This window comes from Manis pentadactyla, chromosome 3 (assembly GCF_030020395.1).
Source record: "Manis pentadactyla isolate mManPen7 chromosome 3, mManPen7.hap1, whole genome shotgun sequence".
In the NCBI taxonomy this organism is placed as follows: Eukaryota; Metazoa; Chordata; class Mammalia; order Pholidota; family Manidae; genus Manis; species Manis pentadactyla.
In genome coordinates this window covers 64,239,535-64,361,430 of record NC_080021.1, presented here as the reverse complement: position 1 = coordinate 64,361,430, position 121,896 = coordinate 64,239,535, and the positions used below count along the sequence as shown (strand labels likewise).

General features: G+C 40.0%; 2 protein-coding genes and 1 long non-coding RNA gene across 3 annotated transcripts; 1 reads left to right on the top strand and 2 right to left on the bottom strand.

Annotated features, from left to right (window-relative positions):
* Positions 1-8,536: 8,536 nt before the first annotated feature.
* LOC130682876 (uncharacterized) lies at positions 8,537-12,350 on the bottom strand. Its single transcript, XR_008996277.1, has 2 exons — positions 10,139-12,350; positions 8,537-9,842 (listed from the first exon to the last, which is right to left on the bottom strand). It is a non-coding gene; the product is annotated as an uncharacterized LOC130682876 (long non-coding RNA).
* Positions 12,351-18,445: 6,095 nt separating this feature from the next.
* Positions 18,446-45,519, top strand: TERF1 (telomeric repeat binding factor 1). The gene is made up of 10 exons (XM_036886238.2): positions 18,446-18,791; positions 23,087-23,182; positions 25,995-26,116; positions 27,504-27,590; positions 29,410-29,559; positions 30,351-30,460; positions 33,589-33,648; positions 35,193-35,281; positions 36,243-36,349; positions 43,115-45,519. The coding sequence occupies exons 1-10, from the start codon at positions 18,485-18,487 to the stop codon at positions 43,289-43,291; spliced, it is 1,305 nt and encodes a 434-aa protein (XP_036742133.1). The 5' UTR covers positions 18,446-18,484; the 3' UTR covers positions 43,292-45,519.
* Positions 45,520-50,721: 5,202 nt separating this feature from the next.
* Positions 50,722-72,508, bottom strand: SBSPON (somatomedin B and thrombospondin type 1 domain containing). The gene is made up of 5 exons (XM_036886239.2): positions 72,174-72,508; positions 62,825-63,019; positions 54,587-54,677; positions 52,857-53,033; positions 50,722-51,168 (listed from the first exon to the last, which is right to left on the bottom strand). The coding sequence occupies exons 1-5, from the start codon at positions 72,385-72,387 to the stop codon at positions 51,051-51,053; spliced, it is 795 nt and encodes a 264-aa protein (XP_036742134.2). The 5' UTR covers positions 72,388-72,508; the 3' UTR covers positions 50,722-51,050.
* Between the last annotated feature and the right edge of the window lie 49,388 nt (positions 72,509-121,896).

Below are 121,896 nucleotides of genomic sequence, written 5' to 3'. Positions count from 1 at the left end.
TCACAAACAGCCAAAGCAATCCTGAGAAGGAAGAATAAAGCTGGGGGTACTATCCTCCCCAACTTCAAGCTCTACTACAAAGCCACAGTAATCAAGACAATTTGGTATTGGCACTAGAACAGACCCATAGATCAATGGAACAGACTAGAGATCCCAGATATAAACCCAATCATATATGGTCAATTAATATATGATAAAGAAGCCATGGATATACAATGGGGAAATGACAGCCTCTTCAACAATTGGTGTTGGCAAAACTGGACAGCTACATGTAAGAGAATGAAACTGTATTATTGTCCAACTCCATACACAAAAGTAAACTCAAAATGTATCAAAGACCTGAACGTAAGTCATGAAACCAAAAACTCTTAGAAGAAAACATAGGGAAAAACTTCTTGAATATAAACATAAGCAACTTTTTCCTGAATGCATCTCCTCAGGCAAGGGAAACATAAGCAAAAATAAACAAATGGGACTACATCATACTAAAAAGCTTCTGTACAGCAAAGGACACCATCAGCACAACAAAAAGGCATCCTACAGTGTGGAAAAATATATTTGTAAATGACGTATCTGACAAGGGGTTAACATCCAAAATATATAAAGAACCAATAAGCCTCAACACCCAAAAAGCAAACAACCCGAAAAAAAAATGGGTGGGGGTTCTGAACAGACAATTCTCCAAATAAGAAATTCAGATGGCCAACAGGACATGAAAAGTTGCTCCACATCACTAATTATCAGAGAAATGCAAATTAAAACCACATTGAGATACCTCCTCACACAAGTTAGGATGGCCAACACAGAAAAGACTAGGAAAAACAAATGCTGGTGAGGATGCGGAGAAAGGGGAACCCTCCTACACTGCTGGTGGGAATATAGATTAGTTTAACCAATATGGAGGTTCCTCAAAAAACTAAAAATAGAAATACCATTTGACCCAGGAATTCCACTCCTAGGAATTTACCCCAAGAAAACAAGATCTGATATTCAAAAAGACATATGCACCCCTATGTTTATTGCAGCACTATTTACAATAGCCAAAATATGGAAGTAACCTAAGTGTCTGTCAGCAGATGAATGGATAAAGAAGATGTGGTACATATACACAATGGAATATTTTTCAACCATGAGAAGAAAACAAATCCTACCATTTGCAATAACATGGATGGAGCTAGAGGGTATTATGCTCAGTGAAGTAAGCCAGGTGGAGAACAAGTATCAAATGATTTCCCTCATTTGTGGGCTATAACAACAAAGGAAAACTGAAAGAACAAACAGCAGCAGACTTACAGAATCCAAGAAAGTTCCAGCAATTACCAAAGGGGAGTGGTGGGAGTCGGTGAGTAGGGAGGGAGGGAGAAGAGAATGGAGGGGTATTATGATTGGTACATATGTTGTTGGGGGGTCACAGGGAAGACAGTGTAGCACAGCGAAGACAAGTAGTGACTCTGCGGCATCTTACTACACTGATGGACAGTGACTTCAATGAGATATGGGGGAACTTGATGATATGAGTGAATGTAGTAACCACAACGTTTTTAATGTGAAACCTTTGTAAGAGTGTATATCAATGATACCTTAATAAGAAAAAAAATGTTTTCTATTCTTTTGAGTATCAATTTTCTTCTACCTATGCCTAAGAAAGATGTAACATACATTCATTCAAGAAATATTGATTGAATGCCTACCATGTGACAGGCTCTTTTCTAGGAATTGGGGATAAAATAGTGGACAAGACAGACAAAATGCTTTCCCTTATGGAGCTTACTTTTTAGTGAAAGAAACTGACAATTAAAGAGGAGACTAAAATATAAATACAATCAGTTAGTAATTCATACTATCATGGTATATAAAATATTACAGGTGGAGATATTTAGATAGAGTGGTCAAGAAAAGCTTCCCTGACAAAGGTCTCATTTGAATAAATGGGTTCAAAAGAGATCCATGCAATTATTTGACAGTACAAACAAAGGGAGCAGCAAGTGTAAATGTCCTGCACAGGAGTAAGCTTGGCCTCTTTGTGGAATAACAAGAAGTCCAGAATGACTACACCAGAGTGAGCAATAGACAGAGTTTTCTTTTTTTTTTAATTTTGGTATCATTAATCTACAATAACATGAGGAACATTATGTTTACTAGGTTCCCCACTTCACCAAGTCCCCCCACACACAACAATCATTACAGTCACTGTCCATCAGTGTAGTAAGATGCTGTAGATTCACTACTTGTGTTCTCTGGGTTGCACAGACCTCCCCATGCCTCCCCCGCATTATACATGCTAACCGTAATGCCTTCTTTCTCCCCCCCCTTATCCCTCCCTTCCTACCCATCCTACCCAGTCTATTTCCCTTTGGTAACTGTTAGTCCATTCTTGGTTGGGTTCTGTGATTCTGCTGCTGTTTTGCTCCTTCAGCTTTTTCCTTGTTCTTACACTCTACATATGAGTGAAATCATTTGGTATTTGTCTTTCTCCGCATGGCTTATTTCACTGAGCATAATACCCTCTAGCTCCATCCATGTTGTTGCAAATGGTAGGATTTGTTTTCTTCTTATGGCTTAATAATATCCATTGTGTATATGTACCATATCTTCTTTATCCATTCATCTTCTGATGGACACTTAGGTTGCTTCCATTTCTTGGCTATTGTAAATAGTGCTGCAATAAACATATGGGTGCATCTGTCTTTTTCAAATTAGGCTGCTGCATTTTTAGGGTAAATTCCTAGAAGTGGAATTCCTGGGTCAAATGGCATGTCTATTTTGTGCTTTTTGAGGAACCTCCATACTGCTTTCCACAATGGTTGAACTAATTTACATTCCCACCAGCAGTATAGGAGGGTTCCCCTTTCTCCACAATCTCGCCTATATTTGTTGTTGTATGTCTTTTGGACAGTGGCGATCCTTACTGGTTTGAGGTGATATCTCATTGTGGTTTTAATTTGCATTTCTCTGATGACTAGCGATGTGGAGCATCTTTTCATGTGTCTGTTGGCCATCTGAATTTCTTCTTTGGAGAACTGTCTGTTCAGCTCCTCTGCCCATTTTTTAATTGGATTATTTGCTTTTTGTTTGTTGAGGTGCGTGAGCTCGTTATGTATTTTCGATGTCAAGCCCCTATCGGATCTGTCATTTACGAATATATTCTCCTATACTGTAGGGTACCTTTTTGTTCTATTGATGGTGTTCTTTGCTGTACAGAAGCTTTTCAGCTTGATATAGTCCCACTTGTTCCTTTTTTGCTTTTGTTTTCCTTGCCTAAGGAGATATGTTCATGAAGAAGTCGTTCATGTTTATGTCCATGAGATTTTTGCCTATGTTTTTTTCAAAGAGTTTTATGGTTTCATGACTTACATTCATGTCTTTGACCCATTTCGAATTTACTTTTGTTTATGAGATTAGACAGTGATCCAGTTTCATTCTCTTAGATGTAGTTGTCCAGTTTTGCCAGCACCATCTTTTGAAGAGACTGTCATTTCCCCATTGTATGTCCATGGCTCCTTTATCATATATTAATTGACCATATATGTTTGGGTTAATGTCTGCAGTCTTTATTCTGTTCCACTGGTATGTGGCTCTGTTCTTGTGCCAGTACCATATTGTCTTTATTACTGTGGCTTTATAGAAGAGCTTGAAGTTGGTGAGCAAGATCTCCCCCACTTTATTCTTCCTTCTCAGGATTGCTTTGGCTATTCGGGGTGTTTGGTGTTTCCATATGAATTTTTGAACTATTTGTTCCAGTTCATTGAAGAATGCTCTTGGTAATTTGATGGGGATTGCATCAAATCTGTATATTGCTTTGGGCAGGATGGCCATTTTGACAATATTAATTCTTCCTAGCCAAGAGCATGGGATGAGTTTCCATTTGTTAGTGTCCTCTTTAATTTCTCTTAACAGTGTCCCATCGTTTTCAGGGTATAGGTCTTTCACTTCCGTGGTTAAGTTTATTCCTAGGTATTTTATTCTTTTTGATGCAATTGTGAATGGATTTTTTTTCTGATTTCTCTTTTAGTTCATTGTTAGTGTATAGGAAAGCCACAGATTTCTGTGTGTTAATTTTGTATCCTGCAACTTTACTGAATTCTGATATTAGTTCTAGTAGTTTTGGAGCAGAGTCCTTAGGGTTTTTTATGTACAATATCATGTCATCTGCAAATAGTGACAGTTTGACTTCTTCTTTACCAATCTGGATTCCTTGTATTTCTTTGTTTTGTCTGATTGCCATGGCTAGGACCTCCAGTACCATGTTGAATAACAGTGGGGAGAGTGGGCATCCCTGTCTTGTTCACGATCTCAGAGGAAAAGCTTTCAGCTTCTCGCTGTTCAGTATGATGTTGGCTGTGGGTTTATCATATATGGCCTTTATTATGTTGAGGTACTTGCCCTCTATACCCATTTTGTTGAGAGTTTTTATCATGAATGGATATTGAATTTTGTCGAATGCTTTCTTAGCATCTAAGGAGATGATCATGTGGTTTTTGTCCTTTTTTTTATTTATGTGGTGGATGATGTTGATGGATTTTTGAATGTTTACCATCCTTGCATCCCTGGGATGAATCCCACTTGGTCATGGTATATGATTCTTTTGATGTATTTTTGAATTCGGTTTGATAATATTTTATTGAGTATTTTTGCGTCTATGTTCATCAGGGATATTGGTCTGTAGTTTTCTTTTTTGGTGGGGTCTTTGCCTGGTTTTGGTATTAGGGTGATGTTGGCTTCATAGAATGAGTTTGGGAGTATTCCCTCCTCTTCTATTTTTTGGAAAACTTTAAGGAGAGTGGGTATTATGTCTTCTCTGTATGTCTGATAAGATTCCAAGGTAAATACATCTGGCCCAGGGCTTTTGTTCTTGGGTAGTTTTTGATTACCCCTTCAATTTCGTTGCTGGTAATTGGTCTGTTTAGATTTTCTGTTTCTTCCTTGGTCAGTCTTGGAAGGTTGTATTTTTCTAGGAAGTTGTCCATTTCTTCTAGGTTTTCCAGCTTCTCAGCATATAGGTTTTCATAGTATTCTCTAATAATTCTTTGTATTTCTGTGGGGTCCATAGTGATTTTTCCTTTCTCATTTCTGATTCTATTGATGTGTGTTGATTTTCTTTTTCTCTTAATAAGTCTGGCTAGGGGCTTATCTATTTTGTTTATTTTCCTTAAAGAACCAGCTTTTGGTTGCATTGATTTTTTTCTATTGTTTTATTCTTCTCAATTTTATTTATTTCTTCTCTGATCTTTATTATGTCCCTCCTTCTCCTGACTTTAGGCCTCATTTGTTCTTCTTTTTCCAATTTCAGTAATTGTGACTTTAGACTAGTCATTTGGGATTGTTCATCCTTCTTTAAATATGCCTGGATTGCTATATACTTTCCTCTTAAGACTGCTTTTTCTGCATCCCACAGAAGTTGGTGCTTTGTGTTGTTGTTATCATTTATTTCCATATATTGCTTGAACTCTATTTTGATTTGGTCGTTGATCCATTGTTTGTTTAGGAGCATGTTATTAAGCCTCCATGTGTTTGTGGGTCTTTTTACTTTCTTTGTACAATTTATTTCTAGTTTTATACCTTTGTCGTATAAAAAGTTGGTTGGTAGAATTTCAATCTTTTTGAATTTACTGAGACTCTTTTTGTGGCCCAGTATGTGGTCTATACTGGAGAATGTTCCTTGTGCACTTGAGAAGAATGTGCATCCTGTTGCTTTTGGATGTAGAGTTCTATAGATGTCTATTAGGTCCATCTGTTCTAGTGTGTTGTTTAGTGACTCTGTGTTCTTACTCATTTTCTGTCTGGTGGATCTATCTTTTGGAGTGAGTGGTGTGTTGATGTCTCCTAAAATGAATGCATTACATTCTATTTCCTCCTTTAATTCTGTTAGTATTTGTTTCACATATACTGGTGCTCCTGTGTTGGGTGCATATATATTTATAATGGTTATATCCTCTTGTCGGACTGAGCCCTTTATCATTATGTAATGTCCTTCTTTATCTCTTGTTACTTTCTTTATTTTGAGGTCTATTTTGTCTGATACTAGTATTGCAACACCTGCTTTTTTCTCCCTGTTGTTTGCATGAAATATCTTTTTCCATCCCTTGACTTTTAATCTGTGCATGTCTTTGGGTTTGAGGTGAGTCTCTTGTAAGCAGCATAAAGATGGGTCTTTCTTTTTTATCCATTCTGTTACTCTGTGTCTTTTGATTGGCACATTCAGTCCATTTACATTTAGGGTGATTATTGAAAGATATGTACTTATTTCCATTGCAGGCTTTAGATTCGTGGTTACCAAAGGTTCAAGGTTAGCTTCTTTACTCTCTTACTGTCTAACTTAACTCGATTATTGGGCTATTATAAACACAGTCTGATGATTCTTTATTTCTCTCCCTTCTTATTCCTCCTCCTCCATTCTTTATATGTTGCGTGTTTTATTCTGTGCTCTTTTGTGTTTCCTTTGATTGCTTTTGTGGGTAATTGATTTTATTTTTTGCCTTTAGTTAGTATTTGGTTGGTCTGCTTTCTTTGCTGTGATTTTATTTTCTCTGGTGACATCTATTTAGCCTTAGGAGTGCTCCCATCTAGAGCAGTCCCTCTAAAATACCCTGTAGAGGTGGTTTGTGGGAGGCAAATTCCCTCAACTTTTGCTTGTCTGGGAATTGTTTAATCCCTCCTTCATATTTAAATGATAATCGTGCTGGATACAGTATCCTTGGTTCAAGGCCCTTCTGTTTCATTGCATTAAGTATATCATGCCATTCTCTTCTGGCCTGTAAGGTTTCTGTTGAGAAGTCTGATGATAGCCTGATGGGTTTTCCTTTGTAGGTGACCTTTTTCCTCTCTCTAGCTGCCTTTAAAACTCTGTCCTTGTCCTTGAGCTTTGCCATTTTAATTATTATGTGTCTTGGTGTTGTCCTCCTTGGGTCCCTTCTGTTGGGAGTTCTGTGTACTTCTGTGGTCTGAGCGACTATTTCCTCCCCCACTTTGGGGAAGTTTTTAGCAATTATTTCTTCAAATACACTTTGTATCCCTTTTTCTCTCTCTTCTTCTTCTGGTACCCCTGTAATGTGGATATTGTTCCTTTTGGATTGGTCACACAGTTCTCTTAATATTGTTTCATTCATGTAGGTCCTTTTGTCTTTCTCTGTGTCAGCTTCTATGCGTTCCTGTTCTCTGGTTTCTAATCCATCAATGGCCTCTTGCATCTCATCCATTCTGCTTTTAAATCCTTCCAGAGTTTGTTTATTTCTGTATTCTCCCTTCTTAGCTCTTGCATATTTTTCTGCAAGTCCATCAGCATAGTTATGACCTTAATTTTGAATTCTTTTTCAGGAAGATTAGTTATGTCTATCTCCCCAGGTTCCTTTTCAGGGGAGACTGCCTAGGTTAATCTGGTCTGTATCAAATTCTTCTGCCTTTTCATGGTGATAAAGATAGTTGTGGGTAGTTGCCACATGTCAGCTGGGAGAACGTCCCTTCTTGCTAGTTTATGGCCTTCCTCTCCTTGGAGAATGGCAACCTGTAGCAACTGTGTTGGGCAGTTGCACCCAGGCGGGGTTTCTGATTCTTGCCTTGGTGCTGTGAAAGAAGCTTCGAGCACCGTTGCTATGGCGGGGCATGCTGGAGTGGGAACTGGAGGGAGGCTGTTTATCGCCGTGAGGGGCCTCGGAGCCGCACTAACACCCAGGGGGTTAGGGCATCCAGAGTTCCCTGGGTTCCCAGCTGCTGAGGTGATTGTGCCGGGAAACCTTCATCCAGCTGTGGGGTCCCTGTCCTTTTTAGACTTTCAAAAAGCACTCATTTTTCTTTGTCCCAGGGGCGCCAGCTGCCGGGACCCACTCGCAGATTTTAATGTCCCGTTTCCTTAGTATCCAGGACCCCACACACTGTGTGTCTGTGCTCCCAGTGCGGATGGCTAGGGCTGGGTGTTCAGCAGTCCTGGGCTCCCTCTCCCTCCCCGCTCCGACTCCTCTCCTCCCACCAGGAGCTGGGGTGAGGGGCGCTCAAGTCCTGCCAGGCCGTGGCTTATATCTTACCCTGTTCGCGAGGTGCTGGGTTCTCAGAGGTGTAGATGTAGCCTGGCTGTTGTCCTGTATCCTCTGGGCTCTCTTTTAGGAATAGTTGTATTTGTTGTATTTTCAAAAATATATATGTTTTTGGGAGGAGATTTGTGCTGTTCTACTCATGCCGCCATCTTGGCTTCTCTGTACAAGAGATTTTTGCCTATGTTTTTTTCTGAGAGTTGTATGGTTTCATGAGTTACATTCAGGTGTTCGATCCATTTCGAATTTACTTTTGTTTATTGGGGTTAGACAATGATCCAGTTTCATTCTCTTACATGTAGCTGTCCAGTTTTGCCAACACCAACAGTTGAAGAGGTTGTCATTTCTCCATTGTATGTTCATGGCCCCTTTATCATATATTAATTGACCATATACATTTGGGTTAATGTTTGGAGTCTGTCGGGTCCCTTCCCTGTCTCTGACCTGCAGATGAGGGAAGAGATGCAATTGTTCGTCGAAGATCTTAAGGACCAGCCAGGGGACTCAAGGTGTGACAGTGCAAGAGTGGTGCCGAGAAGGCATCTCTCATATTTATTGATAAAATGGTTGTTAACAACAATATTGGGGCTTCCATGCACAATCATTAATTAAGTTCAACTCTCAACAGTTTCACTTTCTGCAGGATAACGAACAAATCCTCATGGTGAACGAACACAGAAACTCTTTCTGTCTTGGCTACTGTTTCTGTCTTGACTACAATCATGAACCATAAACAAACCATCAAGGCAAAAGTGCTTATACATATGATTTTCATACTTTATATATAAATTCCATATAATTCCCACATTTCCCCCTTTTTGTTTTTAAAAGGCTTCAAGATAATGATGTAACTCAAGTGAAAGATCTGTTCTTAATTTTTTAAATATCAACCTAGCTGGACAAAAGCAGCAGAGAATGCCTCATATAAATGGGGGGACGAGGTTCTAAGACTCGCCTCAGTTGGCCCCCACCTCCTCACCTGTTGACCCTTTATGACTGTGCCTGTCTTAGGTTGTTCCTCCCATGAGGAATCTTACCCGTCTCTGGCTAACTAGCTATCTCCTGGGGCCACACAGGGAGAGAACGTGTGGAAAAAGGAGGCATTAGGAGTAGACTGAAGTTTGTTGATGTTTGTTTTTATACTCTCACTCTTATGTCCAGCTTTAATCATAGAAATCACAAAATACAAAGATTTAGTGCACGGACTTTCATAAGTAACAATGCAAACAAAGGACAATCATTTTTTAGACATCACTTCTAGGAAAGTAGCATAAGCAAGCATTGGTTTCAACAAACTGGTGACTATATGACGCATCCAGGGTATCAAGACTGGAAGGCAAATACACAAAAGAAACAGGCCTACAATTACTGGCCATATCCAGTGAAACCAAGAAAACCATTTAGGTATTTCAGGCATTTGAGAAAACTTATCAATAATATGATGAATATTGTCTATTTGATTGTGAATAGTTTGAGAAAAGTCAGACAGATTAAAACACATGCCTGGAAACTGTTCACATTCCATATGTTCTTTTAACAATAGATAGTCTATAGTAGCACGGTCTTGAAGTACCGCAACTCATACTTCTCCCAGTTCTTGGTTGAGTTCAGATAATACAGAAGCAGTCAGATTTGTTGTTTTACTGTATGCACAGGCCATCTTGGATATTTCATTCTGCATTCCTACAACAAGTCCTGGAACTGGTAAGATGAATGCAGCAGCAACAGCTACAGCAACAGGATCCAACAACTTCAAGTTGTTATCATAATCAGGTGACAGGGCTCGAGAAATCTGTCTGTGCTTATATCCAGGATGGTCTATAAGAGCAGGAAGAATACGTCCTACTCCACAAACACCTTGATAATGTGAATAAAAGGCTTGATATGTTTTGTTATTGCATAAAAATACCCAGCCATTTGGAAGTCTATATCCAAAAGGCCATTTTACATGAATTACAGTAAGAAGGAATATGAGTGCAATTAATGCATATACATTCAGAAACTACAGTAGTACTGACAAGTAAGTTCAATTGAACTTCACGAGTAAGAACTTTAGGAGAGTGAGTAATGTTTATTCCTGAAATATTAGTGAAAACAAAAAGGGAGTCCTATACCTATCAAATTCTTCTTTAATAATCCACCAATAGAGGAATCTCCTGCTACACAAGAAGATGACTTGTTCAGTCCTCGACTTGCAAGTTGTAGCCACATATTAGGTGAAGAAAATTCTCGCTCTGGAGAGAGTGATATGTCTAAGTAGACATAACTACTTTTATATAATATATCAGGAGATCCTTTTTGATATTTTTCACAAGAATAATTGCCAATATCATTTCTGGTCAAAACTGTTTTATAAATGTCATAGCGAGTATTGTCTCTTTTAGACTAATCAGTTGCATTATTCCATCCAAGCTTTCCTCCATACTTTTGTCTATATATCTCTTCACCATCTTTTTTCCATACTATAGGACCTACAGGAGTAAAACAGGTGTATACACACTGAAGGACTACTCCTCAGCCTAAATATGGAGGACTGCTCACATTAGCTGTAATAGTGCAAGCTTGTGCAGTGTGTGTATGTATAAATGTTATCACCAAAAATAAAAGTAGAAACTTCACTATCCAGGAAGCTTCATTCCAGTGATGACGTTTGTTGGTGGCCATCCTCTGGAGCAGCTCTTTCTGAGGATGTTGATATTGGAAGTTCTTCTTTATATCGTATCTTAATTCTTTTTCTGGGTAGCCAAATCAAGCGTTGATCCTGTGTAATGACACAAACAAACCCTTTGCCCCACACTTTGATATGACCTTTATACCACTGTGAAGAACCTATTGGAGACCACCATACAGTAACTGCTGTTGTTTCAGGAAAAGAAATATTGTCAGAAAAATGTATTTCTATAGCTGATTGTCCATCACCTTTTAAGAGATCGAAATTAAGAACATGTAAAGCATGCATTAAGCGTTGATTTGCTGTTAATTTTATCATATCCGGGAATAATCCCCCTTTTTCTTTTAACAAATAATGCTTAAGAGTAAGATGACGACGTTCAATTAGAGCTTGACCTGTAGAATTGTAAGGAATGCCTGTTTTATGAGTAATATTATACAGCTGAAAAAATCTCTTTAGTGTAGAGGAGAGGTAAACTGGAGCATTGTCAGTTTTTATGTTGGCAGTAACACCTAGTATTGCAAGTGCTTGTAAAAGATGAGTGATAACATGATGAGATCGTTCTCCTGGTAAAGCTGTTGCCCATGAAGCAGAAGAATAAGTATCAATAGAAACATGAACATGCTTAAGAGTTCCAAATTCAGGAACAATAGTAACATCCATTTGCCATAGGGCGTTAGGACGCGTTCCTCTGGGAACAGTTCCTGCTTGCAAACGAGGAGAATTAATTTGAGAACAGGTTGGACAAGAATTCAAGATATTATGAGCTTCAAATGCAGAAAGAGAAAAACGCTTCTGTAAGGTGAAAGAAGGAGCATGAGTCAGGTCGTGATATCGTTGAGCTGGTGAGTAAGTAACTAAAGAAACAAGCTTGTCTACTTTATCGTTATAATATGATAAAGGACCTGGTAAATTAGAATGTGATCGTATATGAGTAATGAAGAAGGGATGTAGACATTGACGGATACACACCTGTAACTGAGAAAATAAAGTGTTAATAGGAGATTGTATGGTGCCTAATGCTGCAGTTTCTAACAGAGGAACAGAAAAGGCAGCATAAGCAGAGTCAGTAACAATATTGACAGGACCTGGAAAATCTTGCAAAGCTTGCAACACAGCATATAACTAATTTTGTTGTGCAGAAGTAAAAGATGTTTGAAAAGTTTTTGACAAACCAGAGCAAGTTGTATAGGCTGCTTTAAAAGATTTTGTACCATCTGTAAAACAGGTAACAGTATTTAATAATGGATTAGGAGAAGTTTTTTGAGGAAGGATCCATTGATGGCGCTGAAAAAATGAAAATAACTTATTCTTAGGATAATGACAGTCAATATTTCCTAAATAATCTGAAAGTGCAATTTGCCAATGAGTATTTTCTTGAAATACTTGCATAATATTTTGTTTAGATAAAGGAAGAATAATGGAGTGAGGGTCTTGACCAATCATCTGTCTTAGTCTCTGTCGTTCTTTAAGGATAATGGAGGCTACTTTGTCAATGTAAGGTTGTAAGGAGGGTTTAGTTTGATACTGCAGAAATATCCATTCTAACCAACCATCACATTGACAGAGCAATCCTGTGGGAGAATGAGGAGTAAAGTAGATTAATAAAAGTAAGGGTTTGTATAAGTCAATTTTTGATAATTAAGCTTTTTGAATGTGTTGTTCTATCCACTTAAGTTCTTCTTCAGCTTTTGAGGTTAAGTCTCTAGGACTATTAAGATCTGAGGGTCCCTTTAAAATATTAAAAAGATGTTGTAATTTATAAGTAGGAATTCCTAATAATGGTCGGATCCAATTAATATCCCCTAAGAGCTTTTGAAAATCATTTAAAGTTTTAAGATAATCTCTCCTAATTTGAATTTTCTGAGGAATTATTGAATTTTCTTGAATTTTATTTCCCAAATAATTCATTGGGTATTGTATTTGTATTTTATCTGGCGCTATTTGTAATCCCCATTGTTTTAACTCAGTTTCAGTCTCATTGAGAATATTGGTAAGAGATAAATGCTTAGGCAGGGCTATGAGAATATCATCTATATAATGAATGATATAAGCTGAAGACCATTTTTCACATATAGGCTGAAGAGCTCTATGCACATAATTTTGACAAATTGTAGGGCTATTTAACATTCCTTGAGGAAGTACTTTCCATTGGAATCTTTCTGAAGGTGCCTGTAAATTTAAAGAAGGGACAGTAAAAGCAAACTTTTCCCTGTCCATTATAGCTAAAGGAATTGTAAAAAAACAATCTTTAAGATCAATTATAGCCATGTTCCAGTTCTTTTGGAACCATAGTTGGAGAAGGGAGGCCTTGTTGCAAAGGTCCCATAGGTTTAAGAACTGCATTAATTTGTCTTAAATCTTGTAAAAGTCTCCAATTTCCTGATTTCTTTTTTATAACAAATACAGGAGAATTCCATGGGCTTGTGGAAAATTCTAACCTATCTAGCTGAAATTGTTCTTGAACTAATGTGTGTAGGGCTGCCAATTTTTCTTTATTGAGGGGCCATTGATCCACCCAAACAGGCGTCTGAGTGGTCCACTGTAATGGTATAGGAGCTGGCAGCCGTTTATCAATGACCCCTAAGAAAAAGACTGAACTGATGAAGGCTCATTAAAAGACAATGTAGTATGCCATTGTTGCATTAAATCTCGTCCCCAGAGATTAATTGCTACATCAACAATGAAAGGTTTTAACAAAGCTAATTGTTTTTCAGCACCGAGACAATGCAAGGTAGCTGAACTTTGCCATACTTGAGAAGCTGTACCAATACCTGAAACTTGAATATGCTTCTCTTGTTTGGGCCAATTTTTTGGCCAATATTTAAGAGCAATTACAGACACATCAGCTCCTGTATCCAACAATCCTGTAAAAGACTTGCCTTGAATTCTGATCTTGCATTGAGGTCTATCAGATGTAATTTTTGTATTAAGCCATATTTGTTTATCTGTCCTTCCAAATCCACCTTGTCCTCTCTCATAAGGTGTTGTTGAAGGTGGGAGATAGGGAAGTAAAAGTAATTGAGCAATTCTTTCTCCTTGAGGTATATATAATTCCTTATAAGTGACACCATTATTTTAATCTCACCCATATAATCTTGATCAATAACTCCAGGTCTTACTATTAATCCTTTTAGAGTCCAGCTACTACCGCCTAAAAGTAATCCTACAGAATTAGCTGGTAAAGGACCAAAAATTCCTGTACTAAGTAATTGAACTTCTTGTGATGGGTGTAAATATACAGATTGAGAAGAGGCAAGATCTACAGCAGCACTTCCTTTAGTTGCAGCTTGTAAATCATGCCATGTTCTTTTACTTGGAGAGGATGCCTCTGTATTGTTTTCTAGGGTCTCAGAGGCTGGCCCGATTGGAGGTTTAAAGGCTGAGATTCATTGATAGGATTACCATATTTATCAAATTTTGAACGACATTCATTAGACCAATGTCTCCCTTTTTTACATTTTGGGCAAACAGACTGCAGTTTATTTTTAAAATTTGACTCTCTTGTTCTCTTCTGCAATCGGCAGTCTTTCTTCATATGCTCTTGTCTGCCACAACCAAAACACTTTAAATTTCCTGCATTTCTCCTTGACTTTCCTTTCATAGCAATTGCTAGTAAATTAGCTTGATATGTAGGAGAACCTATATCAGCACAGGCTTTGATATAATCTTCCATCCTAGCTCCTGCGGCTTTTAAAGGTCTAAGAACTCTCTGACACTCGGTATTTGCATTATCATAGGCTAGCATCTGTAACAACAGATCTCTCTTCTCAGGATGTGCTACTGTCTTTCTCAAATTATCTTGCAATCTCGCAACAAAGTCAACATAGGACTCATTAAGCCCTTGTTTAAGTTTACTAAATGGCAAGACAGGCTTTCCAACTGCTTGTATTTTCTTCCAGGCTTTTAAGCAACACAAACGTACTTGTGTTACTGCTATGTCTTCATATCTAACTTGTCTCTCTATCTGCAGCCAGTCTCCTTGTCCTGCTAGTTATTCAGCAGTTATAAGAATTGGAGGATTGGTGTGCTGATTTCTCAAAGCTTGTGCTTTTGCTTCCTCAGACCACCAGGTTTTAAATTGTAAAAACTCAGAAGAGTCCAGACAAGTACGAGCTAACAAATCCCAATCATGAGGAATCATCCTTTCCTGTTCTGCTAACCCTCTCAAGAGACACACAACGTGTGGAGAATTAGTACCATATGAAGAAATAGCCTGTTTAAAATCTTTTAATGTCTTGTAAGGAATAGGTGTATAAAGTGCTTTGACTCCTCCTTGTGGAAAATCAGGATCCTCACCTGGCCCAAAAGGAGTTAAACTAACTGGTGCTATTAAGGGTGTCAGATAAGCATCTATATCACCCTCCCTCTGAGCTTTACGTATTCCTGCCGCGAAGGCAGACGTTGCAGGAACAGAGACTGGGGATTTTTTATGATGAGAGGAGCGAACAGAACTCTCATAATCGGTCTCTGAAGAAGAGGAAGAGGAGGATGAAGAGGAGTTAGGCAAATGTGGGGATGGAGATCGCCAACTTGATTTTTCTACATCATCTAAGAGTTCTCTCTCACACTCTTGTGTATCTGACTTAGTTTCAGACAGTGGGGGAGTTTGCAAAGGCTGCAAGGCGAGAGTGATCAAATTACATAAAGACCAAACAGGCACAGGGATGACATTTTCCTGCCTGTGAGCCTTTTTAAAATCTCTTTAAAACATTATCCCAATCAGCTTGTTTAAGTGTCCCTTGTGGTGGTAGCCAATAACAATGTTTTTTAATATACTTATAGAGTTGAGCAAAATCTTTTTTAGAAGTTTTCACTCCTGATGTTTTTAGGAGGGCACGGAGTAATTTTAAATAATCCTCCGGTTTAGTTGCTTTAGTTTCTGTTTGGCCCATTTTAGTGTCCCTGACGTCTCGATCCTGTTCCCTACGTACGCTTTCCCGAGAATCTTACCGGATCGACGATCTTCAGAGCTTTCCCCGCCTTAGAATTGCAAGTGCCACCGAGCGGAGGTTCTCCACCCTTAGTTTTGACCATCTTTCAGGTCCCTGTTCGGGCGCCACTTGTCAGGTCCCTTCCCTGTTTCTGACCCGCAGATGAGGGAAGAGACGTGATTGGAGTCTCTATTCTGTTCCTCTCATCTGTGGCTCTGTTCTTGTGCCAGTACCAAATTGTCTTGATTACTGTGGCTTTGTAGTAGAGCTTGAAGTTGGGGAGCGAGATTCCCCCCACTTTATTCTTCCTTCTCAGGATTGGTTTGACTATTCGGGGTCTTTGGTGATTCCATATGAATTTTTGAACTATTTGTTCCAGTTCGTTGAAGAATGCTGTTGGTATAGGCTCCATCATTTTTAAAGAAGTCATGAAGGGAATGATACATTATAAACTTTTCATCCAAAAAAATACTTGCCCCACAGTATATACAGAGAAGACAAGTAATGATTCTTAGTACGCTGATGGACAGTGACTGTAATGGGGTATGTGGGGAGGACTTGATAATAGGGGGAGTGTAGAACCATTATGTTGTTCAAGTAATTGTACATTAATGATACCAAAAAAAAAAAAAGTTAAAGACATAAAAAAAAAATACTTGTCCCATGGTAGAATGTTTACTGATTACATATAACTTTTACCAAAATGCCATGTTTGATATACCTTTTATATCATTAAGTTAAAATATATATGGCTAAAGTGTTATTGGGACTTTAAGTATGAGAAGTTTTATTGTAGCTATACATTTATCATATTTGAGTTTTCAGATCATATTGATGTCAGAGTATTATTTCAGAACAATAAATCTACTATCCATGCTAATGGGCAGGTCTAAAAATTATTTTTTTTCCTTTATGAGAGAACTCCTCTTCCAGGCCTGTTTCAGGCCCCCAATCAAGTAACACTATATTCTTGACTTTTCCTTGGGATAGGAGTTTAAAATCACTTTTTGACACACCCTCTTAGGTCAGTTCTTCTTAATTTTTCTTCAGTGTAATACCAATAAGGGAAGGATAGGGAATACACTATGTAGCTGGAAGTAGCCCCAGACTAAAACTTCATTGTTGATTATGACTAAATCCTAATAAAAAATATACATATTTCATTCTACCTCATTGCTTTAAATTCAAGGAATGTTTCTTGAGGAAGTAGATGTCACACAAAAATATGCTATGTTTAGTTTGTGGCTTAGAATAAATTAGCTGATATACCTAAGAATAACCTTAACTCTCTGCTGGAAAGAGGAGAAAGAGGGCTGGAGAAAGGGAAGAAGAAGCAGGTCCTATGTGAGAGCCTTGAAAAACAAAAAAAGTTTCAGTTTGGAAACCCGAGGTGTGTTTTCTATGTTCAAAATGTACCTTAACCCCTATTTCCTAGAGTCCTATTTCCCTGTATTATTTGCAATTAGGACTTACTTTTCATGGGGCCATTAGAACCGAAGGAGCAATCCCTTCTGACTCATCATCCTCTTTCAGGTAGCATGAATGTCATGCTTTTCCAACTAATATTAGTTGAGCACTTACTATGTAACGGCCTTCCATTTCTAAACTCTTTACATTTACCAAGCCCTTAATCTTTCTACACATCTATGATGAGGCTATTATTATTATTATTATACCCATTAAGTAGAAAAAGGCATAATTTATCCAAGGTTACATAGCTATCAGGTAACTGGTAGGGGAAATTCCAACCTAAACATTCTTAATGGCTGTAATACAGTGCTTTAATGATGTAACATTTAAACCACTGCCTTAAGGCAGTCATTTCTGTGGAAAATTAAAACACATAAAGGCTTTTATAATGTTGGATGTTATAAGCAGTAAGGTTTTTAAAGTAAATTTTCATTCAATTATAATTATTCAATTATCACTTATTGAAAAGTGTATATATCATATTCAATGAATTTTCATAAAGTGAACACACTGATGTAACTATCACCCACATAGAGAAACAGAACATAAGCAGGACCCCCACCCCGACCCCTTGCCCACAATCCCCTTTTGTGCTCTAAAATCGGTTTCAAAGTTCAAAATATGCATTCTTATTATTATACAGGCTGCATTCTACAGTCTCTTTCAGACTGATTGAAGTTAATTTCCATAGTTAATTATCATAGTCAATTATCATTAATTGATACTTTCTGCATCAGTGATTCTCCTTATGTGGTCCCCAAAGAAGCAGCCTCAGCATCACCTAGGAACTTATTAGACTCGCAAACTCAAGAATCCAGACCTACAGAGCAAAAAGGTCTGGGGGTGGAGACCAGAACGTTGTGTTTTAACTAGCTGGCGGGCGTTACGGCTGGAGGGGCACGGATCTAAGTTCACTGGGACAGCTGTGGTTTATCGTAGTGTAGTAAGTGTGTTAGGTGAATGCTAGGGTCCAAAGTATTAAGGCTTGAATAATGCTGACAGATTCTATTCCCTAAATTTTTTTGAAGTAAGCTTGGGGTAGTCTTTTCCATGTTTTACTTAACCGTGTCATTGTTCTAGTCAATGTTTCATGTGAGCAAGAGAATTAAACAGCCTCCTCACCTCTTAATTTCTGACCCTGCTCAGACTGGAGTTGCCCAGTTCTGAAAAAACAAAACCAGGAGCTCCTGTGGCGGGGAATTCAACGTCCAGAGGCGGGAGCAGGTTTCCACCAATCACAAGCCATGCTCTAGTCGCTGGCCCATCGTGGCGGTGTGATTGGTCTTCCCGCTGACGGAAGAGCACTTTAGTGGGGCCCCGCCCCCTCAGGGTGAGCCATTCGTCGCTCGGCGTCTAGTGGCACAGACCTCCGCGAGCAGTTCAATATGGCGGAGGTCGCTCTCTCAGGGTCTCCAAGCTCGCGAGGGCGGGCAGACGAACAGGATGCCGAGCCTCCGGAGAAGTGCATGGCGGAAATGGCGAGAGAGAATCAGGAGCAGTTTGAGTGCCAGCAGCTGCTCGAGTGCCAGGTGCAGGTGGGGCCTCCCGAGGAAGAGGAGGATGCGGACCTGGTGACCGAGGCCGAGGCAGTGGCCGCCGGCTGGATGCTGGACTTCCTCTGCCTTTCTCTTTGTCGGGCCTTCCGCGATGGCCGCTCGGACGACTTCCACCGGACCCGCGACAGCGCTGAGGGTGAGTGCTGGGCGCGCACGGCCCGGGGCTGCTCTTGGCTGCGGCGGCGGCGCGCCGCGGGGCGGGATGTCGGAGGGACCCGGGGACAGGGGCCGCTGCGGCGGAGAGTGGAGGGATCGAGGCTCTGAGTTGGTGCAAGTCCCGTATCCGTCTATTACCAACTACTCAGTTTTTCCCTTCGGAAATGAGGTAAAATGTGCAAAATTGAACCTAACCCAGTGTCCAATTTTGTCTCCTTGAGCGCTTCTATCGTGTCTTTCGACTGAGATATTCGTGTGATGGCATTTATTTGGCCGTCACTGTAGTCTCCAAGTGACCTAGCCATTACTTTTTCTCTATGAATTTGTGAGACATTTAGACCTCATTTGGCCTGTTTGCTCAGTATAAGATAAAAGTAATAAAGTTATTGCTGTAGAATAAAGGTAGCTGTTAGTGAAATCTGCCTATAGACAAGTCAATCTGTAAGTGATGGGCAGAGACACAGACCTATAGAGAAGACCAGCCTAGCTTTTTGAATGACAGAAAGATGCTCTGGTATTTATTTCAGAGTTAGCACTCAGCTTACTGCAGATGAATGCAACTCCAAGATGTTTAATAGAAAATTAAGTTCTTCAGAAAACCTCACTAACACATTTCATCTTAATGTCCCATGAGATAGCTAAATAACCTTAGTTGATGGAAGAGTGAAGTAGTTAAAGCAACCTGATGTACTGATAGGTTAAAAGGAGTGTTCTAGACCCATACCTTAGTATCTTCCCGTTTGAGAACTTTTTCTCTAACTTTATCACAAATAACACTAGAACCATGGTTAACTAACATTAATTAGAAAGTTAAATCCTGAAGTGAAGCCAGTTCACCATAATTAGAATCACTAAAAAGTCCTTGTTGGGGAGGAGGCTAGAACTATCTATGTGCTAAAGAGTTTGAGTTGGAAACATCAGCGTGAGCTCCCGTTTAGCTTAATGTAGGTATAGGTGGTTACAATGAAATATATGTGCATATTTCTATACATATATAGACACAGGTTAGTATGTATTCATATATATCCTTGTTCTGTTAGATGAAAGAGCATAGAAGCAATATAACCCTAGTAGCAATGAGTACCTAGCACTAGTCTTGGTCTATAATGCCATTCTCAATAAAGAGAACCAGAGAAATGGTTCTCTCTTGGAGCAATGGCCTTATTCCAGGACTGGACAGGAATACACAAGACAAATTTGGAGCATCATGTGCAAGAAAGTAAGAAAGTGTTAAAAACAAAGCAAAACAAAATATTCCCATAGTGGTGAGGATGCAATGGGTCACAGGAGCCAGTTGCAAAAGCTTGCAATGGTCAAAGCTGAAACAACACAAGCAAGAAAATAAAGTAGTATTGGATTATAACCCAGAGTATAAAATATCCATTAGTCATACTGATGTAAATAAATGATGGAATAAATAAACAAATGGGAGAAGAGACTATCTCTCATGCAGAAGAATTCCAAGTAATTTATCTAGCTACTCTTCCCAAGGAGGTAGAGCATAACACTCTACTTCTTAAGTGTGGGCTGCACATAGTGACTTTCTTCTGAAAAGTACAGTCTGGAAAGGCGGTGGAGGGGTGACTTTGCATTGAGAAACCTGACAAACACTACCTCAACTAATCAAGGTCAATGTTAACAGTGATAGTTGGTACTTGATAAGACGTGATGAAAATGGAACTTTACCTCTGTGAATCTTTCTCCCCAAACCCCAGAACTCCAGTCTCTTAATGAGAAAAACATCAGACAAATCCCAATAGAGGTATATTGTACAAAATACCTAAAAACTGACAAAGTTATCAAAATCAAGGAAAATTTGAAAAACTTACAGCCAAGAGATATCTAAAGAGACATGAGTTAAGTTTAATGTGGTACCCTGGACGGGATCCTGCAGCAGAAAAAGGACATTAACTCAAAACTAAGGAATTCTGAATAAAGCATGGGTTTTAGTTAATAATGTATCAATGTTGGTTTACTAGCATATCATATTAATGTAAGATGTTAATTGGAGAAATTGGGTTGAGGGTATATGGGACATCTACTGTCTTCACAGCAATTCCCTGCATTTAAAACCATTCTAGAAATAAAGTCTAATTTAAAAAAAAAAACAAAGACCCCTTTCAAGTTCTAGCTCAAGACCTGAGCAATAATCTAGGCCACTGTTTTAAGGTTAGGGGCACAGAAACCCAGAGAGAATAAACTGTTTTTCAAGTTGTGCTACTAATTGTGAACATAGTGTTGTCTCTGTATTCCTATTTTTGACTGAGGATTCTCTTTTGTTTTTATAGAATTTCATTTCCTACACTTTTAAAAATTGTAAAAATATACAACTCCATGCTTTCTAGAAAATTCTGTTTTTTCACTCCCAACTCAGTTGTTCTCATGGTAAGTAGTGTAGGATAGTAATTAAGAGCATGGGTTCCAGAGTAAATTGAGTTTGATTCCTGGCTCTGCTACTTTATAGCTGTGAGACTGAAGGCAGGTTACTTACTCTCTTGGTACCTCAATTTCCTCATCTATAAGTGGTGATAATAATATCTACTTCATAGGGCTGTTGAGAAAAGCACACGAACTAGTATGTGTAAAGCAAGGTTTCTCAACCTCTGCACTGTTGCCATTTTGCACCACATAATTCTTTGTTTTGTAATTGCAGGAGGGTGGAAGGGTTGGGACTGGGGTTCTCCTGTGCCTGGCATGATGTTTAGCAGCATCGCTGACCTCAGCCACTGGGTGCCAGTAGCACCCCCTCTCACTCATGGCAATCAAAAATGTCTCCAGGTATTGTCAAGTATCTCCAAGGGGGCAAAATCACTCCTGTAAAAACCACTGGTATAAAATGCCTGGAGTAGAGCCTGGTATTAGAGTAAGTGCTTGAATATAGTTGCTGTTGTACCTAATCATTAGATCTCCCTAATGTGTTTTTCGGTCAGCAGTGGTTTGGTTACAGGTATGGAAAAAGCAGGTTCAACCAAGGTAGGTTTTTGTTTTGTTTGCCTAGCAGGGAAGTGATGTGTAGGGAATCTGTAGTTATTGCAGGATAGACTACATTGAGTAGGGAGGGAAGTAAGTGGGGTCTGACTTTTCTTCCCTAGAATAGATTAGGTCTCTTGTTTTGCTCTTCTACCATAATTACCCTTGTGGCACTCCTTAAAATTTTTATTAGTCTTTTGCAAATAACTTTTTGTTTCTTAGACTAAAAACCTTCATGAGGGGCAGGGACTCTGTCTTAGCATTTAGTCATCAGCCCATTCCTAACATGGGCTAGCAGCAGATGTTTGGTAAATATTGAATGAATTGTGTTTAAATTTTATATATATTTTGTGTTCTTTGAATCCTTTTTAATTATTATTATGGCTGTATTTGGTCCAGATAATCTGTAGTATAGCATAAAATTACGCTGTTTTAGAATTGAGGAAGTAAACACAAATAAATGTATTTATTTGTCCTTTCTGTTTGGTGGCTGCAGGAGAGCTTTTTGGTTTGCTAGTTAATTTCACCTTTTTATATACATTAGTCAAACCCTAGGTGAAGTATAATGCTAACAGTGGCACCTTTAGTGGTACCCAAACATTATTTCCTCAGAGATGTCTGCCTTGATAGCTCCTTCTCCAACTGTCTGCTAAAATGCCCTGGAAGATTTCTGCGTTATTTGCTCTCTAGCATTCTGTTCTTGTCTTTCTGCTTTCTCCACACTTTTACTTCAGTTGTTCAGTCATTAGTCTTTCATTGCTACATAGTAATAAACTCTCTAAGGTCCAGGATTATGGTTTACTCACCATTGTATGTATTTATTGTCTAACATAACATCTGGGTGGGTATCAGATATTTGGGAGATTAATATTAGTAGATTATTATAGTAATATTATGTTTTAAAAATAAAGCTTTGTAAACCGAGCAGACTCAGTTAACTGAAACCTTGACAGAAATAAAATGTTCCTTATAATAGGAGCTTTTAGGTATAAAATAAGATTCCAACTAATGCTCTGACACATTTTACAGTTTAGATCTAAATCTTCCTTTTCATTAATATAGAGTGCTACCTGTGAAAGTATTTTAAAATATTTACTGTACATGTGAAATATCAGCTTTATTTTGCAAGAAAAGTTTCATTACTATTTTTTCTGATTTTTAAAAATTTGTCTATAAAAAAGTATACAGGCCTAAATTTATGGTAACCTTTGTGTGTGATGTTTGTAACCTGTTACAGAGGCACTGCTGGGTCAAGTTTGGTTTGTTTTATCAATGTCTTAATAAAATTCACATTTTCTTTTTCAGCTATTATTCATGGACTGTCCAGTCTAACAGCTTGTCAGTTGAGAACTGTATACATATGTCAGTTTTTGTCAAGGATTGCAGAAGGAAAAAGCCTTGGTAAATATGCGTTTTTATATTGGAAATACTCTAATCTATGTCTAAAGGTAAGATAATGAGAAGAAACAGATGAGAACTGTTGTTTTTGCAAGTTTTCCCACATGTACTTGCATATACATCTACACATAGGCAAAACTAGAGTAAAATATAGTCCCTGTCTTCTTAGAGCAGTGGTTCTCAAACTTTAGCCTAATTCGGAATTATTAGAGGACTCATTAAAAAACCGTGCTGAGTCCCCTTGCCCATATGAGTTTCTGATACTATAGGCTGGATGAGGAGCCCTGGAGTTTGTATTTCTAAGTCGCCAGGTGATACTGAGGGCAGTGTTGGGGAACCATGCTTCATGGACTCTTATCCTGAAGATCTTACTTTAAATTTGTAACGGTGTTCACTCTTACTGTCATACACACTCTCTTTTACTGGCAGCTATGATTTTTGAAACCTCTTGAACTTGATCTCAACATATATGTAAAAGAGATATATACAGCTATAGTATCTCTCCTCTGTGTTCCCATAGTTCATTTTAGATTCTAATGGGCAAGCCTCATTCATTTTTTCAGTAATGCCTGATATTTACAACACAGTCATTTAAAGAACCTTTTGATGTGAATAATTACATATTCCTATTGTTTTTTACAATTTACGAATGCCTTCCCAGGAGTCCCCCAGTGGTAGGCAGTACTTATGTGAAACTGCTTCCTTATAATCATGTTGTATTATATAAGATCCCAGTGTATCTTACCAGTAGCCCTCTCATGGCCCTCGCAAATCTAGCTCTGGCTTACGTCACATGCTTTGTGTTGGGGATGAGGTTAGGTCTGGATCTGGTCCCACAATCATAAGTGAATAGGACTAGAGACAGAGCAGATATGGGGGAGACAGATCTGTAGGTAGGTTTGGGCCTTTTGCTGAAGAAGAAAATGAGCCAATGTGGACCCAGTTGGAGTCTTCCTGACCATGACGACCATAGGCATATTGGTTGTTAATAGAGCTGTTTTGTAAATTAAATGTACTAAAGTGCCCAGTTGTGCTTCACATTAGCAGTTGTTCAGTATATTTTAGTTTTTCCCTCCGAAACCTCTCCTAAAAAAGGATAGGAAAAAAATCCGGATTCTATGTGTGACTCCATAGTTTAATTTTGAAGTTTACCATCATCCCCTTTGGGTATATCTTAGCTCTAATAGGCTAGGGTCAGTTATCAAGAATCATATTTCACCATCATGGACTTAAGTGAAGTGGCATTTAAAAGTTAACATTTAAAACATTTTGGAGTTATATATTGGATACCTAGAAGGATTGATGGGTTTCATTAGAAGGAGAATGTGAAAATGGTATTCTAGACGAAAGAAAAACAATAGAGTTTGGAGAATAACCTATAGTTTACCTGGATTAGTGGAACTCTTGATTTCCATGCTTAACTCCCAAAACTTGCTTTTCACCCAGGCTTCCTTATGTCAGTAAAAGGCAGCACCATTTATCCAGTTGCTACAATCTGAGAGTTCTTCATTTTTCCTCACACTCCACATCCAATCTACTAGCAAGTCCTGTTCATTCTACTTTCAAAATGAATTCCAAATCAGACATTTACTCCATCATCTCTGATGGCATGCATCCCACTTGCCCACTGCTCTGGCAGGCCAACCTCCTTTTTCACTTTTGGGCACCAAACTGCTACTCAGGGCCTTTTTACTTGCTGTTCCTTCTCGAATATGTTTCCTCTGTATCTTTGTGTGACTGCTGCTTCTGCGTCACATTAAGCTGATCTTTGTTCCACTGTCACTCAGGAGGCCTTTCCTAAATACCCTATCTGAAAGGGGCTTCCCTTCCCCCATCATTCTCAATTCCTAGTCCTCTTTTTCTTCTTTATAGCTCTTACTATTCTGAAATAAAATTATTTGTTACTTTGTTTATTACCTCTCTCTCCTATTAGCATTGTGAGCATGATGTGAACAGGGACTTTGCCTTATTCACTAAGATACTCTTAGTTTTTAGTGATGTTCAATATTTATTCAATGTACAAATTACAGATTTATAGGTACAAGACATATAGTGAAGGTTCTGAATATCTTGAGATATTTGTGTATAATTTGATAAGTAGTTACCAGCCACTGTGATTAATTATTCATGTAAGTCCTATGAGATACTATTTATTTTCACCATTTTTTAGGTGAGAAAACTAAAGTTTAGAAAAGTGAAATGCCTTTTTCAACACCACACAGATAGCACATGATAGTCTGGAGTAAACTCCAAAGTCACATTATTTAAACAACTGCACAGTATATTGCAACAGATTGTGGATATGGTGATGAGAAAGGAAGGAGTAAAACAGTTACTCCTTAGATTTTAAGCCTTGGTGATTGGAAGAATGTTGGTAGAGAAATAACTTCTTGAAAGCTCCTGTTTCAAAGTCCAAAAAATGTTTAACCAGAATTTAAGTAGTATATGCTCACATCAAATTTCAAAATAAAAGTTTCATACTATATCTCAAAGTTTGTTACATTATAATTCAACTTGAGTACCATTTAAGAATCTGTTACTGTGACACTTTATGTAAAATATAGCTTGTTTATTAAAATCAATAAAGCTTCAAATATTTTGTAAACTCATCCAGCATTTTACATTTTGAAAGTTGATTTTAATGAGGAAATGAACTCAAAAAATCAGATCACTTCCCTAAACAGGTATGTACAAGAGCAGTGCTTAGCACATAGTATTTGCTCTAAATATTTAAATAAATGAATTTATAAAAATTGACATAGTAACATTCTACTTTAGCCTCCCAAATTAATTCTTTTTGTTCTGGTTTTAAAAGATGCACAGTTTGAAAGTGATGAACGAATTACACCCTTGGAATCAGCCCTGATGATTTGGGCTTCAGTAGAAAAGGAACATGATAAACTTCATGAAGAAATACAGAATTTAATTAAAATTCAGGTATAAGTTTTACTTTGTATTTGTGATTATTATTTTTCTAGAAAGTAAAAACATAATATATAAAGAAATGATGAGCCACCTAATAGAAGTTGGGCAGTAAACCCAGAATAAATTTAATATAATCATTCTATTTAGAAATTTGACCTTGGGTTTATAGTTTTGACATGAGCTCTAACAGCTAGGACTTAATGTTTGCTACCAAAGTATATATTCTCCCCAGTTTGGAAAGTATGTCGTATCTATTGAAAGATCACCAAGCACCTTTCAAAAACCAGTGATTTTGTGCTCTCCCTGTTCCTGTTTAAAGATTATAAATATGAAAAACATAGAATATTTGACAAGAAATTAATGTATATTTGTGATTAAGAGAATGTGAGATTTTAATATGGACAATTTTAGGAGTAGCCCTATCAAAGAATGAGAAGCCAAGACGTTTTACAAAGATGTAACAGCAAGGTAGGTATGTTTTGCTAATAGGCAAAGCAAATACTAGGGATTTTCTTAATTAAATAAACACTTCCTCATTTAAAAAAGTATCTTACAGTTGGATAGGAGAGAAAATTCAGTGGTGTCCCACATTTCTAAGAATTAATTATTGATAGTGTAGTGCCTGTCAAGTAGAATTAAGACCTGAAGAGAATGGGGAAAAAACTTATTTTAAGAGTTTTAGCCCAGGGCAAAGAGATCTGTCATGTTACCACAAATCTTTTGGGGCTCTAGAGGAAGCAAGCCTTTGTTAATATACTAGTATATAGTGAGTTCCCATAAAATTCATAGCAAACATAATAAATGACTTATTATTGGTCAGAAACTATTCTAAACACTTTCGTAATATAACTAACCCTCACAACAGCACATCACACCAAGAGGTTAAAATAGCTTGCCCAGGTTTACAAAGCTACCCAGATGGTATCAAAAAGGTCAGTTTATAAAATGTTCACAAGCATCTGGCTTCCTGGGTTGCTATTGGAAATTATCCAGCGATCCTAACTAGGATTTTTATTTGTTTATCCTAATCATTACAAACACCATCTACCTCCTTTCTCATTTCTCTTTTGCTCAAAATTAGTATTTAGGTGGGTCCTAAATGTACATAATGTAGCTTTTAATTTACTTAAAAATGCCGGTCTTTACTTTGGCATAAATTAGAAAGATAGAATGCTGGGCATTTATTAGTAAATATGTAAGGGGCCACTGAAAATTCTTCATATCTTTTCAAATCACAGTTATTTAATCTCCAAAAAAGCACTTATATCATTTATCAAGTCAAAATTATTTAAACTACCTGTTTTAAATAGTTTGGATTTACCTGAGTTATTTTGATATTAAGTAACAATCAGATATTTTAAAGCAATCTGAGGTATGTATTTGTCATCCTGTCTTTCAGGCTATTGCTGTTTGTGTGGAAAATGGTCATTTTAAGGAAGCAGGAGAAGTTTTTGAAAGAATATTTGGTGACCCAAATTCTTATATGGTAATTGTTGGAATTACATGAGAATTTTAGAACTGGTTTTATGAACTGGGGAAAATTGAAAGAGCATTGGAGGAGAAAAGGAATGCTTTATATTTTAAACAGTAAAGACCAGTGCTGTCCAATGGAAATGTAATGCCATTTATGTGTGATTTTAAATTTACCACATTGAAAAAGTAAAAAGAAGCAAGTGGAACCATTTTTAATAACATTATTTTTAATCCAATATATACAAAAACATAATTAACATTTAATGTAAAAAGTATTGAGACATTTTGCTCTCTTTTTTTGTACTAAGTCTTTGAAATCTGGTGTTTGTTTTACACTTCTTTCTAAATTCAGGGGTTACACATTTCAGGGGCTTAGTAGCCACGTGTGCCTACTGTTCACCGTATTGGGGAGCACAGGTATAGAAGGAATTATGATGTGCTTATTTTTCTAGAGGCTTCATATGTGGTTGTTACTAGTGTTATTGGAGTAAATTAAGCTTAGTCAAGAAATGAAAGGTAGTTTTATACATTTTCTAATGAACTTTTAATTGAACAATAACATACCACTAGTAAACAACACATATCTTAAGTTTATAAGTAGATGTGTTTTCACAAAAGGAATGCAGTTAAGTGATGAGCCCCTAGGTCAGGAATCAGAACCATCCCTTCCACCTTCTCAGGGGTAACCCCTATCCTGACTTGTATCATTCAAGATAAATTTTACTTGTTTCTATACTGTATATAATAGAATCTGATAGTAATTTTATATTTGTAAGATCTAAGTTGTAATTTGTGGCAGTAGTTTGTTCATTCTCATTGTTACATTGTAGGAATATCTACAATTTACTCATTCTGCTGTTGATGGCATTTGAGTTATTTCCAGTTTTTGGCTATTTCATTCCTTTACATGTCTTTTGTAGAACAAATACATATGCTTCTATTGGCTATATACTTGGAAATAGAATTGATGGGTTATAGGATATACACTTATTCCGTATAGGAATTACTGTCAATCTTCCAAGGTAGTTATGTTACAAAACAAAACAAAAACCAGCCCTACTGAGACAATTGGTCTGGCATAGAAACCTAAGAGGTAGAATTTTTTTAAACTCTAGCTTTTATTGTGCAACCAATATTGAAAGAACTATTGTCCAAAAATTACGGTGTGCACAAGAAGCTATGTAGAAGGATGTTTAACAGCTTTACAGTAATAGGAAATTGCTTAAATGCTTTCAATAGGCTGAAAGAATGTGGATCAGTGGAATACTTGACAACAGTGAGTAACTAGTTCTACAAATGTCAATCAAATCAACATGGACAGATGTCACAACCAGTTAAACAAAAAGTAGCAAACCTCAGAAGAATACACTAGTATAACACCATTTGTATAAAGTTAAAACCATGCTAAACAATACTGTATATTGTCTATGGATTATACATAACGTATTGCAGATGTAAAGGAATGCAAGGGTATGGTAAATTCTAAATTTAGGGTAATGCTTACTTGAGAGGGAAGGCTGGGTGGTGCAGTCAGATTATGGTAATAAACATATTTATTTATTTATTAATTGTATTTCTTAATTTGGTATTTCTTAAATGTAATGGGCATTCAGATTAATTTTTAAAAATGCTTTTGTATATGTGTGAAATAGAATTTTTTCTTAAGTCAGATAAAGTACATTGGTGAGCCACTTAAAACAAGAATTTTTTAAACCTCTTCATTGTGTCTCTGAATTTATATTCATAAAGTTTTTTTTCAGTCATTAAATATGACACTATTTCTAGTATCTTATTTGTGATTTATTTGTTAATACATTTCTTTTTTTCCTTAGCCTTTAAAAAGGAAGTTGCGTATGATAATATCTCATAAAGATACATTCCATTCCATTTTTCAACACTTCAGCTACAACCACATGATAGAGAAAATTAAGAGTTATGTGAATTATGTGCTAAGTGAAAAATCATCAGCCTTTCTAATGAAGGTATGCTATTTCAGAGATACTCTTAACAATAGACTTAAGAGAAATTGCTAATTTAATAAAGGAGACTACTTGAAATAGAAATTCTTGAAAACTTGAGAGTTTTATTTAGTGATTTTGCAGAAGAATGTGGCAAAATGTTACAATTGGCGAACCTAAAGGATTTATTGTGATATTGTAGTAGTTCTACAATTTTTCAAAATGAAAAATTATGGGGAAAACTTACTAAAATAAGAAATAAGCAAAAAATATTTGGCTTTAATTAAATTTTAAAGGAATTTTTAGCGTATTTTTTAGAAAAAGCAAAATTGGATGAAGAAAGGCATTAAAAAATTTTTTTTGTAACATCTTCTGTCTTGGCCTTAAAAAGTTTTAATATGTTACAGTGGAGCATTGATTGATTTGAGGTAGTTAAATTTTTTTAACATTTGGAATTTTTATTGATTTTTCTTTTTTAAGTAATCTTTTATCTTAAAATTGCTTAGAGAGTGTTGTGTGTATCAAACGTATTTACAAAGAAAGACCTGCATAATGCTGATAAACCAAGCAGGTAGTTGAGGCAGCTGCTGCTGATGTCATAATTAGTGCTCTTTATTGGCCTATGAACAGATATTTTGGTTATGACTATTAAAAAATCAGAAGATTTAATTTTTTTTTGGTATCATTATTGTACAATTACATGAGCAACATTATGGTTACTAGACTCCCCCCATTACAGAAGATTTAATTTAATGCTGTTTGTTTAAAGTGGCTAAATGCTTTCCTTCCTCTCCCATAACCTCTTTTTTTTAAAGGCAGCAGCAAAAGTAGTGGAAAGTAGAAGAGAAAGAACAGCTTCTCAATATAAACCTGATAGTAATGATAGTGAAATGGAAACTGAAGCTAATTTGGATGTAGGAAAAAGGTTTGTAACTTCATTAATATATTTTTTGTCTTATGGATGTAATATCTATGTAAAAGTGATGCTATTGAGTCATTTATTAATAAAAGTAATTATTGAATAATGGGTGCATTGTTTTACTGGTTAACATTTGGATATTTGGAGTACTGTAGAGTTATCTCAAGGCATATGCAAATTCTTTTAGATAATACTAAGCTAAAATAGTAAAATAGAGAGTAAGATAAAAGTATAGTTTAAATCGTGTGAGTACTATCGTTTACCATTCTCAGGGAATATATGGTCTGGAACAGTTGAGGTTGGAAACCTGAATCATCTGTGCTCCTTAGTTCTCAGATCCCATATGCCCTCATTATGTGACTGCTTAATTTTACTATATCGAGGTTATTCTAGTATTTTAAGATTCATATTATCTTCTCTAAGGGTAAGTTAACCATTTCATCTGGGGCTCAACTGAAGAAGTAGTGATTTGCTCCACTGCTGTAGGGAAACAGGCTGTGTCTGTCCCACACACAGTAGTGGATGCCTGAAACTGCAGACCTATATGTGCTGTTTTTCTTCTATACATGCATATCTATGATGAAGTTTAATTTATCAGATAGGCACAGTAAGAGATTAACACAGTAACTAATAAAGAACAATTACAATTTACTGTGATACAAGTTATGTGAATGTGGTCTCTTCCACTTAAAATACCTTATTGTACTATATTCACCCTTCTTATTAAGATGTGAGGTAATAAAAATGCCTGCATGATGAAATGAAGTGATGTGAATGACAGGCATTGTGATGCAGTGTTAGGCTACTGTTGACCTTCTGGCCATACTTTAGAAAGAGGATCATCTCCTTCCAGACCTTGGCTGACTGCAGGAAACTTAAACCATGGGAAGTGAAACCATGGATATGGGAGGACTACTGTATTAAGAGAGAAGAATTCTATCCCCCAAATTATTTCTTCTTCAGGGATTTTCAAGGGTTATTTTTGCAGAATTGATTTTTACCTTTTGCTTCAGCTTTAGGAAAGCTAACCCTTTTGAAGAAGATAAACTCTACCATATAAAGATCTTTTCTGTTGAACCCATTGTCCATTCCCTCTGTACTTCTACCCTTGACCCAAGGCCAGGTAGTCAAATCTTTGTGGTCTGTGGATGGATGTATTTGGCAATGGATGTAATGTTACTTTTTTTTTTTTTGAGACCACGAGTTGAGTGCTGCAGGTTCCCCATCTTAGCTACTTAGAGGTGGAGATTGGGTCCCAGCTTGGATGGACATAACCTTGGTCTACTCAGGACTGAGCTTAGTCTTCCTATCTCTACTTGTCTCAGCCTACTAGAGCATGACTGCTCCTCACTGGTTATCTCCCCAGAAGCTCTATTAACTTATTTTGCATTGACTTACTTTTTTCTAAGACCCATTTTGAGAAGTAGAGACTACACTTTTATTGGCTCAGTTATGTCATTTTGTCTGGAAATCATAATTTAGTAATACTATGACCCGCCAGTATGTTCTTGTGGCCCAGCCTTCCTGTCCAGTGTAATACTGCTTTAAAATAAAATTAAAACTTACCATGATTCCTGGAGATAATGAATACATTTCCTGTGTAGTCTCCTTATATAGTACTACCCACTTATTTCAGATACCTTCCTATACACATTTTAATCAGTATGTGTAAAACAACTCCTGATGTTCCCTTCTGTCTGTCCTAATACTTATTCTCTGACATAACCAATTTTCTCGTGTTATGAATCTCATCTCAGAAATGCCTCTAATAATCCATTCTTATCATTTATATCCTAGATTATTACTTAGCTTTATACTAGATTACAGTTCCACCCTTAATGTGACTTCTAGAGTTAGCTTCCCATAAAGATAAATTGGTTTAAATCACTTACCAGCTTAATAACCTCTGTTGGGTGTTTTGTACTAGATGAGTTAGACATCATTGGCATGGCTCACAAAGCCTTATATAGCCCCTTTGTGTTTTTTGTGTTTGTTACTGTTTTCATATACAACCTCATCTCTTAGCCACTCCCTGCCCACATACATGGTACTTTTTAGCAACACAGAACTTTTCCCTGATCTTCAAATATCACAAGCTCCTTGATTCCTTGACCTTTGCTTCAATTTAAATCCCCTTCTGTTCTCTTCAAGACAATCTCTTCTTGTCATTCAAGATCTAGCTCAAAGATCACCTGTAAGATGTCTTGCTCTGTGATCAGAGATGTCACATCTCTTCTCCCACAGCACTGAGTCACACATCTATAAAAGAACTCACCTTGGATAGTAACACATTTGCTTACCTGTCTGTATTTCTTACTAGGTGAAGAATTCCTTGAAGGTTCTTAAATAGCCTTGTATCATTGTTCATTACCAGGCATATGTTAGAACTTGCAGTGCACTAGGCACAGGACAAAACCAAAACGAGAGACAAAAGTAAAGATCAGAAATCAAGCAAATACCAAGGCATCCTGAAAACAAATAGAATCAGGGCAAATAAAACAGCAAACTCACCAGTATCAGGATATGAGAGCAGGACACAAGAGAGGCAAGGATAGTAGCATCAAGAGTATGATTGCAAGGTCAGACAAATAACTAAGAAAGATAAAACCCTTTATTGTCATTACTAGATGAAATCAATGTTTTATTCTCATAAAGCATATAAACTATTTGAGGTATTAAGAATTACATGAAACAGAAATAGTAGCAGACATTACATAATTTATTGTTAAAATTTATAGATAGACTTAAGGGCTGAAGGACTTAAAACTACACTAGTTGGGGAGAGGAATTGTTTTTAAAGTTCAGTTGGAGACTTGTGGGAAGACAAGAAATTAAACTTGAATTAATGGAAATAAAGATCCATGGGAGAGTTTTAAAGAGTGACATAATGCTTAATTACAGCGTTGACTCTGCTTAACATACGATTTGGGGAAGTTTGATTTAATATCTCTGGTAATCATATCTGGGCAAAAATTAGCTATGTTGTAATGGACTGTATATGTCCTAATGTTCCCAGGGTTTCTTTCCAAAGATCTTTCATCTAAATTGAAATATGACTTGATTATGTAGAAATTACTATCCTTAGGAAAAGTTTGCTTTGTTAACATTCTTACAAATTTTTTCTTCTTTTAAAGTGTTAGTGACAAACAGTCTGCGGTAACTGAATCCTCAGGAGATACAGTATCCTTACTGAGGTGAAGTAAATTGACGTTTTTCTTATTTCTCTTTAGAATTTTTGGTTGAAGCAACTCATGTAGACCTAAGATATGTTATAATAATTGCTATGTTAATGGTATGATTTAGAGACTATTGCAGGGGCCTACTTATTCAACAGATATTCAAGACACTGACATGTCTTGAATTCCAAACTATAGAGGTCCTAGATTGTTTTACATAGTTTCTACAAGGCCATTATTGGGATACACATAAACAGTGTACTTCAACGTAAAGCAGATTTCTGGTAAACTCATATTCTGTCACAGAAACAAGGATATGCTGGGGTAGGAAGGGGATGCAGATTACATTTCTAATGAATGTCCCAAATTCTGATTTTATGAAATTACTTGAAAAACTGTATTTAATCTACTAGAAATCTTCAGAAAGTAGGAAGTCTGCATGAATGATTTCAGAGACAGAGCAATTGGCATGCTGAGTGGAACCATGGGAGGTGTAGCTGACTTCACATGGAGGAGGTCATTGGAAATGAAGAATTGAGAGGCCAGCATGTTATATGGGTTATCCATGGGAACACTGAAATTCATGACAAAAGCAGCACTTGGGGTAGAAGAAAGATCTTTGAATGATAGGTAGTACTTGAAATGAGAGTGAATGACTGAGAAACAGTAGATGGTGATACACCTCAGTGGCGTGAATCCTTAAGGGCTAAGGTTTCTATGGAAACAGAATCCTGGAAGTGGCATTCTTTAGGAAATGAAGAAAATAGAGACCTACCTCTTGTGCTGTGTGATTCATGAAAATTAAAAGATTAAGCCAGTCTCTACTTGAGAAGGTTACAAAGGAGAAAAATATTGTCCCAAGGGGAGAGCTAGATTTTAGACAAAGCAAAGAGGTTGGGGAACTGGTAAAGAGGTTGAGAATGGCATTCCAGAGAGTGCAATAGAAATTTTGGGGAGGGAAGGAAAAGATTAGCAGGTATAATAGGGTATAGGTATAGATTTTAGGTTGTGATAAAATAGCTGCCTAAGCTTAAGTAAGCTGCATTTTTTTCATCTTTCTTTGTTCCTTCATAGAATTGGAGTACTATCAGCTTTCTGAGGTCAAAAATTATGCCACATCCTGTATTTACAAACAGTTTTACCTTTCCAAAAAAGAAAAGCCCTATTTGGAAGCTACAAGGATAATAATCAAGTGATATCTGCCATCATGTATGAAAGAATTCTAAGATTTCTCTTTTGGTAAATAAAGTTACAAGCCATAGGAGAAAATGAAAGTTAGTATTTTATAGTCTGAGGATATTTTTTTGATCTGTCTCATTGGAAGGGAAAAAGAACCTTGATTTCTGAGTAGATGAGATGGAGAAAATAAGTGATGGTGGAGGGAAGTCTGACAAAAATCTTAAGAGGCCAAAAGTTAAGATGGGGTGCTAAGCAAGGAAGCACCAAAGGAAACAGTCCAGAGTAGAAGGTTCTAGAGCAGAAAGTAGAACAAATCATCTGCCTTTTTCCATAGCTTTTCTAGTTTTGTGGAGCCGAGGGATAAACTTTCATGTTTCATTTAGGTGTCACAAGAATCTCTTAACTATATTGAAACTTGGAAGCCGACAAGAAGATTTTAATAAGAAGGAGGAAAGACTGAAAACTCTTCAAAGTGAGTACTTTTATTACAGTGTTGGAAGCAGAGAATTGATGTGTCCTCAAAAACGATCCAACCAACCTCTGACTTTGCCACTATCACACACAAACACACACTTTAGGAAACTGAACCACAAAGAGGTCAAATGTCATGACTCAATAGAGTTGACTAGAGATGGTGCTTAAAAAAAAGTTAGCTATTCTAATTGCGTGTTTAAATAAGATGCTTTTTCTATGATGGTACTGCTTTTCTACTTTAACTTTAATTCAGCAACTTGAAATAGTTACGTCAAACATAAATACAGTTAATTCTTGTTACTCTCAGTAGTTGTGTTCTATAAAGTTGCCACGAACACCAAGTTAGTGAATATTGAACCACAATGGGGAATATAGGTTCCTCTGAGCCAGTCACAAGTTTTGTCAACTGGTAAGTATATAACCTTGTTTTATGTGTTTCTGTTTAAGGACACCTTATTTAATAAATATTGTTGATTCATTAACATTGAACTCATGGCCACCAGCACTATAACTCATGCCTGAATGAAGCTTACCTAACACTTACTTTCTCTAAGGAACACCATACAGCACATCCACAGTACATTTGGGGACCATTTTAGACTGTTAAATAATCAACAGAATACAAAAATAAAGCACAAAATAGACTCTAAAAAACACAACTATTTTAACATAAGAGCTGAAACAAGAAGGCAGATCTTAACCTTGCTTAACCTCAGCTGGAAATGTACATGTCAGGGGTCTCATATTTTCTGTCACTGAGTATGTCCATTAGTGACCACAAAAGCACTGCAAATGTGTGATTTTAAAGACTGCTTCCAGATTTGAAGGGAAAAGAATTAAACAGATAAAGTTTTTTCTTTAAAATAGCTAAAAAATAAATAGGAATTTCATAGTAACCTTTAAAAATATAATTCCTCTTTTAATGTGAAAGTTTTTGATGATGTTATTTCTATTTTTAGGTGGAACAAAGAAGAGAAGCAGTAGACTAACCACTACAAGCCAGAGAATACATGTTTTAAACAGTCAGCCAGGAACCCCTGCAAAATACCAATCTAGAAAAAGAAAGGTATTTGTTTATTTTATTTCAGTAATACCTAATGGACATTAAAGTCATAACCTGAATAATAATTGTGATTATTCCACATTATGTCTGTTCAGCCCTAAAAAATTTTGAGTATTTAATTTGATGTCTTTAATTTTGCCATCTTAGATTAACCAATCTGCCTATTCAGAGTTCTAAGAAAATATTTCACCTACATTTAAAAAATAGTCTTAGGTTGCACATTGGTAATGATATTTATTTAGAATTACTGATACTATTATAGTCACTTGTTCATGTATAAGGTGGGACCTAAATCTGCATATTAGCGTTTATATTCATATCTTCCTAATTGAGATCAAATTTAAATAAGGTTCTTCTGTGCTTTAAAAGAAAAGATACCATTTGATACAGAATTTTTCTATTCAGAAAGTTAAGAGGATGATTTTAGTACTATCTTCATTTGTTTCCCCTCTCACTGACTATAATCCTATGCCTTCTGTCCAATGCCTGAATCTTTTGTTAACTATAACTATATTTTATCTAGTTTTCTAGTTGTTTATAATAGTTGAAAAATCTGGTCCTTGTTCTGTCGTGGATGTAAGTGGAAGGTGATCCTATACTTTTTTCTTACTCGCCTTTAAGAAGAGTTTTTTCTTGATAACCTATTTGTTGGTGGTTCATGCGGAGCTGTAGGGGCTAGGGCCAATCAAGTTGCAGGCTGCTAAGGATATCAGCCTGATTTTGTGACACAAGCTTATTTTGACCTTGCCTTCTCCCCAGCAAGAACTCTTGCTTTTGATTTGCTTTCTGCAAATATTGCTTATCTGTGTGATTCCTTATTTAGCCCTACTGCTTCTCCCTTTTAAAACTAGTGGAAGTTGAGGGAGGCTCCTGCTATTACAAACTAGGGATTTAGAGCATACACCTCAGGATGTGTTCCTTTGGAAATGTGTATAGCACAGACTTTCTGAGATTGGAGGGGCAAGTGACTTTGCCCTACTTCACATACCTTTTGTCAATTTCCACCAATAATGTAGCTTTACTACATTAGGTCATAGGGGTCTCCTAATTTTATCAGAGTTTTGGGATTTTATTTCTTGTTGTTGGGTGGATTCCCAAAGGAGAATGGGAAAATGTTGACCTTATGACACCATATGCCACCAAAGTCATACATATTTTTTGTCTTTGATTTTTTTGAGCTTGAATATGATGCAGCAAGATGTAGATTTTTTGTTGTTTATCTTTGTTTCTTTGGGCTTCCTGGATCTATTTTATTGTCTGTCATTAATTTTGCAAAATTCTCAGCCATAACTACTTCAGATCTTCTGTTCTTTTCTTCTTTCTGGAGCCCCATTAGTGTATGTCACACTTTTTGTTAATTATCCCACAGTTCTTGAACATTCTTTTCTCTTTTTCATTCTTTTTCTCTTTGCTTTTCAGTTTGATGTTTCTGTTAATATGTCTTCAAGCTCACTGATTCTGTCTTCATCCATGTCTAATCTGTTGATGGACCCATCAAAGGCATTCTTCATTTTCTGTTACTGTGTTGTTGATAGCAATTCCACTTTTTACTTTCTTAGGGTTTACATCTTTCTGCTTACACTTAGCCATCTGTTTTTACATGTTGTCCATTCTTTCCATTAGAGCCCTTGGCATATGATCATAGTTATTTTAAATTCCCAGTCTGATAATTCCAAAATACCTGCCAAGCTGGTCCTGATGCCGTTTGTCCCTACAGATTGTGATTTTTGCTTTTTGCTGTTTAACTTAAAATTCTTTTTTGATAGCTGGACAAGATATATCACTTAAAAGGAACTGAGGTAAATTGCCCTTTAGTGTCAGGTTTGTCTGGCTAGGTGTTAGGTTTTGTTTACTGTTTGTTATAGTTGTATGTATCAGAGACTAAAATTTCCTTGTTTTTGCCTCCCTTGTCTTTGGTTTTCCCTAGAGACTCCTTCTTAGTAAGGGTCTGAAGCAGTTCTTTCAGCTGAGGAACTTGTTTTACAGGAATCCAAATAATGTGGTAGTAATCTAGGGGAGGGGGAGAGAAAGCACTTCTGTTGTTCTGTGAGTGTCTCATTCTTTTAATGAGCCCACGTCCTGTACTTCTCAGCTTTTATTTCTCCCTCTTGGGTGATACAGGAATGCTAGAGGGGCTGGAGTTTCCACAGGTCAGTTAGGCACTGGCAAGATGGGTTTCTCTTGAGGGCAGACTTTTGTTAATGGAATTGGAACTCAGAAAAGTTTGTGGACCCCTGAGATCCGGTGCCTTGAGTTTTTAAGTCAAGCTTGTTCCCAGTGAGCCTCCATCAATTTGTCCATCACAGTTAAATGTTTCTACTAGTATTGGCTCCAGCTATGAGCTTCTTCCATCCAGTAAGCTGTGATTTCCTGTATCTACCTTCTGTCTTTTTAGTTCTCAGGGCAGCAGTTTTCCCTGTGATGTTAATTCTCTGATGGATCTAAGAAGAGTTGTTCGCTTTCAGTTTTCAGCTTTTTCTTGTTATGAGGACTGGAGTGTATTTTCAAGCCCTTTATATGTTGGTTCAAAAACTGAAAGTCTCCGCCTCATATATTTAATTAAGCTTTCCTTATAGTTCTTCTGGCAACAATTCCAAATGGGATTGTACATTATTGTTTAGTCATATATCAAGAAAACAAGTTTCTCTCTTCTTTTTTTATACTTGAAAGAAAATGTAGGATAACAACTATGCAATTTAAAGAACAGAATATATATGTTATTGTCTATCACTGTTTACTGAACCAAAAAATAATTCTGTGGTTAATGTGTCTGGTTTATTTTTAGCTTTGCACTGTTGGGTATTTGGTGGGACAACTTGTTTAAGATGAGTGACAGTTTTTAATCTTACTTTGTGTTGAGATTTTGGTTATTTAAAAATATTTATTGCTGTAGCCTGTACCTGATTGGACAGTTTCTTCTTGCTGCATTTGTCTGTTAAACAGACAAAGGCATTTCTGCTTCTATTGTCACAATTTAAAGTCCCTTCTTTACATTTATTCTATGCAAGAAGAAAAGTAAATGCCTTTCAACAACAAAAACATTTTTTCATTGATAGTGTATAATGGGAATTTCTGTTAACAGTATTTTTAAACTATAAATGGTATTATTTTAAGACATTATAAAGCATTGTTTTTTCTCTCTAAAGGCATTAGAAATGATACTTAATTTTCAAGTATAAGTTATATAAACTTCTTAGCCTTGGGGAAGTAGGGTATTGGTGCATTTTTATTAAGTGCTCCTTGCATCTTTTTAAGTTTTGGGTATGGCTGCAGTTATGATTGTTTTATTGATTGTGTTTTTAATTTTTCAAGAAGAATGAAACACAAGAGAACAGCACAAAGGACATAGGTTTTCTTTATGTCTTAAAATATATCGTTTTAATTCTTTCTTATCTGTCATTATGAATGCAATATAGTACAGTAAATCAAATGTATAAAATAAAGAAACAGAGTGGGAGAACAGACTTAAGTAATTATACTGTTATACTTGTTTTCTTTATATTTTCTTTCTGATGTGACAATGATAAGCCAATTTTGTCACTCCTAAAAGTCTGTTTATAGAAAGTAGAAGTTGGCTTCTTTAAACTTCTAAAGATTGTAGTTATTAATTGTATATGACTACCTCCATAGAATGTTTTCTGAGACTCTTTCACCTTTAAACCATAGATGAAATTAAGCAAAGACTGTGAAAACATTCAGATCAAAGTAAGACATAGTATATCACTAAGTAACAATATATCAAGTTAAAGTTGCTCTTTTGCAATAGAAGAAAAAAATTCAATACTTTATAATAAACACTGTGGTTTTCTGGTTACTGAGAAAATTATAACTTTTTTCCAGGTCAGAGGTTAGCAAACTTTCTGTAAAGGGCCATGCAGTGAATATTGTAGCCTCTGTGGATCATATATAGTTTGTCACATATTCTTGTTTTCTTTTTCTTTTAAAAATGTAAGAACCATTCTTAGCTCCTGGGCTGTACAAACAGCCTGAGGCTGTATTTTGGCAGTAGCTTGCCAACCCAACCCCTGCTGTCTATGATCTACTGGAAGATACTGCTTAAATTTGCTGTACCCAGGAATCTAGCCAGGATTCAAGAAGTGAATATTAGTTATTTCTTGAGAAAAATTGGGTTTTTTATCAGGTATCATCTTTGCTCTCTATTAAAAGTAATATAAATCAAATTAAAACAGGAAAACAGTGATATGTATGTGAAATTTGCATAAACCAAATACTACTTTTTAAAGCTGAATAAACATGGGACAACTTATAACAAAACAAATCCTTAACCATAAAATCGATAGTTTTTTTAAAGGGGGACACTAAGTGGCCTCTGAGATTTCATTTCAATTTTACATACTTTCACTTGTCTGTGAAGTGGATCCATAGCTTTCACCACATTCTCAAAAGATGTGATTCTCAAAGAGTAATAACCCACTGCTAAAGTACTTCTAATCATCCCTGCTCTTTTAACTCCCTACCCTCCACATGCAGAATTTACATTTCTTTTGGTTTGGTGTCAGTGACCACCAGTGTAGTGAGGCTTTGTAGAAGTGGTGACTGGTGAGGAAAGTAGGCTGGGTTGGTCATTAGAAGGCCATAGGAGGTTGTCGGTCTCTGTCTAGAGATTGAGTAGCTGTGCACTTGTAGGCAACACAGTTCCTGATAGGAGGCAACTTAGCCTCCCACAGGGGCTTAATTACGGTCGCTGCCAGTTTCATAGCATTGAACCACACAAGATAGTTTTCATCTCGTGTTTGTCTTCTTGAAGCCACCTTGAATTGTTTTTAACAGTGCATTTGTTATGAAGATTGAAATGGAGATTTCTTTAATTATAGTAAAATGCACATAATAAAACTTAGTATCTTAACCATTTTAAAGTATACAGTCCAGTAGCATTAAACACATTCATATTGTTATGCTACCATTACCACTATCTATCCACAGAGCCCTTTCAGTTGTACTTTAAACAACTCCTCATTCTCCTTCCTGTCAAGCCTCTGGTAACCACCATTCTACTTCCTATCTCTGAATTTGACTATTTTTAGGTACCTCATATAAGTAAATAATGTTTGTCTCTTTGTATTTGACTTATTTCACTTAGCATAATATCCTCAATGTTCATCCATGTTTTTATGTCAGAATTTCCTTTCTTTTTAAGACTGAATAATACCTTAGTATTCATGTACCACATTTTGTTTATCCATTCATCCACTGATGATGGGTTATTTCCCTTTTGGTTAATGTGGATAAGACTGTTTCTACATGGATGTACAGAATTTTTTCAAGTCCCTGCTTTTGATTCTTTTGGGTTTGTACCCACAGATGGAATTGCTGGATCATGTGATAATTTTACTTTTTTTGAGGAGCCACCATGCTGCTTTCCATAGCAGCTACCCAATATTTCATTCCCACCAATAGTGTTCTGATTTCCCCACATCCTTGCTAATACTTATTCATTATCTATTTTTTGATAGTAGACATCCTAATAGATATGGGGTCGTATCTCCTTGTGGTTGTGACTGGCATTTCCCTAATGATTAGTGATGTTGAGCATCTTTTCATGTGCTTATTGACCATTTGTATATCTTACTTGGAGAAACGTCAATTCAAATTCTTTGCTCATTGTTTTTTTATTTTTTCATTTTTCCTAGTAAAACACACATAACATAAAATTATCATTTTAATAATTTTAAGCGTACAGTTCAGTGGATTAAGTACACATTGTTATGCAACCACTGTCCAGAACTTTTTCATCTTGCAAAACTGAAACTGTGCCCATTAAACATTTTCCCATTTCCTCCTCCCCCACCTTCTGGCAACCACCATTCTATTTTGTTTCTATGAGTTTGACTGTTCTACATACCTCATGGGAGTGGAATCATGACAGCATTTGTCTTTTTGTGACTGATGGTGAATGGATTTTTTCAGGAAAATGTGTCAGTTGGGGAAATTAATTATAGCCTAGATACAGAAAATCACTCAGATGATCATTTGCTCCAGCATGTGAGCAGAAGGAACATTTGGTTGGTTACCTGTAGCATATACCAAGTATCAGTAACTTTTTCTGTGTATTATACTGCATTTGATGTTTTAAAGTTTTCAGTCATTTTCTCCAAAAATAAAATAGTGTATGTTTAATTAGTTTGTGTTGTGTTTTCAGTATCCTATATTAGAGAAGAGTTGAGTTTTATTTTTGTGTATACTTTGCCCAACAATAGCCACCACAGGATTTTCATTGAGTTCATTAATGAATTGTTAAATGTTCATAAGTTCTATTTAGAGATATGTAGGACTAATAAGTACCAATCTACTAACAATTGTAGAAAAGCATCATGAAACAGTGTGGGCTTAAAGTCAGACTAATTGGGTTGGTGTTCAGCTCTTACTGTGTAGCTGTTTGATCTTGGGTGCTTATATAAAATGAGTATCAACAGGAAGGACCCTTAAAATTTTTATCATGATAAGATCTTACAGAAATCTAAGAAATATATACAGAAATTCTTCAGTCTGTAAGAAACTATAATGTTACTCTAATAAGAAACAGTTGCATTTATAGTAGGTATGTTCTTTAAAGAATTGTTTCTGTGAATAATTGTTCTACTTTCAATCTAATTTTGATGGATGGTTAACTAGGCTTATCATAGTGATCATTTCACAATATATACAAATATGGAATCATGTACATCTGAAATTAATATAGTATTATGTCAATTGTATCTCAATAAAAAATTGTTCCTGTGAATAACTGCTCTAGTTTTTTGTCAAAAGGCCTGGCTTTGGGACGAAGACAAGAATCTGAAATCTGGAGTGAAGAAATACGGAGAAGGAAACTGGTCTAAAATACTGTTACATTATAAATTCAACAACCGAACAGGCGTCATGTTAAAAGACAGATGGCGGACTATGAAAAAGCTAAAATTGGTTCACTCAGACAGTGAAGACTGAATGTGTTTATAAAAGATTGATAGAGGACAGTTAAGTATTTTGATCACTTTTTTTGTTTGAACTTGGTGGTTATTGGTGTATCAGCTCCATAACACACACATGAAGTCTCTAAATCAGTAATCCTAGGCCTTTGACGTAAGAGGTAATGAATTGATTTACAGCCTTAATAATTAGTAAGACTTTTGTTTATAGAATAGTAAATGTACAAGGTAATCTGAGTTGTAACTAACCTAGATTTTCCTTTCAGAAGTTTCATATAAAGGAAATACTTGAAAATAGCAATACCCATAGGACAAAATTTGTACTATTACCAGGAACAGCTTCATGTCTTATTTAGGTACATCTGACTTTTGTTCCAGTGTTAAAACTTTGACAAAGGTGGTTTTAAATAAAGCTTCTTTGTAAGCTGGTGCCATAATACCAGTTTCTTTGATATTTCCATTTAACATACCAATACTGGGCTTAAATGGATCTATAAGTACTTAAGTTGGTATTAACCATGATCATTTTAACATCTATGATAAATAAGTAAAGTCATACATACCTTACAGGAAAATTTTGATTTTTTTCTGCATTCTATTCTTTAGAGGATTTAGTCAAAAATTGATAGTTACTTAGCATTTTGAGTCACATATGCTTTATTTAACAAGTGAATGAAAATACTGAAGTATTTGCATAAAAGTTAAATGGCAGTGTTTTGTAATCTATATTTCATTTACTGTTCAAGTTCTACACGTTACTTTCCCATTGTTCCTGGATTTGTCCCTATACACAGAGTAAACAAATATGTATAATTACTGTCAGCTTCCTGATTGAGTCTGTCCTTTTGCACCAATCATTATGGTCATTGTGTTTATTGCAGACATTTTTCTGGTCAAAGTTAGCAGTGTGAGCCAAAATGGACCTGTAAGTCTACCTCATCATTCCAAACATACCATAAATCATTAAATCTAAGTTGCCGTTAACTGTAAGATGCTCAATTATTTTATGTGCCAGCAGAAAAGATCATTTTAAAGTATGGTGCTTTGTTATTTAGAATTTTACTTATTAAAAAAGCTATCTTATATTTATTTAAACAGATTTTTTTCATGTAACTTGTGAATAGATAAGAAAAAGCAAATTGGGTGGTGTATTTCCTAAACTTCCTTATCTTAAATCCTAATCTTCTGAATTACTTTTTTGATTGAAGTTTTTGTTGAGATGATTGTAGATTCATATGCAGATATAAGAAGTGATAGGTTCCTCACATATTTGTTCCAGTTTTGCTCAATACTCATTTTTTTTTCCCCCAATACTAATTTGTAAAACTAGTATATCACTGTCAGGATATTGATAATAATATAAGCCACCAATCATACTCAGATTTCTCCAGTTTTACTATGTATGTGTGTGTGGTGTGTATACTTAGTTGTGACCAGTTTATTGCTATGTGCATTCCTGTGTCCAGCGCCATAGCTGTGGGGCCTCCCAAGCTCCCTCCTGTTGCTGCTCCTCTACCTCTTTCATCACTTCTCCAATCCCTGGAAACCACTAGTCTGCCCTCCATTTCTACAATTTTATTTTAAACTGTTACATAGAAAGTGACATCACCAAAAATGGTGGAATAGGAAGTTCCAAAGATCCTTCCCTTTCCTGAAGCAGCTATTAAGCTTGGCAAAAATTTAGGATCAACGTTTTGAAACTGAAATCTAATAGAAGCTTAAGACCAACAGGGAGTGCTTTCTTAAGAGGCTACTCGATTTCAGTAAGAGGATGTTGGTGTTTTTGCTTACCCCACTTAGGGACATTGGCTCACATTCTGGTGCAGCTTGATGATGCCAGAGGGGCCAATATAGAACTTGTTCTCATAGAATTGTGGCTGTGTGTTTTACCCTCTCTGGTAGTTCCCCGAGGATTCAATTCAGAAGTTTGCTTTTGTCTTTTCCCTGCCAAACTCCTGGGGTCTGAGACAGCAGACATGGCAAGCAACAGATGAAAATCCTGGGAAGAAAGATGTGTGGAGGTAAAGAGCTGTGAAGGACTCTCCAGTAAACCAGTGAATTCAGAAGGCCACATACATACCCAGGACTGGAAAGTCCCAGAAAAGACCTGGGAAGTCCCTAGGCCTCCACCTTGAATGATCTTTGGGCTTTACATGTGCAGGAGTGAAAGCTAAGGCAGAACTATTAAGTGACCTGGCTACATGTTGAATGAATGACCCACTCAGAGCCAATCTGCAAAGCCCAGAGAAGTATCTTTGGATTTTCTCCTGAGGCACTTAAACTAAATGAAATACTCTAATTTTTTGCCATCTTTCACCCAACATACATATGTGGTTGTAGCATGTTCATTTTCATTTGTATACAGTATATATGTGATTATATTGCAGTTACCATTATGCTGTTATGCATTTGAGTTGGGGAAATTAAGGCCACACCAAAAAGAAGAGACACTGTTTATTCAGAACTTGCTGTACTGAGGGAGTCAGCCACCATCACTTGTATTTGGCAGAGACGCAGGCAGAGGCTTACGGAGGGGGAAGCTTTATGGTGAAAAGGGCTTCAGACGTTCTCTGACCGGAGGCAGTTGGCATGAGGAAGTGGGAGGGTGGCCGACTGTCAGCAGGCATCCCAATGGGACTGTTCTGGGGAACGTTTGGCTTTCTCTGATTGGTCCTGGATTAGAAGTGGGGACAAAAAATAAGGTTGTTGGCAGTCATCAGCCAGGTCCTGACAGGTTTGGGTGGGCTTCTGCCATGGTGTGGCTCCCTGCCCTACGCTGGTTGCTGCAGTCGTGAGTCAATTTGTTGTCATAAGTTGTGTGCGCTGTCCACTTACAAATTCAGTCTCTCAGAGGTGTTTCCAGTTTATGACTATAAGGCTTTTCAAGTTTTACATGAGTATTAGGATAAGAGTAACTTAAATAAACTGAATAGTAAATAACTTAAACAGTAACTTAAATAAACTGAAAAGTTACATACATACATTTGTAACCCCTAAAGCAACCATATAAAAGAAGATAACATAGCCAATAGATGGGTTAAAATGGAATCTTAAAAATTACTCAACCCAAAGAAAGCAAAAGGGAAGAGGTAGCAGGAAGCAAAACAAACTTAGGAATAAACAGAAAAAAAGTGGTACACCAGAATTCAACCACATCAATAATTACATTAGATGGCAGTGGTCTCAGCCAGGGCTTCGGTAAACTTAGTCTATAAAGGGCCAGTTAAAATACTTTAGGCTTTCAGAGCCACATAGTCTTTGCCATCTCTGCTTTGGAATTAGCCATAGACAAATACCTAAATGGGTGGGCACAACTATCTTCCAATAAAACTATAGTTACAGAAATAGCAGGCAAGATTTAGCCTGCAAGCAGTAGTTTGCTTGACTCTGAGCTCCTAGATTTTGGTTTATTCCTTAAATATGTTGAACTATGTTCTGATATGTATTTGCTTCCAAATCTGGGAATTTACGTTAATCTCATTTTTTCCTTCCAGGCTTGGAAATTTCCAAGTTTAGAACCACTTTAAAAGTGGGTTTGGGTGTCTAAAGACCAGCCTGGTGATGAGAATTTGGGCTGCACATCCTCAGGACAGCTGACTGAGGTAACAACCTCTTAGAGTTAGGCCCAAGGCAGTGCCCCCACTATTCTTTAGGGAGAAGGGGGAGAGTTTTGAATTTACTTCCAGTTCAGTCGCCCTCTAAGACTGTGGAAGAGAGGGCGATAAAGGAACTAAGGATTGTAAAACCACCTACAGCCGGCTGGTGGAGAGGAAACTGGCCAGAGGGTGCAGGCTGTGCTGGACTAGCAGCCCACATCACTGGCAGTGGGCAAGGACAGGGTAGCCAGGGGGCTCAGCTGGAACTTACACAGAGCTCCCACATTGGATAATGGGAGGAGGGCCAGAACCCGGAGGGAATGATCCTCCTGCCATTATCATTCCAGTCACTCCAGATCCCTCTGTTGACAGTTTAATTAAGTTACCATGTTGAGAGATATTTAGAGTCCAGCTCCAGTATCACAAAGCAGTTCACCTTCTGTCTTTTCCTCCTTCAAGCAAGGAGGATTTGGGGCCAAGAGCTAATAAACTGGTATCTGGCACCAAGGTACTGTTTTTGTTTAAATGTCCCCCCTGATACCACACATACCTTCATGTCAAAATACTTCAATATTAAAGTCTTTATTTAAATATATCTTGTGTTGAAGAGCAGAAATAGTTGATACAAGTAATGTGATAGTTTATATGAACTACAACTCTTAAAAGGAAATGAGTAATAACTTTCCAGTGTTTTTATGTTATTTACAAGAGAATTATTTAGTGTTTTCCCTTCCCACTTGACTCCTTGAAGACTCAAATTCCCACTTGTAGACAGCCACCTGCTCCTGTGGTCCTGAAATTTTGTGGCCAACTGTTTTTCACTTTCTCTCTTGATCTCCTTACTGATATTTTTCTTTTTTGTCCTTAAAAAAAAAAATCCTTTAACTGTAGTTTTTTGGGAATTAGGATATAAAGAAGGTAAATATATGTTCAACCTGACATGTTTAACTGAAAAAAAAGAAAACTATTTTGGACTCTGATAGGCTTCTGAACCCTTGTACCTTTTAAAGTGTGTACCTTGCGTTCACACTTTCATAGTAGTTTGGCCAATCTACAATGCCAGCTTCAAGATTACTTTCCCTCAGCTCATGGAGCCTTTATTAGATTTCAAGCATCCACGGATGCAAATGAGAAAACTGATGTCTTCTCAAGGGTCTCTTGTTCCATTGTAGGTAACCTGTTTTTCTTTCTCTGAAAGGTGTTATAGTCTTTTCTTTATCCTTGATTTTTAAATTTCATGAATTTTTCTCTAGGGGTGGGGATTTTTTAAAAGTTTATCTTGTTTGATATTCAGTGGGACTCCCTCCGCCCCCCAGAAAGAATGGCTCTCACCTCTGTACCTTCTTTACTACATGTTTTGAGTGGGCTAGTCCGTCCATTCTGCTTTATCCATTAGGAAAATCCCATTTGCTTGCAATCTGCAAAAAATTCTTCAAAATCTCTGGGCTGATTCCCAACCACCCTCTTCCTCATCTATTACAGATTTACTCTTGTCAATCCTATAATGGGATTTTGGGGAGGAGAGAGGGTAAACATATATCTATCTGTCACCTTGATGGAAGTTTCTCTTCTCTTTCAATGTGCTCATCCCCTGATTGCTTATACCTCAGAATGCCAAGGTCTTTGCTTCCCCGATCAGCTTGCAGTTACTTGTATGAACCTTCACTAGGCTATTCTTAGAGGGTAGAACCATTCTATTTTGCATCATTTTTGTTGTACCTAGAAAAATAGCTAATTAAAAATTTTATACTAGAATAGAACTTAATTTAAGTTGCTGATATTGCTATTTTTAATCACAACATTCTCAAAAACATCCCAAGAAAGACCCTAGGTAAGTGTGATTATAGATCACCTTCTGCCTTTTCCTCTTTCCCTTCTCTCTTTCTTATTCACTTTCCTCTTCTAAATGAGCACCATCCCTAACTTTTCCCCCTATTTTTCCCTGAGCATATATTTATTTTTGTTCAAATTAGTTTGCACATGCACTTTTGAAAATCTGTCAAGTAAAATTCTAGGGTCTGTAAATCATTGTAGAGTATCTGGACGGGACCCTGACGCTAAGGTTCTCATTTAAAAGTATTCTGAAGAGGTCTTAAATATTCTGATCTTAACTTTGAAAATAAAAACTTTTTTTATTTTTTCATTAATCAGAACATGTTTCAGTTCTGAACTGTCTCCTTGGCTTCGCTAGAATTAATAACAAGCTTTTCTAAACCATTATTTAATAGTTAAGTCCTCTAGCCTAGAAAATTCCTCTCCAGAATGAAAATAACAAAAATATACTTCAATATGAAAGCAGTTAATAGCCATATACTAAAATATGTGTGGTGAAAAATATATTCTATACAACTCAGATATGTTAAATGTTATAACACGTATTGGGACAATAAATATATCTTCACGTTATTGCTATTCATTTTCATACCTATGCCTATCAATTCTGAAGGTTTTTTGGCTTGTTTTTGGTGAAATTTTGTTCATTCTCTGACCAGTCTAGAAAATTTGGGTATTTTCTAGCTAAACAAGTAAAGAGCTCTTAAAAATGTGAATAGAAAGTTTATTTACCAGTATAAAAATTGTAAGTAAAATTGAAAATTACCCAGGTATGCCTTCAAAAGTCTTGCTTTTACAAGTGTTAGAAACAGTCTTCAAATGTTAATACTGAACTGATAGTCAAAGTTCCTAACCTTGATGAGACTTTTTTTTATTAATTTCTGAGGAATTTAATTTACCACAAAAACAACTCTGACAGTTAAGTGAATATATACTCAGAATGCTATTCTCAGCATTAAATATTAGGAAGTTTCCCATCCCTGTTAAGCTTGCTGTTGTCTTCCTGTCATTACATGATAAGCACCAAGAAATATGTATTTCAGTAAATCATTTGTTAGTGAATATTTTACAGAAATGAAACCAAAATAATTTCATCTATAGTTTAAGTTTCAAGATGCAGTTCTCCAAAGAAAATACTCTGATTTTAAAATTTGTTTCAAAACTGAAAAAGGCTGACCTTTTTTACAGCAGAGTCTTAAGTATAGTCAAACTTTTCATCAAAATTGAGTCCTAGATGAGAAGCTGAGGTTTGGCCCTGTGATGAATTTTCAGAATGATTTGTTATCCCAGCTCCTTAAACAAGCCTTTGTTTCTGATTTGTCTGAATCATTGGTTTTCTGATTCATTGGTTTTTGTCTCTGAATCACTGGTTTTCCGATCATAAAATAAGAAGACTAATACTTCTTTGTGTATGTAGACCATCGTATTTGTAATCAAATTCTTGCTTTCCATAATCTATACCTTTGCCTTCCACCCCAAACATAGGAAAGTGTATGCTGTAAGGAAAAAGTAGTAAGTTAATTTCAACTAAACTTAAAGCAGGACTCTGAAAGATTATTTATCAGCTTCAATGTTTAAGCCTTAGAAATCATCTCAGATGCTAATGATGGAAGAATTCTCACAATAAAAACAATTGTTTCATTCACTGGTGCCAAAATTTCTCTTCATGAAACTTAGAACATCCAAAGGAGCTTGTGTTAACCTAGAATGAACATCTGATTATCTTTTCAATTAACAGAAGAAAATTTTTCCTTGAAGAATTTTTAGCATAGCTGTTGGTTTCTCATTACAAAATGCTTACTAAATCTTTAAATTGTTCTGTGGAAAATTATTTGTGATAACCTTCTTTAAGTTACTCTTTTAGAATATATAGAATAATATACAGGAAGTATATGTGTGAGAGTGTACATATATCAGTACACATTTTTTAAAGCAATAAGTTTTTAAGAGATTATGGAATAGAAAGAATGCAAGATTCAAAGTGTGGAAACCCTTAAATAAGAATTCATCAACAAAAGGACCATATTGTAGTAATTTTAGTGCAAGCAGACATATATTCTGTGTTACACATGGGCCACCTGTTGAAGGAGAGGACTCTATGTAAAAAGGTCAAGGACACAAAACCACAGGAGCCTTTAGGATGGGTCCTCAACTTAGTAAAAATAAAAATAAAGGTACTGTGTGTCCTGAGAACTGGCCCCTAAATTTTCTTTCTCTGCTTCAGAGTGGAGCGATGACATGTGTTCAAGGACTTTGGCCAAACAGTTTTTAAAGTTTATGAAGTGTTGAACACGACCTGATAATATTTAGCATGTTTACAAACACAATCTGAAATATTTACACTGCAGTCTATATAAAAACAAAACTGTGAACAACTGGACAAGAACACTGGTCTACTCGCCGAACTTTTTTCCAAGTTCCTTGACACCGAGGATTGCCAATTGCTTGCCAATGGAGAGTCTGATTTCTGAAACGATATTTTGAAACTGTTAGTTAAACTAAAAGCAAAGCAAACCAAATTCTAATTTACAGAACTATATATTGAAGTTTTTTTTTGTATTTTGTTTTTAAGAATGATCATAACGAGTTTTGAAGTGTATGACATTTAAATTTTTTTAAAATGATCACAAATTAAGTTTCCCCTTTGGGTTCTATCAGAAAAAGTTACTAATTAATCCCTATTGAGGACACCCTCATGTTGAGAGTAATCTGAGGTTACTATATTTGTTTTTCTCACATGAAGTGCTAAATGAAGGAAAATGGTCTCCTGTTTCATGTATATTTAAATTAGGTCTATACCAAACGAGCTCTTGTAATCCTTTCCAACTCTTTGATTCCATGATGAAAAACTGGGAGACACAGAAGGAGCAACCAGATTATTGAAATTACTATTTTTTTAAAGTCACCGGATCCTTGCCAGTGTTCAAAGGCACTTTATAGGTACAATTAAAGTGTAAATTAAAGTCAAAATAGGATGAGGTATTCAGAGAAATATTAAGTCTAAATATTAATTTTCCATTTGATAAGTCTTACCCATTTTACCATGCATGTGGTATACTCAATATGGAGACAATTAGGCAAAAGTGACTAATATAAACAAATTTGAGTTATTAAATATTAAAACATGGGAATAATGACTAACTGGAAAAGTCTATTTTACTTTTGAACCTGTACCCATTCCACCTGACATGCTTGGAACTGCAATCCATGTGTGACCCAAATTGGTCTTTGTCCAATAGCTATCAACACGGTGAAGTCAGCTCTTCTCTTAGATAGGAATTTAGGGTTACTGGGCTTAGCTGATAAATGAGTTCAGGACTGGGACAGATTTTCAGGGTGAGAAAGTGTTTTCAGGGTCAGTTCTTCTGAATATAGAATTCAAGATTCTATAGAATTCTGTAGGTTTGTAACCCTGCAAAGCTGAGCCCCCCACTCTCTGTCATGATTTCATGACTACCCCACTAAGCGGTAGTTCTGAAACTTCAGGGGACATAAAATCAGCTGGGCAGGACTCAGCAAACTACAACCCATAGGCCTGATCCTGCCCACAGCGTTTTCTGTAGCCTATGAGTTAAGAATTATTTTTATGTTTTTAGAGAATTGAGAAGAAATCAAAAGACTATTTCATGATATAGGAAATATGAGATTCAAAAAAATTCAGCATCCATAAATACAGCATTATTAGACCAAAGGCAGGCTCATCTGTTTATGAAGAGCTTATGGCTGCTTTCCTGCTACGATGACAGCGTTGAGTAGCTGTGACAAACCATATGGCCCACAAAGCTGAAAATATCACTATCTGCTGACCCCTGACCTAGGAGATGGTTAAAAATCCACCTCCAAAGTTTCTGATTCAAGTGGCCTTTAGAACACGGCTTGGGAGACATCAGGTCTTGGGTGGTCATTTGGGAGCTCAGTCTGAACGCCAATGTCCAAATTCACGCATTCATCTCCGGTACAGAGCCTCTGAGTCCCACAGTGTGAACAGGGCCTTGGACTGGAATTGTTAGGAGTTTCTCCTTAGTTACCATTTTGATTCCCAAATCTTGCCTTGATAATGTTACAGTATATGCTGGTCAGCTGCTCTGAACACAGAGGATAGATCTCTCCAAGTGAGTATAAAGAAAAGATTTTCTACCAATTTCCCTCCCTTACCCATCGGAGTCCAGGCCATCCCCGGAACAACGAAGGCTCACAGAGTTCATAGCTGGAGGCTGGCAATCGACACACACTGTGTACCCCTCTCGGAGATACTGCATCCATCGAGTCAGAGGGCGGTTTTCCATGGCACAGTGGTGTGTCAAAGACTCTGTCTTGAACTCCATACAGTACCTAAAGCAAAACAAGGAACTATTTCACTTGCTGTAAAGAGAGGTGGCCTAATGCTATAGAAAGTCTTAGAAAGCCCATGATCCCCAAGGCATGTGACAGACTGGAGAAGGCAGTGCCTTGCTAACACTACACAGGTGACCTGTCAGTTCCAGAATGCCTCATAAAGCTTCCCATTCACTGAACTAGGACAATGTCCAACTGACAACCAGGGGAAACTTTTTGCTTTTTTTTCAATCCATGAGTGAACTATCTGGTCAACATGAAATTGCCAAAATTTGGATATCCTGTATCATATTTAATCTGACCACTAAATTGTATATAAAAGCACATTTCAGTAGGGAAATAGCGTTTAGTGAGTTTGCTGGTATTTTAAAGAATTACATAAACTAGAACTTGCTGAGCCTGTGGGCCCCAGGAGGACTGCTCCTTGATGCCCAGGCCAGCACCTGTGTTTTCTGCCCCCTCCCCCCCCAGGGGCCTACCCTGCACTCCCCACCCAGCTTACCTGCCCCATCTGGGGCAATGATGATGAGATGTGACTCGAAGTCAAGCCTCAAAGTTATATTGGGCATCACAGATAAAAGGAAGTGGGAAGCTGAGACGTGGTTTTCTGGGACAAAGTCAAGTGTCACTTTCTACTAAGCATTGGAAGGCCTCCGGGGAACATCCACACATGGGAGAGTATTTTAGAGTCTTGTACTTAAAAGCAAAGCAATTCCAATTCTTCAGGAAAGCAAACAGAAAAACCCCGAATGTTGCATTTTGGGTTCTAAGCTACAATGGTCTAGTTTCTTATTTAGAGAATTATGAGCTGTAACAGATTAGATGGAAAGTATTTGGAGATTATGCTTCCAAGATCTTTCACAATGACAGGCCATTTATTAGGTACCTTCTGGTATGGAGGTAGGAAATTCTGTCTTGCTGCTTCTCATTCAGTCAGATAGCCTAACCCATACATCTCCTCACTGATATTTTCTCATTAAATTCTCATAACAATTCCATGTGGTAGGCCTTAATCTCATTTTTCAAGAAGAAAAACAGAGACAACAACTTATCCAAGTCTTCAGGGCCAGTGAATGGCAGAGTGGGGATCTGAACCCAAAACCTCCTGTGGCCCTGTGCTGAGGGTAGAAGAGTGGATTTCAGGTGAGCCATGGAGGTTCCCCCTTCCCAGCCTGGGCCACTGGGTCTTGATAGACATTCTCAGCCTGAGGTGTGGGCCACTTCTAATCCACCAGACAGGTGGTGCTGGAGCCCATGGTCCCACAAAGACTATACCAAGGAGCACCCTTAGTACAGCTGATAAAACGATCTGTCTAATAGAGCATGTTTCTCATTGGAGAGCAGACCCCAGAGACAAATAAATCTCTATAGCCCCACAAAAGCAGGGAGGGGCAAGTACTTTCCCAACTCTGTGGTCATGTTTTGGCCAAAGTCAATGAACACATAACAGGAAAACCCATCTCCCCAAGTTGACCTTTGTGGGCTGACGTGGCCATACAACTGGAAAAACAAGTTAAAAAAACAAACAAAACGAGACAAAACCACAGTACCCAGTGTCCTCTGTGTCTGTAGACCAGTGCGGAGAGGCAGCTTGTCTCGTTCTCTCCTTGCTGAAGGCAGAGGCAGTGATAAAGGCAGGGACTGAAAAGGGAGAACAAGGGTGAACACATGGATCCTAAAGGATTTGGAGCACTGTTTCCCAAACTTCGTTTCAAACCTGTCTAAAGCCTTACATTTCTAAATCCAAAGGTGTGTGGCACACACCATCAAGGGGTGGGACAGTGTCCCCAGAACCCAGTTTGGTAAAGAGCTGCATCACACGGACAGGTAGAGAGGGGAGCTACAGGCCTTTGACAAGCAGGCTTGTCTGCAGTAATAAATGACACTGAATAGGAAGGAAAGGGCCCAGAAGTAAAACCAAAAGGAAATAGTAAAAAGATGGGGAGGAGACCCAGGGGACAAGGAGGGGTAATAGAGAAAGGGAGAGGCCAGTTTTAAAACTAAAAGGAAGAGAAATAGAGAAGGTAAAGATGGGAAGAACAAAGTTAATAGAAGGGAGAGAAAGAGAAGGGGGAAAGAAGAGTGAAAAAAACAGAAAAGAGAGGAAAGGGGGATAGAAAGAGGAAAAAAAAAACAGCCAGAGAGAGAGAAATGAGGAAGGGAAGAAACAAGCAGCAAAGGAAAGGAGTGCTCCCGGGTCTCCAGGGAAGGATGCCGAGAGGCTCACCACCTACCTACAGCCCCTTCCCTCCCCCTGCCCGCCCCCACCTCAACTCTGCAGCTCTGGATGGAGGAAAGAAAAGGAGCCAGGACTTCTGCCCTCCACCTCTGCTCTCTTTTTTTCACTGTACTTTCTCCTTCCATTTCATCTCAGCCTTTGGGGCATCTTCTGCTGTATATACAGCACCTCGTGCTAACCTCTTGATTCGCTCTGCTGTCAACTCAAGGAACACAGGGTTTTGCTCTGTTCGTCACTGACACCCTCATACATTTAGCCACTTACTAACTGTACGTGCGGTGAACGAACAGGCCGATGAGTGAATGAATGAAGTCACAAAATTGCTATAAGGAGCACAAGTCCTATTTCCTCAGGGTCTTCTGCTCTTACACTGAGCCTTACTGCTGAGATGGCTCAACAATCCTCCCTACCTTACATTTCAGAAACTGGACTATCCCGGGAAGGGTAGATGCCAGGTAATGTCTTGTGCAATGCCTAAGTCATCACCAACATGAGCAAAATGACATGCGGGTAACCAGTTGCAAAATAGATGCTTCACGCTTACATGTTCATTTTACCTGGCTCCTTACTGCCACAAGATGGCAGCCCTAATTCCTTTTTAGATTTTCTCAATGAGTCATTTTTTTATTATTACTAGGAACATAAGAGAAGAGTGGCCTGATATCTGGCAGCTGCTTTCTCCTAAGAGCTGCAGGTGTCGATTGTTCTTGTCTCATGGGTTTGGTGCCTCGTCTTGTCAATATGAGAATTATGTACGCCGAGCGTAAGCCCTGGAGTCCCAGCTCTGTGTCTCTTCCTTACCACACCAACATGTTTCACTGTTTTCCAGAGAGAGCACGTAACTCTTACTAAATGTGATTAGCTTTTGAACTACCTACCAAAATCCACGGACAGAATCAAAAGGCACAAGTGAGTGCATGTATGTTAGGATCCTCCTCTGCTTCTCTTAGACTTAATCATCAGCAACACAAACATCTAAAGGGTTTAAATTTTCCCATGTACTGTTTTCTGTTCTTCTGTCACATTTATGTGTTTATTCATTAAGTAAAGAATGCATTTACTGCTAAATCCACATAGCACTATACCAGTCAAACCATAAACTTTTCAGGATCCCTTTCTTTAGCTCAAACATTTATTTGATCTCTTAATTTGTACTACACATACTGTTGCAAAAGTTCAAAGGAAATGCACTTCATGTGTAGCTCAGGGGAAAAGATGAGTTCAGGAAGTAGAGGGCAAATATATGAAAACAGTTTCTGACATACACTCTTTAGGAAAAGGTCTATAATAAAAACAAAAGCTAACACTTAGGCCCTTCTAAGTTTCCAGGCACAATGCTAAGCACTTTTCATGTGTTAATTCATTAAATTCTCACAATGGCCCTCTGAGACAAATCCTATTATTTTCTCAATTTACAGATGAGATTGTGGCCAAAAAAAGGCTAAGAAATGTGTCCAGGGTTCCTGTGGAACTATGGCAGTGTCAGGCAAAGTCTCTGAGACCTTGCATCTGCTGCCACAGTAAAGCCTTTATTATAATGCAGACTACAACATTTCACTATTTTCTGCAGCGTATTTCCATGAATTACTTAAATTCTGCTCTACTTTCCCTCATCATTGTTCTTAAGTGGAGTGAGATCTAAGGAAAGGGGAAAGTGAGCCCTCTGCATTGTGTCCCCGTGAGACATGGGTTGAGGGAGGCAGAGCTGAGACCCAGGTGCGCAGGACCAGGGCCTCAGTGGGCCCGGTAGGATGGTTCCCTGTGTTGATAGCCTGCTCAATCACAAAAGCTTTGCAAAGAGGTTTTCTCATCAAGCTGAGGCTCACAGAGGTTAAATGAAGGGAAAAAAAATAGTAAATGACTAAGCAGGGACCACAACACAGAAGAGAGCTTCTGATTTTAAGACCTAGCAGCCAAGTTCCATGGCAAGCCTCTGCGCTTACGACCCATCATGAAAGCCAGCCAGTAACCCTAGGCCTCCTCTCCGGTCAGCCCCCTCCAGCCCTGACTGGGTTGATGGCACAGGCTGCTGAGAGAGCACCCTGCCCCCTTGCCTGAGTCTTCAGGAAATAGACTCTGAGCCAGCACCATTTTTTTTTTTCCAGCACCATTTTTAAATATCCCCCACAAATTTAATTTTCATACTTAAGAATGGTAAATAATTTAGAAATTTTTTGTGCTTTTGTCCAGCTTCTGCTTATGTGTGGAAGCACATAGCCAGTGCCCAGGACAAAGGCTCTCAACAAACACCAGTGCCCCCTCCTTTCCCCTTCCTGGCAACAATATTCAAATGTAATGGATTCTTTGTTAAGAGACCATTTGCCAACTTTTCTGGTGTCTTAACCAGCTTGCCATTGTTCGATTTTACAATTTCCACTTCTAAAAGCGTGGCACCACACACAGTTACTTTGAACATGAAAGTATATTAATTTGCTTTGAGAATTTTATGAAGTCCTCTGACACAATAGGGTGTCACAAAAGCAGGCTAAGAACCAGTGGTGGATGTAGTGCAGAAGAGAAGAGAATGACAGTTTGACAAACAACACTGGCCTGGAAGCATATAGTCTATATCACATATTGATCTCCTTTCAGGAGGAAAACTCACATAAACAATTGTTAGTATGTGCAACAAATACAATCATGGCTTTTTGGATTTGTTTTTATGATAAAGACATAGTCAAGATATGCATTAAATGAGACAGGAAAAATGCAATAGCTCCTTGATCATTAATTATTAGAGAGCTTCAGTGATCATGTTTCATTCTTTGGCCTCAGGACCTTTAGCTCTACTGACAACAGTTGACAGCAAAGCAGTAACAAGAGGGAAAACCCCACATTATTTAGAGCCACAAGATCCAGGCTTAAATTCTGGCAGTTCTACACAATCACCTCTCTGAGCTCTAATGTCCTCGTGGGTAAACCAAGGGTCATGATACTGTCCTCCTTGGTAGGCAGAATAATAGCCCTTAAAGAAGTCCATATCCTAATCCCCAGAAGCTATGAATATATTATGTTAGTTGGCAAAGAATTAAAGCTGCAGATGGAATTAAGGTTTCTACCTCTGCTGACCTTAAAATTGGGACATGATCTTGGATTATCCAGGTGGTCTGAGTGTAATCACAGGAGTCCTTCAGAGTCAGAGAAAGAGGATACTACAAAAGAAAGACACCGAGAGATACAGCATTGCTGGCTGTGAAGACCAAGGAGGAGGCCATGAGAAAAGGAACGTGGCCAGCCTCTGGACAATGAAGAAAAGGCCATGGATTCTCCGCCAGAGTCTCCAGAGAGGAATGCAGCCCTACTGACACCTTGATTTAGCCCAGTGAGATTTATGCCTGACTTCTGACCTCGAGAGCTGTTAAGATAACGCATTTGCTCTGTTTAAGTCACTACGTTTGTGGCAATTTGTTACCTCTAACTCTGACATATTGACAAAAGGCTGTACAACACACCCTTGGTGTTTTTCTCTAGGACAAGCTTCCTGAGAGTGAAATCTCTTAGTTTTAGCATCCTGTGCTATTTTTGGTAGGCTGAGAATTTTCCAATTCATCAAGTCCTATTCCCTTAGGATTAAAAGGTTCCTCTCTCCATCCATCTCTTTGCTCTTCCATTTTACTGTAAGCGGCAAGAAGACCAGGCTATACCTTCAACACTTGGCTTGAAATTTCTCAGCTGAATATCCAAATTCATCACTCGAAAGTTTTACTTTGCACATAACTGCAGGACACAATTCTGCTAAGCTTTCGGCTCCTACGCAACAAGGATCCCCTTTCTTCCATGAAAAGGCAAGGCAGCAGACTCTCTGCTGAGCCTTCCCAAAGAAACACAGCCCTGCGGACCTCCTGGTTTGAGGTCATCGAGACCTGTTTTGGGCTTCACCCCACAGAACTGTAAGATGATAAATTTGTGTCTTAAGCCACCGAGTGCAGGGTAATTTGCTACAGTAGCCACAGAAGACTGATGCACCCTCTTCTAGGATTGCTATTAAGACTGAATCAAAGACATCAGTGAAAGCTCTCTGCAGCCATGTGCGAGGCACAGGCGAGCTGTGCAGCAAAGGCTCCCACTCTGCGAGTAGGAGGTCTGGGGGCAGGGGGCTGCAGTGACAGTGACCACCCGGCAGGATCGGAGCCCTTGACAGAGGTGGGCGCTCCCTGCTCCCCAACCCATCTGAGCATCCTTCCATCCATCCCAGTGCTCACTCATCTCCTGAGTTACACTTAGCTGTGCTATGTTACTCAAGTTTGCATCTCCAAACCTAGCAGAGCACTGGCATGTGGTGGGTGTTTGGTGAACCTTAATGAATGGAGCACAAAAATGAACACACAGGCACTGGGGTGAAATGGGGACTCAGGAGAATCCACTAAACTGGATTTCCATGTCACTGCCTCTCATTCCCCTCTGTCTCCTCGTAGTCTGTCATTTTCCAATGTGTAGCCCACAGAACATGAGTGATTTAGTGAGATGCCCCTTGGAAGAAAAGGCCATTTGAAAAATAAGGTGGGAAAAGAGTCCATATCCTATCTCCCTCCTGTAGAATTGAAATGCATTTTAGCTTAAGAAAGCCTCTGAGAAATTCTTTGGTAGAGAAAATTGTCTGATTTATGCCACATTTTCCTGGCTAAACACCTTTTCTGCACTATAGCAACTTCTGCCTTCAAGAAAGTGTCCCTTAAGTGACATGATCCAGCTACGGCTCCCGGGGGGCTGAGGAAGAACCGAGTCTGTGCCTGGGCTACAGCGGGGCTGCACCCTCAGTGGGAGCCAGACCCCTGGAGGCCTTGCCACAAGCAGTGCCAGGCCCAGCTCCAGTGATTCCGACCCCTGGGTCTGGGTGGGGCCCGAGGAACTTGCATTTTTATCATGTTCCCAGGTGAGGCTGGCACTGCTGGCTCAGAACCACACTTTAGGAGCCACCAGACTGGAATATTCAAGGGGTCCTGTCCTCCCTGACCAGCCCGTGACAGGAGTCATCATTTCCAAGACAACCCAATAGGAAAGGAAATCCGGGGGCCCCAAGTCAGGGCTGCAAATGCTAGCAGCCCTGCCCCAAGTAAAGATTCGCTCCTCCCTTTCCAAATTAGATTTTACTTTAGCTTATTAGGCAGGAAGACCACTGAATACAGGTATCTCCTGCTGGCATTATATGAAGTCACCAGTATGAGAAGACTGCTGCTCCTGGACTTCCTACAGCTGTGTGCCCAGTGATGTGGCTTGCAGGAGAGCCAGCCTGTGGCTTTGCCCAGTCAGAGAACAGAGGGCTGGGATCTCTGGAAGAGCCCCCGGGACAGGGTGTGGCCCACGGCTCTGTGCCTTCGGCTCCTGCTCCACAGCACCCTCTCCATTAACCTTCCTGTCCCTGTGCCTGTGACCTGCCCTGTCCTTTTATACAGAGATCCAGGGCTGGGCAGGGGTCTGGGACAGGCTGCGCAGCACTCAAGAGTCGGATGCACTGAGGAAATACTTTATAGCAGCCAAACCCTGGAAATGAGTGGAGCAGCTGCTTTCCCTATACATTGACTATAGGTTTTAAGAGTCGTCAAAAAAAATCAACAATGTTCCACAGCGCCGTCCTCCTTGAGCCTTTTCTGTAGTGCTCCTACAGAGTGCATGGCAGCATGTGACCTGGTTCTAGGACGGCTTCTTTGAGCACTGAATTGTTTCCCTGGGAGCCGTCTCTATGAGGCCCGTGCTCTGCCTTTCCATTCTCCAGTCCCCCAACAGAGCCATCTTTTCAAATCACAGATCTGATCACATCGGCCCTGCAGAGACCACCACAGTGGCTTTCCAGGGCTCTTAAGACAGAGACCAGAATCCCAAACAGAACTCCAAGGCTCTGCACTGAGGGGGTGTCTGCCCATAAGCCCACCCCTCAGCCCCCTCTCTGTGCTTCTTACCCCTTCAGCTCCTCAGATGGGCCTTAGGCTTCCCCCAAGAGCCAAGAGGGCCTCTGGGTTATTATTTCCCCACATAAGAATGAGACCTGTTAGCTACAAAGCCTACTGGCACTAAAGTCAAATTTTTAAACATCCAATTAAAAAAAAGTCAAACAAGCAGATTTTTAGCCATTTGGGCCTGGCCTGCCCTGGATATACTTGAAACCACACCTAGCCTCTGCAGGCCATTGACACGCTAATGCCTTGGGGTCATAAGGCCCAAGCTGCTACTGCTCTTCCCCTTGCCCTCTGTATCAGTCTGATCCCAAACTCCAGGCCGTGCAGCTCAGCTGACATCACCTGGACACAACTCCTGGCAGGTTCCTCTCCTCCCCTTCCAGATGGGGGTCCCACACCATAGCCTCTGGGCTTCCCTTCCAAGCACCAGCCAATAAAGCTTGTTGGTTGTTCCTGCCTCTCGTGGTCGTATGTTTTTCCTAGATCAGCCTCCAGATCCCTTGAACCCCCTATACCTGACTATGTGGTTCCCCACACTGGTTCTCTGACCAGACAGCTCTACATTTCCCAGCCTCTTCACCACATCCTAAGGGAAATCCCTCCCCTCTGTCACCCCTCTGGTTCCCCTTTTCCCCCATAGCCAGGAGAAATCAGCTCACCACACACACTTCCTAGCTCCGCACACCCCCCACTTGCTTAGTACTGGTTGCACCAAATTGCAGCTGTAATTGTCTGGGACTAATTTCCCAGCATTATCTGATCCTCCTCCTCCTTCCTGGTGCTCCACTGTGCTCTACATGATAGCAGGCTCCATGCCCACTTTCTCACCATGGTAAGCCTGGTGCCCAGCCCAGTGCCTGGCATCAAGTAGACTCTCAATATATTTGTGTGAGTGGAATGAAAAAAGGACCAAAATGGCTTGCCAAGGGTCATGGCCTGAAATTTTCCAGGTTTCTGTGAAAAACATGATCTTTGCTCTCCTGAGATGTCAGTGTTTTGCCCTGTCAGATTCAATTCAGATGAACACATCAGTATTGGCCCTTTCTGCTTATTTCTTTACAAGATTCACATGGCTCAACCCCCTGGCCCCTCCATTGGCCCCTCCACAACCAGAACAATCTTTTCAAATCACAAATATGATCACATCAGCCCCCATCCACACAGCTGGAGAGGAGAGGCGAGTGTTTTCAGAGAACCGTTTTATCGTGGTTTGGGAATTTACAATTTTTATACTCTCTTCACAGGAGTGTGGTGAGTGCACATGACCAACCGGGAATTACAGTGTAGGGTGACCTAGAATCATACTGGATCTCTCTATCCTGCGTCTATCATCCTACCTGAAGCCCAGTGTCACCAGCTGATTGAGTCGGTAAGAACCACAAGGCACGTGTCCTTTACACAGAGTGGGCGTGCAAGGAGGAAGGGCCCCCGCTGGGTCACAAACACAGCGAGGGAAGGGCGAGTCGGGAGGCATTTACTGGCTGACCACCAATCCTCTTCTCGGCATTTCCTGAGCCTCCCATCTACACTGGGCAGACGGGCGTGCTCCCTGCAGCGCATGGAACTTTCCCTGCCCGACACCGGAGCGTTTATGATACCACGAGACGGAAAGGCATCAAAGACCACCAAGGCAGCCGCCTCGAAATCCCCAGTACCGAAAGAGCGCCCGCAGTCGTGGCCCTGCGGCGTCGAGTACTCCAGGCAGCCGGCTCTCTCCTCCAGAGGCGGGCAGGGCGCCCCGCCGTTCCGCGGCTCCTGCTGCACCGGGCGCCTGCGCACGCGGACGGTCGGCTTGCAGCGGTCGGCGCAGCCGCTCCAGGGGCTCCACTCCCCGACCACGCACGGGCGAGCTGAAAAACAACACACCTGAGTCAGCCCGCCGCAGACAGGCTCCTCCCACCGGGCCCGCACCGCGAGGAACACACCGGCGCAGCGGCACCCATCTGACCTTGACTCCACAGGCCCCGAGGGCTAACTGGTAACCGGCCACCTCCTGGAGGCGGGCAGGTGTTCCGGGGTCATGAAGGTGGTCTGGGCCAGGGCCACACCTGAGTAAGAGGCTTAGGCCTTCGGGTACTTCCTCATTCTCCAGCCTTCGATCAGATATTTGCTCTCGTTTCCTGGATTTTAACTTTATCCTTCCCTGCTCTGATCATTGTTATTGTAACAGTTATAAATATTCACTGTAGAAAACGTAAAGGGGAAAAAAAGTATAAAAAAGAAAAGATACTTCACCCACCAGTAATCCCATCAATTCTTACCAGCAATGTGTCTCTGTAGTAAGACAGGGCTTAGAGCCACACCTGGGGACCTCTATACCATAGGCCTCCCCTGGATGGGCTATTCGCTTCCTCCATGGCCCAGACTCATCAACTCTGAGAGCTGGACTTTTGACACGAGCGCCGGGGGCCACAGAGGGGAAGGGTATTCACAGTCACGAGACGGGGCAGAGCCAGGGTAAGAATCCGACTCTCATCAATCCCAGGCCATGACTGTAAAAGCAGTGTGGTGGCACATTTAACATTCCCATTTACAGTCTTAGGGGTCTTTTAAAAGGACTGTAGTGAGTTTTTAAATTGAATCATTTCAGGACTTGACGTTGGATTATAAGAAAAGACAAGACAGAACTTATACCTCTGAACTACAGGCCAGAATTCCTTCTTCCCCACAAACTGTGACCCACTTTCCCCATCTCCCTCATACTTTGACATTTGTGGAGTCTTCACCAAGAAAACACCCTATTTTCTTTGAAATCTTAATTCGGACTTCTGACAGTTTGTACTAAAAAACTCATTTTGGGTCTCAGCACACTCTAGGGTCCATGGCTTTTGGAAGATGTATCATTTGCCAGCACACAGCCACCCCTGACATGAGAAGGTCACACACAATATAAACATCTGTCAGTAAGTCAACATTTTCAAACCCTTTTAAAACATGCTTTTATTAATCATCTAAAAACCCATAGGCAGCACATGTCAACGACCTAGAGAAGAAAGAGCCACGGGAGAGCTCGTTCTCAGTCTCTGCCAGGCACACATGTTCTGGAAAATCACTTCCAGGTCACTTCCTGCTCTTGTCATCTCTCCTTATTTCTCCTCTATTTTCATGATCCCATTAACCAGCCCACAGAACCAGAAGGCACAGCCTGCCAGGCTAGGAGCTGGTGGAGGACTCCTTCTGTCCTTAATTCTTCCAATAACTCTCTTCCTTCCCTTGAGTCTAGCTAGTCTTCCCTGATGTGTTAGATTTGAACAAAACTTAAGACATTTAAGAAAATAAAAAAACAAACACCTGTCTCAAAGAGTAGTAGCACTGAACATGATAAAATAGGATTTTGCTGTGGCATTACTCAAAATTTAGTAGTATGGCCTTGGGTTACACTCAATACCTATGGTAGAAAATGATACTGGAGAGAGTTTTCTGACTGAATTAAATCTCCCAGTATTTCTCCAACGTTTGTGTCTCATGTCCAGTGTTTACTTATATTAATTGACTTAATAGTTTAAGTCCTCAAATCAGAGAATCATTGAATCAGTTGGTTAAGGTTTGTCTCCTTGGCAAAATGCTATGTCGTATTTTTCCAGTCCATGACTTCAACAGGCTCATACGGAGAATCAGAAAGTTCTGGGGCCCTTAACAACATCTTGATGGCTTCATTGTAAGACAAAATGAAAAAAAAGGTTCACATAAAATTATACAAGTAAAAAGGTGTTCCACAAAATATTTTGGATTGGAAGATTGATCTGAGATATTTATTCCTATTCTGCACAAAAGATTTTACTCTTGATTACCTTGTGAACTACTATTGTTTGGATTGCAATTCATCATAGATCACAAGAGGTCTTTGGTCACGGAGGTTAGGGGAAGCATGGAAATTTCTGACTGATTTATTATCACAAGTCATCTGTTACAGCTACATGACACAAATTTCCTTTTGAACTATTGCATTAGCATTCACATGTATACCCAGCATATCAAAATATTCTTTCTTAGTAGCAGACTTTCTCAGTCTTCATATTTCCCCAGCATTACTGGAGAAATGTTACCTAGGGAGTGGTGTGATCTCCTCTGACTCCAAGCTGGTCACAGCTTCTCAATGTCTTCATAGTTAGGATTTGATGACATCATCCCACCCCTTTTAGGGGAAAGAAGTCTAGATTTAACGGGTGCCAGGAAGCATGGCAAGATCTTTCTTTTCCTCTTTGTTTAAAGCTCAATGTAATACTCAGGTGGAGTTTCCCCAAAAGCAGACCCTGAGACATGGATTTGAATGCAAGTAACTTATTTAGGAGCAATCCCAGGAAGCACAGGGGAATGCAGATGGAGACGACCGCGCAGCACACATAGAAGAAAACAGAGACACAGCCCCTCTGGCTCTCAGCTCCCTGGGAAGTGCGATAAGGATAGAGCCAGAACACAAGGAATTGTCACAACCTTCCTGATGAACCAGCTCATCCCCTTCCCTCAAGGGCTTTCTCGTTATCAGATGTCCCTACCATGGCCACAGGAGGATGGCCAGGAACAGAAAAGCTACACGTTTCAGTAACAAATCTGCAACCAAGAGCTGGGCACATTTTCACATGTCCTAACAGGGACACCCAAGTACAGTTACCCTGAAAGATGTATCACTGATCTACTTCTGTTTAAAAAAAGAGGCTTTTTAAACTCCTGAAATGTTTTGCCATTAAATTGGAATAAAATCCAAACTCCCTGCCATGGCCTACCTACCAGGTCCTGTGTGAGGGCACTGCCTGCCCCTCCACTCAGACCTGGAGCTGCCCCCCCACCACCGTCTCTGCCCCGACCTCTGGCCACGCTGGCCTCTTCACCCCCCATGCACACCAAACGCTCTCACACTCTGGAACCTCTGTATGTGTGCTCGCTTTGCCAGGAATGTTCTACCCACACCAGGCCTGGCTGGATTCGGCTCATCCTGTAGGTCTGAGAGTCCTTCTCTGGCCAGTGTATCTAAGTTGTCCTCCAGCCCCCAACCCCAACATGCACCATGAAACTACTTCCTCTCAGAGCTCGTGGTCCCTCCTTCTATCATTTCCATAACCCACAACTACACGTTTTACATACTTTTAAAATTGTTTAGTTTTTTATTTCGTGCCTAGTGTGCTTGGCACATCCTACATGTTCAATAAATATTTGTTGAATGAATGAATGAAAGATAAAGAAAATAAAGAGAGTGAGAGAGAAAGGGAAGGGAGGGAGGGAGGGAGGAAGGAAGGAAGAAATGGCATTGGGTAAGTCGCTCCTCCTTCCTAAATGATGCTCTGCAGTGAGGCAGACTCCGGTCTGCCCATATCATTAGCTAAAAGCCCAAGCACTAACCAAGTCTGCAGAGTGGGAAGGAAGGTTAATGGGAGAGCAGGAGCAAAATCAGAAACTCCCCGCAGCCTAGAACGTGGGGAGTGGTGCCTGGGCCACCGCTGTCTGGCTCTCCTGACAACAGGGCCCCAAAGGGTCTTGCTTTCTCTGCTTTCAGGTTAGGTAGAACCCAGCTCCTCCTGGCAGCCTCATGTCCTTCAAATCCTTTTTAGTCCATTTATATCTCCTGCCAGTACCACATCTTGAAAGTAACAAGCTTCTTCAATTTTATTATCTGTGGCATGAAGCAGTATTTCCCTTTATTTGATCCAAATCTTCCCCACTCAAGAATTTCAGAATCAGGTGAAAAAAAAATCTACGTTTATCTTATTGGAGCCACTCATGGGGCTTACTGTCTCAGGAGATCCCCTTCCTTCCAGCACAGACTTTCCAGGTTGATAACTCTAGCTTTTGGACACATCTTTCTGCAGATGCTTCCCCTCTCAGAATTGCTGCTGGACTTTCTCCAGGTCCATTCACAGCCTCAGTGCATGTGGCGACCAGGACTAGGCACACTATTCTCAATCTTTAGGTGCCAAAGAACAATTAAAAATTTTTTTCTAATGTTTTTCTTGATGATGCCAAATACACACACACACACACACACACATACACACACACACACACACACAGCAACAAACATTGCTGGCAGGCAGAATCCTTCATTCCATAAATATAGCTTGGGTTCTTTTTTCTTAACGTAAAGTCTTGTTCTTCTTTTCATGTAGTGTCTCCTTGGTTAATCACAGACACTCAAGCATATTCCCCTTTGTGATCTGGCTCTGCCTACTTGGCTCATTGCCACCTAAAAGTTGGAGGCCACCCACGATCAAGTGCTTTCTCCCTCATGTTGTTAAATTCAAATAGTCCTGATCATTTCTAAGGAAATAACTCCTTTTTCACTTTACTCACAGCAATACCATTTATGCACAGCTTGTTTCTTGACGTCCTATGGAAGAAACCCCTTTACACACACACACACACACACACATCTCATGGCAACACAATTTTAAATGTATATCATCTGCCTTTTTCTCTCTTCTTATGTATACCTTTTTGCAAGGACCTTTCTCTGAAAGAAATTACATTGCTCCAGTGCCTATTTACCCCCTCAAAAAGCTCCAATAAAATCATCAGGTGTTTTTTTCCTCTTGCAGAAATCATGTTATCTTGCCCCCAAGAGGCTTTTTTTTTTTTTGAGTCATTAACTGGACAAGTTCATGAAATGCTAGCAAGACAATGAAATGGATTGCCTTGTTAGAAAAATAGAGTTTTATATACCACACAAGCCCTGAAAAGAAAAGGGATACAAATCAACAAGATAATGATGCTTTTTCTGGGTAGTAAGTTTCCAGGTGAGTTGTTTTCTTCTGTGTATTTCTGTATTTCCCAAATTTTCTGCAACAAGCATATATCTTACAGTCAAGGATGGAAAACATTATTTTTTAAGGGACATGTGGCTATACCCCAGATGGCAGTGCTCTCTGAAGCCACAGATGACATCCCCTGGGTAGATGACTGCTCCCATTGTTCTGATAAACGTCACTGAGGGCCACCATGATAGTTCTCAGTATGGCAAAAAGCAGCCTGATAACACTTTTTGCCCTTGAGGGGCACATGGTCCCTGGAGAGAGAGGGCTCACTCAGTCTACCAATATTTATCTGGCACCTACTGTGCAAAGCACACAGCTTCTCTTCTCTTTTAACACATCATTTCTCCATGGGCAAAATCACATTTAAACATGTTAAATCATGTAGAAACTCTGAATCCAGAGTTCCTGGGGTCAAATCTTGCTCCATCACCTATTAGCAGTGTGACTCTGGACATACTACCTAACCTTCTGGTCCCCTGATTACCTCGTCCGCAAAATGAGATCAAAGTGAGGAATAACCCTGGTGGGTTTTGAGAGCCAAGTAATGCTAGAGCAGTGAGGCGCCCAGGAAAGTGCCTGGCATGGAGTGCATGCTGGGTCAGCTCCCATAGCTTTACCCTCCTGGATGGCACAGCCCAGGGCTGCAGCCAAACCCTGCAAAGTGGAGTCACATCAGATACTGGCACTAGGCCCTACTCTCTTTTTCTGCAGAGACAAAGGCAGTGGAAGCCACATGCTGTCTTTTGCACTGCAACTTTCTCAATCCATATGGACTGTGACATCCTTCCTTTGGATGAGTTTTGGAGCCCATATTTCAAGCATAGTGCCCCCTCTCCCTCCAGATATGACACCAGTAGTGTTTGGTCAATTGGTGTTCTAGAGTCCCCATAAATCTAGAAGAAGAGGTGGGCTCACACAGACAATTCAAGTTTTGTTCTGCTCCACTTGGGTTAATGATGACTCCTTACATTGCTCATCAAAGATCTAATGAAACCCATTGTTTCTATGATCTTAGAAAGCAGCTTCTAGGAACCCCACTAATGAACCAAACGGGGGGCACTGTGAGCCAGATAAGCAAGCCTTCCATGAAGTTCTTGCAGGCAGGGTGATTGGATCTGTCCCCCTCTCCTCTGCCCACCCCTGGTCAGGCATTGCCAATGGAAACTTTTTCTATCCTTTTTTGGGGGTGAGGGTGTTATGGGGATGTGTAATTGGTGTTGAAATCCATGCCATCATCATAATGAGATTTTCTGAGATAATTAGTTTAAGAGCAGATATTTTTGGTGATTTAGTAATTCTATACATTCAGTATCTTATTTTTATTTATTCTGAGTAAAAAAAACCAAAAACTTTCTATCCAAAAAAAGAAAATCCAGTATCTCATCTCTTAGCGATAGTAAAATAAAAATAATGCATTTATCAAGAAGAAAATATCAGAAGGTATAGAAATATGGCATGTGTGGTTTTACTGACACAGTTCTATTTTTTGCTCACATTTAATATCATTTCAGCCCCAAAGGTTCCAGGCAGCATCAATAAGTAACATAACATTGAGTAAGAAGGAGAAGGGGCTCTGAGAGGCAGAATGGGTCTATGTATATGTAGTCACTGTGGGACTCTGAGCTGCTGAAACTTGACTTATCTAGCCATGAATTGGCACAAATAGATGTGGCTGAATGCACCTTGAATTCAGGCAGGCATGAATTCACATTTCGTTCTGCTGCCCATTCATGTTAATCAGGAATGGGACCACCCTCAGCTCCTGCATCTGTAAGATGCTCATACAGGCCAGCCACACTTTTTCCAAAGCCTGCTTGTCCAGGCCTAAGGAGACTGAGCAGCTCAGATCTGTCATGCCCTCCAAGCTCGCCCTCACTCCGAGGCATGCAGATTCAGTCACACCAAGTGGCCGGCTTCCAACTGTCTCTTTTTTCTTCTTTCCTTCCCAAGAAACATCGAGTGCAAAAAATTTACCAGCAAGGAGCCTTTTCAGTCCAGTGTCTGCTTCCACTTAGGCCTGCAAGGTCCTCTGTGACTCCCTGGGGAAGGGCATTTAAGGCCCTGGTATGCTCCTTTCAAAATCTATCAGACTCCGTTCCCTTTTCCAGCTCTGGTTCCCTGGTCCACTGTTCACAGCTTTTCCCTGAGGCACCAAGTTGCTGTGATTTCTTTTGAGTTCTTCCCCAGATGATAAGGTCATCTCTTCTCTGTGACGACTTACCCAAGAAGTCCCCACTCTGACAGCATAGCCTCTTTGTTTTAATATTTGTATCTCCTGGATCGAAAATAGATTTATTTTTGACCAAATAAAGACTCTGAGGATTCTGCATCACCTCACAGCTGGGTCAGGCCTCGCTGGAAAGCCAGTCTTCTTGTGGTGCCGGCCTCCGCTTTTGCCCATTACCCCCTCTGTGCTTGACTCTCTCCCTGTCTAACTGGGCTCACTGTCCTGTTCACCAGGTCAGCCTCTGGGCCCAGGCTAGCTTCTGGCACAAAAGGCTGACACCCACAGATAACTGCTGAGCCATGTGACCCTAACCTCCTAGAATTCCCCTCCCCCTTCTAGAGACTTCTCACTCATTCTCCAGGACTATGCTTGCACATTACTTCCTCTGGGAGGTCTTCCTTGAATTCCTTGCATCTTCTGAGTTTTTCCTCTCTAGCCTCGTGGATTCCTTATTTTGGCACTAAACGTTGAGCAGGTAGTTTTCCATGTGTGTTTCCCTGCTCCTCCATGAACTTGTAGCAGCAGAAACCGTGTCTTCCTCTTCTTTGTATCCCTGTCCTTACCACAGACGGGGCACATTACTGGACTACAGGAATTCTGTATTTACCTCTAAAATGCAGGCAAATCCCTCATGAGGAAGTAAGTCTGCTATAATCAGAGAGACTTTGCTTGAGGGATCCAGGTATCGGAGGCAAACAGGACTTCAGGTAGGACGCTGCACAGAGGCCGCTGGGGACACCTGGCCTGAGGGCACTGCGCTCCCTAACTTACTCACTCTTCACCTTCTGTCAGTAGTAACATACCAGGGCGTGGGCACAGGAAAGAGAAAGCAGCTTATCAAAAACATCAATATTCACAGGTAAATCATTAGCTTTCAACCAGGGTCAAAAAATCTTAGTGCTTTTCAATTGTATTCTTTCAGTGGCAGGTCTGGGTGACCATCCTGTGATGGGCCAGTGGCCTCTTCCAGCATCTAATGTCAGAGGGGGTGCTCCTCGCCACCAGGCATCCAGTTCCAGGGGAAGGACATGGCCCTGTGGGTTACTCTCCCAGGAAGCTGCTGAGGATCCCACGCACAGGGATCCTTATGTCCCAATATATGTGTGGCTTTTGGGGTGATGAGATTGACAGGGAGCAGGGTTACTTTTACTTCTAGAGCTGGTTTCTCTCTGGTACACCTTGTTCTTTGGGACTATACTCATCATTTCTTCCTTAATCATTTAATTTAATTAAATCAACATTTACTGGGCCTTTACCGGGAGCTGTGGTAACTGTGGGAAATTTAAAGATGAAAAGATCGACCCTAAAGGAAAATCAGCAAGATTAAAACATAAAAGAAACCCTGAGATTAAAATCTTTATCAGGCAGTATCAATGAAATAGAATTCAAAACAAATGAAACACCTCTTAGGAGGAAGGGGCCGTGCTATGTGCTGGAGTCCAGAGGTGAGGACAACTGTGGGCTCCGAGAACTTGTTCTGCAGAAGTTTAGTGCCATCCCAGAGCAAGTCCTCGGCACCAAGTGGGATGACTGCACATTCCTCCCCTGAGCACCCCCTCACCAGGCCCCTAAGACCCCTGAGCATTTACAGGAGCCTGGTCCAGGGCCATGCCCCTGGGACCTGTTAGTGCCATGTCTCCAGGCAGGAGGTGGCCCTACCAAGCTGAAGTTCCAGAATCGTAGAATTCATCCCCGCAAAGGTGGCCCGCATTCGTCTGGGAGAACAGAGGGCTCCAGCCCCTTCCACCCAGGCTCTGGCGCGGGGAGGGGATTTGGAATTAAGCACCTAGTTGGAGAGGACTGGGAGACCCCTGGATGGAAGGGGCTAGGAACCTAAAGTGGAGAGTCTGGGTGCACCGGGATGGAGTGTTGGAGGACACTACGACGGAAGGGTCTGGGGTGGGCTGGGACAGAGGATCTGTACCCGCCGGATGCATGGGGCTGAGGGACCCTGGCTCCCACGCTGCGGCTGGTCCTGTACCCTTCGGCTGCTGGCGAACGGCCGACCCCCACCCTCGGCCCACCACCCACCTCGACATGCCCTGGCGTAGTCGAAGCAGCAGTCCCCCGTGAGGCGGCAGGCTTGGTCGCAGAAGCACGTCCCGTAGACCCTGTCCAGCCTCCAGCCGCGGACGAAGCAGGCGGGGTCCCGGCCGGGGCAGCAGCGCCCCACCTCGGCGCAGCCGGCCAGGGCCCCGGGCCACAGCCGCGCCAGCGCGCACAGCGCCATCCACAGGGTCCTCATGACCGGCGCTGCCGCGGCGCCAACGACGCCACAAACCTTCGGGGCAAGAGTCGCGCTCCTCCGAGAGCGCACCCCCGAGCTGCCCGGCCCGGCCCGGCCCCGCGCGCGCCCCCGCCCTCCCGCACCGCCCCTCCCCGGGCCTGCTGCGCGCCGGGCGGGGCCGCGGTTGCCCCTGCCCAGGTGGGGAGGCGCCCGCCCTCAGCGCGGGGGCCCCGGCCCCTCCCCGCGGCGCCCCGCCCCGCGCGAGCCCCCACCACGCCGCCAGCCCGCGGGGCCTCCCCGGGGAGCCCGGAGCAGCAGGTGCTCAGGGATCCCGGCGGCCCAGCTCATTTCCTGGCTCCAAACTCTGCTTCCTGACTTCTAGGGACCTGTTCGCCAGCCAGTGGGCATTTTCACTATGAAGCCTGGGGACGAATGGCACTTGGACGCGCGCCGGTCACACTGACTTTGCCCTGAAAATCCATACTGTGTATTATTTCTGGGACACCAGTCCTCGGCGGGCTGCGGAGACCCCCCGAGAGCAAGAAGATAAGACCCAAGAAGCATCCTTTGCTCGGTTGCATTTCCTAACGGGATTTTCCCGACTCAGGAAAATGCCACTTTGCTTCTCTGATGAGGCAATTGTGGAATGTGAAGGAAAGGATAAATAAAGAATAAAGGGTGCCCCGCTTTCTGTTACAGCAATTTCCCAAAAGAAACCCTGTTTAATGATATTTTAGAAATAACTTCCACTTTAATAGATAACTTGCCTGACTTCTCACACACATTTTCTTAGTCCTTTCTCTACAGATATATTACATTTTCTGCACCTGACAGTTTTTTGTTAATCAAAAATTATCCTGGCAGTTTCACTTTATGTTCTTAAATCATTAAAATTATTATGGTTTTTGAGAGAAACCAGGAATGTAAAGCTTTCCATATCTGCAAATCTAAGATTTCTAATTAATTTCAGCAACTAAATTTTCCTTTCTCATACAAAAACTTCTCATAAAGGAGTATCCTTTACCCTTTAGAGAGAAAAATAACAAAAGTAAAAACAAACAAGGAACAAAAAAAGGCTTTACTGGAAAAGTGGTGGTCAAACAATAAACAAAAAATAAAAGTGTGAAGTGAAAAAAGATTTAATACATTACAGAAACTGTATCTTACAAATTCTAATCCCAGATAAAGTTTGGCCAATGTAGAAGACAATCTTTTTTCATTGTCCAAAGAACACACACTCTAAAAACAAAAAGACATTTTTTTCTTTGTGATATTTACACAAATAAATCTCAGGGTTGGAAATTTCTTTTGCTTTTGTTTTCTCCTTTAGGTAAGTCTCTCTTACTTTTGCAGTATAAATAATACTGTATACAGTTTTTATTTTGTATAATTTTAGTTCTTAGTAGTTAGTACTAAATAACTTTGCTAGCAAATTATACCTTCTGCCTTTTACCTGTGTTGTAGGTTTTATTAGCAGCTTTGTACTAACTCATTCATGTAATTTCTCAAGGCTTCTTCCTGAAGGTTATCTGCTTTATGGAATGCCTTGAGCTAGAAACATACTCTGTAATGCCATAAGAATCTGGAATTGTTCCAGAAAAATATAAAGGGAAACTATCCACTGACAAGTTCATTTTCAGGAATTAAACATTTGAAATGAAGTGAGACAGATCATAGAAGAAGATGACCTCTGGTTTCAGAAGATTAAAACTTTACAGTAGTATCCCCCTGTCTGCATTTTTGCTTTCTGACGCTTCAGTTACAGGTGGTCCAGAAACAGATGGTCCTCCTTCTGGTGTATCATCAGAAGGTCAATAGTAGCCTGAAGATATGTCACAATGCCTGTGCCATTCACCTCACTTCATCTCATCAGGTAAGTATTTTATCATCTCACATTATCACAAGAAGAAGGTAAGGACAGTACAATATGAACAATAATTTTGAGACCACATTCACATAATTCTTATTACAGTATATTGTTATGATTGTTCTGTTTTATTATTAGTTATTGTTGGTAATCTCTCACCATGCCTAGCTGATAAACTCTATCATAGGTATGTATATATTGGAAAAAAGGATAGTATATGTAAGGTTCAGTAATATCCATGGTTTCAGTTATCCACTTGGGGTCTTGGAATGTACCCCCTGAGGGTAAGGGGAGACTCCTGTAATGCCAACTATCTGCTCAAATACCTTTTTGGTTCATTCCCCTTTTCCTTATGCCTTGACAAAACCAAACCCAAAAATCAAAAACAAAAAGTTGGGAGCCTGTGCTCAGGAGCTTTGTGTCCTGTTCTGAATTCTGTGATCTCTGAAGAATCTCCTCAGTGTCCTCATCTCAAACACAGAATACCAAACCTTTTCAGATTGCTGTGAGGTGTTCCTTAAGGAAGGAGGTGCTGGGTGTAAATGAGCACAAAGTGGGTGCTAAACATCTATTAATGTCCTAATGTTCACCCCACTCCCACTCCATAATTTAAGCCTAAATCCAAGTAAAAGACAAACTCAGAATGTACAAAGCAGGGGAAAGTATGAATTTAAAAAGAAGAAAACCTTTAACAAATAAATGATTACTATGTTAGTGCCAAACATAAAAGGGAGCTTGTCTTTGGTAAGTAATGTTGAAAGAAACTCATAATCTCAAGTTAAAGCTTGCACTGTCTTGAAAACATGAAGATAAGGATCCCCTAGCAGGCCTTAGCAAAGGAAGCCGTTCCTGCAGGACTGGGCAAAGTCGGAGTGGGGGGACACTGACATTTAAAGCAATGGAGTTCACATCCTTACTGGAAACAGGGTGCCGTCAAATGTAACAATCACCACTTTGTTTTCCATGTCCTGGAGATGTTTGGAGAACAGAAATCATCCCAGTGACCATGTGGGTGAATATAGGAAGTAATCACATGCACCTTAAAAGACACCCTTTCTTCTGAAGTGTTGTCTTTGGAAGCTGTCCAAGAATGGTAAAATTACAGAGGGGAACAGAGGTCTTTCTGTTCATCAGATTCCAGAATGCAGTAATTTTAAAGGACATCCACATATATTAAATTGCATAACTGTGAGGAAAATATTGGCACCCCCATCTATCATACTGCAGATGACAGAGATTGGACATGTAGCTAATTAGTGACAAAATGAGACTAGAACTAAAATTATTCTTTCCAAAACACTGCAAGGTTCTTCCCATCAAAGTTTGGTGGTGGTAGTGAGACAATAATGAAAAGACAAGTAAGTTTAAGTGCTATCCTAGCTACCATAACTAGCATATGGGGGAAATGAAAATATAAATACTTTCCAGAAAGTTTGGATACATTTAAAATGTCAGATGGATAGGGAGTTATTAAAGGCACCCAGAATGCTCTGAGGGTGTAGAGGAAATCTCTTAAAGCTGACAAACGGAACAGTTCATTCTTAGGCATGTTTTGGGGCATTGGTCAGGGGCAGAATACTGCATTGGTGCCGGTAACATCACATTTTGTTAAATATCAAACACCTCTGTAAGATTCAACATCATTTTATGTAATATTAAGATACAGTATGTAAGACCTAAGGAAAAAACTCTGTCAGTTAAAGTATGGTACAGACCTGCACAGGAATTGCAGAATTGTCTTTGTCCATTTGAGCTGTCAAATACCATAAACTTGGTAACATTAAATAACTTGCCCAAACTAGAGATATTCAAACCTATTCTGTGCAATTTCAAGAAGTCTACATTTTTTTTCTACTTAGAACTAATTATATAATTAACTGAATTTGCATTAAAATTTCATAGGCTCTTTATGATAAATATCTTGGCTGTGTGGCTTATAAGTAACAGAAATTTATTTCTCACAGTTTTGGAGGCTGGAAAGTCTAAGATCAAGGTGCTGGCCAATTTGGTGTCCGGAAGGGCCTGCTTCCTAGTTCATAGGCAGTGCCTTCTTGCTGTAACTTCAGATGGCAGAAGGGGCTAGGGAGCTGTGCAGCATCTCTTTTATTTATAAGAGTACTAACTTCATTCATGAAGGCTCTGCTCTCATGACCTAATTACCTCCAAAAGCCCCACTTCCTAACACATCACCTTGGGCATTACATTTCAACATATGAATTTGGGGAGACATAAACATTCAGTCCACTGCAAGAATGGATCTCAGTTTCAGAGATGTTAAAATATGAGAAAATGGGCATCTTAGAATTAATGAAAAGTTGAAAGATACAGAACTTTCTTCATTTTACACTTGACAACATCCTTTTCAGATAATCCTGGGGGGCAGATATCGCTAATTTTCTCATTTGGTGGAAGGGGGAGATTCAGAGGGCCTCAATAACCTCCCCGGTATTCCCTGGGCTTAAGCCCAGCCGTCTCTGAGAGCTGCTCATTTGGTTGCAGTCATTCGATTCCTGTGGGTTAGATGCTACTCCAGGCTGAGGACCAAAAATGGGTAAAAAAAGTCCTTCCTTAAGGAGTCTGAGGTCTAATGGGGACACTAGATATGTAAACAGTAATCACAGTGCATTGTGATGAGTGCTTTTCTAAAAAGGGTGGTGAGGGATGTCTGAGATACGCTAGAGCTGGGCAGGAAAGGGGAAGATTGAACTAAAAGAATTCCTAATTAAAAAGACTAGGAATAGTTAAAGAAAAATACATAAAATAGTTCTAAAAATATGATTGAATCACTATTAGTCCCTGTACTTTCTTCCTGGAGAGATTCAGCCACCAGGAAAAGCTCAAATATGTTTTGGGAAGGCCCTGCCTTGATAGGCTGATACTTACTCATTTAAAAATGCCAAAGTGCAGGCAAGCATCCAAAGATGCTGGTTTAAGATTGGTGTGTGTCATATGCCTTGAGCAATTCTTCCCCTACAACCTAACAACATGCAGTAAGGGACACCACCTACTGAGGTGGGTGCTGGCAGCTTTGTATCTTCATATCAAAGAAATAAATGTGGAGTGGATGGAGATGGTAAATTCATTGGTTGCCAATAAAACATTCATTCTTCCCTTCTTTTTTCAAAGAGCCCCCAGATTTTTCTTTTTGCAGAGAGCATCCCTTCCCTCCATCATGTGACAGCAGCTCATTTTGGGTGGCTTGACCCCACTCCTAGCTCCAGAGAGGGGCTCTGAGGGTGAATTCCATCCTCAGTCTACAGGCCAGTCCAGGGATTGGTTCCATCAGAGCTCCAGGACCAAGATGTTTGTTCAATAGATGATTCTGATTCACCTTTGCCTTACTGGATGTGAATGAGGACTCCAAGTGGACTATGTGAAGCCAGCCTGAGCTCTTCGCCAACAAACCTGGGAAGGCAGAGCCAGAAATCACAGGGCTTTGATTGAATTACACATGAAGTCACACGTCAGCTTTTCAATCTCCTGACCCAATAAATTATTCTTATAATTTATGCCAGTTTCAGTTGTGATTTCTGTGGCTTAAAACAAAAGCACCCAATGGAAGTAATATGGAAAGTAAAAAGTTCAGATTTCAAAGAGAAGTAGATTTGAACCATGGCCCTATCACTCACTCACTAGCTATGTACCATGAAATAAATAAATTATAGTAAACTCTTCAAACCTCAGCTTCCTGATCTGTAAAATGGACATAAATAAGGCAAGGATTAAATTATGTAATGCACAGATGTCTAGCATAGTTCCTGATGTATAGGAATGAGTTGGTAGTCAATGGTAATTACTATATTTGTCCCCTAGACTTTAACACAAAAGACATACTTTCATTATGAGTAATAACATTCCTTTTCATAAACGATTGTTTCAGACAACATGGTGCAATTTGAAATAGCTCTATACTGGGAGCAAAGGCCTGGCTCCTAGATCCTGCCAATGAGCAATCTCTGGCAGTTTATTTAGGCTTGCTGGGCTTCAGTTTCACCCATAGAATTTGATGGTGTGAGTCAAGAAAATCTCCAAAGACCCTTTGAGCTAAAAAATTCTAATATTCAACTTACATAGCAGTATATAAGTTATGAGAGGTCTCATATGCTTGCTTGACCCTAATAGTAGGCTGCAAGTAGCACAGGGAAAAAGTCATTTTGCAGAGTCCAAAGTTCAGATCAGAGGAGTTAATTTGTAGACAGATATTTATGTTCACATAAATATAATATAAACTATATTATATATTGTTAATTCAATATATAATTCATTATTGATGTATACTGTATATTAATACATATTAATTATGAATATATTAATAATAATACATAATATATTATATTACAAGTTCATCATAGATGATTGAATAGAGGTGTATAAGTTATTGACGAATAACATGGTTTTAAAAAAATCTGATTTAGGAATCAAGAGATGGGGATACAATTTTGTCTCCATAACTCACTAGTTGTATGACTTTAAGGAAAGTACTTATTTTCTCTGTGCTCAAGAATCTCAGACATAAAATGAAGGGTCCTGAGTAGCTCTATAAGGTCTCAGGCAGATCTAATAAGACTATAATCTTCTTGTGCCCATTTGTGTATGTGTTCTCTATGGCTGCTTTCATGTTACAAAGGCAGGGTTGTGTAGTTGCAGCTGATAGAAATTACACAGCCTGCAAAACCTAAAATATTTACTACTGGGGCCTTTTCAGAAAATATCTGGCTAATCCCTAGTCAATACATCTGCTCTAAAATTCTGTGAACTAAGATACATTAAACACTTTGTAAATTACATAGCATTCATCCACATGTAAGGGATTCATATAAAATAGAATTCTGAAATTTATAAAGCATATCCAGAAAAGCTCATGCCTTGCAACATTATTTATATGGTCAACCATGGAAGTGCCAAGTTAAGCCTGTGCTGCTAGGAAATACTGTGGAATTGTAAGCAAAGCTTAAAAAATGAAAAGGAGAAAATCATCTGGATGACATTAAAGAAATCATGTAATTTGCTCCTTTTACGGTAAAATAACCTTCCCTGATCCACAGCAGGGATATTTACAGAAATTGTTCTTGCTTCCTACATACAAAACTCCCACTAAGTCAGTGAAGGGCACAAAACCCAAAGAAGTGCCTGCCACATGACAAGCCAGAGAGAAATGTGCCCCTTCTAGGCAAAAGAATGTTCCTACTCCATTTAGTTCTAAGAAGTTAAGTGGGAAGTGAGTGTGTTCACTGATGTACTGGCAGCCCTGTGTGGGTGTGAAGGCAATCCACGGCTGCATATTATGACTTTGACCTTGATCCTCGATATTTGCTTGACAGAAAACATGTTTTTTGCATACTAAGCCTCCAGATACTCTCTTACTTACAAGGAATAGTGAAGCTACCACTTATAAAGGCCCATTTGGTTACTTAATGTATCTTTGTTGAACCTTAGAGGCAAGTATTACTATATTTGACAGTTAAGGAAATTGAAGCTTGGTAACATTAAATAACTTGTTCAAACTAGAGATATTCAAACCTGTTCTGTGCAATTTCAAGAAGTCTACATTTTTTTCTACTCACAACTAATTATATAATTAACAACTGGATTTGTATTAAAATTCCATAGGCTCTTTATGATAAATATCTTGATAAATAGCACATAGGCCAATAAAAAACCAAAGACATTAAACCATATAGTATCATTTTCTATTAACAGTTCCTTAAATTCTTTTTTTTTTTAGTAACAATGTTTTTCTTCTGATGAGAATTTTTAAGATCTACTCTCAGCAATTTTCAAATACACAACACAGTATTATTAACTACAGCCACCATACTGTATGTTATATCCCCAGGACTTACTTATTTTACAACTGGAAGTTTGTACCTTTTGACCCCCCTCCACCCATTTTGCAACCTCCTGGCACCTATGGCAGCCATCAGTCTGTTCTCTATGAGTTCAGTTCTTTTTGGATTCCACCTGTAAGTGAGATCCTATGATATTTGTCTTTCTCTGCCCTATTTCACTTAGCATAATTCCTTCAAGGTCCACCCATGTTGCCAAGATCAAATGGCAAGATTTCCTTCTTTTCTATGGTTGAATAATATTCCATTATATATATTTTTATACGTATATAAAAATATATAATGTATATATTACATAATATTCCATATATACATATATATAATATACCACAACTGCTTTATCCATTCATCCACTATGGACAATAAGGTTCCATGTCTTGGCTATTGAAAATAATTTTTCAATGAACAAGGGAATACAGGTATCATTTTAAGTTAGTGTTTTCATTTCCTTGTATTAATACTGAAAGGTGGAATTACTAGATTGTATGGTAGTTTTTATTTTATTTCTTGAGGAAACTTCATACTGTTTCCCACGTGGTTGAACCAATACACATTCCTACCAACAGAGCATAAGGGTTCCCTTTTCTCCATATCTTTGCCAACATTTGTTATTTCTTGTCTTTTTGTTAATAGCCATTCTAACAGGTATGAGGTGATATCTCATTGTGGTTTTGATTTGCATTTTCAATAGTTCCTTAAATTCTTAAACATTTAATTAATGATAGAGAATATCTAATTGGCAACTAGAAGAACTGGGTTTTAGTTTTGTTTTTGCCACTTGTGCTTAAACTCAAGAGTCTCAGTTTTGGTCATCTATGAAACAGGACAGTAGGGTCTACATTGATAACACCACCCACCTCCTGAGTGAAAGTGCTTTGTAACTATCTACTGTTATATCTTGATCACTATTGGATTCTTTTTTAAAAATGTATATATATATTGAAGTTTTATATTAAAATGTTAGTTAATAGTCTAAGAAGTAAATGGAGCATGCCTCAAAGATTTAAGTAGATGTAATTATAGGCTTTGTACTTACTACTGACTTAACAAATTCAATTTTTAAGAAAAACATGAAGTCTTTTTAGTAAACCTAAAAGGATAAAATTATCACAAAGTGCAACGATTTTCTAACTTTGTGTAAGATGCTATGCAAAGGGAATGGCACGGTCAGTCACAAACCCTCTAGGAGTTTGCATTTTTGTCAGACATGGCTAGAGTTTAGTCTCCATGACTATGTGCCACACTGTGCATCCCTCTGGATTGTAACCGCCTTAGTATTTCCCACAAGTTCTTGTTCTCAGCCTTCCAAGGATCACAAAGGATGCTGGACACAGCTTAGCAGTAGTGTGCATGTCCAGCAATCAGTTATTTCTCGCTACTCCACCGGCAAATAGCCCACAAATTGGAAACACCTACCTGATTTCTCCCCACCGGAGATCTGCTCCAACCAACAGCGCCATCTGCTGGCTGATGCCTGGAACTGATTCAGTGTCCTCTTCGTTCAGATCTATCACCAGCTGCCCCGCCTGGCACCTCTGTATTTCACAGTTCGCAATTCAGTTCATTCAGTCTTAGGAAATCATTCTTTCATATGTGTACACATACTCTATTTCATGCCTATTTAATTTTCTAGGCCTGCTGTAACAAAGTACCATAAACTGGATGGCTCCAAAACAGAAATTCACCGTTTCACAGTTCTGGTGGTCAGAAGTGTGAAATCAAGATGCCAGTGAGTTGGTTCCTTGTGAAGAATATGAGGAAAGGATTTGCCCCAAGGTTCTCTATCTAGCTTGTAGATGGCTGTCTTCATGTCCACATGGTGTTCTTCCTGTATTTGTGTCTGTGTCCAAATTCCCCATTTAGAAAGAAACCAGTCCTATTGGATCAGAGCCCTCTCCTAAGGACCTCAATTTAACTAATTACATCTGCAACATAAGGTTCTGGTGATTAGAACTTCAACATATGAATATGGGTGGGGAAGGGTGAACAACTCAACCCCTACCAGCTCCCCTTTTCCCTCCTTCTTCCAACTTGCTCAGATACCTTGAAGCAATCTTTTTTTCTCATTTTTGCTTCTACCCCTCCTCCTACCTACCTTGTCAGCCTGTAAGTTATCCTATATGTGATGGGAACACATGAAGATGATCATGTCTAGAACAAAGAAGGCCACGTGCTTTGAAATGTAACCGGAGAGGTGTGAGCAACCTCCAGAATCACTTCTGGATCTCTCTTCAGAAGGTCCTTACTTTCTCACTCTCCTCTATTTAAACTTGTTTGTTTTCTTTTCCTTAAATACCATCATTCAAAATAAGTATCTCCTACACAGCAGATTTCTGTTTCACTCACTAATATTCAAACCATATCATGTTCTGCTATTGTCACTGTGTAGTATTTTTACTGGTAGGAAATAAATTGTAATAAAAGTCCTTATCCCAGCCCACTGCAGTCATCACTACAATTCTGTTCTCAAAGCATTTATTGAGTCACAGCAATATGCTGGGCATTGTGGTAGATGACGGAGATCCAAACATAAGTGAGTCGTGTCTGTTATAAGGAAATATATCATCTAAAGGGTCAGCCCGACATAACTAATACTCTAAGTCTTATAATAGTGGTATTTATAAGATGATATGGCATCACCAAAGATGTAGTGATTAATTAAGCATTAGAAATCAGAAGTCAACTATCGCGTTCGCTCCTTGTGGCAGTGACGACAGCGATACGTACACAGACCTGGTTCACTTCAGTTCTTTATTGTTGCTCGGAAGGTCGGGAGAAGGTGAGTGAGAAGAAGCAACAGCCGGAGAGAGCGAGTGAGAGGAAGAATGAGAGGAGAGAGACTCTCTTTCTCTTTCCTGCTTATGCCTTATATAAAGGAAGCTGGCCTATGGTGATCAAGATCATGCGTGACCTTTAAGCTGATTGGTAGCATGCCTTCTGCATGAGTTGAGCACGAGCGCGGAAGCATGGGGCAAGCCTATAGGAGCAACTTCCTTATGCTAATGCCACCAAACCAGGAAGGGTGGCGCCCAGGAAGCGGGCGCCATCTTAGGGTGTTGGTCAGCTACAGTGGAAGGGCGGTGTTCAGCCATAGTGGGACTCAGCCTCAGCCGTAGGCTGGCCCCTACAGTCAACAACCCCTATCCACTCAATAAAGGAGAGCATTCTTGGTGAAGGTAAAATTTCTTACCAGGTTGAATGATGAGAAAGGCTGGCCTGCAGAAGAGAAGGCATTCCAGCACCCTGGGAGCAAACTGGAAAGTAGATGGGAGACGTAAGTGGGAATCAGAGTAAAGAACTTTGAGCAGTCTTCCTCCAGCAGTTGGCCACCATCTACTGCTGTGGATTAGTTTGAATCTGTTAAGGGCTCAAGTATGTTAAATTGATGGATACTGTCTTTGACCCTGCACAATACACACATTGTCTAGTGGATATGAATGAAGTATTTCTGAACTTGCTTAAAAATTGCAGTTCGGGCCTCTTCATCAGCTTACAGGAGTCATTATAATCGTCTGACCAATGAACTGTTGACACACTCATCTGCCCTACAGATGACTATTCCAAGCTCCTTTGTGACTGGTCATCCACAGAAATTTTTTATTTTCTCTTGATAGTTAGTTTCACATTATTTCTGCTTGTACCAATTCTTGCAGTTTGTTTGGAAATGAATTATTTCATCACTTGCCATCTATTCACCAAGCTAAAACCTGGACACACACACAAGAAGGCTTTAGAATTACTCTTTCGGAAGAACAGCCTCAGAATCCCAGTTTTTACTAGCACCATTTGATTGTGTCATCAAAAACCAGGAGGAATGTTTATTTGTTTTGCTGTCTGTGACACCAAGATTTGCTCAAGATCTTGCATACAGGGTCCTTTATTACCATTGATGTCTCACTGTTACTTCTTATCAATTAATACAAGATGAATGTATTCACAGCCCAAGTTACTCCAAATAAATCCTACCCCCGACTTTGGAAGGACTTCTTGTCCCCCAAATAAGGGTGTAGACCCAAGAAATCTCTGAATGTTAAAGCCAAGAGAGTTAGAGATCTTATCCAATCATGTACTTTTATAGTGAGGTAACTGAGGCCAGAGAAGTCACAGCACTGACAAGATTATACAGAATACAAACCAGAACTCCGTGCCCCAGATTCTTAGTTTTGCTATTAGAGATTCCCATTCCTTTTTTTCTTTTTATTAAATCTTTTCCACCCCTCACCTCTCTCTCCATGTAAGCCAGGTTAAGGATTTTGATCCTTATCTAAAAAAATAGGGGATCAACGACAGGATTTTAAGTTAGTGTGAGCATGACCTGATGTATACATATTTTTAAACCTCCCTAGTGGAAAGTAGAGGATGGATTGATTGGAAGGAACCCTATAACAAATGTGCCTCATGGTGCTGGCCCCATCACAACTCTGAAGTGACCTCATGTGACTCTTAAACCCCCCGACCCCAGCCACCTCACAGTGTCCTTGAATGGACACCTGACCCCCGAGGGCTACCAGCCAGCAGCTATAACAGAGTCTGCCCAGTAGAGATGTGCAGGTGTACACTTTCTCTCCAGAGAGTCTGACTGAGTCACCTGGGACAGACCCCAGGAATCTGTATGTTTTATAAAGCCCCAAGCAAATTCAATGATCAGACAAGTTTGGGAGCCACTACTCTAGGGAATTTGAATTAAGAGACACAGAAATAATTGTCAGCTGTGGTGGGTACTGAACTAAGATTGTTGATGTTAGGACTTGAGACAATTTGGGGCCAAATGCCAAGGTAGTGATTAGATGATGTTGCTTAAAGGGTAGAGGAACAAAAGAGGCAGAGAAGGAAGAGAGGGACCGCTGTCCCTAAATTTCCCACTGCCCAAGATCTGCTATACTTCATTTCTCCTCCCCACTCATTCTAAGAATATTGGATCTTTACAATGTTCCTTCTCCCTCCCTCTACATATGTGTGTGTGTGCATTCATGTGCATGCCCTGAGCTGAGTGGGTTTCTGGTCCCTGCTACTGGAACACCCAACATGTTGGAGGAAGTCTCCCTAGACTCAGAATCTTTCCTGATCTTCCCTTCCCACAGTGCTTTATTCTCACTCATGTATTCCAACTCAACCCATACCTTTTGACAAGGCCTTCCTCTCTTCCCAGAAACTGAAGACCTGTTACAAGTTAGGGTATAACAAATTAGGGTGTCATGCCTGTTAAGGGTTTGGTGTGGTACCTATAAGCAGGCACATTTCCATTTGAGACTCTTCTCAGAATTCCTGGAGGACAAAGAATAATGTGAACTACAGGGGCAGTGTAGGGCAGAGAGAGCCAGGGGGAGGTTATTTATGATGGACATTTGGGGGCTACCTTACTTCACACTTTTCAATTATACCATATGGTCAACATCAGACAAGCCTGCTCAGAAAGCTCTAATTTCAGTACCTACTCTGACCGTTTAAATTTTAACTCCAAATCACTCTTGTAAAAAAAATTTTAGTACTGACCTCAGATAACTGATCTGAAAATACACTGGATTACATGGTCCAAGAATTAGCTCCTTGTAGATGAAACTAAAATACTTCTATTGAGGCAGACAAGTGAAAGATTCTATTCAGAATTGGGTCAAATTGAGGGAAATGAGTTATCACCCTCAAGAAATTTAATTTCTTAATTCTAGTTAAGTAAACCTTAATATGTGAATATACATCTACAAACACACACACCAAACTGAGAGAAAAACGGATAGATGGATAGTCTGGAGCATTTCCACTAGAATGTGAAGTGAGATGACTTTTGGATGAAGTGACCCATATGTTTGTGTTTTGATTTTTGTGTTTCCATATCTGCCTTTCTCTTACATTTGCAGTATGATTGCATCAGTACTATAAGAAAACAAAATGAAAAAACCCCTTTTCTAGGAAAAAGAAAAGGAGGACCAAAGAAAGGAAAGGACGGGGAGGGAGGGAGGAAGCCTTCAGAAACGGTGCTATCATTGTGGAGACCCCACGGGCAGTCCGGTGTATGTTTGGTCGGCTTGCTCCACAGAATGATGGTTTTCCAAACTCTGTGTGTGAACCGGGGAGGCTAAATGCACCGCCAAGAAGAAAGGATGAGAGAAGCCATCCACACGGGGAGGATCTGCTCTTCTAACAGAGGATTTACTAATAGTAAAAATACTTTGTTCCTGTTTCAAGTTTAAATTCTAGCTACAGCGATACTGAGAACTTGACGAAGGGATCGCTCAGGTCGACTTCAAAGCACAGCTGAGCTGTCCGCTCCGTAGGCAGAGCGCATGCGCCTCACCTCCATCTCCCCGGGCCGCCGCCGAGGGCGGGCCGCGAACGCGCCCGGCTCACTCTATGTGTTCTCCGGGATCCTCGATCTGATGGAATCAAGATGGGGAGACTTCAGACTTGCTGCATTTGTGTACTTTTCTTTTCCCTTCTTCCCTCACTTGTTTATTTCCTTATGTCTATTTACTCTCTAGAGAGACCTCTCTTTTTTTCTCCCCAAAGCCTCCGATCAGAAGTCCTTGAAACCCGAAGCTGTCTGGCTGTGCGCACCCAGGGTGTGATTCTCTGATGCACAGACTCATTCCTGGTTGCGGGTTGGCCATCCTTCTCTGGGCTCCAGGCCCTGGCTGGAAAGCTGACTTCTCGGGAGAGTGAACGCTGAATGATTTAGGCTTATAAGAATCCTTTCAATTTTATTTTTAAGATTTCTTCAAGGCTCCCTCAAGGACTTCCCTTATATTTTTCTATAGAAAAATGTATTTTAATATCTTGGATACTGATAAGCCTAAAGGGATACTACACAGGTCAAACTAGCATTATAATGATCAAACTGCTATTTAAATCCCAGGCCTCAGCGGCCAACATCTAAGAAAGGGCATATCAGCCCTTAACTAATAACAGAAATTAACAATTATGTTTTGTCTTTAATGCATGCAAGGCTTTTCTGCATTGTGTTAGGTGAACCTTTCTACAACTCTGCTCAGGAAACAAGGAAGGCATTGATTGTTTCATCTCCCATTTACAAAATGGGAAACGGGGACTAAGAGAAGTTAAGTGACCTGTAGAAGATAGCTGCGGGGACGGGACTGAAGTGCAGAGATTTTGGCCCAAGACCTGGCCTCCTTTCTGTGCCTACCACCACTCAGCTCCATTCCCAGAGGGAAAGAAGCTCCTTTCCTGGATTTTAATTGCTGCCTGCAGGTGTTCAGTTAGTATGGTGCTCGGGAACAAGTGGAGGCTCTCTGAAATAGATTTCCAATACAATTGTATGTTCTCCATTTAATAGTTATCTATTTAAAAATTTAATATGTGTATGCTGTTTTGATCAGCTGAATCCTTATATTATCTGATAACACACTCCAAAATACATTTTTAACACTTAGAGTCTTAGAGATATAGGAAACCTAAACATTTAAATTTATATGCATATTTTTATTATAGAAAATTATGATAGGGTGGTTAATAAAACTTCTAAGCATAACAGGACAGTAGGATAAAATTATATGGAGAAGTGGGATGGAAATACAAGTTCAAGGTGGCAAAGTTACATTATAAACTTTCCAGCTATTAGGGAAGAGTTTTTCCATGTATGACAAATAGATGAAAGAGGTTATAAAATAACTATGGTATTTGTAGTTCAGTGAATATATTTTAAAAGTAGCATAATAGTATTATTTTTAAGTACCAATATTTATACCACAACAGAAATTGCAATCAAATTACACCAGTGATAAAAAAATTGTCAATGTCAAATTTTTTTCAAGCCTGAGGGTTACAAAATTTACAACGTTCTTGTAGGGAGTATAAACAAATATGTTGGAAACCTTTGCATTAGAGCACCTATGGCCTCATCTGAGGGGTGGGAGGAGAGTGAAGGGTGCTTTTCTTAATGAACTCCTAAGTGCGAGAGAGAAACGTTCTGTACATAATACAAGTCAGTCACCAGTTTGGATCACCAAGCTCGGTTCTAATAAGGAGGAATTAAATAAGGAGATCATCTCAAGAACCTCAGCAAGGCTCATTTTTAATACATTATCCAAAAAGAGGGGGAGAAGGGCTCACAAACAGCAGTTACTACAATAATGTTGTAACTGGTATCATTACTGATTACTTACTGTGGGTGAAAACCTTGCATGCACTAACAGAAACATACCTACCTCATACTGAAGATATTCTGCAGTCAATTATATCCCCATTTTACAGATGAGGAAACTAGGGATCTGGTGGGCAGAGAGCCTGCCTGTATATAAGTAATTGATAGAGCTTGAATTAAAACCCACACTGTTCTTGATTCCAAAGTCCTTGGTCTTAACCAGTATGCCTCTGAGGAGCAGAAGTGAAAAGTGGCCATTTATGGCTCATTTTAATACTAACAATGGCTGGAGGTCATGCTCCAAGCATCACTGTCATGTTACTGCCTTCACCTTTCCATGTCCTTCACAGCCAGCCACTCCCGTTATTCTACCTTTCTATTTGTCATTAGGTGTACCAGTTTCTTGAGCCTTCTAAAGGCACCCATGAGCATTGCATTGTTCCTCCCAGGGTTAAAAAGCTCAGCACACCCTGCACTGGTGGGAAGAATATTCAGGAGTTGGATCTCTTTCTAGAGTCACATTCCATTTCTGGACTCTTTTTTCCACTGAAACCCACACAGAGTAATTAATATCAAATAGTAAGACAGATCCTTCAATTATTAACACCTGGAAAAGAGCCAGCAAACTGGCATCAAAGCCAGACTCAGTGCAATTTGGTTTCTTTGAGCTGCCCAAATAATGAAGAAAAGAACATCTAGTCCCCACTGGAGTATTTGGCCTTTAGTGGAGTAATAAAAGCTGGACAACAACCAAATAGAGATAAGAGATAGAAGATTGGAAGCAGCATAGAATAACAACATAGACAAAGGCAGATAAACTGAAGTGACACATGAGTTGGAGACAGGACATTGTAGGAAACATTATGTGGCCTGTGGTCAGTGGAAGGCTTTATGTGGTTAAAACCACAGATTCCACTGAGCTTTCATAGGTTTTATGTTGGCAGTCAAAATGGGCATTTGGATTAGCTAAACAATTGTTCTGAAACCAGTTCTGTTCCAGCAGGGCTGGCTGTACCCGTGGGCATAATAAAATGAGTGGAAAATGAGCGGAAAGCCTCACTCTCACAAATGCCGGCCTCTTTATTACCTCCCAACCATGCCTCAAATTCCACACACTCATTACCCTTCTGGATTAAAGCACCTGAGGTGTCCATTATAATGGAGACCTTAAAAGCATGTCGGACAGTTCTAACCAGAGAGCCAACCATTTTTCTTTCACCAGAGGGAAAGTCATTAGCCTAGTTCCCTCCTCCACCAAGAAAGCTGTTTCATAACCTACACATTACGAGGTAACAGGGCATACCCAGCCCGGTTGGGCACATGGGCCCAGGCTGTCCGTGCTCTGACAGCAAGAGGGGCCACATATTCACAGTATTGCTCCACCATGGCAGACAGAATGCAGTTTTACTCTGCAAAACAATTTCAAGTCCAGAGCTTACTGCCAGTTTTGTTTTGTATTTTTGCTTTTCAAAGAAAGTATTTCCACAAAGTTTTCTTAGGTTTACTGAAATACAGTCTAAAAGAAAATATACCTTTCATTTCAATGAAGTATTAAGTGCTGGAAAAATCACCCTCACTGGCAAGGGAATAATTTACATCAGTTTTTCTTTAATTTAGGTGAGGTGAAATCTACATTACATAAAATTAACCATTTTAACATGAACAACAGTTCAGCCAACTGGCATTGAAGCCAGACTCAATGCAATTTGGTTTCGTCAAGCAGGACAGATAATAAGGAAAATATCAACATTTAGCTACCAGAGTATTGAATAATCTGGTGGGGTAATAAATGAGACAACAGTGGGATTTAGTATATTCACAATTGTGCACCCATCTTGCCTATCTAGTTCCAAAATATTTTTATAACCTTAAAAGGAAACCCTGCACCTATTAAGTGGTTACTCCAAAGTTTTCTGCCCCCCACCCCCTGACAACTACCAATCTGTGTTCTGTCTCTGTGGATTTACCTATTCTGGTTATTTCATATAAATAGAATCATACAATATGAACTTTGTGTGTCTGGCTTCTTCCACTAGCATAATGTTTCCAAGGTTCATCTAGATTGTAGTATGTATCAGTAGTTCATCCCTTTTTAATAGCTGAATAACATTCCATTATACAGATACATCACATTTTCTCTATCCATTCATCTGTTGATGGACATGGGTTGTTTCTACCTTAAGGCTATTGTGAATAGCACTACTATGAATATGTGTATACACATCTTTGTTTGAATACCTATTTCCAATTCTTTTGGGTATATATCTAGGAGAATTATGGGGTCATATGCTGAGTCTATATTTAACTTTTTGACATACTGTTGAATTGCTTCCACAGAGGCTGGATCATTCTACATTCCTACCATGTCTCAATTTTTCCACATCCTCACTAACATTTTTTTCCTTTTGTTATAGCCATACTAGTGAATATGAAGTGGTATCTCATTGTGGTTGTGATTTGCATTTCCCTAACACCTAATTATTTTGAACATCTTTTCATGTGCATGTTGTCCATTTGTATATTCATTGGAGAAATGTCCATTCACGTTTTTTGCCCACATTTTAATTGGGTTGTTTGTGAGTAATTCACTTTAAAGCTGATGTTTATTGTTCCCCCAAACTGTTCATAGTTGGTATTTTCTGACTTTTGAGGGCAATGAGGTTCAGCATTTTGACTAGTTATATCTCTTACCTTAACACTATTCCAACAGACGCTCATCTCCGATCCCAATACCGGGTAATAACCAAGCTAACCTTTATTGAGTCCTTCCTATGTGCTAGACGCTGTTTTAAGTGCTCTTAAATGGATTAATCCACCTAATCATCATAATAACTCCATAAAATACATTTCATAGAGGAAAAACCAAGACAAAAAGGCATTAAAGTAACTTGCTCCAAATCACACAGCTAGAAAGTGGTGGAGCCAGGATTTAAACCCAACTCAGTTTGGTATCAGTAGAGGTAAAGTAAGATAAGATTGAGGTCGTCCTCAGCTCAAGCTTTTTCCCTGTTAATAATCCCTAAAAGATGGTTTTCAGGTCAGTTTATATTCCAGAGTTCTATAAAGCTGTTAGACAAGAAGAAGAACTGCTATGACTGCTATGTGCAGAACTAAATTTTCTCAGGACAGTAGTGAGCATGTGAGAGTCTGAAAATTTTATCTATGCAAATAGAAAAGGTGTTGGCAGAAATAAGTACCACGGTAGGTAAAAATGGACCAATTTCTGTGAAAACTGTACAAATTCCCCTAATGAGTGGGATCAATGATGGAGGATGTATTAGGAAAAAGAGTGCAACTTTAGGAGTGCTAAGGCCAAGAACTCAATAAAGAGAACCTGTGGACTGTTCATTCCCTTTTCATCAAGAAATGGGTGAATGTGCTGGGCAGCTCATGGACATATCATCAGGTGTAACTTTAATGAAAACCAGGATACAGAAATTTGCTCACCAGGGAATAAAAAAAAACCAAGTGGTCTGTTCTATATTTAACACAAGAAAAAGACAGGATAATTACAGTAAGGATTTTTTTGTAAATGGATTCATTAAGCACAGGATGTGCCCAAACTTCTTCCTGAAAGTATGCTACATAGTCTTTGAAGATGTTATTGGCTCAATGAAATGCATTAATAAGCCTAAAAACTTTAATATATTTTAATATAAGTGAGTCACGAGCATGAGATACACCCAAAACCGCCATTCTCCCACCCACTTCCATCCCTTTATTTACTTCCTATCCCTTTCTTTTAAGTCTTTTTCCCTCATTAAAATTTGCTTATAGCTTTATAGCAAGAATTGAGGTCTATAAGAAACTGTTATAAACTGGAGAACTAAATGCCAAAAAAAAAAGGAAGAGTTTGGAAAACAAAATAGATTTGGAACAAAGCAGAGAGTAAACTTGGCAAAGAACAGGTTGACAGCAAACTGCCAGAGGGCATGGGTTTGATTCTGTGGTTCATGTCTGATATTAAATGGACTTTAATATTAAATGGATATTAAATAGCTAATCATCTACATACAGAAATTACTTTTTGAAATATCAGTAGACCTAAAATGAGCAGATGTTTGACCAAGATAAATATCAAAAGACAATTATGCAAATCCCCACAACGGCTGCCCAAATGCAGCTCAGAAAAGGGGGCAGAGAGCAGAGAGTATTTCCCTGCTTACAATGAAATTGCCTGTTACTCCACCAGGCTTGTTATCAAATGATGCTCTTTCCAGAATCTGGTTCATCGAGGGTTGGGTAGATATGATCATGGGAAAGTTGCTGGAGGGAAGAGAGATGGTTAGACAGAGTTCAGAAGGACGTGCCTGTGGAGGAGGGTTTGGAAAAGGATCTGTAAGGAAGAGATGGGGTGATCAGGCAGGAAGGATGTGGGAGGCTCTCCTAGTTGGGGTGGGGGGCAGAGAAGAGGGATCAAGAGAGTGTCTTCTGGGAAATATGAGGAAAGGAGCCCAAGGAGATGAACAAGATGAGAACACCACGCTGTTACTGGGCACAAATGCAGAAAGGATGCTGCCTTGTGAGGAGAGCTATGGTCAGGTCAGAAAGCCTGGAGATGAGATTGCTCTGGATGCAGCATTTTGGCTTCAGAAAAACAAAGAGCATTGTACTGCTAAGAGTGTGAGGGAAAGCCTGAGGATAACATTGGTAAGGGCTGTCCTTTGAAGCAGGTTTTCTTTTGATTCAGCAGATGTTGGGAACTTTTAATACAACATTGATCTACACAAGCTAGTAGCATTCCTGGCTCCACGCTTTATTTGGTTGGCAACAAGAGGAGTAAAAGGCCAATGTGTAAAGCAGTGGTTCTCAACGAGGGGGGATTTTGCCCCACCAGGGTTGGGCAGGGGGCACAACTGGCAATGTCTGAGAACATGACTGTGGTGGGGAGGAGGGCTACAGGCATCTGGTGGCTAGAGGACCAGGATGCTGCTAACTGTTCTAGAGTGCTCAGGGCAGCCCTTTCCCTACAACAAAGAAAGATCCAGTTCAAAATGTCAGCAGTGCCAAGGTTGAGAAACCCTCATATAGACTGATTCACATTTCCCTTCCCTGTGCTCCATGCCCAGGATGCACGCGCACACACACGTGAATTCAGGACTCTGAGTCTGGGTCCCAGGGTCAAGGTGTTGGGCTGTCATCTGGGGACTACAGAGTGGCAATATCGATGGCTACCAATGTATCATGTGCTGGGTGCCATACTTTATTAGTCTCTCATTTAATCTCTACAGCAGCCCTGCACATTAGGTATTCTCAGTTGAATTTCCCAGAGGAAGAAACAGACTCAATTAGAGAACATACCCAGAACACACACCAGCCCTTGAGGCCTCATTAGGATTTAGAACCCAGTTCTATGGACTCCAGAGCCATGATTTTCAGTGACACTATTTCAAAATTCAATGTGATGCCAGAGCCATTTTGATCTGGAATATTCTTCAGGAAGGAAAAAGGGCATTAAACTCTCAGCTGTTTTGTTTAGCCAATGACATTTTGGTCTGTTGCAGACCCTCATTTCTCTGATTTCCTGAGTGAGGGTGACTGAGTGAGGTTCAGAAATATCTGTTGTTTTAGGCTTTATGAGGTAATGAAAATAAAGCCGTATTAAATGAGTCTGACTTTGGCCCTTTCTTCTGTACCACACTACATATTTCCATTATGTATCACCCTTTTTTCCTTTTCTTTTCTCTTTTCTGTTAGTATTTGTATTACATATGTAGGTGCTCCTGTGTTGGGTGCATAGATATTTATAATGGTTATATCCTCTTGTTGGACTGAGCCCTTTATCATTATGTAATGTCCTTCTTTGTCTCTTGTTACTTTCTTTGTTTTGAAGTCTATTTTGTCTGATACAAGTACTGCTACTACTGTTTTTTTCTCCCTATTAGTTGCATGAAATATCTTTTTCTATCTCTTCACTTTCAGTCTGTGTTTGTCTGGGTCTGAAATGAGTCTCTTGTTGTAGGCAGCATATAGATGGCTCTTGTTTCCTTATCTGTTCTGCCACTCTAGGTCTTTTGATTGGTGCATTCAGTCCATTTACTTTTAAGGTGATTATTGATAGATATGTACTTACTGCCATTTTATTAATTGTTTCCTGACTGTTTTTTATATCTCCTCTCTGTTCCTTTCTTCCTCTCTTATACATTTGTTATTTATGGTTTTCTTTTCTTTTCTTTCTCTTTCTTTCCTTTCCTCTCCTTTCCTTTCCTTCCTTCTCTCTTTCTTCTTTCTTTGTGGGATAGTGGGCCACCTACATTTGTTTTTGTATATAACAAAGTGTTCTATCTTCCCAACTACTCCTGTCCCTTCTATATGCTCTTTCAAGTACCCTGTACATTATTAGCCCAAATGCCTGAACTTGACAAGCATTTCAAAAATGATAGCTATCATTACTATTATTTCTTCATTTCAGTGCATGTTACAATGTGAGGCTATAATGTCCATTGAACCACCTCCTCTCTAGGACTGGGACATCCTCTAAGGCAAGAACTGTGACCTTCTCATCTTTGAAATCCAGCTCCTGGCATATGGCTAACACTGAATAAATGCTTGCTGAATGACTACTCTATTGGAAAGAAGGCCTCAAACACAAAGTCCTGATGATTTAGGAAGCCTGGTTGGTATTTTCATTCAGCGCTTCTGTTTCTCAAGAGTGTTGGCCCAATCCTTCAAAGCCATAATTCTACAGAGACATCAGCTTTTGGTTATTTCAACATGGTACTTGGCCACTGATGCCAATAGAGGTGAAGAGAGGTGTGGAAGAAGTGAGCTTTTTTGTCAAAGAGAACTTCAGAGTTTCCTCTGCACGTGGTGTCTATTTTTTTTTAATTCTTATCATTTAAAATAATAACCTAATTGTTAATAACTTATAATTGTTAATGTGCATGTTTACATATTATGATTTTAAAATAAAATTCAATGAAGGAGAAGAGTAGAGAAAGGAGCAAGGTGTAGTTCTAATTGTACGATCACCTCATTGTTCCTAGCAGAAGTGTATGGTTAGATAGTCGATCTTGGAGTTAAAAAAAAAAAAAATGCCCTGAGTCAGTAAGTAGGGCTTTTCTCTTTTCTTTTTTCTTTTTGCATAGATTGGTGGAGTGCAAATTAAAGAAAATGGTTTTTGTAGTTCTTGGCTTGATAATCACCCTGGAAAATGATTTTGGAATGTTAGTGATTGCAAGAGATTGTTTATTCCATTACTTTCACTCTGACCAAGCCCACATCTTTCCCTAAAGTATGTCTTATTTTTAGAGTTTATAAATCAAATGTATTGTAGAGATGGAATGCAGCATGAAATTCACTCACAAACAGAAATTCAGCCTTATTCAGCAGTCCTTACACAGCAGAAACAAAAGTGTAGCCACTAAGAATTTTCTCTACATGAAGCTATAACTTTAGACCATGTCTGAGATATTTAACACGTGTTTCTGTTTTTAAAAAAATAGAAATCTACCTTTCAAGAAAATTTGGTTATTTGAACAACTATGTAGCCAGCAAGGAAAAAATTCCTAATTTTTTACTCATTCCAACATTTGAGACAAGCTCTACATGTTTAAAGCCCCTGGGAGATACTGAATATTTAAAATGATCATAAAAATAAGAATAAACAGAAGAAAATAATTCATTAACACATGATCACCTCCATATCTAAAAGGAAACTGTGCACCCTTGGTGAATCGGTGTCCTCTTGGTGCCCCAGGTCCCTCAGCTACGAGTAGAACCATGTTTTTTTCAGGTCCCTTCCTGGTCTCACCAGCCAGCGACTCCGTTTCTCACTCCCATGTCTATTCACCAACTTATGCATAATCCTGATCCCACAGGCATTTGGAAGGGTTTTACTTTAGATACAAGTCCAGTGGGAAGCTTTAAGTTGGCTTGATAATAGAACCAGCTTCCGGGGAAAGTTGAGCTGCTCAGACAGTCCAGCTCTGATGTACTAACCACTGAGGAGAGACACTAGATACATGACACTAGAACAACTTCCCCAGGTCTTTGCTGATGGCATCCTGGTGCCTAAGACCATCTGCTCCTCATCCCCTTGCCAGGGGCCCCAGCCACTGGGGACCTTCTTCTGCCTGTGGCCACCCCACTTTCTCATCTGAACCTTAGGCTCCTCACTGCAGATTGGTTTCCTTGCCTGGTTATAGCTCATTCCAATACTTACCTTAAAACCTACTGCAGCCTTTCATACAAGCCCTTGTGATTTTATTTCCTGGGAATTTTCTGTCTGTTAGCTCAATTGTTGTTTGGAAATGGCAGTGTCCAACAATAATCTCAGAATTTCTGGCTTCTAAACATAGTACTCCCCACCCCACCACCCAAAAAACCTATGTGCTGCTTGGCCTTGATCTACTCATCTGGAAAAATGAGAAATAATCCAAACCTTTGCTTCCTCACTTAGATATGGTAGGATAAAATGTGATATATATATGAAAGAGGTCTGAAAAGGTTTTGCTTGGTATGACATCAATATAAAGTAATATTCCACAATGAATCAATGTTAGAACAACCTCCAAAAAATATTTTTAAGTGTGTGTGCTGTCTCTTTATGTTAGATGCCTGATAAATTATAGCTTTCAGATCCAAGTTAACAGAACGATGGGAAAGAATCCTCACTCTCCCCACGCCTCCCACCCCCTCTTTTCTCCTTGCCTGAAACATCTGGCAGCCCTTTGTAGTTCTGGGTGATTTGATTTGGAATTCATTAGTAATAATTGATGTGCTTTCTGGAATCTGTTTAAACAGTTAATCGTATGGGGAGTAGCTAAGCCTAAAAGAATTGTTCAAATGGAGCCTGCCAACATAGTGGACCTGAGATGGGAAAGAATGGGAGTGCTTGGTGCCCGAGGCTTTAGAGGGCTCCCTGCAGCCCTGCCCCTCATGGGACTGGGAGTCAGGGAGCTTGCCTGTCATGGAGGAAGCTTGGTTTCCTTGCTGTGTGTGCTGCCAGAGCTCCCTTCTGGCAGAGTAATGAGGAGAACAACTGAAGGCAGTCAGACTTTAAGGGCTATAGCTAAGAGGGCCGCACAGACACACAGAGGTAGGAATTAGCATTGGAGAAGTTTAAAATCTGGCGATCTGGATTTTTTTTTTTTTAAGTGTCCACATAGGCAACTGTAAGGAGAATGGGGAGGATTTCTCTAAGGCAACTCTGGGGCAAGGGTTCTTCAGCATTTTTGGGGTTGTGGACCTCTACTAGATTCTGAGGGGAACTACTGACAGGTGTGTGAGAGACAAGAATGAGGCATGAATGAATGTGTTTGCACGTGGGTTTCAGTGCCATTCTTTCGGCATATAACGACAAGTGCATCTCAGACCTCCTGAGGTGCATCTAAGGACCCAGGCCAAGAAACCCTGGATATAATGATGGTAAAATATTAAATATCATGTCTGTTATGAATTTTTCTGTTAGAAGTAACAGAAAACTCATCTTTTTTTAATAAGCCCCTTTTTTTAATTATTAGATTCATGGACATAAAATTACTCTGTCAAATTTTTATAAAAGTTTCAAAATATGTGCTCTCACCTTGTGCACTTACCTTGCTAAGGGTCAGTGACAAACACGAGGCAGGTTGGCACAGGACCCTGGGTCACTTTGAGGAGCCAGCCCTGTACTGCATCACAACCCTTCTTGCCTACTCAGGGACAGTACTCCTGAAATTCTTCCCTCTCTCTCTCTCCTGAATCATCAGGTTTTCCCTCTCTCCTAGATACCTATCATCTCCATGCAAATTCACTGTTAAGAAAATGCAGTTCAAACTGACTTCATTGTGATGGTAATTTATTGTCCACACAAAAATCTGCTGAAGTATTTTAAAGGCTATTTTGTACCTGAATAATTCAGCATACCTTTCTACAAATTACAGTCAATTTTTCACATAACTATGCTAACATCACCCTTAAGAAATGTAACAATACTTCCTTAATATTACCTACTATTCTAGTTCCCCCAACCATGCCCCCATATTTGTTTACAGTTGCTTTGTTTTAATCAGAATCCAGATAAGGTCCATGCATTGCATTTGTTCACACTGTATCCTTAGTCTCTCATAATCTTCAACAGTTTCTCCCCCATCAACACATATGACGTTTCCCCCTCCGCCCTATGCCACTGACTTGTTGAAAAGAAAGGTCAGGTATGTTGTAGAAGGTTCCATAACCTGAATTTCTCTACTGGCTTCTTTATGGTGTTATTTAACCAGCTCTTCTATCCCTTGTATTTTCTATAAACTGCTAAGTTAGATCTAAAGGCTTAGGTAAATTTGGGTTCAAAGGTCTTGCTAAGAAAACTTGATAATAGTGCAATGTCTTCATAAAGCATGGCATTGGAGGCACAAAATCTTATCCTCTCACTTTTAGTGAGCTGAATATTAATTGATCAGTGTGTTCAGGTGATGACAGCTTTATCTCTTCTTTGGAAAGATACACCACTTCCCCATTTATGATCAGCAAGCCATCTGTGGGTTGATACAAACTGCTATCAAATATTAAAGAATATTAACTGTAGCAACTCACTAAGCTTGACTTCATGTAACTTGTTATGTGGAATGTTATTTTTTTTAACTTCCCTTTCAAAACACATGTAATATTTCTGAACATGTTCCAGGCTCCAGCCCTTCAGGAGCTATGAGAGATGTGGAAAGTCCTACACAAGCCTGGGTAGTTTTGCTTTAGTGTGAATTGAGTATCTGCAGTATGCTACACTCTTCTTATTAAGCCCCTAGTCCTCTTCCTCAAGAACACAGAACCTGGAAAATCTTGCAAAGACTGGTGGACACTGGATATTTGTATTTTGTTTTCTACAAAAAAATGATAGTTGTTAGAAGTCAAATTTTTTTCCAGTTTTCTTTTTATTTCATAGTTAATTACATTTGCTACTTTACAACTCTTTCTCACTTCCTCACCTGTAGGACTTCAGACAATTTTTTTTTCCTTTGCTTGCAACCAAACATTATCTGTCACCATGGGAAACCATTTATTAAGCTTTAGTGCTCTCCTAGAGCTTACAGATTGAGAGACAGTATTGTGGAAAGGTTTGAAAGACCTGAATCTGTCTTTACACTCCTTGAGCAGAGGCAGTTTATGTTTGCTTATATTTATTCCATGTGAAGCAGTTAACTTTCTGTTGGAATTCTAAAAACATGCGCTTTCAATTTTGTGAAATAAGATAGGACAATATCAAGCGCTATCAGAGATTATGGTTTCCAATTGTGCTATTGAAGCAGAATTTAAGTAAATAAGAAAATTTTTAAATTGGAATTTATGTTAAAGACAAATAATAGTGTAATTTATAAGCCTCTGATAAGCAAATTTACCATAAATCTTTAATAAATATCCTTTTGGATGCAGATATTGGCATTTCCAAGGTTTCCTAAATACATGAGAATTCTAGAATTTTAGAGTTTCCAGGCATCTTAGAGTCATGGAGTCTAACCATCCATCCTATCCATGACTCCCACCAAATGGTTTTCTCCAAATAAGGGGCCAAGCACCCTCTGCTACAGCCCTTCCCAGGAGCACAGACTCTCTGCCCCCCGCATTCCCCTACTCATTTACTGTAATGTGCCACCTGTTGTGTCAGGGGCTGTATGACCTCAAGGGATACCTTTGTGGGTACAGAGAATAGGAATAGGTGTCCTTGAACAAAGTGAGATTATTCTGGATGCTAAGAGTCAAAGCAAAACACAATCCTCCTCGTAACATGTGACAAGCACTCCTACTTGGCCAGCGCCCCTGCCCCCCAAGCCTGGCCATACTCACAGCTCTTACAGTCAGTCTTCTGTGTCCATTTTATGTTCTGAAAGGTGCCATTTTACCTTTTTTTTTTTTACTATAAATCATTTTTTTTTTACCATTTATTGTTTTACCATAATGTTACATTGACCCACATTCCCCATTGAAAGGTGATCTATATCCTGGAATAGTCAAGATAATACTGGAAAAGAACGGAAGGGTTGTTTTTCCCGTTTCTGTTCTTTTGTGTCTCCACATAGTCTTACTGAGAGTGACTCTGGGGACTCGGTGGGACTCCTGAGAGCCCAGAGATGGTCCGCATGTCCGCGTCCTCTCCCAGCCCGCCCTTCCCCCGCTGCCACCCTGAGCATGGCCGGTGGCCGGAGCAGGCGACCTGCAGGCAGGCCGTCGGTGGGGAGAGGAGGGCCGGCGAGGAGAGGCGCTGAACCAGGCTGCCGTCCCGCCGGCGGTGGAGCGGGGAGATGCCGACGGCTACCCGGGACGCTAGCTCCTCCGGGACGGCCCCTGCTTCGGTCAGGCTGCGGATGATGGTTTTGTCCCAAGAGAGCTGGACTGTTCCTGCTCCCTGCTGAGGAAGGGTGTGGCTCCCGATTGTGGGCTTCCGGGTCTAGTTTTTTCTGCTTTCTCGTTCCTTCTTTCCTTTATCCTTCTCTGTTTTTTGTTTCCTTCTCCTCCTTCACTCCTTTTGTTCTCTCTCTCTGCCCCTCTCTCCTTGTCCGTCTCAGCCATTCTCTATCTCTGCCTCTTCATCTCTGTCTCTCCCTATGTCTCCCCTGGTGGATGGGCGCTGATCCAGAGACTGAGCTAAGAGTCTGGCAGCAGCACGAGGAGGACAGACATGGGGCTAAGGTTCAGGAGACCGCGAGCCTCTTCCTGCTCTCAACATTAATATCTGTGACAGACAGCAGAAGATGAAAGACGTGGATGGGCTTTGAACAGCCATACAGAGAACAATTGTCTATTCTTCCCAAGCCACTGATCTCAAAGTGAGGTGGAGGATGCCCAGCGACAATAAGAAATCTATTCAGTCACCCATTGTTGTGCCCTGGCATTCAGCATACAGAGCTATTTTTTACTTTAAAAAAACCCACTTGGAGCAAGAAAAAACTGAAGAATTTGTGCAATACCAGACCTGCAGTGAAACCTGAGAACACAGTAACCTGAATGCAGTTTAAAATCAAGATCAATGTTGTCATTCTAAAGTCACTGTTCCATTTAGCTCCATGCCAAGGATTACTGCCATGCTGAGTGATGGGGCCATTGGATCCAGCTTCTACCCTGAAGAGTGTAAGACAGACAAATGTTGTTATCTCTAAGTACATTCTTGAATGAGCCATTACTGTTCTCTCTGATATGGGCCTATCCCCACACACACGCTGCTGCAGGGAATAAAGGGATTTACAAACTGCTGTGTGCAGGCATAGGGTGATAATTGCTTCATTATATCCATGCATTCAAGTGCTCTGCTCACTTCTGGGTCTCTCAAGTCAAAGGATATAAAGAACAGTCAAATAAATACAATGGGACACTTAGAGCTGAATGACCTTCTGAGTTTAGAGCTTCAGTGAATGAAGGGTGTCGAAGTTGGGTTCCCTGTGCAGCAGCAAGCAGCAAGCAACACCTGAGAACTTGTTAGATATGCAAATCCTCAGGCCCCACCCAAGACCTACGGAGTCAGAATTTTTGAGGGATGAGCTCAAAGTTTATTTTCATAAACTTTCTGGGGGTTCTGATACACACTAACTGTATGCTTTTTCTGTCACTGCTGTAACAAATTACAACTAACCTAGTGACTCAAAACAACATTAACACATTATTTTGTAGTTTTCAAGGTCAGAAGTCTTACAGACATCTCAGTGGGCTCAAATCAAAGTGTTGTCAGGGCTGCATTCCTTCCTGGAGGTTCTAGGGGAGAAACTGTTCCCTTGGCTTTTCTAGCTTCTCTGGGCTGCCTGTATTTCTTGGCTCTTAGCCCTTTTCTTCCATTCTCGAAGTCAGGAACAGTGGGTCCAGTCTTTCTGATACTGCCAGCTCAAGTCCTCTGACCCTTCTTCCATTTTTAAAGACTCATGTGATTAGATTGAGTCTACCCAGATAATCCGGGTAATCTCCAATCTCAAAGTCAGCTATTTAACAATGTTACTTCTTTGTGCTATGCAACATAACACTCACAGGTTCCAGGGATTAAGGTGAGGACCTCTTGGAGGGGGGAATATTCTGCCTACCATGGTCCACCTGCTGTCCCCCAAAGATCCACATCTATCCCACATGCAGAATGCATTAACCCCACCCCAGGTCCCCAAAAGTCTCCATGCACTGCAGCATCAGCTCCAAGTCCAAAAATCTCATCTAAATTTCATCAGCCCAAAAGTCCCAAATCTCATTATCTAAATCACTAGGGGTGAGGTGCTAGGTGTAATCCATCCTGAGCACAATTCCTCTCCATCTGTGGACTGTGAAACTAAAGAAGCAAGTTGTTGTCTCCTAAAATACAATAGTAGGACAGGCATAGATAATATTTATAGACAGTCTTGTTCAAAATAGGAGAAAAGGAAAGAAAAGGGAATCACTGATCTCAAGCAAATTCAAAATTCAGCTAAGTAAACTTTGCTTGGTTTCAGGACCTTAGAATAGTCCCCTGTGGCTCATTCCTCTGCTCTCTGCACCAGTCTTCCTTTTTCATAAAAGATAACATGTTTGCTGCCAAGTAGCTTTATCAACCTGTTTCCTGAATTTTGGAGGCACAGTAGGTTTCTTTCATTTTGTAATTTCTCTGTCCCTTTCAGTGGAAGCTGGAAGTGTTTCTACTGGTATATGATTCTCTGGAACTTTGTGGGTCTTCCATGTATGTAATGGTGATTCACTCCATTAGACAAGAGGCTCCTCCAAAGATCTTTCCTCGATAACCCCATCTCTGTTTTTGGCTTCTGCTGAGATGGCTGAAAAGGGATCTATGAGCCCCACTCTTCATCTACAAAGAGAGTTTGTGTGACCCAATATTCTGACCTCTTAGTCTTTCTGAGGTTTTATCAAAGTGATGTGCAGCCACACCCTCAGCTTTTCCTCTACAGCATGTTTTGATGGCTGTGGATCTCTTCATTTTATTGTAGCAATCTGGATAAATTGAGAATTTCCCAAATCATTAAATCCTGGTTTCTTTTGATTTAACTGTTCTTCCCTCAATTTATCTCAGCCTTCTAAAGGAACAGAGAAATTACTCATCCCTCTCTACTTAACTATAGAAACCAGGCCACACCTTTATATTTTCCTTTGAAATCCCAGCCTATTGTCCAACACCATCACTTACTTTCCACGTAAGTGCAAGACACAATTCCTCTAAGTTTTCCACCTACAAGGAGTCACATTCCTCTACTTCCCATGAACATGTTCCTTATTCTCTTCTGAGCCCTCACCAGAAGTACTTTTAGCATAAGTATTTCTACTAACAGACCATCTGTATGACTAAGGTATGGCTCATTCAGAGTGAGAAGAGGAGGGAAGTCTTGGGAGTGAGGATAAGACCCTGTGTGACTAATAAGCCAAAGGGAAAGCCAGAAATACTTGGGCTGGATAGAAGGGAAAGTCAGAGCAGGGCTGTGTCTCATTCACCATTATGTCTCTAATGCAGCCCCTTCCACTGCACAGGCACCCAATAGATATGGGTGGAATGATTGACACTTTTTAAACCTAAGGCTTGTTGGCTTTATTCTGTGTGGGTAAAATTGCAATATTTCCAGAATCTCTCGCCTGGCTTTAGTTCATCTCTATAGCAATAAGTGTTCCCCGTGGGTGGAGAAAAGTAGTTCATCTCCATATCAGCAGGTAATTATATGGGTGAGCAGGGCTTATCTGGATTGGAGAGGTTGGGTGGAGCTCTCTCTTCTGCAGCTGGGTCTGGAGAGATGTGGGACGACTGCTTGTAAGAAATAAATGGGTTTCTCCCACTATTTCTCCCTTTGACTGATTTCGGTTTCAAAGTTATTTTGCCCCAGGATTTTCCCACCGGAGTTAAATCTGTTAACAAGGAAGATTCATGAGAATAATTGGTCAGCATTTCTTGAGTGTAGGCAATGTGCTGGGTTCTGTGGTAGGTGTTGGGGAAACAGCAGCTGGAGGCAGGTAAGCCTGCACAAATTTCCTACCAGGATACTACTAAGAGATACCTGATAATAAAGTATTTGAGATCAACATCTTTATAAGTTACCTGGATCAAATGTCACTCACTTAAAGCCATAGTGACCAGACACCTATCTCCAAGATATAATTACTCCAAATCTGGGATCAACAGATTGTAAACTGGTTCAATGAAGTAGTTGGGTGGGAAACAGTGTTTTCCTAAAAGTTCTAAGCCACTAAGAGAATGTATGTCAATACGGAAAAAGTAGTATTTTTGCTTCTATAAAAATAGGAAAAAGGTTTTTTTTCATGCAGCAATTGGCAAGATGTTCAGTACAAGAGGCTGAGAATCACTGCCGTAATGGTCACCCAGAGAATATTGTAATTGATCCAACTGGTCAGTCCTTGGGAGTTTCACCGTTTCTGAAATAGAGCAGAATACTGCAGCAAATGGCAGCTTAATGCAGAACCATTTTAAAAACTGAAATAGAGTTGATATACCACATTATATTGGTTTCAGGTATACAACCAGGGCAAATTTTGAAATGACAAATTCCTTTGTAAATGCGATTCCAAAATGGAAAACATCAGTGTAAGCCCTGAGATTACAAGAGATTTTAGGGATCAATAAGGGGGGAAAGGACATTGCAAAAGAAAGTTCAAGATTCTTCTCCTTAATGTGGATTTTTCTTTCACTTTGCTTCGGTTTGGGATCCACACAGTATTCTTTACTGGAGAGCAGATGTTCAGTAGGAACTGGAAATAGGAAGTTCAACCAAGGGTGTCCCTTGCTTTGAGCTGAAAACACATAGTCAAAACAAACAAAAAAGAGGCTTCCAGAAAGTCTTGCCTTTGTGACTGCTCTCTCCAGGTGACTTGAAAAGAACACAGCTTCCCACACCAACCGAGCACTGTGCCTGGGAGGCGGTGGCTCCAGACTGCTCTGCAGTGCGTGGGCTGGAAGCATCCAGTCTCCAATAGACTGGAACGATCCAAGACAGAAGGATGGGGCACATTGCACTGCATTCTCAGAAGCTGTTTTCTTAAAATGTGAGGGCCTCTGCAAAGGAAGTCTTCTATCAGCAAACTCAATTCAAATGGGAATCCATCAAGCCTCAAACTTCACCTTTAAAGGAATCCTGAAACAAGTCTACTTACATTGTTTTTCACAATTTGTTTTAAAACATCCTGACTTCTGTGTCTTTCTTCCACTGGGCTGTTTCTTGTATCACCTTCTGAATATGAAGACCTCCTTCAGGAGACTAGTGTGAGTAATCTGTGAACAGGAACTATGTTATTTTAATGCACCCAGCAAATTCAGAAGGGAAACTCAGAGGGGTGGGGATGGTTGCTTCTGAGATACACTAAAAAAGCTCCCAACAAGCTTCTAGTGTGGGAAGTCTGAATGAGAGCTGTGGTCCACCTCACTCCAGGCAATCCATCTCAGCTCTCTCTAACCCTCCTTATTATGAAATCTTTCTTGGAAGCAAATTGGAATAAGTCACTGATAAGTCAGAAACTATGGTGGTCTGAGATTTTTGCCCTGCTTGCAAACTAACAGGTTAGCCTGCGGCAGGTTTGTATACATGCACTGACAGGAGACATGTGACCTCTCTGTCAAAGACAGCACCTTTTATTACTCACGGCAGCAGCAGCAGCCAAGGCACTATCTTGCTTTGATTTCCCGATGAGATGAGGGCCAGATGTTGTTGCCTGCACATGTAGTGGGGCATATCAGAAGACATGAGCTACAAAATAGGGACATCTGATTTTATACAGGCCTGCTGATAACCTTCCCACTCTTCCCTCTAAAGAGAGAGATCACTCATTACCTTGGAATGTAAGCAGATCTCTGGGGAGGGGAATAAAAGGGCTTTATCTCTACCACTGGGATGTCTCCAGAGAAAGGACAAGAAAGAGAGACATCTCTAAGCTTTATGCTCCAGGAGTGTCTCCTTATACAAATGTTGGCTATAAATGCCTTTGCTCAGAGTACCTGGACCATATAAGAACATGGAGAATCCATGTCTCCCAGGAGCCACTTGCTTGCTCAAAACTCTCAGTGATTTCCCTCCTTAATTTTAATAACCTTGAGCCCTGCTGGTCATGGCCTAGGAGGCCCTACTTGACCTGGTCCCTACCTACCCTTCGGTCTTATCTCATCCATCTCCACTAGGCTCCAGCCACATTGGCCTTATTGGTGTCCCATGGACCTACCAAATTTATTTCCACCTCAGAGTCCTTGAACTTGATGCTCCTTCTGTCTGGAACACTATTCCTTGGGACCTTCCCAGGACTGACTTCTGATCTTGATCTAGACATAGTTCAGTGTCACCTCCTCAGAGAAGCCATTCCTCCCCCTGACTATCACATCCCTCTCTATCACATCACCATCTCATTGTCCTCACAGCCTTGCCGTTATCTTCTGTCTAGTTCTCTGTTTACTATTTGTCTGCAGGAATATATGTCCTAAAAGAGTAGAGAACTTGTTTTGCACTCCATTTTTATTCTATTAGCTAGAATAGTATCTGCCTTACTTCAGTAAATATTTGTTGAATGAATGTTAAATCTGTAAAATGGGGATAATCATAGTTTTTTCATAGAAGCCTAGATCATTTAGTGAATGTGGACATGCTTTGTAAACTGTAGATAAGTATTAGGGAAATGTGTTAATATGAATATTGGCTTCAATCATACAGGGGCTGAAGTGAAGGCATGATGTAAGGGTTAGCCCTACATTGTTCTCTAACGTCATCAGTCAACTCCAGAAGACAGCATCCTCTGTCAGTCGACATATGCCAAATAGAAATCAATTCAAATATCTGTGGTGACCCCATTTGTATGTTCATCTTTCTTTCGGTCTCTTTCTGAAAATCTATAGAAATGCATAAATGAATTTTATGCAGCCATATAATGATACTGTTATTTTTTTGACAGCTTAGCCCAATATGGGAGTAGACACTCAGTAAATGTTTATTAAAATAAAGTGAGTTAATTGTCCAATATGTAAATAAAACTGCTCTTGGGTCATAAGATTATTTACTTCATTCAACATATGTTTATTGAGAATCTAGGCAGCACTAGGCTCTGGGGATCCACCATTGTCATCAAGGACTTCAGTTCATTACCAGCTAGATAGATGGGCTAATGCCAAATCTAAGGTAATATTGATATCTAGAACCACAGACAGAGGTGTAAAATTCATATTCATTTTCTGATTTGGTGCATGACTTATCTTCTCCACAGCTTAGGTTTCCTATCTGTAAAATAGGTACCCCTTGCATGTTCATGTGCTGAAGAATGAGAACAGACTGGTCCAACTGGTCTTAACATCCTCCTTCCAGATTTTCTTCCTTTAACAGGATGCTAGTCTTCCTTCCCAGCTTCCATCAGTTGGAAATAGGACTTGCCAAATCTTTCAGTGCTAAGATTAAATGAGATGACATATAAAACAAATTATTTTGTAAACTCTAAACTTCCATACAAATGTAAATCACTGTTATTTGCCAGCTCCTCATCAACTAGTAATCACTGAATGTGGGACTATTTCTAGGCCCCCTAAGCCAGAGTAAGGTCATTTAGGACAGTAGTCAGAGACAAGGTTGTAATGAGGCTAGGGGTCAGATGGCAGAGTGCATTCAGACTTCATCCAATAAAGAAAAGGAGAGTGCTAAATATTCATGAGGCAAAGAAGAGTGGCTTGGGCAGACCAATGTGGCAGCTTTCTTACTTGGCAGCAGTGAGTGGGAGGGCCTGCATGCAGAATGTAGTGGTCCTGGTGAGAGGTGATTAGAACCACAGCAGGAAGGTAACAGTAAGAATGGGGAGGAGGCATGGATATGAACATTACTAGAAAAGAATTGGATGCCAGCCTCTTGCTAATAAGATAGTAGTTACAAACATGGCATGTTGGAATAAGCCTGCCTGAGTTCAAATATGGGCTCCACCACTTGCTAATGTGCTTTTGAGTAATTAACTAAATTTTTGTGTGCTTCAGTTTTGTCATCTATTAATGGGGATAATATTTAGACCCATAAGATTTAAATATATGCAAAAACTTAGAATAGTACCTAGAAACACATAAGCATCCAATAAAGATTAGCAATTATCATCTTTAAAAACTGGAACCTGGCTCACAGACTTCCTTTACACTCAATTCTTCTCATAAACCTGGGAGATAGAATGCCCTCAGTTGGACATTCCTATTCTTTAACACCTTAATGACCTCTTTAACTTTAATGATCCTCATTTCTATATAGATATCTATTTCTAGGACCAAACCTTGAATCTTATCATCACATTGAACTGTTTTCATATCAGAAATATCAAGTTGTCACATTCTATCTCTCCATAGACTAGCTCTCTCAATACTCATTCCTACCACACCAGTTCTTCTACCTCAAAAATCTCTAGACTCTTTCACCCTCTATTTTCTCCCCATTGATGAACTCTCCCTGGCCTCTCTTCCTTCTTTACTCCATTCAGTTCCCATTGTGGATTGTAGGAAAAATAGAAGTTCCATGGCCAGGATCCTCACCTGATCCTAATCTACTCACCCACTGTGCATATGCAATGATATAATACTTGGCCTACTGCGCAGGTACATATGTGCACACATGCTGGCAATAAGCCATTCTTGCCTGTGTTGCTGTATAAGGAGCTCTGCCCAATGCTCCACACACAGAGCCTGGAGTAGAGGCAGAGACAGAGACAGACTTGCTGCATGCAGTCTTGCCAGGAATGGATGCAATCTAGTGCTCCATCTGCCATCACAAGAATGAAGTCTGGTATAAACCCCTTTATCCACAAAGTTTCTTTGTTGTTATTTGGTCTTGGACTCATCAAATCCAGAGTGAACCTGCCCAGAGCTGGGAACCCCTCCAGCCCAGAGCTACACAGATCTGTTGCTGCCTGGGCATTTTATGTTATGAAACTATACTCACACCCAGACGTCTGGACATTTAGATAAGAGCTTGAATTTAGGATTCCCACCCTAAATTCTATCTTTGCTTTTCCAGGGATACCTTTCAAAATACACTTACAGCTGAGAGTGTGAAAAATTACTGACCTCCACCCCAGCCACCTTGTAAGTACTAGATGCTTGCCACCCTGTTCCCTATCTCCTGCTCACTCATGGCCTGGGACAGAGGTCTGCCCTTCCCCCAGCTCATTGCCTACACTGCCCACCTCCCACCCACTTTCAGGATCTGTAAGTAATAAATCTTATGACTCTACTTCCTTAGTTTGTGTGTATTGAAACTGTGCCTTCAATTAAAATGACCCCCTGGGATTCACTTCCCTAGAGTGGAGCTGGGGGGCTGAGAGAGTGACTTGCCAACCTGCTGGCTGGCTTGTGCCACTGTATGTTCTTAATTCAGCACATAAGCCCCGGCTTTTTGTCACAGGGCCATAACTCCTCTTGCCCTGGCTACACCGAGGTCCCACAGGCTGCTGGAGAGAAGTCACACAGCTCTGATCACTGATCTCAAACTGTTTCCCAAACCTCAGCACAGCTGGTCTCATTGAGTTTACCTGGGTCAGCTTCCTCTCCCGACCTCTCCACCATGTTTCCCTCTCTCCACAAGTCTCCTCCAAAAACCCCATCCCTCTTTTCTCAGCTGATGACCTTCACAGACAAAAGAGAGGTCCTCAGTGGAGATCTGTTTTAACTTCTTGGTCTCCTGCCAGTTGTCTATAGCCATACCCATCCTTATGCACTCCATTCTCGGAGAATGAAGGTCTCGCCCTTGTTCAAGACCAAAGTCTCTTCTTGTGTCCATGATGTGTTCCCATTGCCTCCTCAAAAAATATGCTTCCACTGATCAGTCCAGCCTAGTTTCTGTATTTTTAAAAACTTTCTCTATTTAGTGACTTTTCCCTTCAGCCTATAAAGAATATTCTTTCAAACTTAGAGAAAAATAACATCTCCTGTAACTTCAAGTTCCCCTCTGGTCAAATCTCTCTTCTCTTCCTCATCTCAACTCCCTGAAAGAGTAATCTACATCCACTGATTCTAAGTTTCTCTCCTGTTCTCCCCAAACCATTGTAGAGGGACTCTTGCTTGCCTGACTCTGGTTCAGCTCTTGATCTGTCTGTCCAGTGAGCACTGGATGAACATGACAAGCATCTTTCAGATTATCTTATGGACCTCTTGCCCATTGGATGCTCTTTCTTGCTCATCTCAACACAGTTCATGCCTACAGTGTCCCTGAAGATGCCTTCTCCAACTCTTTGTACACCCCTCGTACCATTGTTTTTCTGTCTTCATGGTCTTCCTTTTGCTCTGACCATCCCTTAGGGGTTGCTCTTTCTAAAGTCTCATCCTTAACCAACTGTTTCTTTTATTCTACACACTTTCCCAGAATAATCATGGTTGACTTTTTTCTTTCATATGGTGTTAACTAAACATGCCAATAACTAGAACATCTTCAGGTCCTTTTCTCAAGCTCCAGACTTATACATCTAACTGCCTCTGGACATCTGTACCCCATATCGCACTGAATTTTAAACTCAGTGTGTCCAAAATGCAGCTCACTGTGTTTCCCTTTAAGCCTGCTTAGCTGCCTTTTCTTTTTCCCCTCTCTTAGTTGGTAGCACTCCTTCTGTTCAATCACACAAACTAAAACCTGGCAGATCTCTTAGATTCCTCCCACTGCCTTCCTTACCTCTCATGCCCAAGCAATCATTCACACTTGCTGATTTTACCTCCTAAATATTTCTGGGCACTCTTCACTCCTCACTACCCTAGTTTGGGCCTCCACTTTCTCTTGCCTCTTTCGGAACAATGTACTAGTCTCTTAATTGGTTTCCCTGCCATCAATCCCAGACCCCACACATCTACCCTCTTATTGAATCAAATCCAAGCTCTTTAATATAGTACCAATATGTCTCTCCATGATATGGCACCAGACAAATTCTCTAACCTCATCTTTTGCTCTTCCCTGCCTCGCCCTTTACACTTTACACATTGGCTACTTTTATTCCCTGATCTTGCTCTACTATTTCAGACTTCAGTTCCTTTGCTTATCCCTTCTCACTGACCAGAGAGCTTTGAGCATCTTTCTCTCCTACCCATGCACACTTTCACTTTCAGGTAGGACTTCACTTTGCCAGAAAGCAGTCCCTGACTGGTCGTTAACCCCCATGAATGCTGGGGGTTTCATCTTGCCTGTGCTCCCTCAGTCACTACATGTACACTGCTATATAATTTTCTGTTTGCTTATCTTCTTTCCCCACTGTACTTGTCTTCTCTGTAAGAGACTATGCATGAGTTATCTTTTAATCTTCAACATTTAATCTGTTATATGAGAGAATAGGAGCTGAAATAATTTTTGTTGGAGGAAAGAAGGAAGGGAATGAAGGAGGGAGAGAGGGATGAACAGACAGAAAAAGGAAGGAAGAAATGAAGGGAATTTTGTAGTGGAAAAATATAACTTTTAACTACAACAGTCTTATTAAACAAGGTGATAAGAAAATAGAGATATAACCACTTTGATTCTATCTTGGTTAAAATGAAAAGAAAATACAGATCAAAATCATTTTGCTACCTGGAGGGCAAAATTCTATCATTAGCAGAGAAATGGGTTGAAAAACATTTCATTCTAGTAATCTCAGTAGTACAGAGAACAAAGAAATTAAACAGGAGATAAAATGTTTTATTTCTATTTAAATTACATAGTCCATGACCATTGCTGTTTCCTGAAAAACAAGAGACTCCCTGAGATATTCACAAGTTCTTTATAGGCTTTTCTTTCTGGGATGGTCCTGAAAGTTAAATACAAATTTTCTGAAATGTAAACTTTAATGACAAAGCATGTAAAACAGTGAATTGTTTATTTAGTCTATAGCATACATTTGTTATAGGGACTGGAACTTGCTCACTTAAACTGTAAATTAACCGTTAATCTGATTCATCATTATATAAATTGTGTGGAATTCATTAGAGAAAATTGTTCAGGTCTCTGGGTCTTGTTTATCTATATGTCAGTTTTGTAATGCGTAATAGAAATAAGAAAGTCCTGTAGGCAACTCAGACCCAAACACAGTGAGAAGTCTATTATCTTTGAAAACATATTATCCCTTTTTGCAACCATGCAATATTTTCATGGATACAGGTTTCTAAAAAAAAAAAAACACTGCTGAAAGTCCAGTCTTTATGGTCTCTGGTATTAAAAGACAACCTGAGGCATATTAAAACTTTTAAGAGTTTATTTGTTCATTTATCAATTCAAATCAGGCCATGGCAAGTGAGAAGTAGTTAGGAGTGCCCCACTGACAGGAGTCAGGGGAAAAGCATAAAGATGAAGCTCAGAAGCAAAGAAGGGGGATTGTTGGATTGGCCATAGCTTACAGCCTAGCTGGCTACTTCTGATGGGTTATCCTCAGCGTTTTGATTTCATGATGGGTTATCCTCAGCGTTTTGATTTCATGACCCTGAGGGAGTCACAGGCTCAGAGAGCGGTTTAACCCCGGTGGCATCAGAGCCACCTCAGCCTCGTGGGTGCCTCATTTAATTAGTTTAACACTGGCTAGAAATTTCTTTTATCTTTTAACTTTTTTAATATAAAAAATAATACATATATTCACTACTTCACCATGATCTGAATTTCCCAAACATTGGGAAAAATTTGAAGCTGTTCCCCCATCATTTTTTCCATTTCAGTAATATTTTCCCCTTCCTTTTCAGGAAGAGATTAAGGTTAATTTTCCATTTCACCATTTTATGAGTTGGTTGGTAATAACAGGCATTTAAGAGTGGATACATTTAAGAGAAAAGCATTTAGGAGAAAGGTTATAGGGCCAGGCGATTAGGAGACCCCCAACTGATAGGTCCACATTCATGACCTGATTACAGCACCACATATCCAAAATGAAATCACTGCTGTCCAAGAAGCATGACCGGGTGATGGTCCAGCTATGAAGAGGAGAAGTAGGAGACACCTAAGCGCTGGATAAGAATCCTGTGCGAAGCAGGTCTCTGATTCTGTGGGAGGCTGGAGACGTGTGGCATTGCTCATCAGCTGGCAGGCTGGTAGGCAGGCTTCTTGCTGTGTGCTTATATCCGTTAGATGAACAGTCAGTTACACAAAAGGTAGGCTTTGCAGCTGGAAATGGCCTGAGGGAAAATAAACAAAACCCAGCTGCATTTCTGACATCTCAGCTTGTTGGTAAAAAGGAAGGGCTTGGCCCACTCATTCTCTCCTGGAATTAGTAGATTTTTAAGATGCCTTTGATGTATTTCCTAGACTTAGGAATAATAATATGGTTGGCTACAGTTTGTCAGGCACTTGCTATATGCTACACACTTCCCATTTATTTTCTCAATGAATCACCTCAGTATCCTAATGAGTATCACTATTCCTGTTGTACCAGGAGATGAGGTTACACAGCTAGTAAGAGGCAAATCCAGGATCTGGACTCTCAGCCTGTCTGACTCCAGAGCCCTAGCCCTGACCACGGCCTGTGGCAGCTGGCAGATTTCATGCCAAGCAGAAGACATGCACATCTTCTGGGGGAAGGGGTGCCCTGGCCAGGCCGCTCCTGGAAATGAGCCGTCGCCAGCACCCAGCACATGAAGGCATTCCCAGATGCCTGCCACCAGGCTTGCATCCACTAGTGAACACTGACTTCTTTGGTTGATGCAGTGCTGGCTCCAGCAAATCTCTTTTAAAGCAGATGTCTGAGAGCAGGGCAGCACCCAGTGCAGTCTGGGTCCTCTGAGAAGTAGACAGCCAGATGGGGTTAGAAACGCAAGAGACTTGGGGGAAGCCTTCAGACGGCAGTGCAAGGATCAGACCTCTGAAAGAGGGGCAGGAAAAAAAGAATTGATCAGAAACCACTTCAGATGCAGCACAAGTAATTCTAAAATTGCTTCAGCTGGGCTGCTGGCAGGTCCCTAATTCAAAGTCACTACCAAAAGAAGCAGGTACCCAGTGAACTACCTAAATGCATGTGATACAGAGTCCACAAGTGTTCCTCTCCACTCCATTGTGTAAAAGTGGCTCTACCCCCTCCTGCTGAGCAGTTACAATGACACAATATGGAAAATAAATGGAAGGTGAGCCACGATGGGGCCTCAGGAGGCAGAATTGGTAGGAGGCGGTGACTGTGGATGTGAGGAGAGGGAGGAGCCACGAGGGACTCCCAGGTCTCTAATTTGGAGGGGTGGGTGGATGGTGGTACCATTCACTGAAATAGGAAATAAGAAACAGAAGAAGAGAGAAAGGTTCATGATGGCAGGTTCAGATTTGGCATGTTGGTTTTGAGATGCTGTAGGACATACAGCCAAGCAGACAGGCAAAAAACCTTGGTGTTAAGGAGGGAGGTACAAATTGGAAAATAGGAATGTGCAAGTCACCAATTTGTTGTGACATGTTAAGTCAGAAATATGGAAGAGGTTGTCTTAGGAGACCCACTGGAATAAGGACAGAAGCGTTGGTGTAGACACTTGAGAAATACAATATGTAGGGGATGAATAGCGGAAATGAAGCTATGAGAGAGACTGAGAGGGAATGACCACAGAGAGGAAAACCACAGTGCCTTATTCTAGAAACCAAAGGAAGTGGCAAAAGAGAATTTCAAGCCTGCATATAGTCAGTAGATGTCCTCTGTGCTCCCCAAAACACCTGTCAAAGCCTTTTGTATGTCTGATGCGGTTTGTTTACCTGTGTCTCTTCCCCAGGGGTCAACAAAATCTTCCAGGGCAGGTGCTGGTTGTCTGTATCTGCTGGACCTGAACTATGTCCATGGGCTTAGGCAATTGAGAGCAGTTTCAGTGAAGTGGAATGGTTGGATTCAGGTTGGAATAGATTGAAGGATGAATGGATGAGGAGGAATTTAAAATGTAATTAAATCTCAATTATCCAAGCTGGGGGATCAGAACAGAAATGTGGGTGAAACGAGCAAAGAGATAAGTCCGGAAGTTATATCTGACTTTGAACATAAGACACCATTGAAAGCTATATTCTTTTACAGATCTGGGTGTATGAAAGGTCTCAGTCCCAGACGCTGATGTGTGTCTAATGTTGGCAGTCCAAACTCTCCTGGAAACAGACAGAGGACACCCCAAAGGGGATGGGCCCCTGCTGTGTGATTCAGTGAGAACTGAGTAATAGGGAAGGGGACTAAAAAAATGAAGCTTCGTGTATGTAAATTTCTTCTGCTGTAGACATCAGATAATCATAAGATGTATTTTCATGACAAACAGAAGGTCTAGCTGTTTTCAAGCCAATAAAACATTCTCAAGTCTTGAAGATTAGAGCACGTTAAGATTTTGGATGAATGTCACACAGAAAGTGCTTCCTTTATGAAGGCATCATTATAATAATGAATGTTTTGCATTTGGGGAAGTGGTGTAATATTTGGAATGTTCAGCTAAAGGGAGAAAGATTAGTAGCTGCTTCTAATGACTTCTGGAGAACAAGAGAATTTTGGTTTCTTGAACCTTTTTTTCCCCCCCAAGTCAAATGAAGGGTGGAGAAAGGAAAAATCGAAAACAAAAATAAGTGAGCTGACCTTATCATAGTAATTACAAAAGTACTTCATGTACATACCAGGGTTTTTTTTAACAGAGCTTTGACAAACATTATTTGATTTAATGTATATTTATAAACAAACTATAATTAAGGAAGGTTAATGTGATAATCCCTATGAAAGAGATGATTCCTCTTTCTGAAGGTATAGCTTCGTTCTTCACAGCACCAGCTTTTTGACAAAATGCTCAAATCACCTTTCCTTCCTCCCATTGTCCCTTCTTTCCTTCCTTCCAAAAAGCACTGAGGACTCTGCCATTTGATATTGTGATATTGTACGGAATATATTTTGGTCTTCATCCCTAGCTCCTAAAACAATCCCAGAGCAATAAAGGTGAAAGGAGTAACTTTTGTTAGAAGATTTGGATTTTGACCCCTCCCTGAAATTTTCTGGAACAATAAAGATTAAAAAGAGTATCTTTTGTTATTCACTACAAGCCCCTTTTGACTGCCCTTGAATTGATGTGAATGAGGTGACTATTAGCAAGACCCTGAGGATGTGGGCTGGTCTCCCAGGGAACCAGCAGTGGGACTGGAGGGTTGGAGCTTCTGGTGCCTTCCTCCTTCCTGGCCTCCAGGGAGCAGAGAGCACTGGGCGTTCAGCTCATCACTACTAGACAATGATTTAGTCAATTGTGCCTTCATAATGGAGCCTCCATGAAACTTTAACTGCTGGGAATCATTAATTTCCACATTTCAGACAGGGAATGGCATTCAGACAACTCCCAAGCTGGTGAACATGTGGACATGCTAGGAGAGCAGTGCGCCCAGAGAGGGCGTGGAAGCTCCACGCTCCCCGACACCTTGCCTATGGTCAGTGTGGCAAAAAAAAGCAGCCATTTGGTGTCAGAAGTAGTAGTAATAGAGAAAGAAATGGAGTTTCCTTTTTAGACTTTTACTGTATGAGGCACTGAATCCAATGAATATGTTATTAGAACTTGTGCTCCCAAGTTATTTTATCTTGAAATAGACATTCTTCCTGGACTTCTGTGTGTAGGAAAACGAGGGCCTGCATTGGGGGTCAGGGCATGGGACCTGGGTACACTTACAAGCTTCTCGACCTTGGGACAATTAACCTTTGTGTGCCTCAGTTTCCTCCCTAGTAAAATAATACCTCTCTCAGAGGGTTGTTCAGAGTTTTAATTCAGTATTTGTGAAGTCCCTACCTGGCACTTACACATGATTTAAGTGTGTGTTTGATAAATAAATGAGCTGGGGTGGCTTAACATTCCATTGTGAGAGAATTACTCTTTATTCCTTATTGCTCAGAAACTTGTTCACACCATCATAATTAATATTCAAATACATAGGAGCAACACATTCACTTTATAGCTTTCCTTCTTTCCATCATCTAAAAGAAATTCCATAAATGAAACCATTTATGAGAACCAAATACATATCACCAAACATAATATAAGGGCTCAGATCCAATGTCTACTTAAGGAAGAAAAGGCTGCCTCCTTCTTAGGGTGCACCCTTTGTCCAAATCCCGGGGGGCATTCCATATCTGAAATGTGGAAATTAATGACTCCCAGAGACCATTTTTTGAGATTGTTGAACTGGTTTCATCACTTTATGCCATTTGCGAGTGGGTGGGAAGATTTTAGTTCGCTACCAATTCTTTCCAACTGCAGGAGAGGAGGAATATTCACTCATGGTTGCTTCTGCTAAGGACGTGAGGTCACAGCATGATTTTTTTCTCTTGTCCTTACAAGGAAATCTTCAAAACTTTCTTTAGACAGGGAACCAAAAATAGTAACAAGGAGAAAGGGTTGCCAAAGATGTGTTCTCCCCCCACCCCCTTTATTTCATTTATAGTAAAATCTTAAATCTATGGGAGCAGTTTTGCACATTCCTCTCACTAGACACTGTTTATTTCAAGTGGTAATTCATGCTGCATGTACTCCATGGCTCTCAGGATAGCTTACGTTTAAATATCTACAGCGCCTATGCTCCCTTCTGTTCATTTTCACAAGCTGATAATTTTCCAAAATGTTGCACTCACCTCTCCTGTCTTTGCCAGATTTTGCAGCATTTCTGTAGTCTGGAGAGAGGCAGTCTTGGGTAAAACACATGGGCACAGAGGGCAGGGTTCAAGTTCTGGATCCACCACTGGCTTTGAACCTCCGCAAAGTCATCTGTCCTAGGTCCTCACCTAGTGAATGATGGTACTCAGGGCTCCCCTTCCTTCCTCAAGGAGCTAGTGGGATCAATTTAAATAATGATGTAGCAGCGCTTGGAAGCTCTATTTTAAAGAAAGTTACACCTAAGCTTTACACATTTTTCCTGTGTTATATTTCACAACATATTTATAAGGTTAAAATAATTGAATCTAAAAAAATATAACAATTGCTAAATTTGCAAAGCAAAGGTGCCTATCAAATTTAGTACCCTATTTAAATAAATAAATAAAGATAACTACATTTTATGTATTATATACCTGTATGGACAAATGCTAGAGCACCACACACATCAGGCCTCTAACTAGGGCTACAAACTGATGATTCAGCAGGTCTGAAATATCAGAACCTAGGATTCAGAAAACAGATTGTATTTCTTCTCAACAGTGACATTTTTGCATGTTTCTTCTATTCATCTGGATGTCTGCTTTGCTTTCTGTAGTGAGCAGAATATAGTGTAGGTGCAGTCAAGTTAATGGCAGGGATTGCTAGTTGCCATCAAGCATTCTCCTGTTTCAAACAAACTGAGCCCCAGTTTTCAGCTGGGCACATCAATATCCAGATATAGAATGATGCTTCCTACTTCCCTTTACAGTTTGGTGTGGCCATGTGACTAAGATCTGGCCAATGAGACGTAAGCCAGAGTGTTGTGTGGGATTTCCAAAAAGTTCTGTAATGTGAGAAGGACTTGCACGCTCACCTTCCCTTTCTTCCATCCTGCTGTTTGGCAAATGACAGATGCCTGAAACTGCCGTGTCACTTTGGACATGAAGAAGCAGGCTGTGTTCCAGGGAAAGCCGAGGGCAAGATGAGAAGGGGTCTCAATCTCTGGAGACAATGGAGTGGACAGTCAAGCCCTGGACTACCTAGCTCTCGACTTCCTGTATGTGAGGAAGAATTAAACTATCCTGGTTCACATTTTCTTGGGGTGGAAGTTCTATTAGTCACACCTGAACCCAATTTTAACTGAAAAAATGTCACTCTCTGACCCACTGACTTCAAAGACAAGTTTGAATCTCTTACCTAAAGTAAGATGATGAGAGGCAAAATATATGCTCTGACGTGATTTTGTGATAAATCCTTACAATTTCTGATTCTTGGCCTTTGGCAAGCAATACGACTTTTACACCAATGGGAAGTTGGACTATGTCTGGCAGAACAGAATATAGTGGCTTTAACAGAAGATAAGACATCGGTCTTAATCTAAAAGACAAAACAAATGAACAAACAAAATGGAAATAGACTCATAGTCACAGAGACAGACTGGTAGTTGACATAGGGGATGCAGGTGGGAGGGTACATGAAATAAGTAAAGGGGAAAAATTTGGGAAGATGTTTGATATCTTGATCTGGATGATGGTTACATGAGTGTGTACACATCAAAATTCATTGAGTTATATAATAAGATTTGAGCATTTTATTGCATATACCTCGATTTAGAAAGAATCTCTTCGGGAACAGTGAATTAAGCAGAAGGACACCTCAGCGTTGTATGTCACTTGCTCGTGGAAGCTGATCAGACAGAGCAGCACCCAGTCCCTAGTCATGGGTTGGATGCCGATCCAGGCGACATGGGGAGGGAGGTAGATGAGCATATGTAAGTATGTAGGCCTGTAATTTTCGGCATAGCATCAAGGATATCTAGCTAAACAGCATTCATACCTGTACTTGGAAATATGAGATGATTTGACAACCCATTAATATGTATTGGGCAACATGATATTTTTTGCAGAACAGCCAGTCCCTTTGGAAGGCACATTCAGCCATCTTGTTCTCAGAATGTGTGATGTGCACTGTCTTCTTCATTCCCTCACTTAGCAAGTATTCATGAGTCCCTACTGTATACCAGACTGCCTGACTACCTGTGAAGACACTACCTGGGAATGTCTTCCTTTCTGGGAGAACATCTGTCCCCAACCCTCCACTCCCTCCTCAACTAAAGCCAGGGCTTCTCAGAGGCCCAGTCTGGTCCAAAGAGGCTTCCCTGACTTCCACAGCCCTTGGCCATGGCTGCCTGCTCTGTTCCAAGATCCTGCAGCACTTTGCCTCTGCACAACCAACTAACCAGCTGGGCAGCTAGCAAATGCTGCCTGAAATATTTTTATATTTGTTCTACTGTAATCTGAGTAATCTGAGCATCTTTATTTAAAAAATACATCATTGGTGCTCAACAAATGCTTGTGGATGATATCATATTATTTTAGCACATTGCAGTTTCTTTAGTCAACATGAATTGGGCAAATCCTGCACGCCTTGCCCTATACTAAGCACCAGTGGGGAGGAAAGAGGAGTAAGACTCAGCCTCAGGGGCCAGGTGGAGGAACAGAATTGTGAACAAACCACTATAATTCAACATTGTATACACTAGGGAAAAGCCCGGGGAAATGTTAGAGTGTTTATCCTTGGAAAGTTAAAACAGACTTCACAGAAGTAGCAGTGTCTCCTCTGGCTCCCAAAAGTGGAGGGAAAGCCAGCTTGGTAAGGAAGCTGTTCACACGCCATCCACCAACGGCTCTTCACCGCCTCTTGAGAGGTGGGGAGGGCAGGCACTATAGGTCCACTTTCATGAAGAACTGGGGGCAGAACATGCTAGAGCCTCACCCCAGAACTGCCAACTGCAGAGAGCAGGGAAGTGGCCCTAGGACCCAAGCACTGGCTCCTAATCCAGTTCTCCCTCCATGGTGCCTCACAGCCTCTCTGAGTGACATGAAAAACTCCAAGTTTGGCCCTGGAGGAGGTCAGGTGGTTCTTATTTTCTCAGTTAAAATGAGTAACGCAACCCAGCTCAGTTAATTTATTGCATTTTCCCCTCCATTTTTCATAATTCTATCATTTATGAGGCCAGAGTTCTCAGTAATTTCCCCTTCCAGGAATCTTCCCTAAGGAAATAATCAGAGACAGAGATTTATGTACAAAAACTTTCATTGCAGAGCTATTTATAATGACCAAAATTAGGAAACAACCTAAATTTCCAACAAAAACAGACTAGGGGGCAGGTCCTAAATAGCTTTCCACATATCTTAATGACATATTAAAATGCTTACAATTAATGTTATTAAAAAAAAAAAAGACAGGATAAAGATTTGCAATTCCCATTTTGTTGTGTAGTATGCCAATATATGCATAGATAAAAGAGAAGGGGCCTCAGCAAGATACTTGTAGTGGCCATCTTGGTAGTATCTGTATTTGCTGTGTTTTCAGTGTGCATTTTATCATCAGAAAAAAAAAATAAGAATTTTTAAATGAAATGCAAAAGTTATCAAAAGGGCAGTACAATAGAGAGACTGGATTGTTGTATTAGTCAGGGTTCTCCAGAGAAAGAGGAACAATAAGCTAGAGAGAGATTTGTTTTAAGGAATTGCCCCATGAAGTTTTGGAGGCTGGCAAGTTCAAACTTCAGGGTAAGCCAGCAGGCTGGAGACCCAGGATGGGATAACGTGGTAGTTGGAGTCCAAAGACCATCTACTGGCAGAATTCCATCCTTTCCAGAGATGTCTTTTTTCTACTAAGGCCTTACCTGACTGGATGAGGCCCTCACATTATGCGAGGTAATCTGCTTTACACAAAGTCTACTGACTTAAATGTTAACCTCATCTAAACAAATGCCTTCACAGAAACATGTAGAAACATGTAGAATAACATTTGACCAAATACCTGTATTCCCTGGCCTAGCCAAGTTAATACATAGACTTAACCATCACAATTCCCTATCCATTTAAGATTTCTCACCAGGAGACCCAACTGTTTGAAGACAGAGGCTCTGTCTCTCCTTCTCTCCATCTCCGTTACTGACCACAGGCCTGGCTCACAGTAGATGTTGGAATGAGTGTGTGGATGTGGGAGGGAGTGAGGAACTGAATTGCTAAAAGGATAGGCAACAATATTACAAAATTGTCAAGTCAGAATGTCACAAATCTACGGGGAGAGTCTCTTAGCTTGGGTCCTGGTCAGCCACCTCAGAGGAAGACACATTATACTATAAGGGCAGCCCCAAACACCATGATTCCACCAAACCCTATCCTACTCACCTGTCTAAACCCACCAAAACTTTGCCCTGAGCCCGGACAGTATTCTGAGGGCACACAGTCCACTCCAGTCATGTTGCCATGTGAAGAGCAATGGGCAGTGGGAAGCCAGA

Excerpts from the sequence above, each read along its gene's own strand:
- TERF1 (XM_036886238.2), top strand. The coding sequence starts at position 18,485 with ATGGCGGAGGTCGCTCTCTCAGGGTCTCCAAGCTCGCGAGGGCGGGCA. Across the intron at positions 18,792-23,086 it reads GACCCGCGACAGCGCTGAGG|CTATTATTCATGGACTGTCC; the intron begins GTGAGTGCTGGG and ends TTTCTTTTTCAG. Across the intron at positions 23,183-25,994 it reads TGCAGAAGGAAAAAGCCTTG|ATGCACAGTTTGAAAGTGAT; the intron begins GTAAATATGCGT and ends TGGTTTTAAAAG.
- SBSPON (XM_036886239.2), bottom strand. The coding sequence starts at position 72,387 with ATGAGGACCCTGTGGATGGCGCTGTGCGCGCTGGCGCGGCTGTGGCCC. Across the intron at positions 53,034-54,586 it reads ACAGACACAGAGGACACTGG|GTACTGTATGGAGTTCAAGA; the intron begins GTACTGTGGTTT and ends GTTTTGCTTTAG. Across the intron at positions 51,169-52,856 it reads GATGGCCTGGACTCCGATGG|AAATCAGACTCTCCATTGGC; the intron begins GTAAGGGAGGGA and ends ATATCGTTTCAG.